The sequence below is a fragment of the Carica papaya genome, chromosome 5, assembly GCF_054855325.1.
Source record: "Carica papaya isolate Zhongbai chromosome 5, ASM5485532v1, whole genome shotgun sequence".
Classification (NCBI taxonomy): Eukaryota; Viridiplantae; Streptophyta; class Magnoliopsida; order Brassicales; family Caricaceae; genus Carica; species Carica papaya.
Window position 1 is genome coordinate 43657329 of NC_142313.1, and position 142940 is coordinate 43800268.

The 142940-nt window shown below is 36.2% G+C and overlaps 12 protein-coding genes and 1 non-coding gene across 16 annotated transcripts; 9 read left to right on the forward strand and 4 right to left on the reverse strand.

Moving 5' to 3' along the window:
- Nucleotides 1-1828: 1828 nt before the first annotated feature.
- LOC110816956 (riboflavin synthase-like) lies at nt 1829-7857 on the reverse strand. The gene is made up of 3 exons (XM_022045339.2): nt 7723-7857; nt 3562-4473; nt 1829-2089 (listed from the first exon to the last, which is right to left on the reverse strand). The coding sequence occupies exons 1-2, from the start codon at nt 7726-7728 to the stop codon at nt 3571-3573; spliced, it is 909 nt and encodes a 302-aa protein (XP_021901031.1). The 5' UTR covers nt 7729-7857; the 3' UTR covers nt 1829-2089; nt 3562-3570.
- On the reverse strand, nt 1829-8614 carry LOC110816957 (riboflavin synthase-like). Of its 2 annotated transcripts, none has more exons than XM_022045340.2 (2): nt 7723-8614; nt 1829-2089 (listed from the first exon to the last, which is right to left on the reverse strand). In XM_022045340.2, the coding sequence occupies exon 1, from the start codon at nt 8547-8549 to the stop codon at nt 7728-7730; it is 822 nt and encodes a 273-aa protein (XP_021901032.1). In that variant the 5' UTR covers nt 8550-8614; the 3' UTR covers nt 1829-2089; nt 7723-7727. The 2 variants fall into 2 exon arrangements, with proteins under 2 accessions (XP_021901032.1, XP_021901033.1); XM_022045341.2 differs by having other exon boundaries at nt 7715-8614.
- Nucleotides 8615-8892: 278 nt separating this feature from the next.
- On the forward strand, nt 8893-11257 carry LOC110817021 (CASP-like protein 1C1). Its single transcript, XM_022045411.2, has 3 exons — nt 8893-9415; nt 9620-9722; nt 10866-11257. Exons 1-3 carry the CDS (start codon nt 9261-9263, stop codon nt 11097-11099), a joined length of 492 nt encoding a protein of 163 aa, XP_021901103.1. The 5' UTR covers nt 8893-9260; the 3' UTR covers nt 11100-11257.
- Nucleotides 11258-17272: 6015 nt separating this feature from the next.
- LOC110816932 (formin-like protein (DUF1421)) lies at nt 17273-23602 on the forward strand. Its single transcript, XM_022045303.2, has 3 exons — nt 17273-17706; nt 19955-20242; nt 22109-23602. Exons 1-3 carry the CDS (start codon nt 17548-17550, stop codon nt 23366-23368), a joined length of 1707 nt encoding a protein of 568 aa, XP_021900995.1. The 5' UTR covers nt 17273-17547; the 3' UTR covers nt 23369-23602.
- A 3172-nt stretch (nt 23603-26774) lies between these two features.
- On the forward strand, nt 26775-34559 carry GSL05 (glucan synthase-like 5). Its single transcript, XM_088221230.1, has 2 exons — nt 26775-32221; nt 34060-34559. Exon 1 carries the CDS (start codon nt 26903-26905, stop codon nt 32213-32215), a length of 5313 nt encoding a protein of 1770 aa, XP_088077356.1. The 5' UTR covers nt 26775-26902; the 3' UTR covers nt 32216-32221; nt 34060-34559.
- Nucleotides 29853-29933, forward strand: LOC148266146 (small nucleolar RNA J33). The gene has a single exon (XR_015820854.1). It is a non-coding gene; the product is annotated as a small nucleolar RNA J33 (small nucleolar RNA).
- On the forward strand, nt 34192-80841 carry TPC1 (two-pore channel 1). 2 transcript variants are annotated; one of them, XM_088221231.1, is made up of 26 exons: nt 34192-34333; nt 36084-36151; nt 36727-36960; nt 37246-37389; nt 37500-37607; nt 37987-38082; nt 38803-38933; nt 40331-40391; nt 41519-41685; nt 43003-43108; nt 43259-43336; nt 49850-49911; nt 51597-51669; nt 51941-52006; nt 52117-52260; nt 53608-53665; nt 54848-54955; nt 55181-55244; nt 55781-55949; nt 56477-56541; nt 65684-65774; nt 72049-72135; nt 74500-74577; nt 75526-75569; nt 75675-75794; nt 80431-80841. In XM_088221231.1, the coding sequence occupies exons 3-25, from the start codon at nt 36835-36837 to the stop codon at nt 75760-75762; spliced, it is 2214 nt and encodes a 737-aa protein (XP_088077357.1). In that variant the 5' UTR covers nt 34192-34333; nt 36084-36151; nt 36727-36834; the 3' UTR covers nt 75763-75794; nt 80431-80841. The 2 variants fall into 2 exon arrangements, 1 of the variants encoding a protein (XP_088077357.1); XR_015819506.1 differs by lacking the exons at nt 65684-65774; nt 74500-74577; nt 75526-75569; nt 75675-75794; nt 80431-80841 and adding exons at nt 62942-63242; nt 63461-63531 and having other exon boundaries at nt 72049-72137.
- A 3939-nt stretch (nt 80842-84780) lies between these two features.
- LOC110817015 (Ribosomal protein S5 family protein) lies at nt 84781-90904 on the forward strand. Its single transcript, XM_088221232.1, has 8 exons — nt 84781-85506; nt 86037-86563; nt 87408-87458; nt 87542-87649; nt 89891-89986; nt 90105-90203; nt 90300-90359; nt 90449-90904. The coding sequence occupies exons 1-8, from the start codon at nt 84900-84902 to the stop codon at nt 90512-90514; spliced, it is 1614 nt and encodes a 537-aa protein (XP_088077358.1). The 5' UTR covers nt 84781-84899; the 3' UTR covers nt 90515-90904.
- Nucleotides 90905-91081: 177 nt separating this feature from the next.
- On the forward strand, nt 91082-93986 carry LOC110817018 (MLP-like protein 423). The gene is made up of 2 exons (XM_022045407.2): nt 91082-92441; nt 93440-93986. The coding sequence occupies exons 1-2, from the start codon at nt 92267-92269 to the stop codon at nt 93709-93711; spliced, it is 447 nt and encodes a 148-aa protein (XP_021901099.1). The 5' UTR covers nt 91082-92266; the 3' UTR covers nt 93712-93986.
- A 14395-nt stretch (nt 93987-108381) lies between these two features.
- On the forward strand, nt 108382-108849 carry LOC110816898 (uncharacterized). Its single transcript, XM_022045245.1, has one exon. The coding sequence runs from the start codon at nt 108382-108384 to the stop codon at nt 108847-108849; it is 468 nt and encodes a 155-aa protein (XP_021900937.1).
- Nucleotides 108850-113527: 4678 nt separating this feature from the next.
- On the forward strand, nt 113528-114536 carry LOC110816981 (uncharacterized). Its single transcript, XM_022045368.2, has one exon. The coding sequence runs from the start codon at nt 113752-113754 to the stop codon at nt 114349-114351; it is 600 nt and encodes a 199-aa protein (XP_021901060.1). The 5' UTR covers nt 113528-113751; the 3' UTR covers nt 114352-114536.
- Nucleotides 114537-115230: 694 nt separating this feature from the next.
- On the reverse strand, nt 115231-120262 carry LOC110816899 (alpha-L-arabinofuranosidase 1-like). 2 transcript variants are annotated; one of them, XM_088221235.1, is made up of 18 exons: nt 119778-120262; nt 119169-119365; nt 118972-119026; nt 118637-118836; nt 118439-118560; nt 118201-118354; nt 117997-118066; nt 117734-117879; nt 117613-117658; nt 117444-117496; nt 117187-117331; nt 116868-116986; nt 116692-116763; nt 116507-116607; nt 116312-116368; nt 116004-116202; nt 115559-115693; nt 115231-115448 (listed from the first exon to the last, which is right to left on the reverse strand). In XM_088221235.1, the coding sequence occupies exons 2-18, from the start codon at nt 119334-119336 to the stop codon at nt 115350-115352; spliced, it is 1941 nt and encodes a 646-aa protein (XP_088077361.1). In that variant the 5' UTR covers nt 119337-119365; nt 119778-120262; the 3' UTR covers nt 115231-115349. The 2 variants fall into 2 exon arrangements, with proteins under 2 accessions (XP_088077361.1, XP_088077363.1); XM_088221237.1 differs by lacking the exon at nt 119778-120262 and having other exon boundaries at nt 119169-119550.
- A 951-nt stretch (nt 120263-121213) lies between these two features.
- LOC110816958 (mannan endo-1,4-beta-mannosidase 2-like) lies at nt 121214-128634 on the reverse strand. Its single transcript, XM_088221238.1, has 6 exons — nt 128413-128634; nt 127523-128023; nt 125924-126121; nt 124733-124855; nt 124123-124334; nt 121214-121788 (listed from the first exon to the last, which is right to left on the reverse strand). Exons 2-6 carry the CDS (start codon nt 127883-127885, stop codon nt 121383-121385), a joined length of 1302 nt encoding a protein of 433 aa, XP_088077364.1. The 5' UTR covers nt 127886-128023; nt 128413-128634; the 3' UTR covers nt 121214-121382.
- Nucleotides 128635-142940: the final 14306 nt, after the last annotated feature.

Below are 142940 nucleotides of genomic sequence, written 5' to 3' on the forward strand. Positions count from 1 at the left end.
TTCCTTTAAACAAATCTATGATATATTTTTGTTGGGAGATTAACTTCCTTGACTTTGGAGAGGTCTCTTCTATTTTAAAAAAATATTTTAACTTCTCTAGTTATTTAATTTCGAACTTCCTAGCAATGCATTACTTGAAAGCTACTTTTTCGTCTTTATCGTTTGTTATAACAAGTATATCATTCACATATACTAGGGGGATAGTGACTCCTCTCGAATTTAAGTGCTTAATAAATAGGGTGTAGTCTCCCTAACTTTGTTTATACCCCATGGATAACATTACTTTTACAAATCTACCAAACTATATATGAAGAGATTGTTTAAATATATATGGTGCCTTTTTTCAATTTGCATACTCAATTCCTTCCTACTCCTACAGTAAACTTGAGAAAAAATCTCTACGTAAATTTCTTCTCCAATTGAACTTAGCATTTATAGACAGTATGATATGTATCGTATTCATCTTTATAATAGGTGCAAATTTTTTTTGGTAGTTAATCTCACAGGTCCAAGTATATTGTTTGTCTGCCAATCTTGCCTTACATCTTCTATTGTTCCATTGAACTTGTAACAGTGAATACTCATTTCAAGCCTACCGGTCTTTCTCTTTGCAAGTCCATTACTTCCCATTTATAGCATTTTTCTATTTCTCATTAGGGAACACCTCATATAGTATTTAAAAATAAATAATGTAAAGGCTTGTAAGAAACTTTTTGTAAGATGGAGAACATTTTTTAAGGGATAAAAAATTTGAAACAGAATAGTGGGATGCTTAGTGCATGCTCTCGTCCCTTTTCTAAATGCAATAGGTACATTAGTGTTCGACTCAGATTCTTGAACTTGTTTTAAATCAGATTCTAAGTTCTTCCTTCTTGAATACCTCGAAAAACCATGGGTTTAGCTTGGGTTCAGGTTTAGGTTCATTTCTTGGAGGTACGGGTTTATGTTCACTTTGCGGGCACCAGGTTTTTATTGGCATAAGCATTATAGATTGTACTCTTCATAAGTAAGGGAAGATAAAAAAAAAAAAATAGGTTAAAGAAGCGTTGATTCTCCTTATTTTCTAGTATAGTCTCCCCCGAAAGATAAGAATTATCATAAAAAGATTTTATCTCAATATATGTGATATCAACTGATACAAATAAAAAATTTTGATCATGAGATTGTAACATTTGTAATCTTTTTGGGTGGATGAATATCTCAACAAACATACCTTATGGTTGTAGAATCAAGGCTCCCTCTTTGTGATTAATGTATGTGAACATAAGTAACACACCCAAAGACCTAAGAAACAAAGTTATTGAAAACTCATACCTCAAGAAAAAATGAGCAAGAACTCCTATAGGACTACGAAGGTCTGGAATTCGAGATGGTAACTGGTTGATCAGGTAGGTGGCAACTCACATTAATACATTTTACACTTACTTAAAAAAAAACAAAATTTCTCCTAATATTGTTTAGGAACACAGTTCTGAAATTAAAAAAAAAAAAATCGAGTAGCAGTAAACAAGTAGTTTTTTTTCATTATACTACTTTATTTTGTTGTGAAGTATAAACATATAAATACTCATCAATAATTTATTTATTTTTTTTAAATGACAATTTTTCGTCAAAGTAATTTTTAGAATTACTAGTTCTGAAATATTTCATTTTTTCTCCAAATTGCGTAGGGATCATTAGTATTAACCTCAGAGAAATATATAAATGTTTTCATCTTTAGACTTCAATTGAAAAAACCAAGTTCCCTGAATATCAATTATCAATAAATGAGACAAACTGTTGACCTCAAAAATAGAAATATTTGAGAGAATCCAAACATCACAATAAATTAAGATAAAAAGAAAATTACTTCTTCATTACAAGAGAGAAAAATTACAAGTTGAAGTTTGCCTGTTCATGTACATCGCAACGTAATTTTTCATTATTAGAATCAAAAAACAAAAAAGGAAATATAACCTTGAGATAGAGAAAGAATGGTGTTCTAATCTTCTCCAATATAGCCATTATATGTCTAATGTGCCGATGGGGAGGGTGGTCCTGAATTTCACAATGATCTAGCACATCCGATCATCTTTCCCAATATTTGGTCCTAAAATTTACAATAACAATGAGAAAAAATCACTTTACAACTAAAATCTTGAGATAATTTACTTACTGAAATAAAGTTTGTGCATAGTCGATAAAAAAGGAGTACATCAATAAAAGTAAAGCGAGAGGTTACACTGGTCAATAAACCCTCAGTAGTGATAATTTTTCTATTACTATAACATGGAGTATAGGTATTAAAAACTTTAGACGTGTTTCTCATATGGTTGGTATCACATGAATCCACAATTCATAACATACGAAAATGTTTCTTTCATTCATTTAAATCATGAGAAATAGAAAATGTACTTAAATGTGCCAAGAGTCCACAACATTTGGGTTTTTTCAAGCACTCGAGTCGTGTCTCAGACATTCAATTTCTATTTTAAAATCGCTAAGGTCTAGAGCCTTTTCTTCTCTGTGGATCGGCAAGTGTGCCTATCCATGAGTCTTCTGGAAATTATTCTTGTATCCTCATTCTTTAATGAAGGTACTAGGTTTTTTGTTAGAAGCATACAAAAGATTTTTCCCTTTTTCTCTGCCAGTAACTGATATTTTCACTGTGATTTAGTTCTTTATGCGGTTTGGGGCCTTTGGTTATCATTGCGAAACCCTTAGTGGTGCAGGATTCAAGTATAACCCTTCTTCTACTTTCCTTTATGCTAACTAATGATATCACTTCATTCAAGGATGATATCTCTTATTTTCCCAACATCTAAATTCTCACCTCATCATATTCTTCATTGAGTCCTACCATAAATTGGTTCCTTACCGTTGCTGCATAGATTCATTTTCTAGGATTAAGCATATAACAGTATAGTAGTGAGCTCCTGGAGAAGAAGCTTGGGATTCATTGCAGGAGGGTGATGGAGAACTAACACCACGATGGTCTCATGGGAGCAGTTCACAAGCATCTATGTTGAACATTTTTTAGATTCGACATAGATGCATGAGAACCTGGTATAACGAAACTGTTGATCTTCAAATTTCGGATTCAAAATAGAACATTCTATGTAGAACATCAAGGACTCTACTTGGTGTGCTTCAAATGTGGTTGCTATGGACACAGTAGTGAGAATTGTCAACTAACTAAAGCTTCTTCTTCATCTATCACATGTATGGTAAGCAGCCACCAGAGCCAGCGGTAGAGAGAAGAACAAATGAGGGTGGCAAATTCAGCTCGTGGATGGTGGTGCAAAAAAAGGAAAGCCGGCTAGATTAGGCAACAAAACAAGGAAAGGAATGATCGAAGATTACAATTAACAAGAATCACAGAGACAATAACCACTTTAGGAAACCTGAAATCAACTTTAGGAAACTGAAAGAGAGAGATCTACTCAAGGCGAGTCCAACACTAAATAGAGAGACTCCAAAATCACGACTTCACCGCCGAGCCATTATGGGTTTCCAAAAGCATGGCTTCACAAATAAAATAAATAAATAAAAGAAGAACAGAGAATAGTGTTATGAGTATACCTCTTGAATTCATGAAGTTTTATAAGCACCAAGTAGTCTTTCCACGTACTTTCCTAAAACATCCACCTCCAGGTTCACCTTCTGACCAACTTTCTTCAATGGAAGCACCACATGCTTCTGCGTATAACCCACCAGCATGATATTAAAACAACTCTCATCATCAAACACGTTCAACACAGTCAAGCTAGTCCCGTCAATGGCTATGGATCCTTTAGGCACTATAAACTGCAGTAAACTTTTCTCCGTTTTGATTTTGACCCACAACCCATCTCCCTCCATCTCCATCCCCACGATCTCCCCTGTTCCGTCCACGTGGCCCTGCATAAAATGCCCGCCAACTCGGTCAACGGACCTCAACGCGCGCTCCAGATTGACCTTCCAACCTGGTTCGAGCTCTACCAGTGCGGTTGTTCTCAACGTTTCGGGGGATAATCCGATGGTGAATTCGTTCAATCTTTTGTCGAAATCCGTTACTGTCATGCAAGCTCCGTTGACGGCGATGCTGTCGCCGAGTTTCACGCCGTCGAGGACGGTGTTTGCGTGGATTTTCAGATCGAATCCACCGTGATCGGCGACACCCAGTTGCTTGACCTCGCCCATTTCTTCGACAATTCCAGTGAAAAGGCAACGAGTTGAGGAGTTGCTATGGTGTTTGATGGTGGGCTTTTGATTTGCATGGCCGGCGGTGAAGAGGGAGAGAGTGGATTGCTTGAAAATCGGAGTAAACTTGAAATGGGTTTTGGGTGTTGTGGTTAGGAGATTGAAGATTTGAGGTTTTGGTGAGCTGGATTTTGGTACTTTGGAGAGTGAGTTCAAGGAAGGAGAAACTGCCATTTTCTGTTTATTTCTGGAGAAAATCAACGAGCCAACAGTCCTTGGTTTTGCACTCTGTAGCACGAGATTTAAAACCCTCTGAAATAAAACACTTCGTCACTGAAACATGTTGATTGAAGAAAAAAAAATCATTTGTGATCACATCATCTACCAATCCTCCCCAGGCTGTAATGCAGAGTGCGTCAGCGATGGCAGCTTATGGGGCCACATGCAATTTACTAACCATGCAGGACAGCATGAGCTGCACCATGTTCTAAATTAGATAAACTAAGTTATTTCAAATTAGACTTCTGACAGTTCTGAACCATGCCATTCTCACACACTGAAATTTCTTGTCTAAAAAAACGGTGCTTCAACAGTTTATTTATTTATAAAATGACAAAAAGAAATGTCTTGTAAGAGAAATGAACATATGGATTTAATGCTCTGCGTCTTTTTTTATCCATTTATATTAAATACTTCCAAATAGTCTGACTCAGTCTGAACTTAACCGGGTTTCAACTCATTAACATCAGCTCTTCAGTTTCATTCCAGTTCTTTTATATTTTCTTGGCAACCAAACAGCCTACCAAAGAACAGAGAGGGGGAAGAGAGACATGAGAGAGCTAAGATGAGGAAGGATTAGGACTAAGAGAGGAGAGAAATTTGTGTTTGGTAAGTGAGAAAATGAGTAGAAAGACAGAAAAAAATGAAACAAATTGGCAAAGAAAAACTAGTTTTGTTTTCCCTTTCCTGTTCTCTTAGAGTAATTTTCTTAATTGTCCTTTTTTTTTATTTTTAATTATATTTGGTTTTTAACATTTTTTATTTATTTTAATGTTTTTCATTTTATTAGAAAAAAAATACAATAATTATATTATATTTTAATATTTTAAAAATAATTTTAATCAATAAATTAATAATAATTTTATTTTTATTAATTTAATTAACTAATTAAAATCATTAAATTAACATTACTATTACATTAATTAATTAGTTAAAACATCTAAATATTTTGAACTTTTTCTATTAGAAAATAAAAACAAATTAGATATTTAAAATAAAAAAAAAAATAAAACTGAAATTGTAACAAGTATCATATTTGAAAATTAATTTTTTTATTTATCCTAAAAATATTTTAAAAATTAATTTCTTAATTTACCTTAAAAATTATTAGTTGAACACCTTTCTTGATATTTTGTGTATAAGAAACTTATAAATGATGTATATTTTGTTATTTATAGCTTTACCCACATCAAAAAAAGACATCCTAGTGTGTGTATATGTGTGTGTGTGTATATATATATATATATATTAAAACATTTGAAATTATTATTTTAAAAAATTAGCAAATAGTTCAAATGCTGATTGAGAAAATAAACAGTTATCTTTACAAGAAAAAAGTAATTATTATATATTTATTGTCAACTTTACATAGATTTAAAAAGTAAATGAGATTTAAAAAATAAGAACCTACATTAAATAAAGTGCTTATTTCTTATATTCTTAAAATAAGTTTCAGACTTACAAACAAATTCTTATATTTATTTCAAACATAGACTTGCAAAGATAATCTACTCCTGCATTTCCTCCTCTGTTATTAGCTAATAGTGAGTGATGGTGAAGTGAATCGAAAAGCTCTGCTGTTTAGGAAGACGATGTTTGATTCATCTTTCCTAGGACAACTCAAACCATTTGTAGCATTTCATAATAATTCAACAACTTCGAAAATTTATGCAGTAATCTAACGTTAATGATGTTAGAAACGATAACCTCCGAAACACCATCGTTAGAACCTCGTAGGTAAGGTAAGAACATCGAGCCTAATGTAACAAAAACCTTAAAGCACTTAAAAGAAGGAAGACAACAACTATATATCTATAAGCAAGGTCTCCTCTTTTCCATTTCCCTGCTATAAGAGATATATCTACACATTATAAATGAGCAGTTCCAGATCAAGGTTCAAACCCAGAGCGAATATCTTAATAAGTTTAACCAGAACGATGTAGGAAACTGAAGCCAAGAAATCCCAGAACAAGCCAGATAATCAAAACCTAACCAATTTAACCATGGTTTGGCTTTTTACAAAACCTCCTTGATTCCTCCCATCGACTTTAATGTGTGGGGTGGGAAATTTGGGAATTTACTAAAAATATCTAACAGAATCCTCTTTTCTAAACAAATCATATGGACCCATAAGACTTTGAGCTCAATCTTAAACCAAGGGACAAAAGCCAATGTGAGTCCAGAATCCAGATTATCAAAGATAAAAACAGAGCAGTTCCATGACCTTCCTAAATTCTCAAAGATCAAATTTTGTGTTGGAAGCTGGACAATTCAATTTTATGTTCAAAACTTCAAAGAAAAGATAAAACAAGGGAGATCCACTCTAACTGAATCATCAATGTGAAGAAGAAAAATGCAGATGGGTTGATATCTCTGGAATAGTATGGTCATTCATTTCAAAAATATGTTTTGGAATATCTATCAGAATAATGGAAGCACTGTAGCACCCCATACAATAAGCCTATGTATGGTTTGAAAGTGTTAATTTCTGTAGTAAGAATAAGAAATAGAGTTGAAAAAGAATAGCAGAGATAGGATAAGGTAGAATGAGAACAGCATTTCTAAATCCATTTTCAATCCAAGCTAGTAGAAGTCTTATTCTTACCTAGCCATATACAAATAAAACATCAATCCATAAGAACTTCAAGGTAAAACTGGAATGTCAAGGCCATTCTAGTAACTTGGTAAAAGAACAGAAATGTCGTTGAACCAAACACACAAGTATAAATATGCTGCGATAACTTGACAGTGAGATTAGAGGAAGCTGTCAAAAGTATGTAGTAAATATGACATGAGGTTTCCTTACTGGAGATTTAATAACTCAAAGTTCAACTCTCACCCATCTTGAGAAAATGTAAAGCAAAATTGTTTACATCATATAGATTAACCAATATTTACATCATATAGATTAACCAAGATCCATGTAAAACTGCAAAAGATCTTTATAGATTAACCAATATATTTTTACTACAAATTCTTCTACCTAAATTGGTAAACTACATTTTGGAAATACTATTCATCCACCTTTTAACACCAAAAGTTTTAAAAAAGAATAATCATCTGATTATTAAAAAAAAAAAAAAACACAATCCAGCCTCTCTACAAAACCAACATTCATGTCTGATTATACAACTCAGGCTCCTTGTCATCTGGTGAATGAATTCTTTCCTTGTGAAAAAATGCAACTCAAGAAATTCATGCTTCAATAAACTAAATTTACCACAAACAACAACATCAATGGCACAGTAAAATCAAAAGCCAGAAAACCAGTTACCTCATTACCTTCATTAACCTTTCATGGAGGAAAGCAATCTTTCCACGTACTTCCCCAAAATATCCACCTCCAGATTCACCTTCTGCCCAACTTTCTTCAATGGAATCACTACATGCTGCTGCGTGTAAGCAACCAGCATGAAGTTAAACCAACTCCCGTCATCACAGACGTCCACAACCGTCAAGCTAGTCCCATCAACGGCTATAAACCCTTTAGGCACCACGTACTGCAATATACTCTTGTCAGCTTTGACTTTGACCCACAAAGAATCTCCTTCCACTTCCATCGAAACTATCTCCCCCGTCCCATCAACATGCCCCTGCACGAAATGCCCGCCCATCCGGTCCACCGGTCGGACCGCTCGTTCTAGATTGACCAACGAACCCGGTTCGAGCTCTACCAACGAGGTTTTCCTCAACGTTTCGGGGGATAATCCGACGGTGAATTCGTTCAATTGGGTGTCGAATTCCGTCACCGTCAGGCAGGTTCCATTGACGGCGATGCTGTCGCCGAGTTTCACGTCCTCGAGGATAGTCTTCGCGTGGATTTTCAGGTCGAACCCGCCATGATCGACGACACCAAGTTGCTTGATTTCGCCCATTTCTTCGACGATGCCTGTGAAAAGACACCGGATTGTGGATTTCCGAAGGGGATTGATGGTGGGTTTTGCATTACAGGTGCGGGTGGTGAAGAGGGAGAGAGGGGATGGCTTGAGAACTGGAGAAAATTTGAGATGGGTTTTGGGGTTTGTGGTTAAGAGACTGAAGATTTGGGTTTTTGGTGGGGAGGGTTTTGGGATTTTGGAGAACGAGTTCAGCGAAAATGTGAGCGCCATTTTTGTTTGGATTGAGGGGAAATTTCCAGGCTTTTGCAACGCTGGCCGGTACTCCTTGGCTCCAAATCATTATAATTTTATATAAGGCTAAATTATAAATTTTTTCTCTTGTTATTTCTAGGGTTGTGAATTTAATCCATGAAGAACCTTTACATTAAATTAAATTTAAAATTTTTAGTTTCAGTTCAATCTTTGTGAGCAACTACGGAGTTTGTATAATTAGTTATATCCTCGGACTCGGTTAGTATAAGTATTTACTAAATAAATACTTACATACTACTTTAAAAAGTAGAGAACAAAATTATGGTTATGCTAAAATATTCTTACCTAATTAGCACAGCCAGCCCTTTTCTTAACCTGGATTCAAACTTTCCTCTTTTAAACAGTTGTTGAGGTGTACATACATTAGGTTACCCACATAAGAAAAAGACTTTCAATAAGAAGACAAAAATGATTTGCTTATACAATTCAAAGTCCAAGCATAGTAGATAAAAGTAGAATTACTTGTAGGTAGACTGTGATTGAGAATCTCAACTAACAACACAAAACCAACATTTATATCTTCATGCTAATGCCATGCCTTTATTCTCCTCCTCACAAACAATTCCACATATATATGTATGTGGGTGTGTGTGTATAGACTTTGTGTATTCTCAAACTAGTTTTCTGCAATACCCACCAAGTGTTTTGTAAAAATTTAAACACCCATCAATGTCTAAAACCAAGAGGATATGCACCCTTCTGCTAAGACTCATGGCCTTCGCCGCCACTCTATCAGCAACCATTATCATGGCTACTAGCCATCAAACAGCTTCTTTCTTTGCAGTGTCCCTTGAAGCAAAATACAGTGACACACCGGCATTCAGGTAAGTTCTCTGATTGTCTTTCTCGGATAGGCCTGTGTCTGATATTCGTGAATTAGGCATCCAAATCTGCAATACCAAAATCATGTGGTAACAAGCAATGTTAATATTGATTCATGTACTTGGTCAATGTGAGGTTAACATTCTATGGTAGTATTTTTTGTTATTTTGAAATGAGTTGTGAGATTTTCTTTTTGGTGTATGTAGGTACTTTATGATTGCCAATGCCATTGTGAGTGTATATGGTTTTCTGGTTCTGTTTCTTCCCACAGACAGCATGCTCTGGCGATTGGTTGTTGCCTTGGATTTGGTAATTATACACAACCTGAAATTCTCTTCTCTTTTCTCTTGCAAGGCTTATTTCCTGTTATACAAACCCAATCATGCAGTTATGTGTTTATTTTACTTGAAATAAACAATCATGCATCTGTTTATACGCATATATATATGTACATATGCGTATTTTATATTGCTGCTTTTTACCAAGCTGTAAAACGAACCAGGTCAAAGAGGAGTTTTTGCTTCCAGGCCATTGTTAGGCCATTGCTGGAACCCCATTTGAAAGGGTGCTCCAATGACACTCAATGCCACTTGACCTGAGTAGCTCAGATAAGAAATAACATACTTTTTTTTCGGGATATATACCCTAAAAGCACCTGCATTTTTTTCAAAATTCATATTAACTGCTGCAATAATTTTTTGTTCAAATACAACCTGTATTTTCAAATTTGTCTAAACTAATCTTTATCGTTAACAATGTATCATTTAACACCATTTAATAGATATCTACATGGCAAATGAGTGGCTACATAGATATTTTCAGAAGTCATATGGAAAATGAAATTTCGTGCGTGAAAGATAGAAGAAAGGGAAGAAAATAAAAACTGCAAGCATAGCAGCCATGCTGACAACGTTTTCAAAAGTGGTCAGTGTGCCAGTCACATCGCAAACATGCTAGTTGTTTTTTAAAATATAATGTCTACTTGGCAACGTCGTCTGCCACATGATAATCTATTAAACAATGTTAAATACACTGTTAACAATGGGGGCTAATTTAGACATGAAAATATGAGTTTGTATTTGAAACAAAAATTATTATAGGAGCCAATATAGATTTGTTGAAAAGTACAGGTACTTTGGGTATCTATCCCCTTCTTTTTCCCCTCAGCTCTATATAAAAAAACCCATAACTCAGACAGAAAAGACATTAAAATGGAGAATAGTATTAACCACTCAACCAAAAAAAAGAAAGAGAGAAGTACTAACCTTACAACCAAGAAAAAGTCAAGAAAATATTGTGCATAAAAATAGCTATATATATATACAAAGAAAATCATGAAACTCTTAAAGTACATCACCATATTTTCTGGTAATCTTGGACGTGACTGCGAATTACTGTCAGTGTTATTGACTTATAGTAATTATTAGTTAATTGATATCATCTGGTGTGCAGGTTTTCACAATGTTACTGACTTCAAGCATCTCAGCAGCATTAGCAATAGCTCAAGTGGGAAAGAAAGGGAATGCTAATGCAGGATGGTTGCCCATCTGTGGGCAAGTGCCAAAATACTGTCACCAAGTAACAGGAGCTTTAGCTGCTGGCTTCATTGGAGTTGTCATACACATGCTTCTCCTCCTTTATTCAATCCATACTGTTCTAAATCCACTTCTTGTTCAAAAGACCTAAATCTCTCTCTCTCTCTCTCTCTCTGACTTAATTAAAAGGGCCCTTTTTATTATATAGCTCTCAATGATGGAATTCAGTTTTATCTCATCTTCTTTGTTTTGTAATTTTCTCGTGTTTTGCTTCTTCTTCTTGATTTCCTCAAGCCTTTGATGGTTTAATCTCTGTGTCACTTTTTTGGCTTCTGTTTGGTGATTTTCATATGGAGAAAGTATAGTCACATCCTTAAATTTTGAGCCTAATTACAGTTCAATCAATGAATTCTAATCCAAAGGCAACATCAGCTGTATATTTTTCAAAAAATAATCTATAAGATACAGATTCACCCATGTGATTTCACTCTATTGCAATTTAAATTCAACTTCTGTTTTTTCTTACACACTGTCATTAGAAATTTATAAGCTAAAGTATTACAATGCATAACTAAACTATAATGATGCCCAATCTATTGTCGACTTTCAAGACATTGCACTTTGCAATAACAGCATAGTGAGTTAGGGTTTTTCACCAAAGTCAAACCCATCACAATCCCTTAGAAAACCTCACCATCTACTGTCGGTTAACAGGCTGATGAGCTGTGAACCGAAAGGCAACAAGTTATTACAGAGGATCACATAATTGTTTGCAGTTACATAAAAGGGTCTCATGATATAATTATGGACAAGTTTTTTAACATAAAACAGTTATTATTAACAGCTAACTGAGTTACATCAAAACTCTATCTCAACAAGGGTAGTGGTGCCAATTTCCACATGTTCATCATGATAACCATATCCATTTCAACAGAATGGACTATCAAAATCTGTTAAAGGTTCCCAGTTCCTCTAATCTCTCATTTTTCTAAACCAATCACAACAGAGAATGTAGCTGGGATGAGGCTCTTTTATTACAACTCAATTACTCGAGTTTGAATCTATCCCTACCTTGTGGGGGAAAAAAAAAAAGGAGAGAGACTCTTCCACCACATGGTAAAGGAATAATTGCAAGTCTGGGAGAGAATTTATCAGATAGACAAAAGAATTTTGTGAAGGGTGCAAGAAGCAGTACTATATGAATATCATACAATTTTAATATCAAAATCACTCAGCAAACTGCAATTCGGCTTATCAGGGGGAGTGTATATATAAAGTTTCTTGATCAAAACATTAGTACTCAAAGCACACAGTTCTAATTTACGGGCACAAAATTGGGCTAAACAAAAAATAATTCAATATTAAACAGCACAGAAATCTTGCGGAAAATCAGGCTGCTAACTAAAATTCAAAATAATTACAAAAAACTTTGTTCTTAACTGGACTAATATTATGTTACCTTGGCTTGCTCCACCATAATTTTCCTTGAAGAAACAAAGCTTTCTACACGTGTAGTTGCTCCAAGAAAATTTTGCATAATAACGGCTTCTTCTTCCTCCTCCTCCTCCTCCTCCGGATCTTCTCCAACATACCAGATCTATAGAAAAAGTAAGTTCAGGTGGCAGATGAATCCATTCAAATTCCTAGCTAGTAAGCTTGAAACCCTAGATGTTCTTAGCATTTTGCAAGCTTTTTCACCCTCGCCGATGGTCACAGCAATTCTTGAGACCTTCTCGTCGCTGTCGCTGTCGCTGTCGGCCATTGTTTTCCTGCCTGTGCGTGCTCCACCGTACGGTAACCCATCACGGTAAATTTATAGGTTTCTTTCTTGTCGTTTCACTCCAATTTTGTAAATAAAATTACTTCTACAAGACTTTATATATGTTAATTTTTTTTAATTTTTTTTTATATAAATCTCAAATTAAGGAATTATATTTAAAATTTATTAATATATAATTCCGTAATTTAATAAATCTTACGTATTTAATTTTGTAAATATGTTAACACATAATTTCTTAATAAAATTTTATAAATATAATTCATTAATTTAACATTTACATTTAAATTTTTTCAATAAAATAACATACCTATAGAATAAGTATAAAATAATTTAATAATACGTATAATGTAACACATAAGTTCAAAAATTTAGTTCGGAATAATTTTACATTAATAATATATTCCATTAAAATAATTTAATCTTATCTTTTTATTTTATTTTTACAAAAATTTTGAGAAAAATAAATTTATAGATGAAATTGAAAACAATTTTAAAAAAATAATTGAAATTATGAATAAGAAATTGTATTTTTGAAAAAAAAAAATTTAAACATAGGGTAAAATCGTAAAAAAAAAAATACGGTCACGTTAGCAACAACAGTAAGTCAAAACACACCGCGTGGCGGACACACTGACATCGATTCCACGCGAGAGGCGACGTGGGCGATCCATATGGCAGTGAATCCAACGGCCCAGATCGCATCTCGCATGCACGGATGCCCTAAATGTGTTTCCTCTTCAGGCACGATCAAACGGTCAAATTTAATCTAATCATACGATCCAGATTCATTTATCAAATGAAAGAGATCCAATGAACAAGAGAAGACCCTGTGTCCCTGCACAGACGGCCTAGATCGATTTGAGGAGAGTGAGATAAACGGTTAGGATGGAATAGGTGAAATCAACGGTTGGGATGTGAAGTTGGGATAGGAATAAAAAGTGGGCAGTCGATTGTGTGAGAGAGAGGAGTGAACGAGAGGTATCGTGAGGACGAGAACGGAGCTTGTGGATGTATGGGTGTGGTGTAGGGACTACCATAATCGTGTCGAGTTGGTAAGGTGCTATGGTTAAAACAAATGGGTAGAGTGCAAGTCTGTTATGTGGTTGGAGAATGAGGGGCTAACAGTAATGTAGCACCCGGAAAGGAGGAGAAAAAAAAAAAAAAAAAAAAAAAAAAGGGCGGCCACGTCAGCAGCCACGTCAGCAGGCCCAGTCAGCAGGCCCAGCCAACCAGGGCCTGCCACGTGGCAAGACCGCGTCACTCCAAAAGGAGCCACGTTGGCGATCCGCGTGGGTGCGATCCGACGGCCCAGATCAATCACGCGATCGGACGGCCCAGATTCAATCGCACGGACGGCCCAGATTCAATCAAAAACGAACGGCCCAGATTAAAACAAAATGAACGGCTGTGATCAAAAGGCAAGGGGTTATAAATAGAACCCCCACACCAGACCACAAACCCTAGCCGCCAGCCGCTCGCCGGAGAAGACGAACCAGAGGCCGACCGCCGCCACCCGCCGCCACTCGCCGCCGCACCGGGGAAATTTCCGACCGCCGATCGAGGTAAATTTCATACCCCCGACTCGTTTTTCCCCACTGATTCCTCCTATGGCCAAATCGAAACCGAAATCCCGGCCAAACGGCCGGAATACGCGGCCGAAGCCCAGCGGCGCCGCCGCGCCCCCTCTCGGTTTTTGCCTCCGACGAGGCCCTTCCCGGCCTCCGTTCGATGCAATTTTTATATCACCGTGATCACCATTCTTTTCTCTACAGGTTGACCGGAGCCGAATCACCAAAACACGAACCTCGCCGGAGAGCCGCTGCACCCGAGAGCACCGCCGCCGGTAAGCTCCGTTTTTCCGTGATTTTTTGGCCCCCCGAGGGCCCTAGGGCTGTTTTCTGACAAGGACCAATGCGAGTGTGGCCGAATTCGGCCGAAAACGGCCGAAAACAGTCAACCCGAGGCGACTCGCCGCCGCCAGCGGCGGCGCCGTCGCCGGAGCACGGCGGAGCCGCCGTGCCGGAGTTGCGATTTGGTCCGAAAGGGGCCCTGGGCCTAATTTGGATTTTTTTTGGAACATGTGCAGGTACTGTTAGTGTGTTTCAGTTCCCCGGGAAAAATTCAGGGAAAATTAGGGAAGGCCTGCAGGCGCACTGTGAATCGTATTCGGATCTCGAAAACAAGTAAGGACCCCTCACCCTATTTCCTATCACGGTATTAAAGTTCAAAATAATAAAACGGTATTTCTTGAATTAACGCATGTGTGAAATTGCTTAAGGTTGCTAATGGAGCCCGAGTCTAGTGTGATTGATGATTTACTGTTATTTGGCCTGTTTTACAGCTTTAAATGCATTATGGGGTTTGATGTGTTCATTTTATAGTTTCGAATGCACATATTACTGTTTTATTAATTATGGGTTGAATGACTGAAGAACTGATACTGTATGTTGTCTGTTCGGCATGAATTACGATTTGCTTGTTTAAATGTGAATTGATGATGCTTATTGAGGAAAAAGGGAAATGAAACATTGTATAGACTGATAATTGTATGATGGGGTCAGCCTGACTAGATATCCTGGGAGATGGTGGACGGACCGGGTCCGTAGGGAACCCTACCGGGATTGTGGTCTCACATACCGGACGGGGTATGGAGATCTTATGGTTTTGGCGCCCATACCGGACGGGGTATGGGGACGGCCCGTTTCACCCTCATACCGGACGGGGTATTGAGGTTTATGGTTTTGGCGCCCATACCGGACGGGGTATGGGGACGGCCCGTTTCACCCTCATACCGGACGGGGTATTGAGGTTTATGGTTTTGGCGCCCATACCGGACGGGGTATGGGGACGGTCCTGGAAACTGATTATGAATGTTAAAGGTTAACGGGTAGCGGAACCCCTATGGACCCCCACGGATACTAGTAGGCTGGTAAATGAGAAAAGGATATGTTGTACAATGATTGAATTACAAGAGGCGTGATAAGTGTTATGTTTTACAGCTTAGATTATTCAATGATTATGATGATGTTATTGTTTTTCTCATATTGTTTTCATAAATTCCACCAAGGTAAGTGGATGGTAAAAGTTTTATTATTGATAAAAGGTTTTATTGTAAATTATGCTCCATTGGTCTTTTGTGTTTTTTCTACCCACCTTTACCTCCGTGACGGTGAGATATCGTGATGTTCTTACTGGGCTAGTGTAGCTCACTCCTTATTTAACCATTTCAGATCAGGAAGACATGGTTCCCGAGCCCGTTCCGCAGGAGGACGACGAAGGGGATACCTAGAGACTCTGTAGTCATACTCATAGTTTTATTTTCGAGTTTCTCTCTTAGTTAGTTTAATCTTTTATATTTTAAGTACGTTTCTGGTTTTTCGTGTAAGGGATGTTAACTGAAATTTTGATATCGCTTCCGCATTTGATATATTCAAATACTCATTTCATTTTAATATTTACGGGGCCGTTACAAGTAAAGGGTTAGGTGGGATTAGGAGGGAGTAGTGTTGTCATTTAATAGTTATCAAAGGAGGAAAACAAAATGAAGAAAAATGATAGTAGGGAAGGAGGTCATTTAATTGTCATTCATAAGTTTTAGTTTCAAATTTCATTTTATTGGGCTATATACATTCATTACTTACATTTCATATACTTTAAGGCGAAAACGAAAATGGAAAGCTTATCAATGGAACACTGGGTTTACAAGTAGTAATATACTCGCAATATTAGAATAGTGTTGGAATTTTTATGTGTATGGTGATAATTGAAGAGTTTCTTTTTGAAGTAATGGATAGATGTGATTTGATTTGAGAATTATAAATATTTTGTTTGGAGTAAAATAATGAATAATATACAATTTTATAATAAAAATCGTTTAGAGGTGTCACAAAATAAGTATAAAGAAATTTAATAATTTATGTAATATTATGAATTTTATAAATATAATTCCTTTAATTTTATAATTATTATTTGTTTATATTATAAAAATATTCATTTAAATTATAATTCGTTAATAAAAAAATAAATATCATATTTTTTAAAAAAATTAAAAATTAAATCAAAATTTTAAACTACTAGTAATTATTTTAAATAAAAAAAATTAAAAGTCACATAACATTTTATTTATTTTAAAAATGTAATTAGCTCTCTATGAATAATTTAACTTATCAAAAAATAAATTTTCACAAATTTTTTATATTTATAGAAAAAAAATTATGTAATGATTTAATATTATTAATTAAAAATATTAAACCATTTAATTTTTTTTAAAAAAAGATATTCAACGATAAATTATTTTCTAGTAAAATAACTAATACGATTATACTTTTTGTCATAAAACAAACAATAAAAAAAATTATTATTTTTTTTCTAAAAAACAATAACCATCCAAAACCAATATTAATTATATATTTAACCAAAATACATAATATATAATTAGTATATATATATATATATATATATATAATATATATATGTGTGTGTGTGTGTGTGTGTGTTATATATAAAAAGAAGAGTCGGTCAACACCTCATCCTTATCCAACCTTCAAATCCCAACAACAAATCGCACATTTTAAAAACGTTGCTCTCTCTCTCTCTGTGGAAAAAATAATTAATAATACTCGAAAGCTCTGTACTTTACACGCAAAACAGAAAACAAAAAGAAACATCAACCCAATTTCCTCTAGGCTAATCAATCAAAGCAAGCAATCAACCTTTGAAGCGAAGCAAGCAGGGAAAACGAAGACTCAAACCCACAAGTTTTTATTTTACTTTTCTCGATTCAAACCTCAAAGTTCTCGTTTTTCGATCTATCGGAGTTATGGCGTCTGGATCGTCGGGCCGGGCTAACTCGGGCTCCAAGGGATTCGATTTTGGCTCCGATGATATTCTCTGCTCATATGAGGACTATGGAAGCAACCAGGATTCCTCCAATGGACCTCATTCTGATCCTGTGATTAGCGCTGCCAGTTCCGGCAAGGTATACCTCTATATATTCTTTGTTTTGGAGCTAGGGTAAAATATTTATTTATGTTTTTGCTTTTTTTCTTGGGGTTTTAAAGGAATTTCATAAGGGTTTTTGGATTTGCGGGTTTTTTTTGGAGTAATTTGATTACTTTAGCATTTTGTTATAGATGAGTGTTCTGGTGGCGAAGTAGCTAGCTAGGGCTTGGGTAAGAATTAAGAATTTGGCGAAAAATGAATACGAATATTTGAAAAGAAATTGTTGGATTTTTTAAATAAATAATGCCGGACTTGATGAGGATTTGCTAAGAAGAGCCCAAAAGTTTTTGGTTCCTGCTTGTTTTGGTAATTCTCGTAGCATGTACTATCTGTAGCTGGTCAGATTGTATTCACGTATATAAAGTCTAAGCTTTTATTTGATGATGAGATGTATTGGTTAGGGGCTTGACCTTTGATTCGCAAAAGAATACAAGGCATTTCTTTTTTTAATGGGAAGGAGAGGGGAGCTCGGTTTAGTGTCATCGAAGTTCCAATTAGAGGAAAAGCATGATTTAAGGTTGTGTTTAACAAGAACTCTGCTAGCAGAAATGCAGGTCACTAAATGCTGGAAAAGGTTAAGAAAAAAAAAATCAACGGCGAGGAGATGCTTGAGAGTGTTCGGATGGTAACAGGTTTAGATTTTTTATTATGTTACAATGTTTGTTGTAGATTATTGTATCGCTTCTAAGCGGTCCTCACTAACGATAATAAAAAGAAGGCTTGAGACAGCAATCCTAGACGAAACAGTATGCAACGTTTTGGCAGTTTCCTCCTTGTCAAGGATTACGTTGTTCGTCAAGGAATGGTTTATAGTATATTAAGACTCAAGGCAGCATTTAACTCTCACATATCAGCATTGAATATTACTCAGACTCTCGAAAACGTAGTTGTTATACCAAAATCAAAGGAAAAAACTTTTTCTTAGGACATTCTTGTTTACTACCTTGTGTAAGTTTATTACAGGCTTGCTTGGTAGCCGTAGAATATGAAGCAAGTCCTGGGTTTTGCACTAGATTGTAAAAATGTAATGATGAGCTCTAATTGCAGAAAAGAACATGAATTTTTGGTTTGTGCTGAAGATGTATAATCATAACTGGACTGTTTCTCAGACATTGTGAAAGCTCCTAGGACCACTATATTTGCTAGCCAATCTTTGAGTTCCTATTGATGATTTATTTATTTATTTATTTTGATATAAAAGTATGAAGCTTGTATTGATGTAAGGTGCTAAGGGAGCACCACCCATGTACAAAATTTACATCTCAATTACAATATCTACAATGTCAACTAGATCATCAAAAAAATCAAGGTTATGCCCTAATAAGTTAGAACCAAAGTAATGAAACCAGTTGTCCTTTGTTGAAATTAGACTCAATTCCATGAAAAGCCCTGTTGTTTCTTTCTTTCCAGATGACCCAAAAAATAGTAAGGGGAATGAGTCTAATAGATTTATTCATGCTGTCTAAACCCTCCCAGGCCATCAATTCGGTACAAACATTTTCAGCCATTGCCCAAGAAGCTCCCAACAGTCCAAGAATCCTGTCCAAAGATTATGAGTAGTCGGGCATCTCAAAAGAAGGTGATTGCAGGTTTCCAGGGCACTTTTACATAGGAAGCATCTGTTTGCAATAAAGTGACCTCTTTACAGGGGAAGTCCTGTTGATGATTTATCTATGTCTGAAGTCTGACAATATTCATAATTAGGATTTTAAATTAAAAGGAAAACATATATATATTTTTTATCTTACATCTAGTAAGCAATGAGGAAAGCTGTGTGCATGTTCTGCTGCGGTTTCCTGTGGCTTCTGGGTTGTGGAATCCTATTTTTAGTATGATTGGTGTTAGCTGGGTGATGGTTGGATCTATTAGGGAGGAATTGTGATCTTGGGAACAGGTTTATTTAGAAAGAAAGTTGAAAAATCTAATTTTTTTATCCTTATTTTGGATTCTATGGAAGGAGAGAAGTTCTAGAGTATTTGCAGGTAAAGCTGATGATTTGTATAGTTTGTGAGATAGGTAGTTGCATTTTTTTGGGTTTTTATTGTTAGAGCATGACATGATTAGTGATGTAGATTCTGGACATGTCATTGATTTGCTAACTATATTGTAAAGTTTTTGTATAGGGGCAGTATCCCTTATTGTTTGGTACCATGTTAAGAGAATTTCACACTTTTTATTTCAAAAAAAATCTAGTAAGTAATGCCTGCTTCCTGATATTTTCACAGGACTTTCATAAAAGTCGAATGGTCAGGACATCCGTATTTCCTGCAAATGCTTATACCCCACCGGAGGATACAGTTAACCAAGATGTGATATCTACTGTTGAAAAAACGATGAAAAAGTATGCTGATAACCTAATGCGCTTTCTTGAGGGAATCAGTTCACGTCTGTCACAATTGGAATTGTATTGCTACAATCTAGATAAATCAATTGGAGAAATGCGATCTGATTTAGTTCGTGACCATGGAGAGGCAGATACAAAGCTTAAATTTCTTGAGAAGCATCTTCAAGAGGTGGGTTTACTATGAAATTTTATAAGTTTATGTATGAAAATTTGGGTTTAGCATTTTGCCTTGAGGTACAGAGTGCAATAAGATCTCATGTACCTCACTCTTTGGTATTGGCTTTTTGAAATTAGTTTTCAGGATCCATCTAATAATTTTTGTGTCTTAATGGGTTAGTGGTTGTGCTCTTTTGCTAGGTTCCTTTGTCCTTTGCAAAAGGATTGGGTTATTTCTCTTTAATTGAAGCCTTTTCCTTGTGTCATTGTTCTTTTCTACTTTATGAGGATTCCTTATCCTTGTTATAATGCATTTTTCTCTCTTTCTAATAATTCTTCCTTCACCAAAGAGGGAAAAGTTGACCTCTTTTCCCTATTTGTGACCCTTCCCATGAAATGCTATTGCTCCCTTAAATTTGCATGACATTGAGAGGTAGAACTTTATCGTAAGAAGTTATTTGCTGCCATGAGTATAAATGAAAGGTGTTGTCAAAAAACTAGAGCAGTTGCTTATAAAATTAGGCATGTGAAACAGAAAATGTCAGAAATCATTTAGGTAATTGTTGTATGCTACCGAATCATGAAGCTTCAGAATATGGATTTACCTTGTGGATCTAATTGTTGATTTTTGAGAAAAAAATTTTGATGTGCAGTTATGGCATATTTGGTAGAGCTTTGTTCAAATGGGAATTGGGGAAAAAAATCCAGTTGTTCATCTTCCTTCCTTTTTCGGTTGATTGTGAAATACTAACTCAATTTAATTCTTATTCCTTTTCCGTTTATCTTTCCCATATGCTTTACCTAATTGATGGTGAAGGGATAGGAGTCGATATAGCCAAATGTAAGTCCTATTGTAAATTATATTCAGGTGATTAGATTTGCACAAATGGAAACCGAAAGTTCAAAGCAGTAAAAGATTATGGGATTTCAGTCGTTTTGTCAGCAATGATACTGTATCATCTGTGTTGCTTGAACTCTTTAATTTTAATGCAATACCCATGTCAGACATGACATGACATGTCATTGGTGTGATTATGGGATCTGTGTCAGATCCTTGATGATCTAAAACTAGAAGTCGTGATATACTAAAATATTAAGATGATGAAACAAACTCTTAGAATAGAAGTTGAAAAAGGGCACATCAATAGGAATTCACATTCTTGAATGTTTAAATTTTGAAAATATTTTTGTACTTAATTAATTGTGTTTTACTATTTGGTATTTTTTTTCCATTCGCTACAAATATGAGGGTGGTATTTTTTTGTGCTAAAGACTGTATTTTATTACGTATATAGCGTCATCATTAGCTTCCTAAAAGCTTATATTGTTTTACTATTTCCATGTTAAACAGATCCAAGAACCCATATCCAATTGTGGACTCTTATTGATTAGATACCCGCATCTTTGGTACTGGACTAGACAATTAGATGATATCCATACTGGACACTTGCATTCCATTCTGGGCAACATTTTTTGGCATGCTGAGTCTCATGCATAATGGGCTTCTTTAGATTGATCCTAGCCAGATAATTCTGAAATACAATTGTCATTTTCTTATATTCATTATGCTTTAAAGCCTCTGTATTAGACAAAAAACAGATATTTGTTGTTTCTTTAAGATAATTTCCTGTGGTTCATAATGGCATTACCCATTGTATTTTTTTAATTCTATGTCATTGCATTTTGGAAGTATACCCGAACAATTTTTGTTTATCTTTACTTCACTTTTGGTTTGATTGTCATCCACCTCGGTTTGTTGGTTTTTTAACATCCTCTTATCTTTTTCTTGCGGAATAAGTGTCTTGATCTTGATGTTGCTTAAGTAATTCAAATGATTTAATTATGTACTAAAGCTTTTTCCATGGCACGCTACATGTAGGTCCACAGATCAGTGCAAATCCTGAGAGACAAGCAAGAACTTGCCGATGCCCAGAAAGAGTTAGCTAAACTGCAACTTGCGCAGAAAGAGTCATCATCTTTGAGCAATTCACAATCCAGTGAGGAGAGGACAACGACTCTTGCCATCGAATCGAAGAAGAATGACAACGCTCCTGACATGCACAACCAGCAGCTTGCTCTTGCTCTGCCCCATCAAGTGGCTCCGCAACAACATACTCTGCCTCCCAATTCCCAGTCCCCTCCTCAGAATTTGACCCAGCAACAATCTTACTATATTCCACCAACCCAATTACAGAACCCCCAAGCACCAGCGCCACCACCCCCTGCACTTGCTCCTCCCCCTGCCCCTGCCCCTGCCCCCAACCCCACCCCCGCCCCACCTGCAGCCCCAATTCAACATCCTCAGGGTCAGTATTTGTCATCTGATCCTCAGTACCGCACAACCCAGCTGCAAGACCTCTCTAGGTTGCCACCACAGGTGTCGCAGTCACAAGTGAATCAGGGGACAGCAGCCCAATCGTTTCCTCAGTACCTACAACAGTGGCCACAGCAGATACCTCAGCACATGCAACAACAACAGCAGCCCTCTATGCAAACACAGATTAGGCCGACATCAGCAACTTATTCTTATCGCCCAACACAACCGAGTAGTCAATCCCCACCTGAGGCAATCCCAAACAGCATGCCAATGCAAGTGCCATTCTCAGGAATTCCTCAACCTGCATCTAGCTGTGTGGATGCTGTTGCTTATGGCTACAATGTGCCAGGGAGAACTGTTCCTCCGCAGCCTGCACCTCAGCAAATCAAAAGCACGTTTGGAGCACAGCCAGGTGATGGATATACAGTTACTGGACCCCATCCGGCACTTCCTCAGGGAAGTACATACATGATGTATGATAACGAAGGCGGGAGGATACTCCATACACCACAACCGCAAGCTCACTTTTCACAGGGTGGATATCCTCCTACAAGTGTTCCTCTTCAGAATCAACAACTTCCTCCTGGTGCCGGTATTCTAGCTCGGAATCCTAGCCACGTGCAATTTGTTCGCAACCATCCCTATGGTGAATTAATCGACAAGCTTGTAAGCATGGGTTTCCGGGGCGACCATGTTGCAGCTGTAATACAGAGAATGGAGGAAAGTGGCCAGCCTATCGACTTCAACACCGTGCTTGATAGATTAAATGCGCTTGATAGGTTGAATCCGCATGCTTCTGCCTTATCTCAGCGAGGGTGGTAAGAATTAAAAGGAAAGCATGATGGATGGCTCAGTGTCTCCATACAGCCATTTCGGGGTGATGATCGAAGTAAGACGTGGAATAAAAGTCAGTGTTCTGTTTATTTTGTGAGAGGTTCAGATATTTTCTACTTGACCTCTTGTTAATGTTACTATGTACGTAAAGCTTATGCGAATTATGTAAGAATGTTTATGGTCAATGACACTTTTAAGTCAAAGAACCATCAAGTTGGTGAATTCTGATGATTGAAATTTGAGCTTGATTTCAATATCATGAAAGTCTGCTGATTTGCTATCAGGAAAATGTCACATAAATTTTATGGGTTGTTTGTGTTCAGTGTGTAATATAAAGACAATTTCCTTTTGCAATGTACTTCCTTTTTATCCCGGTCGGACCAAACACTAACTAGTAGGGTTCTAAGTTCACATATTTGTCCGAGTCATTGTAGTTTCGTCCTGATTCAAATTGAAATGAATGAATGAATTTGGACCGAAAAATAAAATTATATTGTATTTTTTAATTGGCAAATAAAAATTTGATTTATTTCGGTTTGAATCTTGAATTCTATTCTTAATTGGTCTTTGGTCCATCCCGATTTAGTCTCTTCTGATTTTAGACCGATAAAACATCTTGACTCGTCAAGTTTGTAATGAAAATACGATTTTTAATCTTAAACATCCTTGCTCATGGGTTTGGTTTGTGATGAGAGTGAAATTTTATCTTAAAAGTTTATATATACATTAGAATTTGCTTGTTTCAGAATAGAATCTTGAAGTTCATATATATATATATAGATATATATTAGAATCTATAAATCAATACCCTCATTGAAAAAATAAAAGTAAAGAACATGGGAATGAACTGGTTTTGCCTTATATAGATTCCCCTCCTCTCTTCATTATGAGTCAATTATTCCATGTCTTTTCTTTTCCTTTCACTTATAGATTCTTCATTCTCAAACCAACAACTTTTTGTAACCCTAAATTACTTTGTTCATTAAATTATTGTGGGTAACATTTTTTTAATCATGATTTGTTAATTAATCTTTAAAAAAAAGGAATTACTATTAAAAAAAAAGAATGATTAAATTACCTCTCGACAAACTTAATAAGAAAGTGCTCGTGAAATATTTTTGAGTCTTAATTTTTATAAAAGACTATATTTTATCACAATAGCATTAACAAAATATAGTCGTATATACTCAAAGAAAAAAATTTGAATAAACATCAAATATATCAAAAATATATTGTCAAATTTTTCAATTTTTGTTTTAATTTTACGAAAGAAAAAAAAGAGAGATGATTATGAGTCTTTGTATTTCTAAATACGCGTTGTACGAACTTTATATGATAAAGTACAATTCTTTTTACGAGCTTAAATCAATATAATTAGTACTAAATTTATTCGAAACTTAATATGCTTTAAAAAATATAAAATTTCTTAAATTTGACTTCAAGTTTTTATTACGAGTTTAATTTTAATTTTATAATTTGATTTCATATTTTTATAAGAACCGTTCGAGTTCAAATAACGTTATTTACTAATATATTTTAACTTATATTAGATCGTGGGTATGAATTTAATGATATAGTCGTCTTATACTTGTTTGTCACTTGTTAGATATATGATTAGTAAAATTTTAAATTTATTTTTTAATATTAATTAAATTAATTAATTTTGATTAATAAATACTTAATATTATTTATATATATTATTAAGTATATTATATTTTAAACTATTTTTTATTTTAATTAATAATTAAAGCTTTTTAATTAAATTCTGGTTAATTATTTAAATATTTTATAAAATGTTTTTAAAACTAAAAAAAAAAAAGATAAAATAGAGCACGTAATATATAAATACAAATCAAACAATGCAGCCTGTCGATTTTTACAAAAAAAGTTCGTATCCATTTATCGACGTTACTTGTCTCCGTCGAAATTGACGGAGTCCACATCATTCACATTTGTTCTTCAATGGGCCCCACTCATTCGTGACGTGGCACCCATGTGCCCGTTAGTAAAAGTCCGATATACGAGGTTATTAATTTATTATTATTAAAGAACCGGGTTTGACCAAACGTTGACGCCGGGGCAGTAACGTAAATTCACTAGTATAAATAATTTTATTTTATAAAGTTTTTTTTTTTAACTTATAAAAATTAAAAAAAGCCCGTTGCATAATATTAGTATTTTATTATAATTTAAATTTATATGGTAAATAGAATACACTAATTAAATATATTTAATTTATTTTTAATATTTTATAAAGTTAATTCACTTATAAGTTTTTATTAAGTCATAAGCTAAAAAAAATTCTAAACAAATGAGACCAATTTAATATTAATAAGCAACTTAATTATTAAGGAAAAAAGAGGAAACGACACGTTTTTATAATTAATATAGAAATAAAAAGTAAAATTTTATAATAAGAAAATAAATAATTTGCATTAATAATGACTAATCAAATAATACTTTTCGTCCATAATACGTAATCTAATTATTAAAATTTTTTAAAGATTAGAAATTTAAATTTTATTAAAATTATAAAAATTTATTACGTTATATATATCATAATTTAATAATAATTAATATATAATATGTAATTAAATAAAATTAAAAATTTATTTTATTAATATAATATTAAAATTACGACAATCAAATTAAGTTAAATCTCTTGAATATAATAAATATTTCAGTCAGAGAATTGAGAATTTATTTTAAGAGTCCAGTAATTAAATTAAATTAATTTTTAATAAAATTATTATATTTTTAAATAAAATAAATATTTTATAATAATTATATTATTTTAATTATAATAATCATAATAATTTAATAACACGAATTATTATTAAAGAGAACCTTCTTTTTTTTTTTTACCCACTTGGGATGTTGGTAGTCCTACGTCACACAATAATAAAAGTTATTAAATTAAAAAAGTCTCTTAATGGAAAATAAAACTTACCTACTAAGGAATAATAATAAAATAAAAGAATAATAAAACATGAAAATAAAAGTATAAATAAATATTTTATTCTCTATTATATAAAATTTAAAACTATATTTAATTAATTATATATATTTTTTTCTTATAAAAAGCAAATATATAATTCTTCAGTATTAAATATTATATATATAATATTAAAAATAAATTTAATTTAATAACTAATTTTCATATTTTTTAATTTCAAGTTGGACATTATTTTAAAAATAATACATATAATTATATATAGTGTATAGTTTTGATAAAGTCTTTCTAACTTTGAACTAATTATATTATTTGATATTATTAAAAAGAAATAAAGAAATTTCAAATATTCAGACTGAGTAAAAAAGAAAATGAAAAGTTCAAAAAATTAAAAAGAAAATGAAAAATGAAAAATATTTTTGAAGGAAAGAGAAACGCGCTAACACGCGCACGACTCTTTACTCGCCACTTTTTCTCTCTCTGGTTCATCTTCTTCTTCTCCCAAAAAAGCAACAAACTAGAGAGAAAAACCCCCAAAACCAAAATCAAATTAACCGTCTCATGCTGCTATGAGTCTCCGTTACCGTCCCGGCTCGAACCGGCCTGGTCCGGGCGATGACGCGGGGGAGGAGACATTCAACATAATTCCCGTTCATAACCTCCTCGCTGATCACCCTTCTCTCCGTTTCCCGGAGGTACGCGCCGCCGCAGCAGCTCTACGAGCAGTCGGAGAACTCCGTCGGCCTCCTTACGCGCAATGGCGGCCTCACTATGATCTTCTGGACTGGTTAGCCCTCTTTTTCGGTTTTCAGAAGGATAACGTTCGGAATCAACGGGAGCATCTTGTTCTTCATCTAGCCAATGCTCAGATGCGGCTGTCTCCTCCACCGGATAACATCGACTCGCTGGACCCGGGGGTTCTTCGGAAGTTCCGCCGGAAACTTCTTCTCAACTACACCAACTGGTGCTCCTATATAGGTAAGAAATCGAATATATGGATCTCGGGTCGGAGCTCCGGTGACCACCGCCGGGAGCTTCTCTACGTCGGACTCTATCTGTTAATCTGGGGTGAGTCTGCTAATCTCCGGTTTATGCCGGAGTGCATCTGCTATATCTTTCACAACATGGCTATGGAGCTCAACAAGATCCTGGAGGATTACATCGATGAGAACACGGGGCAGCCTGTTATGCCGTCGTTCTCCGGCGAGAACGCCTTCTTGAATTGCGTGGTGAAGCCAATCTACGAGACCGTCCAGGCTGAGGTGGATAGTAGCCGGAACGGGACGGCGCCTCATAGCGCTTGGAGGAATTACGATGATATCAACGAGTATTTTTGGAGCAAAAGGTGTTTTCACAAACTGAAATGGCCGATTGATCTGGGTAGCAATTTCTTTGTGACTTCGAGTAGGAGCAAACATGTGGGCAAGACGGGGTTCGTTGAGCAGAGGTCCTTTTGGAATCTTTTCAGGAGCTTCGACCGTTTGTGGGTGATGCTGGTGTTGTTTCTTCAAGCTGCGATAATTGTGGCCTGGGAGGGAACGAATTTTTCTTGGACTGCATTGGGACATAAGGACGTTTGGGTGAAGGTTTTGACAGTGTTTATCACTTGGAGCGGCATGCGGTTCTTTCAGTCGTTGCTTGATGCAGGGACCCAGTACAGTCTGGTTTCGAGGGAGACAATGGGTCTTGGAGTGAGGATGGTGTTGAAGGCTATTGTAGCAGCCGGGTGGATTGTCGTTTTTGGGGTGCTATACGCGAGGATTTGGACGCAGAAGAACCGTGATAGAGCTGGGTCCAGAGAGACTGACAAGAGGCTTTTTCATTTCCTTTATGCTTCATTGGCGTTTTTGTTGCCGGAGGTGTTGGCTTTGGTACTGTTTATATTTCCATGGGTAAGGAATTTTCTCGAGGAGACGAATTGGAGGATATTCTACGCCTTGTCGTGGTGGTTTCAGAGTAAAAATTTTGTTGGCCGGGGATTGAGAGAAGGTCTAGTGGATAACATAAAGTACAGTCTATTCTGGGTTATGGTGCTTGCAACAAAGGCCGCTTTTAGTTACTTCTTGCAGATTAAGCCAATGATTAAACCCACCAAGCTATTGTTGGATCTGAAGGATGTGGAGTATGAATGGCATGAGTACTTCAAAGATAGCAATAGATTCGCCGTGGGATTGTTGTGGGCGCCTGTTGTTTTGATTTACCTGATGGATATTCAAATCTGGTACTCCATTTACTCTTCTTTGGTAGGAGCAATAGTTGGGTTGTTTGCCCACTTGGGTGAGATTCGGAACATGCAGCAGTTGAAGCTCAGGTTTCAGTTCTTTGCCAGTGCGATTCAGTTCAACCTCATGCCGGAGGAGCAACTGCTGAATGCCAGGGGGACGCTGAAGAGCAAGCTCAATGATGCCATTCACAGGTTGAAGTTGAGGTACGGGTTTGGTGCGCCTTACAAGAAGCTGGAGTCTAATCAGGTGGAGGCTAACAAGTTTGCCTTGATATGGAATGAGATAATTATGATATTCAGGGAAGAGGATATCATCTCTGATCGTGAGGTCGAGTTGTTAGAGTTGCCGCAGAATTCCTGGAATGTGAGGGTTATTCGCTGGCCGTGTTTTCTGCTCGGTAATGAGCTGCTGCTTTCTCTGAGCCAGGCCGCGGAGTTGGTGGATGCTCCTGATAAGTGGCTCTGGTACAAGATATGCAAGAATGAGTACAGGCGCTGTGTTGTCATTGAGACTTATGATAGTGTTAAGCACATGATGCTTGAGATCATTAAAGTTAACACTGAAGAGCATTCTATTATGACGGTTCTGTTTCAAGAGATTGATCACTCTATTCAGATTGAGAAGTTCACCAAAACCTTCAAAATGACTGCCCTGCCGCAGATTCATGCCAAATTGATCAGACTTGTTGAGCTGGTAAACAAGCCCAAAGAGGATATTGGGAAGGTGGTGAATACTTTGCAGGCCTTGTATGAGATTGTTATTCGTGATTTTTTCAAAGACAAGAGGAGCATGGAACAATTGAGGGAGGATGGTTTGGCTCCTCGTGATCCAGCTGCAATGGCGGGATTGCTTTTCCAGAATGCTATTGAATTACCTGATCCCACTAGAGAGAACTTTTACCGACAGGTTAGACGCTTGTACACCATTCTTACTTCAAGAGACTCAATGCAGAATATCCCTCTGAATTTGGAGGCAAGACGGAGGATTGCTTTCTTTAGTAATTCCCTTTTTATGAATATACCACATGCTCCCCAAGTAGAGAAGATGATGTCATTCAGTGTTCTCACTCCTTACTACAATGAGGAAGTGATTTACAACAAAGAGCAGCTTCGAACTGAAAATGAAGATGGGATTTCCACCTTGTATTATCTGCAGACCATCTATGTCGATGAGTGGAAAAATTTCATGGAGAGGTTGCGCCGAGAAGGAATGGTGAAGGATGACGAGATTTGGACTACCAAGTTGAGGGATCTCAGACTTTGGGCCTCCTATAGAGGCCAGACACTAGCCCGCACTGTTAGGGGAATGATGTATTACTATCGAGCTCTTAAGATGTTGGCTTTTCTTGATTCTGCATCAGAGATGGACATTAGAGAAGGAGCACGGGAACTTGGTGCTATCAGAGGAGGTGGTCGCTTGGATAGCTTCAGCTCTGAGAGGTTTCCTTCTTCCAGGAGTTTAAGCAGGGCAAGTAGTTCTGTTAGTATGCTGTTCAAGGGGCATGAGTATGGGACTGCCTTGATGAAATATACATATGTTGTAGCCTGCCAGATATATGGTGCTCAGAAGGCGAAAAAGGATCCTCGCGCTGAGGAGATTCTGTATTTAATGAAACACAATGAAGCCCTTCGAGTTGCTTATGTGGATGAGGTTTCCACTGGAAGGGATGAGAAGGACTACTTTTCTGTTCTTGTGAAGTATGATCAAGAGTTGCAGAGGGAAGTGGAACTCTACCGGGTTAAGTTGCCTGGCCCCTTGAAGCTGGGAGAGGGAAAGCCAGAGAATCAAAACCATGCCCTTATCTTCACTCGTGGTGATGCTGTTCAGACTATTGATATGAACCAAGACAACTATTTTGAGGAAGCACTCAAAATGCGGAATCTATTGGAAGAATTCAAGCGCAATTATGGTATCAGGAAGCCTACTATCCTGGGTGTGAGGGAACATATTTTCACCGGTTCTGTCTCTTCACTTGCTTGGTTTATGTCAGCTCAAGAAACAAGTTTTGTGACCTTGGGTCAGCGTGTTTTGGCAAACCCTCTCAAAATCAGAATGCATTATGGTCATCCTGATGTTTTTGATAGATTTTGGTTCTTAAGTCGAGGCGGCCTTAGTAAGGCTTCTAGAGTGATCAACATTAGTGAGGACATATTTGCTGGCTTTAATTGCACTTTGCGAGGAGGCAATGTCACGCACCATGAATACATTCAAGTTGGAAAGGGACGGGATGTTGGGTTGAACCAGATATCCATGTTTGAGGCCAAGGTTGCTAGTGGGAATGGTGAGCAGGTTCTTAGCAGGGACGTGTATAGGTTGGGTCACAGACTGGACTTCTTCCGGATGTTATCATTCTTTTACACCACAGTGGGGTTCTTCTTTAACACAATGATGGTTGTTCTTACTGTTTACGCATTCTTATGGGGTCGACTTTATCTTGCTCTTAGTGGCGTTGAGCGTTCTGCTTTAGCTGATGAAAGTGATAACAATAAAGCACTTGGTACCATTCTGAATCAGCAGTTCATCATCCAACTTGGTCTGTTCACAGTCCTTCCCATGATTGTGGAGAATTCTCTTGAACATGGGTTCCTTCAGGCTATCTGGGATTTCTTGACGATGCTACTCCAGCTTTCATCTGTCTTCTACACATTCTCCATGGGAACACGTACTCACTTCTTTGGGCGAACTATTCTTCATGGCGGTGCTAAATATCGGGCAACTGGGCGTGGTTTTGTGGTGCAGCACAAAGGTTTTGCTGAGAACTACAGACTGTATGCACGCAGTCATTTCATAAAGGCTATTGAGCTTGGACTCATACTTACTGTTTATGCATCACATAGCCCCATTGCTAAGGACACATTTGTTTATATAGCCATGACCATCACTAGTTGGTTTTTGGTCTTGTCTTGGATAATGGGCCCATTCATATTTAATCCTTCTGGCTTTGATTGGTTGAAAACTGTGTATGACTTTGATGATTTTATGAACTGGATTTGGTATCGTGGTGGTGTGTTTGCTAAAGCTGAACAGAGCTGGGAAAGATGGTGGTATGAGGAGCAGGATCATCTAAGGACAACTGGCCTCTGGGGAAAGGTATTGGAGATAATTTTAGACCTCCGCTTCTTCTTTTTCCAGTATGGAATCGTATACCAGCTGGGTATTGCCAATGGAAGTACCAGTATTGCTGTTTACTTGCTGTCTTGGATCTATGTTGTTGTGGTTATGGGGATTTATCTGGTGATAGGGTATGCTCGGGACAAGTATGCAGCAAAGGAGCACATTTACTATCGGCTCGTTCAATTCCTTGTCATCATTCTCGCTGTACTTGTGATATTTGCCTTGCTGGAATTCACTGACTTCACATTTGCTGATATTTTCACTAGCTTATTGGCTTTCATCCCTACTGGATGGGGTCTGATTTTGATTGCACAAGTATTGCGGCCTTTCCTGCAGTCTACTAGGCTTTGGGATATTGTAGTTTCTGTTGCTCGCTTATACGACATTATGTTTGGTGTTATTGTCATGGCTCCTGTAGCATTCTTGTCATGGATGCCTGGGTTCCAGTCTATGCAGACGAGGATCCTATTTAATGAAGCATTCAGCAGGGGGCTTCGAATATTCCAGATTGTTACAGGAAAGAAGTCTAAAGTCGAGGTCTGATATGAGGTACAGTGAAAGGTTTTTATTTCTCAATCTTTGTGGTGATTACCTTGTTATGTTAATATATGCATATTGAGTTGCTTTGTTTTTCCCGCTCTCTCAATTGGCTTCACCTTGAACACAAAATCTGAATGGACCTGCTTGATTTACCAAATAAAGTTAAAGACCCAAAATCCGGATGACTTGAAACCCAAAAAAATGTAAAACCTGAATAACTTGATAGACACCATCCCAAAATTATCTTAGGCCTGAAGTCAACTGAAAGCCAGAAAAAACCTGAAAGTGAAAGAACCCATAACCCTAAGGAACTAAAATATAACCATGACTGACTTGACCTGATCGGACCTTCCTGATTTTCGTTTCTAGTCGGTAACTTACTAATACATATGGGTCAAATCAGGGTTACTTTGGGTAGATTTAAAGATTCCTTGATACCATACCATATGTCAAATCAGGGTTACTTTGGGTAGATTTAAAGATTCCTCGATACCATACCTAAGAATGGAGACCAAAAGAAAATCTAAAAGACACCTAGGATCTTCTAAGCATTACAATTAAGTTGGGGGATGGGTGTGATACCTTTCATGTACATAGGTATCACACTTTGTACATGATGCATTATGGAACCAAGATACGGAAATCATTCTGAATAATTAAGGAATCCTAATAGAAAAAGTAATATTTATTATTATTAATTCTAATACTACTAAAGACCTAATCTATCTCAAAAAAAAAAAACTACTAAAGACCTAATCTTAACCATACTATTGTGATAAATTGTAGATTAGCGAGAAATACAATTTCTAAGCTATTTAGAAATTCTAAGATAAATCCATTCTGCATCAATTTCGAGAAAACTCAGCCTCGAGCTTTGAAGTGTGGAAGTATCCTTGAGCTTTGTTTTAGCATTGAGCTTCTGAATATTTGTGTATAAGATCTCATATGTGTGCAGGTGGTCTCTAAAAAACTAACAGTTTTTGTAAAATTACAAAAAACTGAACTATGCATATGATTTGTAACAAACAAAGTGCAGGATGTAAAAACTAACAGTTTTTGTAAAATAACAAAAAACTAAATTATGCATATGATTTGTAACAAACAAAGTGCAGGATGTAAATTGAAGTAAATTCAAATCAAATAAACTGTAATCTTTTTTAGTTTTTTAAAGAAAAAACAGGACCAAATAGGACAAGATGAGGCTGAAGTGGTCTGGTTCCATCCCCTAGTTCATCCACTAGTTCTATCCATAATTTTTGAGAAACTTGGAAAATGCTGGGTTCTAGTCTGAGATTGTTGCATTCTACTTTAGACTGATGAGCACCCTAGTAGTTACTATGTCGTTAGCAGCTTTGTTTTCTTTTTGCATCTCTAGATTCCTTTCTTGTAACATCAGGGGCGGAAGTGAAGGCCGCGTTCAACCTCAATAATGATCAGTTTGTCTAAAGCAGTTTTTCTTTTCCTGGACTTCACATGCCGCATGTTTTTCTTTTTCTGTGTCAACAATATTCTAAATTGGATTAAGCCTTTCCCAAGGAATGCTTCAAATACTCGGGTCACCTGCACCGAGTATAGTTTAATCCCCATACAGGCGGAAGTCCTGACAAAAATAATATCTAAAAAGATGCCAGCCCCTACCTCCCCTTCTTTCTGAATAAAAAGGGTATCAAAGAGACTGTGTATATTTATGCTATTTGTACCAATTTTATTTCTATTGTTTGCATAAGAAGTTAAGCATGCAGCAAACTAGACCGTTCTTGTTGACTTGCATCTTGATTCGAACCTTATCATCAGTACTGATTTTGCATAGACCACTGTCCAAATTTTTAATGATATGGTGCTTGCAGCTTTGCAGCTTGCTTGAAGTGTAGAAAAAATTTTACGGGGTGGATAGATTTCTTCTGCGATCTTTGGAGAATTTTTCTTGCTTGCAAGAGGAGATAGCAGGTGGCTCTATGGATTTAATCTGGAGTTGAAGATGACATTCTCTTTTGTTTTCCATCGCCTGCTTTGGTTTCCTTTGTATGTTGTTGTAATTTGTTAAATTCGCGGGTCTTCCCATTCATATGCATTTCAGGAACTCTGGTTTCTCGCGCTTTCGACTTCTCCACGTATTTAAAGGTACAGCTTTTCCAGTAGCCTCTACACTAATTATATAGCTTAGCAGCACGATAGTTTGTGATTATTTATTATTCTTTTGTCAGAATGTAGCAATTTTGTTTATCCACGCTTCTCTTTCTCATTTTTAACCACTTGAGCTTTTGCTTTGAGAAAGGTGGTGGTATGAGAATTTGTCTTCTGATATATATATATAGGGATGTGCAGGCAGCACCCACCTAGTTTGAAATTTGTTGTTGTGTTTATGCATCTGTTTAGGTATGTCTCAGACGCATATACGTACACACACATACAAACAAGAAGGTACACGTGCATGTGTTTATATCTATACACATGCATGTGTTTATATCTATACACATGTATAAATACACACACATCTACTTGTATTACTTAAAATATGTTTATGTTCCTGTTGATGGGATATTTTCCTCATTCCTCTTTAGAAATTATTATGTGAATTTTTTTTTTCTAAAAATGTATATTATTCAATGGATACAATAAGTATAAAATTTAAATAAATTTTGTAAATTTTTATAATGGTTCTTATTTTCCCATCAAAATGGTAAACCCTTGTCTTTCAACAATTAAATTTTATCAGAACCTCTAAAAAAAATTTATTCTTTCAAACAAAATTTGTGCTGTTTAAGTTGAATCTCTCATACCCACATATTTGGAACATCTTTTCTATTCAAAACATGGGTTTATGTTGTTCTGATTTTAAATTAACTTCCCAAACATCGACACGACGAGTTCTTTATCCCCCTACGATTACATTTAACTAATAGAATTTAGTCATTATATAATGTTTTTTCGCACGGTTTGCCGAGACAAAATTTAATCTAGTTGGCAAATCTCAGAAAATTGTTACGAACTTACTTTCAAGTAACGAAATTTAGTTATTGTATAATATTTTTTTATTCGATTTGCCAAGATAATAAAGTTGAATTGCCACGACGAGTTCTTTATCTCATTATGATTGCTTTTAACTAACGAAATTTAGTTATTATATAATAATTTTTTATTCGATTTGTTGAGATAATAAAGTTGAATTGCTATAACTGAGTTACTTATTTCGTTATGATTATAACTAACGAAATTTAGTTATTATAGAATATTTTTTTAGTTAACTTTATTCCGTTATGATTATTTTTAGTTATTACAATTTAATCATAGTATAATATTTTTTCGCTGGAGATGAAATTTAATTTAGTTGGCGGATCTCAGAATTTGCTACGGTGAATTCTTTACTATGTTATGATAACTTTCAAAGTAACAGAATTTAACATTCATATAATGTGCTTTCGTCTAGATACAATTTTACAAATTGTTAGAGATAAAATTCAATCTGGTCAAGTAAATTACGAAAACTATTTGTGGTTCTTCTTGATTTGAGCTGTGTGGCAGAGTGATGAAAAGGGTGTCAGCTCAGACATTAAATTCCATGTTTATTATCCATTTGAGTCATTTGTCAGGGCAGAGCTTTTCGCTTTCCTGAATTTAAATTCAATGACTACTTCCAAACAGTATATATATATATATATATAATTTGCTTTTGCCGACATCTTTACAATCAATTTACTCATTTATTTATTTGATTGTGAAATTTTATATTTGAAAAGAAATATCCATATAACTTAAGTGTACTTTTTAATTAAATTTCATAAAATACAATTTATCATAATTTTTTAAAAGTTACATTCTAATTAATCAATTCTAAAAGTTATATGTTTATAAGTATGAAAATGTAATGCAGATGCCACCATCTTCGATAATGAAGGGGAGGAGAGGTTTGGTGCTGCTGGCCAGGATTCAGCTAGTTGGGTAATGTTTGTTCTGTCGGAAAGAATCTTAAGCTGTAAATCTCTCAAGTTGGCAGAATTATTGGAGTGGCGTAGCACTTTGAACTATGTGACATCTCACATACATGAATTAGGAATTATAAAGAAACTGACGACTCAAAATTTAGTTTTATTTTCGAGAACCGCAAAGGTGTCTCGTAATTTTTTAAATTTTCACGTTTAGCAGAGTCTTTCATTAAATATTATAGTTTTATTTTATTTTTGAGTTTACTAATTTTTTTTTTTATAAAAAAACATACCCACTATTAATTTAAATAATATTTAACAAGAGAGAGAAAAATTCTATTAAAAAAAAAATAATAACAACACTTCTAATAATTTAGTGATCATTAAATTTTATATTATAATTATATCCTAATGTGGAAATACTTTATAATTAAATGAGTCAACCGGAGTATTAAAATCTTTTTCTCTACGACTTTGAAATTAACCGGAAGATCAAGTTCCCATCCTCTCTTTCTAACTGACATCTGGCAGTTTTTGAATTATTTTATAATTCTATTTGAAGTAACCGATCCTCGTTCTCATTCTTACCAGAAAAACAAACATAAACGTATAGCTTCATAGCTTCGCTCTCTCTGTTCGTCTCTGTTGGATTTCAACCAAGAAAACGAGAAGAACAGGAAGGGGATTTCAACGGAAAACATGGAGAAGCCTTTTCTCAGAGGCGAGAGTAGTGGTGGTGGCAGAGGGAGGGATTGGATGTATCGCCGTTCTGATGCGATCACTTATGGCTCTCCTTACCAGAAAGCAGCTGCGCTCGTCGATTTGGTCAGTTGTTGCTTCTTCTTTATTTCTTCATTGTTTTTTTTACTGATGCGGTTTTGCTTTACCTAGCTGCATTTCTCCGTTTAACGAGTCACTGATACTGCTTTAGATTCTGAAATTCTGGATTCAACTTTCCTTCTTGATAGCAATGTGCTTTTATGAGAGCGTGATTTCCTCAGTGTCTCTGATTTTCTGCTTTGTTATCCTTATAACATATTGGAGACTCGTGTTTTTCTTTATTATTGTGAACAACTTCTCTATTTGTGGTTTTTGGTACGAGATCTTCAGGCTGAAGATGGAGTTGGCCTACCTGAGCAAGTTCTCTACCAATCAAACTTCGGAAGTGCTGCCAAGTATTACTTTCTCTTCACGCGATTTGACTTGTTATGGTCTCTCAATTATTTCGCATTGATAGTCTTGAACTTCTTTGAGGTTAGTGGTGTGCTCCTTGTATTTGTCTTTGGTACGCCTGTTTGTGGCATTTTCGCCGAACAAATAGGTGGAGTGTAAATATTTTATGTAATTGTTGGTGCTTGTTGCAGAAACCTTTGTGGTGCGAGAAGGATCCGGCCAAGTCTTGCAATGACAGAGAGTATTTTTTTCTCGGTCAATTGCCTTACTTGACTGGTGCCGAAACTTTTATCTATGAGGTAAGAGGAAAGATATTCTGATAACATGGTGGTGATGCGACATTTTCTTGCTAACTTTCCTTTCAATCAACTTATTTTTACCTTTTTTTTTCTACTGAGCTGGGTTCAGCTCTAATTACGCTAATTATTATCAACAGTCTGGGTGAGGGGAGCCAGAGGCTTTGCAATAAAAATTAGGCGCATCTTTTTGTAGTTGCAAATTAGATGCATATAATTCTAAATGTTTGCCCATATAAATTTATGATGCCAACTATTTTTGACTTGATTTCTAGAATATTTTAAAATTTTGGAGCAAACCAGAAGAGTGACATGTACTAAGTCTAATGAATGCGTGATTAAGTGTTCTGCAAATTGCAAATCTCTTTACTTTCTTATGCAGGTTGTGACACTCATTTTACTTGCAATACATACCTTCTTCCCAATAACTTATGAAGGGTCTCGTATCTTCTGGAAAAGTCTGCTAAATCAATTAAAGGTAAATTGCAGATTCCTCCGTATAGTTATTTCTGACTTCTTTGTTTCTCTTATTGAATCTGCTCTATTTCAGAGCTATAAATCTTGCAAATAGAAATACGAACAGGATAAGTAAAGTTCTATTAACAAGAAAAGAAAAATGAGATAGGGCTAAAACCAAATAAGAACTATGCAAATTCTTGTCGAAAATGATATTATCTGTATTGTTCGCTGAAGTGCATTTGTGTTATAAGTACTTTTTGTCTTTCAATTATTAAAAAAATGAAAGATTATGTGCAGCATTGGTAATTGCAACGCATAAGAAGTAAAATCAGTCTTGGATCCTCTTTGTTCACTAAATATTATGTCCATTACGAAACACAATTGGTAACTACTCATCCCTTTGTCACGTGAACTAGAATTTACTATTCAAGAATGGACAATTAATAAGAAATTCTCATGGTACTGGTTGCATATTATTTTCTTTAGTTATAACTAAGGTATCATGACCAACCAAATTACTGCACGACTAATTTGTTGTTTTGCAAATTACAGCTTTATGAGTTAATTACCTTTTTCTACATTTACCTTTGTATTCTTTTATTTCCACAAATGGGATTATAACACACAAGTTTTCTATGCCTTACTTTACGATTTAGCATGCACCCTCTTCCCCAATTCTATAGTATGTAACTGTTATTGCATATGGCCTAATGAAACTTCCATTCTTCCAAATTTTCAGGTCATCTGTCTGCTAATTTTGCTTGCTGATATAGTGGTCAATGCTCTCTATATATTTCCAGTGGCCTTCAATTTTCTTCCATTTAGGCTGGCACCATATATAAGAGTTGTCATTTTCATCCTAAATATAAGGTATTCGTGTGTTTTTTTTCTTATTTAATGCAAGTCATGTGTCTTTTGTCTATGCATTTGTGTGTTACATGGAATTAAGACTTGTTAAAAATAGGCATGTTTCACATGAATCTAGTTAACTGTGCTCAAAAGGAAAAAATATAATAATGAATTGAAAGTTAATTTTCAGGGTCCTCTATGAGATTGGATGTTAAGAGTGGTCAGTAGCAGAATAATAGAAATATTAGTTAGAGATTGGACATTTAGTTTTACCCTTTAACTACCTCATTTGTGTGACATGATATATTCTTTGATGCATCAATCACTTTGGCATTTTGCCTTGATTTCTTTGATCGACTGATTGATTTGGAACTGACTACACAGCGGACTTCTTTGTGCTTTTGGTTGTGGTTATTAAAGATTTGTATTTTTCATCTTTGCTCGTTTGGAGAATAAGTTGTTACTGGGGAAACTGATAGCAGTTAACTGGGTAATAACCAGGAGCAATTATAAGGTGCTCTAAAAGCACAAATGATAAACCTTGTAAATGTGATCAGTACACTTTAGATTTTCTTTCTGTAATTTTAACATGAATTTAAAATTAATCAATCACATATATGAGGTTTGCCAACTGCTCTGTGATCCTAAAGTATCTTAAATTTACTTGATTAATAAAAGCGAGGGGTGATTATAGCACAATAGTAATTAAAGAAAAAGGTAGTGGAAGAGCAAAAGAAAAATCTGACTTGCAACATAGGAAATGGTGATCTACAATCATAGGGATCAGAAACACAACCATCACCACAAATTGTTTATGCTCTCTAGCATGAAGGAATCTTTGTAAACAATTTAAAGCACTATTACAATATCACCCGTATATTTAGAAGATACCTGAACATCCATTTGTATCTACCATACTAAGTACGAAAAACAACTACCAAAATTGGACCTCCAATTGAAGACGTAGAAGCTGATTAAAATATAATAACCATACACTAGTAATTTAGAAGGCATTCCTAGGCCTGAATGAGTTCATCTTCCCATATAAGCCTAATGGTCCTGCATCAAAGAGCTACTGCAGTGTGGAAAAGTGAGGATGACTTCTTGGAATGGGTTCATGGAGGAAAGTAATGCATTTTAAGGATGTGCAAGTTTCTTAATCCATTGTGTCTCATTTTGTAAGTTATTGTTGAAAAGCAATTCCTAATAATTTTGGTTTTTATTGCAATATAGCACTGGTTGAGAAACTTTTCTCTTGAAGATTGAATCAGCACCAAACATCTAAATATTACAGTACTTACCATTGTGATGGATAGATATGCCAGAAACTCTTTGTGTGAGCATGTGCTTGTGTTTTGTCTGTTAAGAAATTTCAAATTGATTAGTTTGCATTTTTCTTCTATTTTCCTTTGATTTAGGGAATTGCGAGCCAGCATCCTGATTCTGGCTGGAATGCTGGGGACGTACTTAAATGTCTTGGTTTGTTACTTACCTTAAATTTTGTACCTTTATCATTAATGAACTCCAAGTTTTGCTTTCTTCCTTTTCTTAAATTTGACATATCACTATCAGATTTTGTACTGCATATTCTCTTTTTCTCATAATAATTAAGAGCCTAATAACACCTTTTAAGAAGGCAGCAGTAAGTGTCAGTCTCCTTTTTTCAGTAGAAAAGAAGCATTATAACAAGGTGCCACCCACGTACACATGCAAGCAACAATATAAAAGATTGTCCAAAAAATTTATTATTTTTTAATGAATAAAGAAATACCATTGGATAGAAGAGAAAAAGAAATAAATGATCAGCCAAGATATCTAAAAGCTCTGCAAGATCTTCTTGATTATGAAGATGATTGAAATTTGAACAAAATACACAAGGTGGAAGTAGGTTCCTTTGATCCTAGAAAAGTTAGTTACTAATTCAAAAAAAGTGAGGAATGAGGAAACCGGCTTCTTCTTGTTCTTGTTAGCATGGATAACTCCACAAGGTGGTAATTCAGATGTAATGGGTGCTCACAACCTAATGAGTACCTAAAAAACAAATCACTTAGTCTTATAACCTCCTCATGACACCGTAAAAGAAAATGGTTGGGGGATTCATCGTCACAAAGGCATAAAAGGAACTAGTTCAGATATTTCGAGATTAATCTTCAATTTTTGACCCTGCCTGGAAACAAAGGAGAAGCTGTCTAATATATAGAAAAAGCCTCAAAAACAATTTTCAAAATAACAAAAAGTAGTCTGGAAATAAGAGGGAAACAGTTTGGGGATTCTCCTCATAATAATAAATGTTAATTTCTTACTCAATGTAGTTAAAGTACTTATCCCCCTGCTTTATACATATTGATTCAGTTTAAACATGTGATTAGCTAGAGGGACAAAGGCAAGGTAGGAAACAAGCATTGATCATTATTTCATTTTTCAATTTGGACTAAGAATTTTAAACAAATACGGACTACTTTTAAGACGGGGAAGGAGGGGCATATGATGAGTAAGATATTTGGACAATATAGAGCATTATCCCTCGTTGAAGTGAATTTCTGCTTCCAGTTGCATAATTTTATCCTTTTATGTGCTTATTCTTGTGCCCATGTCTTCAACTGCAGGCTTTATGGCTTTTATTCCTTCTCTTTGCAAGTTGGGTGGCCTATGTCATGTTTGAGGATACCCAAGAGGGAAAAACTGTTTTTACTTCATATGGTGCCACATTATATCAAATGTTTGTTTTATTTACCACATCCAACAACCCAGATGTCTGGATTCCTGCCTACAAGTAAGCCGGATTCTAAATAATTAATTTTGATTCAGTTGTCTGAAGTTTCTAGTTACCCAATGCTAAATTGAGTGGTGTCTTATTAGGGAAACCTTCAGAAAGTATATTCAACCTGCTGTTATCATTAAATCCACCATTTTGATTTGTGCTAGAATGAAGTATTGCGTCAAAATTGTTATGTTATTGCATGATCTTTCTTATCTTACCAGAGGTTTTATTGTGATGATATTATCAACTGTGTCTTCCTTATCTTTTGGTTGATTATATATTTTCTAATGTAGTAAATAATATGCTACACCTAGGATGCCACATCAATAAATAATAAAAATTAGAAAATGAAAGTATGTCGCACTATCAGGAACTCATAGTCAGTAGGTTGCATTAAGACACACTGACTTGATTTTAAAATTGTGGAACCCATGATACTATGATTTGTTGGTTCATCAAATCAGCACGATGATATGACACTCCAGGAGCAGGATATAACTATCATGCCTGTGAACTTAAAAGGTGTCCTAGAAGAGGATTCTTTCTAGATATATTTTGTGTCCAAAAGTAATGAAAATTCTGTACTTTCTATGATTGAAGGTGACTTGAATTTCTGTACTTTTTGTGAGAGTTGTCAGCAGCGCTTCAGATATCTCCAGAGTGATTCTTGTTATTTCTAGGATCTCAACTTGTCCCTATTTTGTCTTCGAAGCAAGTGATAATATTCACTGGATTGTTCTTTGTTCCGATATTTATGAGTTACAGTGGTGCATTAACGTTTGTTTAGAAGTTACATTTGCAGTCAGTTATTTATCCATTCTAGTGGTGCCTTAACTTTCTTTTAGAAGTTATAGCTGCACTTGGTCATTCTGTCCAGTGTATTCGCTTAGTCATTCTTCCCAATCATTTTTGTTTTGAAATGAAAATTATAAATTTCCATTAATTATAAGCACCAAAGGGGTGCAAATTCATATACAAAAGTATCTACAGATCAATCATGATATCTATAAAATCACCGAAATCATCCATGGAGTATAAAAGTTGACCCATTACAAAAAAACTCAGGGTCTGAAACGATATTGCTCCTATTTCTTTCTTTCCATAAAACCAAGAAATTGCAAATGGTATTAGCCTCAATTGTTTTCTCCTCCAGGTCATTCTTCCCAATTATATTATTTCATGTATCGTTTTTTATCCACTCCTTCTATAGCTTCAAATAAGTTATTTTCTTTATTAATTTTTAGTTAGTTACTTCTTCATTGATGCTCCTTAAACTTTATGGAACCTTTTTTCTCACTATGTTTAACAAATTTTAATTATCTATTAAAGGGCTTCACGTTGGTATTGCCTGTTTTTTGTTCTCTACGTGCTGTTGGGGGTTTACTTCGTCACTAACTTGATCCTTGCAGTTGTATATGACAGCTTCAAAAGTCAGGTACAGTTTGTTTCATCCTTAATGCTGCATTTTAGTTATGAAAATACTCTTTTATTTAGTACCATCATATGTAGGCATTTGTATGGCTCTTTCTTATCTTCACAAGTAAATAGTAGATGCACATGCTGAAGTCTCAATACTTTTTTGCAGCTTGCAAAACAAGTCTCTGAGATGGACTGTATGAGGAAAAGAACATTGGAGAAAGCCTTTAATGTCATTGATATTCATGTAAGTATGTTAATATTATGGGTTAAATCTTCTCTTAAGAGTTTTTCTTAACAAGGTTGGTTTCTAAATTCAATATGGACAACATATCTCTGCTGATTGTTGTGGGGGTATATCTTCACCTGTGCTTATTCTTTGTTCATATGTGTAAATGTTCTGGTTCACAGTTTTGGGGGTCTTGTCCTGCTACTCTTAATTGATAGAACTTGGCTTACAGAGAATATTAATTTTTTGTTTAATGTGTTTATAACTTATCACGATGATCAACTGAAATGTATTGGAATAAGAGAAATCAGTAAAAAAGTTCTGCATTGGTCATACAAATTAATAGACTATTTAGAACAGAAGGGGAGAAATGAAGAAACATTGACAGAGGATAATGAAGTTCATTCAAGAAAAGCCAAAGGTGTAATGATTATTACTACTGTGTTGATACGGATTTCATGTTAAGTAAAATACTATATTAGTTAGAATTCTAATAAAATAATTTTATTTTATAATTAGAGTTTAATTAGAATAAAAATAACCATTATATATATATATATATATTTTCTAAATGTAAACACAAGAAATAAGAAATAAAAATTAAAAGTTTATTTTCTTCAGAAACTTCATGGTATCAGAGTTAAAGGAAAGACTATTTTAAGGTTTTTCAAAATTCTAAAATAAGCAAAATAAGCCAAAGTTGGTATTCAACTACCAAAGAAACCAAACCCAACATCTCCCATACGGAGTTGCTGCTCAACCCCGGCCAGAACAGTCACAGTTTCCGCACACATTTGCCACACGCACCGCTGGCAGCAGAGGTGCGTGAGCCACACCCGCCGCCGGCTTCATCCCATTCAGCCCAAAAAACAGTGGAATACCGCCAAAAAAATCCGATTGAGACAAATCTGGTTCCTTTCCGCACAAAATCTGTCTTGATTGCGATTATTCGACCTTTTTTTTACGCGGCTGCGTGTGTTTGGAAGATCTATCGTTCTGCCCTCTGCTGCTTCGATCCAGCTGATTCGCGTTTGGAAACGAGTCGACTGATCCTCCTGCACACCATACTGCTTTGGTCGCGCACTGAGTCGCACTGCATTGACCAGACAGAGCCCCTCCCTCACGTCAGTTCACTTTTCCGCACACGGGATGTCTGGTATGGCCATTCCGCGCGCAGACTACTCCAACCTGGTCTGTCCGCGCCTAAGTAGAGCTGTCCGCATCCGAGCTGGTGTTGAGTCGATCCGAGCCGAGTCGAGCCAAATATGGTTTCGGTTCTTTTGTCCTTTTTTCGATTTTTTTTAGATCTTTTTTGGCTCCTTGGTTCAGATAGGAGGTCCATTTTTCATTATTGGGTATTTTTCCTTTTTATTTTTAGTATTCTAAGATGACAAAAGCAAAAAAGATGAGTGTTACTAGTTTTGATAACTCTTCATTACAAATCAGTGCCGTAAAACTTGATAGAATTAATTATCTTACTTGGTTGAGATCTTATTTATTGTTCATCAAATTTAAAGGATTGCAGGGTTACATTACTGGTGAGGTGAAGAAACCAAATGTTGATAGTTTAAAATATAATAGATAAGAATATGATAATTCATTGGTAATGTCATGACTCATAAATTCCATGCAATCTTATATTGTCAGAACATATCTGTTGTTTAACACTATCAAAAAAATATGAAATGTAACATCTCTTGCATATTCACAGATTGGTAATGACGTTCAGATTTATGAACTTCGGAATAAAGTTCATGGCACAAAGTAAGAAAATATGACTATTTCTCAGTATTTTTCTGAATTGAATGGATTATGACAAAAGTTAGATTACTATCAAGATTTTCAAGTAAAGTGTCCCGCAGATGCAGTCAAATTTCAGAAATTATTAGAAAAAGAGTGAATTTATATTTTTTTAACTGGTCGGAACACTGAATATGATCAAATAAGGGTCCAAGTACTTGGTAAGGATCAATTTCCTTCATTAGAACAAACTTATGCTTATGTTCAGTAAAAAAAGAGTAGAAGAAATGTCATGCTTCACATTGTACCAGTTGAGAAGGCTGGATTAGTGGCTCATTCTGATCAATTCAGAGATATATGGAAGTGTGACTATTTTGACAAGCCAAAACACACTAGGAAAACTTGTTGGAAGTTGCATGGAATACCAATTAAGGGTTGGGGAGAAAGAAAAGGTGGAACCATAAGAATTCAAACAAATTTTGTTGAAGTTAGGGAAACACCTGGTTCACTTTCCATTGGAGTCTTTTTCACAGAAGAAATTTAAAATCTGAAGAGACTTCTGAGTCAACTTAACTCTGCATCAACTGTTGACACATCAAATATGGTAAAATTAGGTATTACTTATCCTATTTCAACTCATGATAATTAGATTATAGATTCTGAAGTTAACAGATACATGACAGACTCTTCTAAAGTATTCTCAACCTATTATTCTTGTACTGAAGGGGATAATGTCCATATAGCAGATGGGTCATACACCCCCGTGTCGGGAACTGGTTCCATTAATTGTATTCTTACTGTTACACTGTCTTCAGTGTTACATGTGTTTAGTTTTTTTAACAATTTTTTATCTATTAGTGTTATAACTAGAGATCTCAACTGTAAAATTGAATTTTTTCCTGATCATTGCATCTTTCAAGATCTTCAAATCAGAGAGAGAATTGAAACTAGTAAACTGAAAGATGGCTTATATGTCTTGAATAGACATCTGAACTTAATTAGAAATCAAGCAACCATTGAAAATAAAAAAGTTAATATGGAGATACTACAATAGCATCGACGATTGAGATATATTTCCTTTTTTATTTTAGAAAAATTATATTTTAAGTTATTTAAGAGAACTTTTATGAAGTGTTTGTTTTGTGATGCATGCGAACTTGCTAAATATAAGAGGAGTTCTTATCATTTAAGTAATAATAGGAGTACTGATTCTTTTATGACTATTCACTATGATGTGTAGGGACCTACTCAAAGTACATCTCTTTCTGGTCATAGATAATTTGTTACTTTTATTGACTGTTGTAGTAGATTAACATGAATTATTTATTAAAAGTAAAAAGTGATGTATTTTCATATTTTTAATCTCTTTACAAAATGATATATATACAGTTTGGTGCTAAAGTTAAGATTTTGCGAAAACTGATAATGGTACAAAATATATGGATAGTGGGTTTTGTGCCTATCTGGAGTCAAAAGAGATAATTTATCAGACAAGTTGTGTCTACACTAGTGAAAAAAATGAGGTTTCTGAAAAAAAAAACAGACACATACTGGAGTTAGTTCGGTCACTAATGTTCACCATGAATCTACCAAAGAGTTATTGGGGAGATGCAGTTCTCTCAGCTGTCTATCTTATTAATAGAATGTTTTTGAATTTTAAAAGTTTTATGGAGATTTTGTAAGGAAAAATTTCCTACATTGTTTCCCCAAAAGTGTTTGCATGTGTGTGCTTTGTTCATACTAGAAATGTGGGTAAGTTAAAACCTAGAACTTTTAAGTGTGTATTTGTTGGATATTCTTATACCCAAAAAAGGTATAAGTGTTATCATATACCATCTAGAAAATACTTTGTAAGATGTTACCTTTAAGGAGAATGAGTCTTACTTTAACTCAAACCCAACACATTTTCAGGGGACAGTGAGAAGGAAGAAGTGATACATAATTGGGTAACAATTGAGAGTCATATGCAGGAGGACAATTATATTGCCGTAAGTCTTAATCAAGAAGATGATGTTGGACGTCTAAATAAACCAGACTTGGAAAAGGTATTCAAGGAGAGAGAAGTCTAAAAAAGTCATCATGCAGTCTGTCTCAGGTCAAGAATCTTCTCTGGTTCTAGAAGATTCTGATGAGTTATTTTTCTCTTGTGATTTATTAGACAAACCTATTGTTGTTAGAAAAGGAACGAGAACTTACACTACCTATATCTAAATTTGTTTTCTATGACTCTCTATCTTCCTCTTATATAGTTTTTGTCTTGTCTGTTTTCTCTGTGTCTACTCTACAAGATTGGAGAAAAGTTTTAGGAGATTTCAAGTGGAAGAAAGGCATGATTGAAGAAATAAGAGCATTGACAAAGAATGAAACATAGGAACTTGTTTCACCTTTACAAAGAAAGAAGATAATTGGTTGCAAATGGGTGTTCATCATAAAACGCAAAGCAGACGGATCGATCGAAAAGTACAAAGTTAGATTGGTGGCTAAAGGATTTACTCAAACCTATAAAATTGACTATTAGGAAATATTTGCACCTGTTGCGACAATGAATACAATTAAGATATTTTTATCTTGCGCAGCTAACCTTGATTGAGATATATTGCAGTTTGATGTAAAAAATGCATTCTTCTATGGAGATTTAGAGGAAGAGGTGTACATAAAAATTCCACCTGAATTTGAAAATGAGAGGATGTAAGGAAAAGTTTGCCAATTAAAAAGGGCATTATACGGATTAAAACAGTCTCTAAGAGTATGCTTTGAACGGTTTAGAAGAGTTATTATCTCTTTTGGATATCAATAAAGTAATACGGATCATACTTTATTTATCAAACATTATGAGGGTAAGGTCGTTTTTCTCATTGTTTATGTGGATGATATTGTGGTGATTGGAGATGACACAAAGGAGATGGTTCGGTTGAAGGAACTTCTTGCTCAAGAGTTTGAAATCAAAGATTTAGAAAAATTGCAATATTTCTTGAGAATTGAAGTTGTCAGATCCAAGCCGACATAATCACCTTTTGAGAGCAACTACAAATTGCAAGCAGGTAGTGGTATATCAGTTGACTTGGAAAGATACCAGAGACTAGTTGGAAGACTCATTTATCTCTCACATAGCAGACCTAATATAACATATGCAGTTAGTCTTATGAGCTAGTACATGCATGATTCTCGTGAGACTCATTTACATGCTGTTTTCCGCATATTACGATACTTGAAGTCTGCAATAGGAAAATGTCTGCTCTTTTTTAAAAATGGTCACCTTAAAATAGAAACATTTACAGATGCCGATTGAGCTGAGTCCCTAAATAATACAACTACAGGTTACTGCGCACTTGTAGGAGGCAATTTAGTCACATGGAAAAGTAAGAAATAAAGTGGGGTTGTCTGCTCAAGTGCTGAGGCAGAATATAGAGTAATGGCTCAAAGAGTATGTGAATTACTATGGTTGGAAAAATTAATGAGGGAGTTAAAACTGCTTAAAGACGAGAAACTATTCTTGTTTTGTGATAATAAAGCAGTAACTAACATTGCTCATAATCTAGTTCAACATGATAAAACAAAACACATTGAGATTGATTGATACTTTATAAAAGAGAAGGTGGTTGGTGACTTTCTATACTTATATCATATATATTCTAATGAGTAGGTGGCTGACATTTTCAGTAAAGAACTATGTAACAAATCTTTTCAGAGCCTGATTTGCAAGTTGAACATGTGTGATATTTTTGCACCAACTTAAGGGAGAGTGTTGATAAGGATTTCATGCTAAGTAAAATACTATATTAGTTAGAGTTCTAATAGTATAATTATATTTTATAATTAGAGTTCAACTAGAATAATAATAACCACTCTATTTATATCTTCTAAATGTAAACACAAAAAATAAGAAATAAAATTAAAAGTTTATTTTCTCCAAAAATTTCATACTGTAACCAACAAAATAACGATATTTGTACTATTGTTAAAGATATTAATAGTTCTGATCAAAGAGACAAAGTGGCTTTGATACATCATTCAAAATAATCAAGACTTTCATCAACACATAATCAATGGTTACATATGTGCTCCACGCATGCTCATAGGCGTAAAACAGTTACTTGGAAACTGTTTCAAGTAAATGTGCATTCACTTTTTTTTTTTTTTTTTGGAGATAGGGTAGGCATACCTTTCCTCATTCGTGAGAAAAAAGACTTGATCTTCTGCGGCCTAGATTAAAAAAATTACAAATTTTAACTGTCAAGAGTGATTAATTTTTGATATATTGTTATCCTATCAATCAAGTTGAATAATGGAAAAGAATCTTTTAACTAGTTAGTGGGTGGTATACAAATCTGGTGTTGTTTGGTAGCTAACAAGATTTTGGGATGGTATGTACATATTTTTTTTTTTAAATTTTGACTTCAAAGATGAAATCTTAAGAGAGATGAGGCGGGACAACCTGCCATTGGATGTAGGGAGGAAGTATAATAGAAGATAAATAGCACTAAATGGAAAAATAATAAACGAGATAGAAAATATGGAGAGACACAAAGAAAACGAAAGGCGAGACCTTGCAGAGTCAGATCAAACTCATAAGCGCTATTAACTTGTTTTATTAGATTTAGTTGTTATTTTACTGGTAAATAGAATAATCTATTTCCTGATATTTGTTGTTAGCTTGTAAATTAAATTTCCCTTGTAATCATTTCTGATATAAATGATATTCTTTTGTCTTTTAACACTGAATGTTGGATGTTGTTGTAATCTTCTACATTAAATTTCCCGCATAATCACGCTTTTCCCTGGGTTTAACAGAATGCTGGATACATCAATAAGGAGCAATGTCTTCATCTCTTTGAAGAACTGGCTAAATACAGGTATTCATTGTGTTGCAAACACTTTCCAGATGAAAATTTTAGTTAAAGAGATGCATAGCAAGAAGCTCTTAAGCCAATAACACTAGGACAAGAAGCTCTAAAACTAGAATGGATATGGGACAGAAAGAGATATGTGATATAATGAGAGAATGGGAGAAAAAAAAGGGAAAACAAGAAAAGGGATGAAAAGCAGAGGATATTTATATTAACTTCATTATTTTGTTTTCTTTTCCAATAAAATAAAAAACTTACTATTTTTTTCGTTTAGTCTACTTACTGATTCGTTATTATTGCATAATTTTAGTTTTTTATCACAAATTTATGTTTTCTAATAATATTTTTCTAATTACTTATTTCTTCTTTATTTTCTCAATAGAATTGTTATTCTGTCATTACTTGTTTCTTTTCACTTTTTTTGGTGAAATTGTTCTATCAGATAAAAATACCGGTTTCTTGTTTCTAGGGAAAGAAAATCTTGATTAAATAGAATGACTGATTTGTCTCTGTTTTCCTTTTTGCTTTCTTTCAGTACTGAAATAAAATTAACAATTCACAACTTTTTATTAAGTAAACTTTTTTGTTTGTATTTACTTACTTTTATTAGCGAGGCACATATTGCCTTCTCTCCTTCCTTTTTGCTTATGAACTTCCTTTTCCCTATAAAAATGAGTTAGTAGTCTGTCCTTTTTAATCAAGTTAAATCATTGATTTGGCCTTAATTTTTACTTTTCTTTAGTTTTTGAGGAATAAAATTATTTGTCATTTTTTGTTTGTCGAGCAAACAAATTATTTTCAATACTTATTTGTTGTATCTTTACACTGGGAATGAAAAAAATAAACACTTGGTTTTTTCTTTGGGGTTTAAGTTTGTTAAGTATTGCCATGTTCTCTTAATAAGCAAAATATCTCGATAACACTTAAACATTATAATTACATAGATTCTGTACTATTAAAATGTATCCACTTTAAGATATTCTTTTCTCTATTAATAATGGAATAACACGTGCATAAATATATTGCACTCTTCTATTAATATTAGGATTAGACAATTTCTATAGCAACCTTCTCCAATATTAAAGTTTTTCCACTTCTGTTTCTTTCTGTTCTCCTTCTGTTTGTATAGCTTGTTTTGGCTGGTTATAACTTGGCTAAACATTTGGATAAGATGATATTGTCAAACATTTAATTATTGGTTGACTGATGCATTTGAAGCTGATACTGCTTGTATGGTAGAATGGAGGCTGATCAATTTAGACAAGTTGCCTTGAGGATTGTTAGATGGGATCCACTCAGCTGTTCCTTTAATTTAAGTCATATACTAAATGCAGCTATAATAAATCAGACTTGAAAGGTGTTTCATCTCTAGTGCTTTGTGAGAAGAACATACCCGTAGATGATACATCTATTCGTTGTCTTCACTTTAACAGAGTAACTACCTACATTGGCTTTTCCAGACAATTAAGTAAACAAATTATTGATGTCTCATTCTTTATGCCTCATGATAACTATTTGCTATATCTCATACTACGAATATTTGCATCCCTTGACTGGTTAGTGGTTCTACAAAATGTTAACTTCTCTCACTTCTAGATTATCAAGGTTCTTGTATTAAATATATGTTCTAATGATTTGATTATTAGCATTATTTTGAAGAATGCATGCATATTTAATTCATATTTTTCTAGGACGTTACCAAAAATATCAAAAGAAGAGTTTGGGTTAATATTCGATGAGCTTGATGATAGTCACGATTTCAAGGTATATTAATTTTTAACTTTTGGCACCGATAGATACTAAAGATACTTTTTTTGCTTAAGAAGTTAATTTCTCTATGATATGTGATAGTCATGATTTTCGTAGTATGTAAGATGAGCTTGCTTTGTGATGAGATATCCGTATCACCAGTTCCTACTGGTTGATTGAACATCTCTGTTGATTATTTATTGGACTTGCTCATTTCACCTATGGATTAATAAGGATTAATTTGCTGACATTTGCTTATTGGAATTGCTCTTGGTTTCACATGTAGATCAACATGAATGAATTTGCTGACCTTTGCAATGCCATTGCTCTAAGATTCCAAAAGGAGGATTCTGTAAGTCAGATTACTCTTGAGCTAAAACAAAAGGAAACATTTCCGATCTTGATTATTGAGAGTGATAATGATCAATTAATGCATCGTTGATACTGGACGTTGTTTTGCAGCCACCTTGGTTTGAAAAATACCCGATGTTCTACCATTCACCTTTCTCTAAAAGGTTGAAAGAATTTGTTCGGAGCCCCAAGTTTGGATACATAATATCCTTCATTCTCATATTGAATTTGATCACTGTGATCATTGAAACAACGGTACAGCTCTGATTCTTGTCAATTATTTCTGCTCTAACTTCCTCTTTCTAATGAACTGATAGATGACACATAATGAAACAAAAATATTTGTATTATTTTCGTATAAATGCTGGTGTTCTAGATGGCATTCATTTTCAAGCAGTCTGGTGTTGAACTACTCATTCAATTCCAAATAATCACATGCCTTTCTGTCAAATAAGACTTTAAGATTAGTGTACAATCAATTTGCCTATGATATTAGTGCTGGAAGATCACTTATTATTTCTGTCTATTTATGTTAGCTTGTGTTAGAATCTTCTTGGTGGTGAGCTTATAATCCTAGGGGCTCTGCAGAGTCCAGCCTGACGTGTGAGATTACTAGTTCATGTCATGCAAAGCATGTATTTCAGTTGGTGCTTTTTCCTGTAGTATTACTTATGGTAGTAATGTATTTGGTTTGAGGTACTTTTCTTGTTACTCTATAAAGGATTTAGATATGAATTAGCAAAAAGAATACGAGGATTTATTTTAACACAATAACATATGATATAAAAGTTTATAAATATACTATTAAAATGAGCTAAGATATTATAATAATAAATAAGTTTTAACTTAAGTAAAAATATGTAGACATATGAATGTTATAAAAATAAATAAATTTAAAATAAAATAAAAATGTGTAAAAATATAATCATAGAAATTGAATTAGTTGGCTGGTTCTAGCCGGTCAGCCAGGCCACTTATGGCAAGGGGCCCATGTGAATAGGGAAGGTCATACGATTTGGCTTTACAGATCCTCTGACTAGCAAGTCATTTAGCCATAGTTGGCTAGCCAAGAACATGGTTCTGTTCAGCCAGGTCTAGCTGTAGGCCACCCAGCCAAGAGAGTATCCAGGAGGGATCACATTTTGCCAGATTACATGACCTGGCCTATTGCTCATCCAAGTGACACAATCTGGCTTGTAAACATGGCTGGCTGGGCCTCTTGGCTTGCCCTGGTTGTCGTTTGGTAAATTGCATTTTAACTTGTTGAGCAGCCATCTGGCTGATTAGCAACTGTTCTAACCAGGTAGGTGTTTGTGGGGCAATCTGATATTACCCAAAGTGCAAGGAGCGTTTTAGTACATTTGGGGAAATGGTAAAGGTAGCTGATTTAACTTGTAAGAGAAGCAATTGTGCTTGCTTATGCCTGTGCTTGCTTATGCCTGTGCTTGAATTACTTGTAAGTGGCTTAGTTTGGCACCTAGGAGTCAAAAGAAACATACTTCTAAAATTGATTGATTAATTGTAAGTGGCTTAGTTTGGCAATTTGGATTCTTACTTGTTTTTTTTGTATGATTTTGTTTTTTGTTGTGAACTTGATTGCAGCTTGATATACAAAACAATTCTGGTCAGAAGGTGTGGCAAGTGGTAGAGTTTGTATTTGGTAAGGGATTGCAAAGGCATTTATATTACTATGCATGATTTTCTTTGTTCATATGAATGTAAGATAGTTCTTTTCTGTTTCCCACTTGGTTCACTCAAGACCTGAAAAAGCATCTGGGCATGAGGAGGAAGGCTCAAATGCGTCCCTAGGTTCAGACGAACCTTATTGCCATCTGGATGAAGGTCCTCGAAACAAAATTTTTGGAAAAACAAGATTTTCAGCTAAAGTTTTCCAAACGATGCAAGTACACCATCTATGCAAGTTGAGACTCCAAGAACCAACAATTTTTTGGACTCTCCAAGTGAAGAATTTTCAGTGTTTGTCCTAGCCTATTAGTGGGTATTTTAGGGGTTTTCTTATCATTTTGGTATTCTCCCCTAATAAGTATGCTCTCCAGAGTGAAGATTCTCAGGTGGCTCCATGAACATAGGCATAATGCTGATTCACAAATGATTCCTTGTGTTTTACTCTCTATTTCTCTCTCACTTTTATTTCAGTCTTTGTTTGTTGGATGAGACTATGCTCAACACAATGTGCATATTCCCAGACCAAAAGCGTTAATAGCTTTTATGGAGCCAGATCCTTCAAAACCGGAATATCTTCTTAATGCAAAAAAAGAAAAATTTAAAATCAGACTGATGTGCTATGGATGTGGCATCATAATGGCATCATTTAAGTTATCTATAACTAAAATTGCATTAAACCTGACTTCGTAAAAGTTTGGACCAGCAAGCCATATGGGGAGGTGGTACTTCTGCTCCCCTTACGAGGGAGAGGTCAAGAGTTGAATTAGTGACACTCAGGGGTGTGATGATTCTGCAACTTTCCTGGTTAGGACTTTTTCACTGATTCCTTACGCATGGTTTGGAGGGTGCTTGTGCCATAGTATGTTGGGGGAAGATTAACTGAAACCAATGAAGGAAGATAGTACAGGACACTTCATTTTCTTTATAGAAAAAGGCACCTCTAATAAGTACTTAGTCAAAGGATCTAAGCTACTTGATAATTGTATTAGCATGTTGAGCCCTTGCAACAGGGTATAGGTATCACAAACATTTGAATCGGCACTTTATTATTATTGCTCTTTGGTCTTTCATCATGCATCTTCCACTCAATGCTTGTGTTATCAGACTTCATCCTCAGTTTCTGTTTTTGGATCTTATTTTTTTATTTTTTTATCAGGGTGGATCTATGTAGTGGAGATGGTTCTAAAAATCTATTCATTTGGATTCGAAAATTATTGGAGGGATGGTCAAAACCGCTTTGATTTTGTGGTCACGTGGATAATAGGTAACCACTCTGGGTGGGCAAGTGGCAGATGGCAGTTGTCAATCCTGCCTCCCTATTATGCTAGCAATTTTACATATCAGAACTTCTGTTAAATTCGATTGATAGATTTTTCTTTTGCGCTTCTTTTAGCTTATTCTTCTTCTCCTTTAGTATTGTATTGTATAATGTTATATGAGAAATATGGAATAGACATGATGCTGTGATTGTTGATCTTTATATTTGCAGTTATTGGAGAAACAATTACTTTTGCTTCCCCTGATGAACAGACCTTTTTCTCAAATGGAGAATGGTAGGGACAGTTCCATTTTATCATATTGTACACCTTCTCATTCTTTAGAATTAATTTTTGTCTTCATTGTGTACTTTAGTTAAAAAAATGAGCTTTTTGATATAATCAGAATGTGCTCAAATCTTTTAGAAATCTATAACCAATAATTATTGTGTCTAACTAGTGTCTATAGGAATAGAAGCTATAACAAAAAAATTTTTATGTTTAGATTTTGCAAGTAGTGTTGCTGAGTTTTGAGGAAAGTCTAGTGCTGGCAGACAATTTGAAATCCACTCCAATATGTTTATTTCCCAACTTTCAGAATTCCTATCTATAGATGTTTGGTAATCTGTAATTTACATAATTTTGGTTTTTTTTAAGTTTCTGTAGATCTGAAAATGATCTCTTCCTGTATCTTTTTAATTTATATTCTAATGTCTGATGCGCCTTTATGTTTTGCTGTCTTCTGTCGTGTGTCCGAGTTATAGTTCTTATGCAAGAAATTGCTGTTTTTTAATATCTACCTTGGTTGGGTTATCCTCTTTTCTTATTAACAGGATTCGGTACCTTCTTCTTGCAAGAATGTTAAGATTGATAAGGATTCTTACACATGTCAAGCGTTACCGAGCATTTATCTCCACATTCCTGACCCTCATACCAAGTTTAATGCCGTATCTTGGGACTATTTTTTGTGTGTTATGTATCTATTGCTCTCTCGGTGTACAGGTAATGTGGATACTCTTTCTATCTGCCTTACAAATGAAAAGTAATCAACGTGGAAAATGAATAATAGGTGCTTTTTCTTTTGTTGTTATTGCTTGTTTATGAGTCCATGCTTTTCATCAGTAGAAAAGCTGGAAGAAATATGTTTACAACACATATTCCATTTTGTTGCTTCCTTTTAATTATGAAAATGCTAAAATGGTATAAGTTTCTCTTTTCTAGATTGAGTGATTTCACTCATGTCAACATTTCTTTAGAGCTTTAGTACACTGGTTCACTTGATTTTGGTGCTAGTAACAAGAGTTTGATGTTTCCCTCAAATTGCTTTTTATTTTATGTTCTTTAGCTCTGGTGGTAGAAAGTTTTCAGGTTTTTTTCCCCCCATTTTCTGACAGAAAATTTTCAACTTGTTACCTGTTTTCTGCATATCACTGAAACAGCATATCTTCAGCACCTATGGTTTCTTTGAACTCAATATTGCTCTGTAATGTTTAAGTTCCTAACTATACTTTTCACCTGTAACTTTGTAGGTGTTTGGTGGAATTGTCAATGCTGGAAACCCCAAATTGGAGGGAACAGATCTTGCTGATAATGAGTATCCTTCATAGTTTATACACTTTTTAGTAAAATAAATATTATTCAGAAAAACACTAATGTAGAAAATAAAAGAATCAATTCAGTTTTATTTTTGTTGTTATTAGCCTAGGAGAGGTAACCACAAAGTTGGTGAGGTGTAACAGATTTTGTTATTCCTTCTTCCCTTAAAAAGTTGTTAGAATTTTGTTAGGTTTTGTTAGAATTTGGTTGCGTGTTTCCTATAAATTAACACCTTATGGTGATGAGAAATAAGAAGTAGAAGTAGAATTTTCATTTTCTAAATCTTCATGGTATCAGAGCATACCTAATTTAAGAGAATCATCCCTGCTGCACCGAAGTCACAAATGGCCACATGTGAGCTTCCGTCTTCTCCACCTGAGGTCTCCTCAGGTACCTATCATCACACATCCATCAACAACAGTGTGGGTGAAATGTCTTCGTCCTTTATCACAGGACACAAATTAAACGGCAACAATTACCTTCAATGGTCGTTGTCTGTTCTGCTGTTCATCTGAGGTAAGGGGCGCGACGAGTATCTCATTGGCGAACTCATACCTCCTCCCACGACTGACCTAAATGCTCGTACATGGATGATCGAAAACAGCATGGTCATGTCGTGGCTCATAACTTCAATAACTCCAGAAATCGGAGAAAATTTCCTTCTCTGTGAGACCGCGCATGAGATTTGGGAAGCGGCTCAGAAATTCTACTCCAGCAAGGAGAACATTGTTGTTATCTTTGAGATAGAATCGACTCTTCATGATCTTTGTTAAGGCGAGTTAAGTGTAACCCAATATTATAATGTCTTGACCCACAGCTGGCAACAATTGGACATTTTCGAAGAGCATGGATGGAGTTGTCCCGAAGACATGAAAATCTTCAAATCGATTGTTGAACAGAAACGAGTCTTCAAATTTCTGTTGGGATTGAACAAAAACCTCGATGACGTTCGGGGATGCGTGCTGAGTATCAAGCCACTGCCAAGTCTTCGTGAAGTTTTTTTTGAGATTTGGCGAGAAGAAAGTCAAAGGAAGGTCGTGCTGGGAGACGCCGAACTCACCCACCAGGCCGGAAATTCCTCTGCGCTCACAACCCGAGCACTGGATGCTCATACAAAGAAGACGAGACCCTAATGTGACCACTATAGGAAGCTCGGGCACACACTCAGAAAGTGTTGGAAGCTTCATGGCAAGCCAAGTGATTGGAAGCCCTTCAAGCCATAAAACTCAAACAAGCACCAGGGAAATCACGTGTTTGCCGAAGAAATTCCACATGCTGCTGTGGAGAGCAGTCCTTTTAGTCCTGAACAGCTAGAAGCTCTCAAGTGAATGTTGTCCCAAAAAGGTTACTCGGTCAGTACTTCAGTGGCACACAAAGGTAATAATTTTGGTCTACTTATTCAGAAAAAGGGTAAGTTTGAGTTGTAGATTCAGGAGCATCTGATCATATGACTGGAGATGCCTCAATATTTCAAAAATACAGCAAGTGTAAAGAAGACTATTCAATCAGAATTGCTGATGAGTCCCTTTCAAAAGTGATAAGAACGGGTTCTGTAAATTTGTCTCCAAATTTGACTTTTTGCTCAATCCTTCATGTTCCAAATCTGGATTGTAATTTGTTATCAGTAAATAAGCTATGTGAAGATTTAAATTGTGCTGCTAAGTTTGTCTCTAACATGTGTGAATTTCTGGACTTGGACTCGGGAAGGATGATTGGCAATGCTAGGATGAGCTCAGGACTATACCTGCTTCAAATTAATGTTTCTAGAAGACAAACTCACAATGTAGTATATGCAAACTCTGTTTCTGCAAATAATGACCATGATATTATGTTGTGGCACTATAGAATAGGACATCCAAATTTCGTGTATTTGAAAAAATTGTTTTCCTTACTATTGAAAGGAAAAGATCTCATGTCAATTTTTTGAGCATGTTCGAAGTTCATTTCCTAGTCTGCCATACAAACCCTCAAAATCATTTGCATTAATTCATAGCGATGTATGGGGACCCTCCAAGGTCACCAATATCACCGTAATTAGGTGTTTTGTATCATTTATTGATGATCATACAAAAATTATCTGGGTGTTTCTTATGAAAGAAAATTTGAAGTTGGACATCTCTTTAAAAAATTCCATACAATGATCCAAGCACAATTTCATGCTACTATCCAAGTATTGAAATTCGACAATGCTTGTGAATGCTTTGAAGCCACCCTTGAGAAATATTTTACTGAATATGGTATTATTCACCAAACCTCTTGTGTACATATCTCACAACAAAGTAGCATAGTCGAGAGGAAAAATAAATACATTCTTGAGGTGGGTAGATCAATCATGTTCACCACTCATGTACCAAAATATCTCTGGGGAGAGGATGTTCTCACTGCTACTTACTTGATAAACCGGATGTCCTCCCGTGTCCTAAAGTTCCAATCACCTTATACCATTCTTTCACAAATCTTTCCTAAATCTCATATCTTAAATACGTTACCACTCAAAGTCTTTAGTTGTTCAGCATATGTTCATATTCACACTTATCTCCATAGGAAACTTGACCCAAGGGCCTTTAAATACATCTTTGTTGGGTACTCTGCTAATCAGAAAAGATACAAATGTCTAGTTTCGGAAACTCATCGATTTTATAACATAATGAATGTCATATTTTTTGAAAACCAACTATTTTACTCCACAACTGATATTCAGGGGGAGACATTTACTCAGAAATATCAGTTGTGGAATATAAGCATACCTCCTCTATATCCACAGAGTCACCCTCTACCAGAGAAACCCTCTATGGAGATTGAACCTATAAACCTCATATAAATATAAAGAACCTGAACCAAAACCAATTACAGAGAACACAGTACCTGCAACTAGTGAGTTACGTGCTATACTAGAAGAAACAAAGGGAAGAGACCTAAATCATCCAAGCCTTGCCATGAATCAACCATTGATCCTGGAGCCCGGTAATGAGACTACTATTCCTTCTACAGATATGTACATTGACATGCCTATTGTTTTGAGAAAAGGGACTCAGACATGCACCAAATATCTTATACAGGACTATATTTCATTAGACAAGTTGTCTTTGGAACATCATACTTTTGTGTGCAGGTTAGATAATAGCTCATCAGAGTCTAAAACAATCCATAAAGTTATGAAAATACCTGAATGGAGGATGATTGTTCAAGAAGAAATCAAGGCACTTGAAAAGAATGGAACATGAGAATTAATTGACCTACCTCCAGGGAAACACCAAGTGGGTCTTCACTACTAAATACAATTCAGATAGAAGTGTGAATCAGTATAAGGTTTGACTAGTAGCCAAAAGGTACACTCAGTCATGTGGGATAGATTATCAAGAGACATTTGCTCCGGTAGCCAAACACAATACAATTCGGGTACTTCTCTCACTCGTCTCTAATCTTGATTGGCCACTCTGTCAGCTAAATGTGAAAAATACATTTCTTAATGGTGATTTAGAAGAAGAAGTGTATATGAACATACCACCAGAATTTGAACTAGCAGACAGTCCGCAAAAAGTATACAAGCTGAAAAAGTCACTTTATGGTTTAAAACAATCTCCAAAAGTATGGTTTGATAGATTCATAAGAGCACTAAGACGGGAAGGATATGAGCAATGTCAATCTGATCATAAACTATTTGTCAAGTATTGTACCTCAGGTAAGAAAGTTATCTTGATTGTATATTTAGATGATATCATCCTTACAGGAGATCATATTGAGTAGATTCAAAAGTTTAAATAATTCTTAGCCAAAAAGTTTGAAATTAAAGATCTCGAAGTACTGAAGTACTTTCTCGGAATGGAGGTGGCTAGATCCAAGAAGGGAATTTTGGTATCTCAACGAAAGTATGTTTTGGATCTTCTGAAGGAGACTGGGATGCTAGGAAGTAAGATTGCTGACACTCCTATGGATCCAACCATCAAACTTGGATTCGAAATCAGTGATAAAACAATTGATAGAGAAAGGTATCAAAAACTAGTTGGGAAGCTTATCTATCTAGAACATATAAGACTCGACATCAGTTTTGCAGTAAGTACAGTGAGTCAATTCATGAATTAGCCAACTGAGGAACACATGAAAGCAGTATATTGAATTCTAAGATACTTAAAGATGACTCCAGGATAAGGATTGTTCTTTCAAAAGACAGTGAAAGAGATGTTGAAATCTACACTGATGCAGATTGGACAGGCTCAATAAACGACAGACGGCCTACATTAGGGTATTGTACCTATGTTTGGGGAAACCTGGTCACCTGGTGCGGCAAGAAACAATCAGTTGTATCTCGTAACAGTGCAGAATTTGAGTTTAGGGCACTTGCTCTTGGTATATGTGAAGGTATGTGGTTAAGAAGGATACTTGTCGAACTAAAGGTTTCTAACAACATTCTTATGAAAGTTTGGTGTGATAATCAATCAACCATCAATATGGTCAAGAATCCTGTACACCATGACAGAATCAAACATGTGGAGATTGATCGTCACTTTATCAAAGAGAAGTTAGAAAATGGTACTATAGTACTCATGTACATTCCAACCAGTCAACAGATTGCAGACATCCTAACAAAGACTTTACCAAAAAAGATCTTTGATGACATAACATCCAATGTAGATTTACTCAACATATACGTAAACTAGATTGAGGGGGAGTGTATAAAATAAAAGAATCAATTCAGTTTTATTTTTGTTGTTATTAGCTTAGGGGAGGTAACCACAAAGTTGGTGAGGTATAATAGATTTTGTTATTCCTCATTTCTTAAAAAGTTGTTAGAATTTTGTTAGGTTTTGTTAGAATTTGATTGCATGTTTACTATAAATTGACACCTTATGGTGATGAGAAATAATAAGTAGAAGTAGAATTTCCATTCTCTAAATCTTCATCTAAGGTATTGCAATCATATGCTAAAATACTTATATGGAGATATTGTTCAAAAAATATTTTAAGATTCTCCTAATGTCCTAAATTTACAAGTCTTCTTATGGATATGAAGTTTTAGTTCAAATCAACAAGTAGCCTTTGTCTTTGTATGGGTTATTAATGTATCCTGTAAATTTTAAGGGATACTAGTGGCATTTGTGACTCTCTCATTGATCAAAGTATGACAGTTTTGTGTAGGCTAAGGTTCTGAATACAATAGTGCCCTAACTCTATGGAAAGTCAATTGTTTTCTTCTAAGGTCCTATTCTTCTTTCCCCAAGTTAACAAGGAAATAGACAATCGTGTTAATGCTAGAACTTGATTCTTCTCCTTATCAACCTCTATCCTATGTCAAACCCAAAGCTTATGAATGACTGACCACCTGCTGCCCGTTTCACACCAGTAATTACTAAGGCTAGATTCTGCAGTTTCCCTGTCAATGAAACCACAAAAGAATACATCAAGGTGTACCCTCTTCTTTGTTACATAAGCACCCATTTACAAGTATTTCGCTTTCCTCTTTCAGGTTGTCAGTGTTAAGGATCCTTGCCCATGAGGTCAGAATCTTTGCTCATGATTCTGACCTAATCCGGTAAGTAGAAAGATTTGAGTCTAGAGAGAGAGAAAGGAGAGGAAACTCAGACAGATTCAAACATTTTGGTGACGGTTTCCTCATTCATCGACAGCCTATTTATAGGCGAAATCGGGGTAGTACGTGCTAGTTTGTTAGGCGCTCTGGTTCATTACAGATGATGGTTGCACCGATTGAAACCAATGCAACAAGTTTCAGTTACAGCAGCCGGCATTAGTTGGAATAGCTGGTGAACAGATCCCTTCGAGAACCTTTTGTGCAAGGGTGAAAATTCTATTTTATCCTTGCTTATTTTTACCCTTTCGCCACTACACATTTATTCCTATTTTACCCCTCTTTCTAAAGTACACTTATACTGATTTTGTTACTATACCCTTCCCTTAAATAACAACTTGGTCCCAAGGTTGAGACTTGGAGATTGACATCAAATATACTCGCCATCTTTGCATGTGCATTCTTCAGTTGGAGCACCTTTCCACTGGATAAAGACCTGGTCCACAATCGGGTTGGCACGTAGTATGTTTCATTGTTACGAAATTGAACACTGAGTAAGCATTCACAAGTACTGGGATGTAAGTCTCTATGATCACTGATGTGCCTGTAATGTATCTTTTGAGTTGAGATACATGAAAGACGAGATGGATTCTTGAGGTTTTGCTGACAACCTGAGCTTGTATGCTACATTTTCAATCTTCTGTTTGACTTGAAAAGGCCCATAGTAGCAAGGAGATAATTTAGACCTTCCACTTTGTCTTATTGAACTCTGTTTGTATGGTTGTTGTTTGAGTAGTACCCAATATTGAATTTCAAAAATTCTAACTTCGATGGTTGTCTGTGTATTGTTTGCCCTTGACTGTGCCTTCAAAAGCTGTTGTCTGATTGTCTTATTAGTTTTTCTCTTTCAGAAAAGAACATCTCCAATTATATAAAGCTGAGTAAATATCTACAATCTCTGAAAAATGTGGAGCTGTATACCCATAAAGCACTTGGAAGGGTTTCATTTTTAGATTTATGTACTAGGAAGTATTGTATCGCCGCTCTGCAGCCGTTCAGCCATTTAGCTCAGGTTTTGAATTGCTGATTTTTCATGCAGCAGAGATACATCTCAAGACATTGGTTGTGTCATCCTGGTGGGCCATCTGCCTACGGATGATATGCAGAAGTGAAGTGTAAGTTTGTTTCCACTGCCTTTATTAGTTCATTCCTGAATAGACTGGTGAATATTTTACCCTTATTGGATGCTGTCACTTGCGGAATTTTTGCACAAATTCCATATAGCATCGAGCAACTCCTTGGCAGCGAATGGGTTTAGTGGTATAAAATGTCCATATTTGGTGAAACGGTTTACCATTAATAATGTAGTGTCTTTTACCTCGGATTTTTGCAGTTATTTGATGAAGTTGAGGGATACATGAGTTCAAGTTTTTGAGGATATGGTCAAAGCCTACAGAAGACTAGGTATGGGGATCTTCTCCGTCTTGGAACATTAGCAAATATCACATTATTGGATCCATTGAATGATATGTTCCTTCATCTTGGGTCAATAAAAGTGTTATTTGCTCCGCTCATAGATGGTCCTGATTCCTGAGTCTCCCCCTACAACTGTGTTGTTGCATTGGTAAAGTAGTTGATTCCGCAACTCTTCCTTGTTGTCTATCACCAATCTCCCTTTGCACATGATAATTCCTTGTGCAGGCTGAAGGAAGGCCTGTTGTAAGGGGATACCATCAACTCTGTGAATAATTGTTGAGTGAATGGATCACTGGTACAGTTGTTGAGTACTTATAGCATTTAGGCAGAGGTGGAGGTAGATACAGTATATAATATTTCTGCTATAGGATCCTCCAGTTCTCTTCTTGAGAGAACATTTGCTGCAGTGTTGGATGACCCCTATTTATACTAGATAATATAGTTTAACCCCAATAATTTCATGACTCCCTTCTGGTTTACCATTGATTACACTCTTTGATCTAACAGATACTTCAAGCTGCATTGGTCAATCTTAATGACAAAAAGAACTCTTTCTAAGTAATACTATCACTATCCTACTGCATATAAAACTGTCTTGAGCTCATTTTTATATACTGATTTAGCTTGATTTCTACAAGTCATGACTGTTTAAAAGTTGAAAAGCTTGGTTGGCCTCTATATTCCACTGGAAAGCACCCTTTTTTAACAAGTTGGTGAGTGACTTACTATGACTCTGTAATTTTGTATGAATTTGTGGTAAGACCTTATTAAGCCTAAAAATCTTCTGAGGTCTTCAATATACGTGGCATTGGTCAGCTGACAATGGCTTCTATTTTTCAGCGGTCTGTTTTTACTCATTTTCCGGAGCTGATGTGTCCTAGATATTCTACTTTAGTATGAAAGAAGAAAAATTTAGATTGTTAGGTATACAATTTGTTGCTTTTGAATAACTTCAGGATTTCTTCTAATTGCTTGAGATATTTTTGTTTGGTGGTGTTGTAAAATAATGTCATCAAAGACAAGAACAAATTTTCGCACGAAGGCTCTGAAAATGTAATTCATGAGGGCCTGATTGCGGCTGGGGCATTGGTGAGGCCAAAAGGTGTCAATCTGAATTGTAGTGATCCTGGTGCGTCCGGAAGTCTGTTTTGTGTATATCTTTTTCCTTTACCCGAATCTAATGATACCCTACTCGAAGATCGATTTTAGAAAATACGTTGCTTTATGTAATTCATCAAGGAGGTCATCAATAATGGGATTGGAAACTTGTTTTTTGTGGTCAGAGAATTGACCAATAAGACTGGCAATGAGAAAGGGCTGTGATTGGGAGGATGAGTGACTTGTTCAACATCTTTTATACTTGTTTCTCTATCTCATTTTTTTGGTGGAACAAATATCTATAAGGATTTATGTTCACTGTGGCATTCTCGTGAGTCAATGAGATGATGTGATCAAAAACTCTTATTGGAGGCAACTCTCGTTCTTCAAAGAAGTTCTCATATTAGTCAATTTATGCTCCAAGTGCCTTGTTGGAGATCTCTGATGTTTGTATCTCCTTTTTAATTTTCATCATCAGAAATACGGTTCAACCTTCAATTTCTTGCTTTTGCTTAGATCTTATGCAGGTGTATTGGAAATTCAGACACCCAAATCTTATGTAGGTGTTGAACTTTTGCAGCCTATTAATTTCGTAATTTTTTTTTGATAAAAGAAGAAGTATGTATTCTAAGTAGAGGAAAATAGAGTGCATAAATGGAGGATAACAGATACGTAAACAATGAAATAAACAAATAAATGTGAGGCAACAACCTAATCTCTTTGGAAAATAGCTATAGACATCCCCAAGAGACCATGCTCCATAACCAAAGAGAGGCCAAATTAACAGTGGGAGTTGAATATGATATTTAAAGGCCCTAGCTTTCCTCTCCAACAGCAACAATCACTGTCCAACTGTAGCTCCTCTCAGGAGCTACTCTCACTCCTTATTCTTGTGAAAACCATGAAGAGAAGATGAATGGATTTCTAGGAGTTGAGGGGAAACCCAACTTTTGTCAAAGATGTTAAAAGACCTACCCTAAGCTTTAGACCACATAACAATGAAGAAACATTTGACGAGGAACAGTTTTCTTGACAAGATCAGCTATTTTCTATTCAATTTTAATGACTATCCAAATGGGATGGTGACACTTTTCAACTTGCTAGTTATGGGAAATTGGCAGGTCTGGATGCAGGTATAACTTCTGCACATGATTCTAAGTTTTATTCTTTTTTTTTTCTGTTTGGATGTGGATAATTTTTCTGATATCTGTTTTTTCTTTTTAATGTATCTTTGCATGATAGAGAAGGATTTATATTTTAATTTTATACTGTTGTGATATGCTTTGCACATTCAATTTTGACCTTCTAAGCCTTTTTCTACAAGACTCGATGGGTTAGGTGGGGAATCCTTAGAACCTGAACTTACCAGATAACAGCTCATAATATCTTTAGTTGCTTGTTTAGTGTTGGTGGTACGGCCCAAAATTCTTGAAAGGATTTATGGCTGTTTGGAGGAACAACTAAGTTTTTTTTTTTTCAAATAGATTAGAGCCTAGCAACTGACTCTCAACTCTTGGTTTGATTCTCGGAAGACGTGATCTAAATGCTAGATTAACCTTGTAGAAGAGTGAAGCCATCTAAGAGAAAAAGGCTACCGTCGAGTTAATTTTATTAAAGTGGGCACCCAAGATGTCGGCTTGTTATGGAGTTTCATTTGATGTGGTTTAAAAAAGTCTTAGATGGGTTGGAAAGGAATGATGGGGCCTTAATGGAAATTTGAGCTTTTCGTATTAGTTGTTTGGTTGTCTGTTGTGTTGCATTTAGAAAGACGACATGCAGATCAAGTGTTTACAAACAATAATCTGCTGATTCAGTAGTTTTCCTAACAAAGCAATAGATCCCTTGTCCTTTCATATAATTGTTGGGAACCAACCAGTTTCGTGCACTATCCGATCAATTTTTTAGAAGTTCAGCATTTCTCTCTCTAGCTCCAAATTCTCTCTTCTCTCTCTCTAATTTTTCTGTCTTTGGACGCTTGGTCGGCCAAGTCCGTTGATTCTGGTCTAATGACCTCCTTTGGATGAAGATTTTTTATTATCGAAAATAAATCTTATGATTTGGTCTGCAAAGGGAAAAGATTGGAAAACCTACGGATAACTAAAAATGAGCGTGGTTTCCGCCGTTCAATAGTCCTCAACAAAGAGGAGTACTGTTGGTTCTTAGACGTACTCCAAGATTTTTGGTGGAAATGGAAGTCGGGGAAATGGGCGGAACATTTGGTGCAGAGAAGTTATGAACTCTGGTTGTCGTACGGAAGCAACAGAAGGGGTGAATATTTGGCTCTTACACTACAGGGAGGTGGTCAAGTGAAGAGGATTTTCTTCCCAAGTGGTATGGATGGAAATGGATGGTGGAAACTAACGATGGCTGTGTTCTAGCTCGCTGATAGACCATTGAAGAATCCTAACACGAAGGCAGATGGAAGTAAACCGATTAATCCGCATGTTCATGCCAATACTCCGAACAACCATGGAGTGTTTCCTTTAAATGTCCTCATTGCAAGGAGGCGATTGATGTGTTAATGGAAGTAAAGGGTTCAAAAACTTACTTGGCGGCGCTAGGAGCACACGAGGGGAGGCCGAATCGAATAGGGCAGAGGAAATCAGAGACAGTTTCGAGTCAGGTTGCCCCAAGGAAATCAACCCGGGCACCTAATAATGTCAAACTAAACGCAATGGGTTCCCATCGTTTTGGTCATTTGGGGTATGGTGCTGCAAATACTGTGGGCGCCAAACACAGCTAAAACTGAATAGGCATGATGAGAAGAGAAGGTTTACATGGAAAGAAAAGGAGAAGTGGATTGCAAGACCTAATATTATCGGATGCCCAAATTTAAATTTAAACCCAAGCCCGCGTATGAATAGGGTTTTGACCTGTGGGGAGCATTTGGGTACAAATGACCCCGTGTCACCTGACTTCATAAAGGATGAGAAGGAGTGTCGACCAAAAATTGATATAGACGTAGAGAAGCTAGGGCTCGTCGAAGGGTCACCTCTGGTGGAAAATATGAGCAACACAGTGGGTGCTCTGCCTTTTGACCTCAGCGAAAGGGACGACAATGATGTGTTTTATGTTTTCTCCACCATGGAGGACTTCGAAGGCAAAGGGAGGCAGATGAACGAGCTTCAGCTGGATGAGACGGAGGCGAACTACCTCGAAATGGTTTGGTGGAAGAAGATGCCTAGACGATTACTACAGTTCGTGACTCGGATTTGGAGGAGATTATTGAGCTGAGTTTGGAAGGTGTCACTATCACTAAGACTGAGATGGATTATTGTTCACAGTGGGTGGCCAACAACATTCAGAAGTTTGGAAAAATGATGGGGGTGTCACTAGCAGGTATGGAGAACTTATCCTTTCTTTTTTTCTCTGAAATTGAAAAAAAGAAAGATGCTAAAGAAAAACACAGGAACCAAACTGAAAGAAAAGAATAAAACCGGTGAAGGGACATCGAGGGAGCTTAAAAGATTGAAATTGTCGATTAACTATGATGGGAGAAAAAACAGAGGCAAGGTAGGGGAAGTGGTTCAGATGTTATGTAAATGATTGGTAGAATAATTTCATGGAATGTTCGGGGAATCAACTGCAGGGGTAAAAGATTGATAATCAGTGGGTGTTTAAAAAAATGGAGTCCTTCTATTGTCTTCCTCCAGGAAACCAAAATGTCCGACTGTACTGGTGAGATAGTTGAAAGCTTGTGGCATATGAAGGAAAAGGGATGGGAGACTCTTTTATGGAAGGAGGAACAAGTCAGTTGCTTAAAGATTATCAAGGGGGAGTGCTCCTTGTCGTGTATTTTTAGAAACAAAAAGGGGGGTTTTGAATGGATGTTCATGGATGTTTACTGTCGGGGGAATAGTGAGGAAAGGAATCTGCTGTGGAATAATTTGGAGGTTTGCAGAAATATTTGGGCTGGGAAATGGATTATAGGGGGAGATTTTAATATGACACTGAGAAGAGAAGAGAGAAGTGGAATTAACTTTTCTACTACAGTAGCTAGTGAATTTAAGGAGGTGATGGAGAGGTTTGAAATGGTTGATCTTCCTCTAAATAAGGGTCAATGGACCTGGTCAAACCAAAAGAGCAGTTCAAGAATTGATAGATTCTTCATTTCCTCCTGTTTTCTACTTGACCTGATGGGGGTGAGGCAAAAAACTTTGCCTAGGCTGATCTCTGACCATTATCCCATTTGTATTGAGGCTAATGGTATTCAGTGGGGTCCGGTTCTATTTAGATTGGATAGCATATGGTTGAAGAAAGCTGAGTTTCATAATCTGGTGAAAAGTGCCTGGAAAAATTATGAGATCAAGGGTTGTGCTAGCTACAGATTTGTACATAAACTAAAGGCAGTAAAAAAGATCATTAAACAGCGGACAAAAACGGAAAGAGTACAGAGTCAGACATCTTTTGACTCGATTTTGTCTCTTATTGCTGAGATGGATTTTAAAGCAACTGCAGTGGAGCTGAATGAGGAAGAGCGGGACAGGTAGGGGACCCTGAAATTACAACTAGAATCTTTTCTAAATGATGAGGAATTAATGTGGAGGCAGAAATCTAGGAAGAAATGGTTAGCAGAGGGGGACCGTAATACTAAGTATTTTCATGCCCTTGTCTCCCATCGAAGAAGATGTACCTATATACATAAAATTTGGGTCAACAGTAACAAAGTTTCTGGTAACAGTGAGTTGAGAGAGGCTGCCAGGGTGCATTTCAGACAGCTTTTTGAGGATGAATGTGTTGTTAGACCAGAGTTGGACAGCTTGTTTTTTAACAGAATTTCTGATGAGAGTCGCCGACAGCTGGAAGCCAAATTTTCGAAGGAGGAGGTGTTCCAAAGCTTGAAAGCCTGCAATGGGAATAAAGCACGGGGTCCTGACGGGTTTAATATAAACTTCTTAAAATCATTATGGATGCTGTTAAAAGTGGATATTTCGGAGATTTTCGATGAGATGCATTCTTCTGGTAAATTTGATAAATCCTTAAACTCCGTCTTCATCTCTCTTATTCCCAAAAGAGCTGGAGCAAATGAATTCAAAGATTTTAGGCCAATGAGTTTGGTGGGTTGCATTTATAAACTAATTGCCAAAGTGTTGGGTAGGAGGCTTTCCAAGGTTTTGGGTGAGGTTATAGGGGAGTGTCAATATGCTTTTGTGGGTGGTAGACAAATCCTTGATGCGGTGATGGCTGCCAATGAAACAGTTGATGATCTTATGGTTGCAAAAAGAGATGGTTTAATCTGTAAACTTGATTTGGAAAAAGCTTATGATCATGTAAATTGGAACTTTGTTGATTACATGCTGTCTAGGCTGGGTTTTGGTGTGAGATGGACATTATGGATGAAGTCTTGTATTACTACCACTTCTTTTGCTGTTCTGGTTAACAGAGACTCTTCAAATTTCTTTAGTGCTGCAAGAGGGCTTAGACAAGGGGATCTCCTATCCCCACTATTGTTCATCATGGTAATGGAAGGTTTAAATGGGATTATCGAAAGGGTTAAAGAGCTTAACTTGCTGAAGGGGGTTCGGGTTGGAAAGAGAGATAATTTTACGGAAATCTCTCATTTATTTTTCGCGGATGATACTCTCATTTTTTGCCAACCAGATCTGAAAAATCTGTTGTATTTAAAATATGTTCTCTATTGGTTCCAAGTTGTTTCAGGTCTCAAAATTAACCTCATCAAATCTGAATTGGCTAGAATTGGAGGCAATGGTGATGTTGTATCTTTTGCTAGAATTTTAAGATGCAAAGAGATCAAGTTTCCTTTCAAATATCTTGGTGTCCCGCTGGGAGCCAAATACAAGGATCAAGGCACTTGGGAACCGATCATTGATTTATTTGAGAGTAGATTAGCAGGGTGGAAAAGGAACTTTCTACCCGAAGGGGGCAGATTTACCCTTATAAAACACACTCTTGCAAATCTTCCAATCTATTATTTATCAACGTTAACCATTCCGGTAAATGTGGTTAAAAAATTAGAAGCAATTCAATGTAGGTTTTATGGGGTGATAAGGATGAAACCCATAAATTTCACTTTGTGAATTGGGAAGCATTAAAAGATCTGATTGCATATGGGGGGCTTGGTATTAGATCTTTGGTCAAAATGAATGAGGCATTTCAAGGTAAATGGCTGTGGAAGTACTTTAGGAATGATAAAAGTTTGTGGCATAGAATTGTTGAATCTCGCTGGGGGAGGTGTACAAATGCTTATGGCTGTAACCGTTTCTCATATCCTCATGGAAGAGAGTTGTGGAGGAGAGTTCTCTCGTTAAAGTTGAGATTTTTTCAGTGTATTAAATGCAAGCTGGGTTGGGGGAATTTGATTAATGTCTGGGAAGATAATTGGATTGGAGAGGGCAACCTAAAGGGTAGATTCCCTGGCATTTTCAATATTTCACAGAATAAAAATTTGTTGGTTGAGAAGGCCTACCAAGTGTCTAATGGGTTGGTTGTTTGGTCCTTAAGCCTTAGTATGAATTTGAACGATTGGGACTTGACAGAATATGAAAATATGCTACAGCTTCTCGCCAACTTGACTGTGTCTACTAATGCTGATCTTCCTGTGTGGACCTTGGAAAAAAATGGGGCTTTCTCTGTGTCTTCTTTCTACAATTTTCTTTGCATGAAGAGTGCTGCTGCCAATAGCCATTTTCCTGCCCAACAAATATGGAAAATAAAGGTCCCCCCTCGTGTTGCTTTCTTTGCTTGGGAGGCTTGCCTGGAAAAGATTTTAACAATCGATATGCTGAAGAGGAAGAGCTGTATTTTTGTGAATGCTTGTTATGTTTGTTTGAAGACGGAGGAAACTTGCAACCACCTTCTTCTTTGGTGTCCTCTTGCCTATAGTTTGTGGATTTTTGTGTATGGTATTCTGGGCATTAAGTGGGTCATTGCTGGGTCAGTGATGAATGAGATTTGGGCTTGGGATGGTCTTAATGTTAGAAATAAATTAGATAATGTGATCCCTTTAATGGTTTTTTTGGGTTTTGTAGAAAGAAAAGAATTGTAGAACTTTTGAGGGTAAGGAATGCAATTTTTCTAAGTCAAAAGATAGATGGCTGAATTTTTTTGGGTCTATCCTATTAAGTCACGACGTTGTTTGTGATGAGGATTTTGGGAATGTTGTTGAGTCTTTAACTATAATGTAAATTCTTCTGTGGATAGGTGATACCCCCGTTTTTGTTAGTACCTGTTAATATACTGAATATTTTTTATTTCAAAAAAAAAGTTTTCCTAACAAAGCAAATATCACAAAGTTCATTCACACTGTCCAGTGCAAACCATTGATGGTCCATAAATCAGATTTCAGAATCTATAGCAATTTAATTGTATTCTACATAATTTATAACTGCATTTTCTTCTCAACTTATGGATCGTGCTTGAGGATCTGTTACTCTGTGTCCGTTTCAGAGCTATGCAGAGCTGACAGGAACTTCTTGGACACTTGTATATTTCGTCAGCTTCTACCTGATTACTGTTTTACTTCTGTTGAATTTGGTAAGTTTCATTTATTGCCACGAGCTATTGATCTTGTTTGCTACTGATACTATTTCATGTACATCCTGATTTAGTCATTCTCCTGCTCATCTGAGTGATTTCTTGTATAATTTTGTGTGTCTGCATATCTATTTGGCTGCTTGTTTCTTTTGGATTTTGTTTCAAATCCAAGGGATAGCAGTGAAAAGGAGATCTACGGATAACAAAGTCAATAAACCTTCTATTATCCCTATTTAATAAAACTTTTTTAATGAAATTAATAGACTTTGAGCTACCATGGATGTGGAGCATAAATTACAATGAACTTTCTAGTTATGACTTAAAATTGACTTGAGCAAGTCTTGTCAAGAATAATATATTGTGTTTATTGTCGAATAATATGATCCTATATATAAAAGTTTTCTAGAATAAGAAATGAAACTGACAATTAAGTACAAAGGACATATTTTACCACAATGTTCTTTAACCTAATTTAGGATTACATATTAAATACATTCTTCAACACTCATCCTCAAGCTGGGAATACAATTATTCATCCTCAAGCTGACAATGATGGTCCAGAATGTTGGGTTATTCAAGCATTTGATTAACATGTCTACAAGCTGTGAATTGGTAGGTAGGTATAGTGTACATATCAGGACATTGTCTAACTTCGCTTCAATAAAATATCTATCAATCTCAATGTATTTTTTCTTATTGTATTGTACTGTGTACAAGCTATGCGTATAGCCGACTGGTTACCATAGTAAAGGCTCATAGAGCTATCTCATTTGATTCTTAGATCTTTTAGAATCCTTTTTAATCATAGTAGCTCACATATCTCTTATGTAATTGTTCGGAATTCTGACTCTGCACTCAATTTCACAACTAGATTATACTTTTTACTCCTTTAAGTGACCAAGTTACCCCAAAGAAAAGTATAATAACATGTGGTAAATCTTCTATTCACCATCGCCCTTGCTTAGTCTACATGTATAGGTTTTCAGGTGATAGACCCAGCTAATTTAATTAAATCTGAGGCTATAGAGCTTTGGTAGAAGATAAAAGGGACATGTCTTAGTCTTGACTCCTGGTCAAAATGAAGAGGGAAGCATCCTTTCTCATCCATTATGGGCCTGCAGTTGGCTGCCTAGCTCATACAGGGGTGCTTTTTTCAAGAAAAGGAAAAGATAACGGATCAGTTATCATGGACCTTATAACTGATAACATGCATCGATTTGCCAGTAGACACCATATATATGTGTAACAAGTCGTGAATTTAATGTTTGCAAACTAAAGTATCGTCCTTAACATTGTAAGAGGTGAATTTGTTTTATTCAATTCTTGGTTTGTATCTGAGTTAGGGCCAGAGCAGGAAGTCTAAAACTAAGTAGCTTCTGTTTTCCCAATTGCATAAATGTCAGTGTGCTTAGTCGAGTTTTACCATTATTTATTTTGCACACATGCATCATGGACAAGCGGAACTAAATGTATCTTTTTTCCTTCAATGCTGAATCATAGAGCATAATATATGTTTGTTAACATGTGGAAAATTATTGATGTCGCATTTGTGTTGCCTGCAGGGAGAAATCCCTAAAGGTGCTTAGTTATTAACATAATTTGAACAAAAACTATTTGATGTTTCAGAAGTTATACAACACCTATTCAAGTGATTATGTCTGAAATAATGTTTTGGATTATATTTAGTGTATACAGAAGTGAGAACATGGTTTATACTTTTGTTGTAGTTGTGAATGTTTATTACAGGATAGAGAAGAACAAAGAACTGTTGTTTTGTTTTATGATCATTTACTAGTTATAAACATTTTGGTTATGTTTGGTTTAGGGGAATTTGAACCGAAATTGATAAAACGAGATGAGGTTAAAAACAGGAAACGTATTTACTATTCTAAGGGAAATTATGTTGTATAGTGGGTATACACACTCATATTTTGTCCTATTTTATCAATAGTTCGATAAAAATCTGACTCCATGTATTTAATTGATGACTTTAGATTTTTGTCAAACTATTGATGGAAATGGGAGAAAACATCAAAGAATACCTGTTATACAAAACGATTCTCAGTATCCTAATCTATTTTAGTTCAGATTACGTGTGTTTTTATTCATATCTTGTTAAGTGAGAGTAAGACTCCATCTGAATTCAAGGTAGGAATGGAAGTGGTCAATTTTGAACCAAATACAAAAGTTATGATCCAAGTCTATATAGATATTTATTAATCATAATAACAGAGGAAACATAACTTTGAATATTTTATATGTGAACCATTGCCACTGCATCAGCAAATGGATATCTCAACAGTCCAAATTGTCTTTAGACAGTTCAAAAGAAACTCATTATTCTTCTTGTGCATGTAATTTCAGGTTGTGGCTTTTGTTTTGGAGGCATTCTTTGCTGAAATGGATCTTGAAACATCAGAACAGTGTGAAGATAAGAATGAGGTCAGTAATATCTTCTCTTCACCTTGTTGGTACATCAAAATCAAAGCCATCAAAGGTAATTAAAGAAGTCAGAAATGGGAGCATTATGATAAAAGGAGATATTATAAAGATGAGAAAATATGTTGACTAGAGGACTATTGCCAATCCAAAGGTCCTTGCAAAACAAAATGAGGAGACGAGTCAATTGCAAATGAACGGAAGACGGATTTTTACTGGAGAGAAATAGGGCAGTAATTGAAAGGGAATTGGATCTTCGAGGGATTAGAAATGATGTTTTTTCCTTCATTATAGATGGTTATGATCAGTATAAAGTGTGGTCGTGAGTAAAACGAGTGAAGGTTGCTGAACTCTAAGCTTAATTGTAAGATACCACACTAAAAGGATAAGCTGAAATATTGGTTCATGATGTCATATTTAAGAAATGGTTCATATATCCATAATGATACATTTAATAAGAAAATGAAACCTAAAAGATATTCTAGCTAAATAGGAAATTGATTGTAATAAAACTTACCTAAAATAGAGCCTAAATCATGTTATTTTCCATTGTAGAAGAAATATTCACAGTTTGACACCATCCTCAACATGCCACTTGCCCCAATAATTGCCTAAATGAAAACTGAGCAACACATCAAATTTTTCAAGTAAACTACTATCCCTAAATATGTCCTAGCATCAGGATCTTGTTACAAGTGTAGACTGGTGGGTGCCTGGGTGGGGAAGGAAGAATTTTTATCTCATTATCTTCGGCTCTGCTTGTTTGAACTGAAGAGAAAAGAGATAAAATGCTATTAGCATGTCTGCTAGATTTGATCTTGCTTCTGAAGTGGCTAGTTTGTTATTTTTTCTTCAATTACCATTCTGTCACATGCTTCAACTCATTTGCTAGTTGATATTTTCAGCTCCTATGGTATAACTAAGATGTTTTATTTTGCATTCTCAATCTAGGATGACGAATCAGGATCAGGAAAGTACAAACGCCGTTATGCTGGGTATGTACTTCTTGCTAATTATTTCTTATAAAGCTCTCATTTACATGTAATATGGTTTGCAGAGTTCAAACCACCTTCAATTCATGTTCTCATTGTTTGGTACAGCACAAAGACCCGGAGTGGGAGAGTTGATGTTCTTCTACATCGTATGTTGAGTGCAGAGCTGGATCAAGCAGACTCATCAAGGCCGTAACGTCTGTACATCTTGTTGGGGAGTGTACCTGTGTAAGTTAGTAGGGTAAAAAGTATATTATTAATACATCTATTCAGTGTAATCTTGTATGGATTTCCTTGTATAATTGCTAGATACTTGTATGTATAGGATCCCAACACTCAATAAAATACGATTCATTCTTCTACGTGGTACTTGAGACCTAAAATTAAGAAACCTAGTCTCTTTTACAAAACTTATTCACACTTTGTTGCCAAAATAAGAAAACCTTAAGGGAAGTCAGCCTTCATACCAAAAGCAGCCAGCCAGCCACCACTGGCCTTTAAACCAGGCTGCTGCTACGAGCAGCTGCCTGACCAGCCGCCTGCAGTCACAAAGACCAGCCTATTGCACGTACCTCCAGCCATGTCTGCCACCCAGGTTCCGCCACGCCAAGCTGCATCTGTCTCTAGCTGTGACCCCTCCTGCAGCGACAGCCAGCCACGTGCACAGCCAGACCCTTCAGCCGTGTGCCTCCCTGTGTGCGCCCCTGTTCTGCCAACCATCAGTCATTCCTCCCCCTGTGCAGCAACTGTCTGCCAGAAACAGTTCCTCCAGCTTTCACTGTTATATTCATCAAGTCCTAAAAATTTCTTGAAGAATATTGAAAGTTATGTCTCAATCTACCTGCACAAGCTTTGCAATGGGAAACTTATTACATAACAACAACGAATTTCAACCAGTTCAGGTTACCTATTGCTTCAATGGAAAAAATTACCTTAGTTGGTCATAATAAATTTGGACCATTCTCAAGGATCGAGAAAAGTTAAGTCATCTCCTGGGCACCAGTTCAAAGCATGGAGATCACACTTTTGATGCTTAGGATAAAGAAGAATCTATGATTATGGCTTGACTCTGGAACTTTATGACACAAGAGATCAGTAAACTAGTTATGTACCTGTCTACAGCAAAAGATACTTGCAATTCGATTCGGGAATCTATTCTAAAGGAAAAAATGCAATCCAGATGTACGGTATGACCGTCAAAACCCAAAAAACGAAACAAAACAACTAGACAATCACAAAATATTCAAATCTTCTTGAAGCTTCTAGTAGGAGCTTGATCAGCATTATAGTATTACTATGGAAAATGGCAAAGATGCAGCTGCCTTAAAGATGTTTGTGGAGAAAGAAAAAGTCTACCAATTTATGGCAGGGGTCAACAAGGAATGTATCATATAAGGTTTGGGAAGGACTGTACTTCCTGAAAATACACCTGACATACCCAGCACTGTTCTCTCCACCACCACATTAGACAAGTTTTGTTAGTATTATAAGATGTTAGGACACCCATCTTTCTCTACTTTTAAGATCATGTTTCCTCTTTATTTTCTAATTGCAACAATGAAAGTTTACACTGTAACGTAGGTGACCTAACAATGCACCAGTGTACAACTTTTACTTCTACTAATAAAAGAAGTGATATTCAATTTCAATTGATTCATAGTGATGTTTGGGATTTCTCTAGTGTTCCTAACATTTTTAGGGCATGATAGTTTCTTTCCTTCATTGATGACTGTACTTGGGTTATTTAGCTTTTTCTATTGAAATCTAAACTGGATTGAGTTCTCTAGCTTAATATCATGATTAAAACACAATTTGGATACAATTAAATGTTTTAGAATTGATAATGCGCCGAGATTATTTTAACCACACCATAACTATCTTCTTTTAAAAAGAACGAATTATGTATGAGTCTTTTTGTATATATGCTCCATAACAAAATGGAGTCATAGAATAAAAAAACAGTTATCTGCTTGCTACTACCTGTGCCTTCTTGTTCTAAAACCATATACCTAAACACTATTGGAGGAAAGCGTGTTAACTGTCACATATTTTATCAAAATCGATTATCATCTAGAGTACTAAAGCTTCGTAGTCCAATGGAAGTTCTAGTTACCTTCTTTCTATGGGTACAAGTCACCAATAACATTATACCTCATGTCTTTGAGTGTATTGTTATGTTTTCATACATCCATCTCAAAGAGGAAAACTTGGCTCTAAGGAAATCAGATGTATCTCTGTGGGCTATTACTTTGCTCAAAAGGATTACAAGTGTCAATATCTATCCATAAAGAAATTTTATGTGTATATAGATGTGACCTTTATTGAGACCAAGTCCTTCTTTTACTAACCTTTTCTTCATATAAAGATTATACCGAAAGATAAGGGAGACTCAAGAGACTCATTTTATGAAACTTCTCCCCTTTTCTAGACACTTTACCTATATTATCTAAGCCCATCACCTCACTAAAAGATCATATCCCACAAAATAAACTCAAAACCTCACAAAATGAGTTTGATCACAACCTATGCAGGACCCACATATTGTCTTGTTGTATTCAAGAAGGAAAAACTCCAACTTTAGTCCAAAACACATTTAAGAATTTGAGTCGGGCACTAGAAGTTAGGTAAACTATGAGAATCACTATCTTACTGATACTAATTTGTCTATTGCACTTAGAAAAAGGACTAAAAGATGCGCCTAGTATCCACTCTATCCATTTTTTAATTTTTGTGTCTTTTGAAAATTATTCACCAACTCACAAAAAATTTCTTATAAGCCTGAATACAATATTTACTCTCAAAAATTTATCTAAGGCTTAACCATAAAGGAATGGAAAAATGTTATGAATGTTGAAATGCATATACTTGAGAAAAATCAGACTTGGGAAGTGGTGGAACTATCTAAAGAGAAAATACTTGTAGGTTGCGAATATGTTATCAAATGTAAGTCTAGTGGAACGACCAAGAGATACAATTCATGATTCGTGGGTAAAAAATATACCTAGATTTACGGAATTGACTATTAAGAGACCTTTGTACCTATTGTAAATATGAATACAATACATATTCTACTATCTCTAACTGCTAAATATAATTAGCAATTATAACAGTTTGATGTGAAAAATATCTTTCTACATTTGGAATTGGAGGACGAAATTTATTTGGAGATTCATCACATGTTCGCCAAAGGAAGAGAGGAAAATAAGGTATGCAAATTCAAAAAGATTCTGTATGAATTTACGCAGTCTCCTAGAACATGGTTTTGGAAAATATTTAGAGTAATGTTATCCATAGGCTATAGACAGAGTCACCACACTACATCCTGTTTATCAGGCACTTGGAGACAAGGGGAATCATAGTGCAACTGGTCTATATAAATTATATTATTATTACAGCAAATGATAAAGGAGAAAAGACAACTCTCAAACAATGTTTAGTGAAAGAATTTAAAATTAAAGAGTTAGGAAGATTAAAGTACTTCTTCGGAATAGAGATGGTCTACTCTAAGTCAGCATATTTATATCTCAGCATAGATACACTCTAGATCTTTTGAAGGAAACTGACAAAGGCATGCAATCCCGCCAATACTCTAATTGATTCCAATCACAAATTGGGACTTGCGTTGGAAGAACTTGAGGTGGAGAAGGAGATGTATTAGAGACTGGTGATATGTCACATAAAAAACTAGACATAAACTATGTAGTAAATGTAGTGAGTTAATTCATGCATAAGCTCACAAAAGTGCGTCTGTAAGCTGCCTCTAGGGTACTCCACTACTTGAAGGGTATAAATGGAATTATTTTCAAGAAAATAATAACTGCTCCTTGAATCATATATTGATGCTAATTATGTAAATTCATTAGTTGACAGAAGATTTACATCTAGATAATGCACATTTATCAGCCAAAACCTAGTGACTAAGAGGAGTAAAAAGCAAAGTATTCTATCCTAATCCAATATTGAATTAGAGTTTAGGGGCTATCGCCCAAAGGTGTGTGAACTCTCATAGTTAAAGATAATTTTGGAAGACTTGAAATTTCAATTAGATAGACCTATAAGACTCTATTATAATAATAAATCAACTATTAGTATCGTCCACAACCCTATACAACATGACATGACGAAACATATTGAAGTCGATCGACACTTTATGAAAGAAAAGTTGGATAGTATATTGGTGTACATACTATACATGTCCACTACTTTGTAACTTGCAGATGCATTGACTAAAGGATTAAGTAATCATGTGTTTCAGACTATTATTAGCAAATTGAGAATGGATAACATCTATTTATTAGCTTGATGGAGAATATTGAGAAGTGTACGTGTGTAAGTGAGTATGGTAAACTCTAATGTAATTTTTGTAATCTTTGTAATTAATTAGGTTTTCTTATATAATTGTTGAAGACTTGTATATGTAGAGTCTTGATACTCGATAAAATACAATTCATTCATCCACATTTCGAGTAACCAAAATGTGTCAACTTTTTTGGAAATTGTGTCTCAAGAAAATTTTTTGAACTTACACAGCCTTATTTCCTCAGAATTTTTCCATATTCATTCTGCTTTTCTTCGGTGAAATGAGAATGCTACTAACTAATGAGATTGTAGTCTATAGATGTTATGGTTGAGCTTTTTGCTGGCAGATAAAAACTCCTTTCTCCGCACTGTAATGCGTTTGTCCATTTTTTCTTTTTTGTTTGCATCTGTTGCTTTGACATTGTACATTAGTGTCTGATTAATTTGTATTTTTAGTTTACAAAATCCAGAATGTACGTAATAATGCAGAATGACATCCGGAATGGCATCCGCATCCTAAATCCTTGATCTTCGAATCTTATCCTTTCTTTTGCTTTTGTCACAGGACGTTTCAGGAAACTACATCTTCTCGTAGCTAAGTCGACAAAGATTTTTGCATTGGGATTTGAAAGCCAGTTTACAAATTCAAATGCCCTTTTGACAGGAAAAGCAGCATGAAGATCACTTGTACCAGTAGGTATGTACGATTGAAATTTTCTGGTTAGCCCTTTTCAGCAAGGAATTCTGAATCTCATCAGCACATACTTGTTCGTCCTCACAAACGTTCTTCTGATTTTTCTCCCTCCATTGCCATGACAAGAAGTCATGTATTTGACGATACAATTAATTTTTTTGTGAACTCAAACTTGTGTTGTATGCATGTTTGTATTTGTTGTGTTTGTAAGGCTTGTACTGGCAACGACGCAGAAAATGTTAGTTTAATTTATGTAGAAAATGAAGAGATTTCTTTAACTTATGCCATAAATATCACTGCAGATTTCTGTATGATTCAGGCTGACTCTTGGGAAAATTTGGGTGATTAGCAAACTTTAATTTTAGATTATTATTTTTTTCCAAATTGTTAAGTAAATTTCATATTAGTTTTTAACTTTTATATTAAAAAATGTCACTTGGGCATTTTTTTCTACCTTCAATTGAATGTTTTATTCTCTTAATTTTATTATTATTTTCTTCTTTTGCCTATAAATACTTATTCATGGTTTCTACAATATAGCTTTTTTTTTTTGTTTTTTTACTTTAAACCCATGTATTTTATTTTTTTTATATATAAAAGTATCAATTTAATTTAAAAATATTCTCTCTTTTTTAAAGAAAAAAAATTCATTTTGTTGTTTCTTTAATTTATTTTGTCTATTTTACGACCGAAACAAAGAAGAATTCATTTCATATCATAATTTTGAATCAGACAAAAAATTTTAAGAATTAACATATCTATTTACTTTATCAATGATCGTCGGATATGATGTATCATAAGATATTTGACTTTTTTATTAATTTCTACGAGTTAAATCAAAAACAAATCTTGAATTAAGTATTCAACTCGATAGATAAATCGGAAAAGAAATCTTTATTGGTTCCACCTCTTATTTTTTAACGAAGAAAATGAATTTTTTTTCTTATCGACTAAAACGTTTCATTTTTTTATTTTCTTGTATTCTTCATATTAAGTTGTTAAACTCACGTTTTTAATTTTTTTAAAATGGGAAATTCAAATTTCCACTTTTTTTGGTCCAATTGAAAGTTGGAACACTTAGTTTTTTTTCTTTTTCTAAAAAAAAATTACTTGAATAAATTTTCTCGTATTTTGATCACACTAATATCTATATTTGTCTCTATTTCTTTTTTCCTTGTAAAATAATATTTTAAAAGCAAAATTATTAATTTTTAACAATAAAACCACATATTTCCTTTTTTTTTTTCTTTTTCATTAAACTCACCTTTTATTACATTTGATATTTCTTCATTTTGACAAAAATTAAGATAAGATGTTGGAGTCTTACTTACTACAAAAGTATATACACATATATATATATATACATACATAATCTCTTATACTAAACAAAAAATTCATTTTTAATTTTTAATATTAAAATTTTTTTTATTTGTCTTCACTTATTCATTCTCCCCCTTTTAACCATTTTTTTTTTTAAAAAGAAATTTTAATTCGCTATAATTATCATAACTAAAAAAATCTAATTATCATAAAATATTTCTTTTAACTTAAATATATCATTACTCCCTTTTTTACTATTATTTTTCTTGTTAGTTATAGCAGTTAATTAAGTTATTATTTTTAAATATTCTTTTTGTTATAATGAAATTTACATTAATTTCTTATTTAAATCAAGTAGCTTTACTATTAATCACAATTTTATTATCATAATAAACTTATAAAATAAACCCCAAAAAAAATTACATATTGAGGAGAAAAAAAAATGATTCCCATCTATGTATATATATATATATATAAATAAATAAATGCTTTTGTTTTGAGTATAGAGGAAAAAAATGGTATTATTATTTGGTTATCCCTAATATTTAAAAATAAAATAAAACTAGTTTCCTATTTAGGAGAAAAGAAAATTAAAAATAAAATTAATTCCCTGTTTGGCATTAAAGAAAATTAAAAATAAATTAGTTTCCTGTTTGGCTAAGAAAACCAAACGTCTCCCCCTTCCCTCTCTCTCTCTATATATACACACAAATATCCGTTGTATTTACTCCCATATTCTCTTTCAACTTCCTCATCTTCTTCTCCGAAAGAATCATCCGCCGGAGATTGTCACTGTCATTTCCCCCTTCTGATCCGCCACTGTCATCGCCTTGCTCTCCTGTTCAAGATTTACAGTAACTCTGCGAATATGCGCTCCAAAAGCTTCTTCAACGGCGGTTTCGTCTCTGTTGTTATCAGACGTTTAGGGCTCCGCTATTCGAAAAATCCTTACAAGCCTCTGGTGACGGCCGTGAGTCGCAGAAAGAAACGAGCTCGGAAAGGTCGTGTGCCGATTTACGTCGGTAAGGAATGTAAAAGATTTGAAGTTCCGGTGAAGTTTCTCTCAGTCCCTGCGTTCCAGAAACTCGTTAAGAAATTCGTTAATGACGATGATCGGCTTGATCCTAAGATTGACGGACCTCTGGTTCTCGAATGCGGAGCTGAATTCTTTGATTTGTTCTTGAAACTCGCGAAAGAAAATCTGATTTGAAGGCAATAGATTTGAAATTCTGGTGAAGCTTCCCTCGGTCCCTGTCTTCAAGAAACTCGTCACGAAATTCATTTAATGACGATGATCGGTTCTTGAAATTCAAACGTTATATGAATCTTTTCCTTCTTCTTCTTCTTTCTCTTTAATTTTTTTGTTAAAAGAGAATTTGATCAGTAGATGTAGCTTGATCTCTAGTTTGATCTGTTTCCTCTTTAATCTTTTTGTTAAAGAGTATTCGATTAGTAGATTTAGTTTGATCTGTGAAAAAATTTGTAAAGAAATTGTTTCAGATTCTTTATACAACAACAATTTCTTTTCATGTTCTTCAAAATTTGATCCATGGATAATGCTTCCTCTGCAAATTGAAATTCATGGATGATTGAATTTGTGAATTTGGTACTTGATTACTTTCTCTGTATCTGAACTTCAATTGGTACTGTTAAAAAGAGATTAATATGTTGATGATAATTAAGTATAGGGGTAAATATTGATATTTAATTATGACATGTACTACTCTTACTATTGTATATATAAGCTGTCATTCTATATATATATATATATATATATTAAAAAATTCAAATATTATCTTTATTTACTTACATGTTTTAAAATTATTATCACCTAACACCCTTTAAATATTTATATTTATCGGTTATATTAGTTTTGATACCAACAATATAATAATTAAAATTTTTATATTTTATTCAAAAATTATAAATTAAATATGTAAATGCAATGATCAAGTTGAATTACGTCTTAACGAATATATTACATAAAATGAATATTCTATAAAAATTATGTTATTCTAAGTACGATAATTACAACGAATTTTACGAAACTAAAAAACATATATTAACTTTATATGTAAAATTAATAATTATAGTAATAAAAACTTATTGTACAAGAAATTTAATGAGTTATTTCGTAAGTCTTATATCATTACCAATACAGATTAAGTGAATAAAATAAAAATAGTATTAAGATTCGAGATTAAGTAAATAATTATATTCAAATATCATTATAGTTCTCTCGTAATTAAATCTTTTAATATTTTAACAATATTCCATTCATTTTATTTATATATTTACACGTTTGTATATAATCATTGTGAATTACCGTCCAAATTTTTATTAGATACCTTATCTTCATATTTTCATTGAAATTAACATGGTTAGCTATTATTATTTTTCAATTACACACCTCTTTTATTACATAACTATTAAAATTAAAATATTACGCGTTAAACATATTATCATAACTTTTTGTTATTTTTCTCGGTGTTTATATTCTACTATTTTAAATATTACGTGATATATAAGTAAAATTGTTAAATAACACGTATGTTATTTTTAAGGTGGACCGAAATGTAAACGACAATACACTATAATACAATTACGAAAACCTTTTGAAAGAAAATGGAAATTTAATTTAAAATTAGTTTTATATTAATTATAAATTAGTAATTTGTGTAAATTTTTTTTTAATAAATTTATTATTTTGAAATTATAAATATGTGTAATATTAATTTAATTGTTTATTTTTAGAATTTTATTTTAGTTTATTTTGCTTTTAGTTTAATTTTTATTATAAAATTCTAGTAAATATTTAATTTAATTTTTTTTTTCATTTTACTTTCATTTCAGTAAATTTGGTTAATTTCATTTTCATCCCAAATGTAATGTTAATTTACACTGTAAGCAAGCTACCTCCCCTGTTAATTTCCCAAATCACAAAACCCTGAAGCTGCAAAACCCTAGATATTTGCTCAAAATTTCTCTTCTTTCTGCTTCATTCTGATGAATCAGTAATAATGTCAACCAAATCTCAAGCATCTTCATACTGTCGCTTACTCAGACAAACCCTAAGATCCCCTAGAAATTCATTAATTCCATCCTCTCAGAAAATTTACGGTTCCCCTTATTTGCCTTCCTCTGAAAACTCCCAATTGCCTGCACCATTTTCGCCAAAACCCTATTTCTCTAATCTTCTTCTTAATGATGCTCAGAGATATCGAACAAAAGCCGGGCACTCTTTTCCTCAACTCTCCCAGAAATCTCATTTTTCCACAGCGGCCGCCGGATTTACCGAGTCATCCCGAGTGGTCGAGGATCTTCTGGCGGAAGTTGAGCAAGAGAAACAGCGGGAGAGGGAAGCAAGGAAAAGAGCAGGTTTGGATACTAAAGACATTGATGCAGAAGATGAAGAGGATTACATGGGAGTTGGGCCGTTGATAGAGAAGCTTGAGAAGAAGTTTTTGAAGGATAAAGGGGACTTGAATGCCTATGAAGAGCCCACGGATTCTGAGAGTGATGAAGACGATGATAGGTTTTCCGCTGAGGCGGTTCAAAAGAGAGCTGAGGTGTTTGAGAAGAAATTTAGTCGGCACAAGGAATTGCTGGAAAACTTCGTGGAGGCTGGTATGTATATTTGACTCTGTGTTTTAAAGTTGTTTCTTTTGAATTATATTTACTGAAGGATGAATATTAAATTTGAATATTAGGATTATGTAGTGTGATCATGTGAGAAGATGTTTTAGTGTTTGATTTTTGTTCATATGAAATGACAATGCTCCAACAATTTTGTGGGTTCTTTTTCTTTCTTCATTGATATACCATTATTTTTAAATACCAAAGAAGATGGACTTAAATTTTTTTAGTGCTAAGTTAGCTTTAGGAGCCATATGAGTTGTTGCTTGCATTGGATTTTGATTTTGTTTTTTTCACATGTAAGTAAGTTTCTTTCGTTGACAGAATCTTGGGAAGTGCTTAAAGAAAACAAATTGTAAATTTTGTCATTTTATTCTATATGATTTTGTTCATCAGCAATTAGTCTTATCTCTAAATTCATTTATTTATTTGCTTTGGTAATAGCTGAACAAATATGTGGATAGAAATCATGACTTCATTGGTGACCCCTTGATGATATGAGCACACGTTTATTTTGACAGAGACACTTGACGATGCATTCAAATGGATGAACAAAATTGATAAATTTGAACAGAAACATTTCCAGCTTCGCCCTGAATACCGAGTCATTGGTGATTTGATGAACCGTTTGAAAGTAGCAGAAGGCAAAGATAAGTTCATTCTCGAACAAAAACTTAATAGGGCTATGAGGTTGGTGGAATGGAAGGAAGCTTATGATCCAAATAATCCTGCTAACTATGGAGTCATTCAGCATGAGCAAGAGGATCCAGATGGAGAACTCCCAGAACATCCTGGACTCGATAAAGAGGACCAACTAATACAAGGTGAGGTTGGTGATGATGATGAAGAGGAGTATGATGACATGAAAGAGAAGGATGATATACTGTTAGCGAAGCTCAATGAGATAGACAAGAAACTTGAAGAGAAGCTTGCTAAGTTGGATCACACCTTTGGGAAGAAGGGCAAACTTCTAGAGGAGGAGATCAGAGATCTTGCAGAGGAAAGAAATGCTTTGACGGAGCAGAAAAGAAAACCTCTTTACAGGAAAGTAAGTCCATGTAACGTTCCAACTTGATTATTATATATTACTCGCTTGCAAGTAGTAATCTAACATTGAGAAGTCTGCCTTTTTATTGTGGTGATTCTTTTCTTCTTAATGGTGTAATTTGGTTTCCTGCAATATTAAGATGACGGACTGATAGTTGTATGATCTTTCCTCTATTTCATGTTATCTTGTCTTTCTTCCTTGCATGGATCCGTTTATTCAATTTGTTTCTAAACAGAGGACAAGAACATGTTGATGGAGAAAACAGTTTCTCATTTCCTTGTTTTCTGATTCACCTGATCTTGTCAGGATTCAATTTTTTGCTAGGTAATGAGGTGGCTAGCTAGTAATATCATGGATAATTGACTAGCGATTGTATGATTTTTTATACAAAAGATGATTCTAAAAGATGATATCCAAAAGCTATCATGTGGTTTTTGTGAATTTGCAGAGTATGACTGATAGGAAGATTTATCATGTCTGCCCAAATATTATAGCACAAGGCAAACATTTCACTTAGTGTAGAGACAATTGTCTTGTTATCTTAATAGCAGTTACAACTTCTTTATGAAAGGCATATATGTCTGCTCTATTAAGTGAAATATTTGCCTTGTGTGTTAGAATATGATAATTATTTGTTACATGTTTTGTCGTCTCTGTACTTCGTCTTAATCATGCATTGTTGTCTTTTATGCCATATTTTCTAGAAGATATGAAATTGTGCTGTTATTAATGTCCCAAGTTATTTTGTGTTCTATATGATCTTGCTACTAATTATGCTATTTTTCTTTCCTCCCCAAATTCTTTGTTGATTATTTTAACATGAGTTGTTTTTATACGATGATAGGGTTTTGATGTGAGATTGATAGATATGAATCGAACCTGTAAGGTTACAAAGGTATGCATGAACCCTTCAAAATCTACTTAAATACTGGTTTTAAATCAGGAAAAACAACCTAATTGATTTCTAATGTTCCTAAGGGTGGCCAAGTGGTGAAGTACACCGCCATGCTAGCATGTGGGAACCTAAATGGTGTTATTGGGTTTGCAAAAGCCAAGGCCCCTGCAGTTCCTATTGCTCTTCAAAAGGTATGGTTTCTATTTTTCGTCTTTTATTGAATTTTTTGGGTTTAGGTTGTGCAAAATGCTCAGGATTATAATTTTTAATTCTATTTTGTAACAAGTTAGCTGTGGATATAATTTGACATGTTAGCCATTTGGATTTGTCTGACAACTATTCTGATTTATGAGCAAAATCATTTGTAATTTGTCTTTAAATATCCTGGTATGCTCAAACCGTTTAAATTTCATCCGAAGGTAGTTGTGAGGCTTTCTGGGTTTCTTTTCCATGAGTAACCAATTACATTGTGAAATAACTTTAAATGATATGTTTCTTTACTATCTCAACCTTGTATCTTTCCAAAAAAAAAAAAAAAAAAAACTATTTCAACCTTGTAATCTTGTTTTGCAAAGATTCAATTTTGATACTTTATTTAAGTCCAGTGCAGTAAACTGTCCAGAGAATCCTATCTCAATGTACCGTCAAATTTTCTTTCATCTTTTGACTAAATATCCAACTTAGCATTCTTGTAATTTTTCGTCCATTGAGAACACTCTCTTCAAATTTTTTTCTTTTTTTAAATAAGAACATTCCCTTCAATAGCCTATGGTATGATCAAAAGCCTTGGATTGAGTTATGGGTCCTTGTAAATTAGGACCAGAGAGATAAGAACCAGAAAGTTTTCTGGTTTTTCCTTCATCTTGATTGAATGGGCTTTATTGAGAGAGAAACCAAAGATCTGGAAAAGTTTAAAATATTCAAGAAACTTATGAATTATTTTTCGGCATCCTCTTTATTATCTGAATAGATGGCCTTTTATGTCCTACGTTTTAGGAGCAGTTAACTGCTGATAAGATCTTAATTACCCTATAAGAATAGCAGATCCAGAATTACAAATTCAAACGTAAAAGTACCTCCTGTATATCCATCCTAAAACTGCCCAATGACATTGGACATAGGAACCAAATCAAACATAAAATAAAAGTTGAATATAAACTCAGGACTTAGCTAGAAAACTAATCCTGCTTCTGCTTTGTCCCATGCGTGAATCTACTATAAACTTTACCCACGAATGGACTGTCTACCCTATCTGGACATCTTTCACAACTTACTTCATTAAGTCAACTTTTCTAATTAGTCTATTTATTGGTGTACTTTCATCTTTTGAGAAGTGTATTCATTTTATCTTATCTTTTACTTGTATTAAAACACTTTCAATCTTTTGTAGATTTAAAGAATAATTATTATTAGTAAGAACCAAAAAATTGCAAACCCATAGTACTGCTCTTTTTCTGTATGTGTTGTGTTTCATGGAGGCTGGCTCCCATAACAATCTATGCACTGGGTGGCTTGAAGACTTTTTCTAGGCTCTTTGGAACTTTTGGCATCAGGCTAGTTGCAACCTTTTCCCCAAGTGCTTCCTGTCTATTCCCCTGGGGAGAGTTCTGGTGAAGAAGGAAACTAAGGTGCTTCAGAGGAGAACTCTCTTTGTTGATTTGTGGGTGCTGTGGCTGGAGTGCAAATGCTAGACTTTTAAATGATTATCACTTTCCTTCATTTACCCTCTGTGACAATTTGGTTTTATTTGCCTATTTTGAGCTAAGGTTCATGAGTTTTCTAGGGATGTCTCTTTGGCTACTTTGCAGAGAGATTGAGATGTGGTGTTATTTTGGTTTTATGTGATTCTTTCCTGTTTTCTTCTTTTTGTTAGCTTAGGAGGATTTCTTATCCCGTGCATTTATACTTTTCACTCATCGTTTGATGATTTTATTTTCATAACAAAGATTATAAACCAAAGGAGGATAAGCTATGCTCCAAAAGAAAAGAAACAAATAAAAACCATATCAATATAGAATAGCATCCCAATCCCTTCACAGTACAGAAGGAAAGATCTTCTTGAAGAAACCATGGGATGAGCCCAAGAGAAGCAAAAAATAAAAAGAAAACTATCTCCTTATAAATGTCATCAAAAAACATATTCGACTTAGAACATTATATCTCTCAGCAAAGGAAAAAAGAAGAAGAGGAAATTTTTTTTCAAGTTTTAGGCTGCAGCTTAGAATCAGAATGCATAGTAAACTATTTTGGTTTATTAATTTCGCAATGGCATTTTCGATTTCAGTTTTAATGTTATGGGCTTGAGCCTCCTTCTCTCTATCCCTACCTCTCTCTTTCTATATATAAATATATATTACTATTTTTTTATATTACTATAACTATAAATCTATAACATGTTTGTATATCATGTTCCTACTTGATCAAATAAACAGGCATACGAGAAATGTTTTCAAAATCTTCACTACGTGGAGCGTCATGAAGAACATACAATTGCACACGCTGTGCAAACTTCATATAAGAAAACTAAGGTTCTTATCCTTCTCGATGACTTTTTCAAGCCTCATGTTAATATATTCTTAGAAAAAAGAAAATATTTACATCCCAAAATTTCTCTCTTGTTTTGACATGGTATATAATCTGTGATAGGTGTATCTCTGGCCTGCTCCTACTCGAACAGGTATGAAAGCAGGAAGAACTGTTGAAAACATTTTGTATTTAGCCGGTTTCAAGAATGTCAAATCCAAGGTGAATATGCTGCTTAAACTGATTGGAACCAATACTGTTCTTTACTGCTTGTTTATAAAATATTAGCTTTGATATAACCTCTTATCTTGTTGTTAGGTGGTTGGCTCAAGGAATCCTCATAACACAGTTAAAGCCGTTTTAAAAGCTCTGAATGCTGTAAGTAACCCGAAATCTCTTATCAGAGGCATGTTTCAGTACTCGACTGGTCAACATCTATTTAACTGCTTTGATTCTGCATTTTCCAGATTGAAACACCGAAAGATGTTCAGGAGAAGTTTGGCCGGACTGTCGTTGAGAAGTACTTGCTTTGATTGGGTATTTCACGTGCTCATTAGCAATTTTTTTCTTTATTCATTTTCTTGGATTTTCACTTCCAAGCAAAAGAAATTATAATCCATCACACTATTTTAGTCTTTTTCTATCATCTGTTATGTGGCATAATATGGTACACGGACAGTACTATTAACACCGGACAAGCGAGGGTTTTTTATGGGCGCTTTCGGGATGATATCCATGTTCTGTTCTTAGAGATGAATGGATGGGAGGTTTTTTAAGATTTTGTAGATTAGAATCCTTGAGTTCCTAGAAAACTTAATTTTGAATAAGTTAATCTTCTGAATTTTCAATCTATACCAGTATGGTGCTTTTTGTATATTACACAACAAGGTTTTATATATTATATGTAGACTATGGAGTGCTCACTTCTTCAGTGTGGATTTCAATGAATATATATGATTTAGATAAGTATTTTCAAGGATGGAATTTACGTTTCACATTCTTAATATACATTAGTTAAATTATATATATATATATATATATATATATACACACAGATAAAAGTATGAGACATTTTGTATATAATTCTCTAATTTTACTCCTTCCACCACCTGATGAGATTCCACCACCTGATGAGAAAGTACCCAATTAAAAGGGGGCATATAACTTTCTTATCATGCATAAATATGTATAGCAGGATTCTATATATATATATATATATATAGATTCCAGTGTAATGAGAGTAGAAGGACTTGAAAGTTTTTGAAAGAAATAGTTGGTCAAGTGTTGTATTAATGGAGGCACAAATCTATCATCGTGTCATTTTATATTATATTACAAGTGCACACACATAAATGTATATATATATATATTACATTATATTATATTATATTAGTAGTGTATGGAGATATGAAGAGATTTAGCAGCATCTACTTTAGTTTTGGAGTGTGTGAACTGAAATTAATGTTGTATGCTTTGTTTATAGGCAAGAGTGGGTAAAGAATTTGTAGGCACCAACCTCTTTCTCACTCTCTCTCTCTCTCTCTCTATATATATATATATATATATATGTATTATATATATTATCCTAAAGGTAACTTTTGGGTTAATCATTATGCATTAACCCTAATGCCTTTCTATTATTTGTTCTTAAATTTAACATGTGTTTTATTTATTTTTCTTATAAATTAGTGAGTAATTAACAAAGATGACAAGAAATGACTGCAGGGTCTGAAAATTTAAAAATATTATTTTTAATATTTGTATTAAAAAAATATTTTTTGACTTAAATATTCTCATAAATGAATACATATATACACAAACACATATAAATTCAAAAAATATTTTCATTTATTAAACAAAACCTAAATTTCATCAAATTGATGCTTAATTCTAGAATATCATTTGCTCATCAAATATCCTTAAAGAACATAAATATACATATACATATACACATATGTACAAATATTTACACTCAATTGTTAAAAACGATTTCTCCCAAAATAATTTAGTGACTGAATCGATAGTCCCAGAACTTATAAGTTTGTGTGTGTGTGTGTGTGTGTGTGTGTGTGTATGCATATATATATATATATATATGGTGTTAACCTGGGGTTGAGGGGCATATAGTTGTATCATTATTATATACTTGTAGCAGTAATAATATACCAGGTGGAGAGACTTGGTCCTCTCCACATGTGTCTATATATATATATATACACACATAACTATACCAGTTTATATATATCAAAACAAAAGTAGAGAGAGAGAGAGAGAGAGAGAGAGAGATGAGTATGATGATGAGAGGAGAAGTGATTCTGAACATCCCAGCTGAGAAAGCATGGGAAATGTACAGAAACGATGAAATCATCTCCAAAATTAACCCTCAAATGCTTTCTGCTGCTTATTATCTTCATGGAGATGGCGCCCCTGGCAGTCTTCGACTTTTCAAGCTTGGCCCTGGTCCGTATATATACATACATATACATACATCTTCCCTTTCTCCCTCTTCTTAATTTTCATCTCTTATTCATGATCATACACACACACATATATATACACACACACACACACACATATAGAGCTATGTGATTATGAATTTACTAGGATCGATTACTAGGGCATACACACACACACACACACATATATATATACACTATACACTCCTGTAATCAATTTCTGCAAAGAGAATTCATTTCTTGACATCTATATATATATATATCACACCTTTTCGTGCCTGAGTTATACACATGATCACATATATATTCTTTATAATTTAAATTAATTACATGTAAGATTAATAAATATTGAATGTAAATCTCATTTCATATATATATATATATATATACATTTAAATATGCTGCTCGCAAATAAATTAGAGAAACATATGTATTTGTCTCACGTGAAAAAGTGGTGTGATGATTACATCATGCATGGGTTGGCTCAAACGGTGATTTATGTATTCTTTTTATTATTCAATATTTTATTTATTTATATTAAAATTTTCCAATACATATTCTTATATATATATATATATATATATATATATATATATATATAACGCATATATATAGTGTCCAATTATTGGTAGTCTCACTAGATATTTTAACCCTGTTTTGTTTGTTACTTATACATATATATTTTTTATTATATTTTTATCATCAGCCTTATTATATTTAAAAAATAAATAAATAATATTTATATCATTACTTCGTTGAAATAAAACCAAACTTAATCACTATCCAAACCAATTGATTAATAACACAATATTGAAATTAATTATTATAAATTAGTTCATAATATATTTAAATAATAATAAATTAAATAATTTTTAATTCAATAATAAGATAAATATTATTTTTTAATATATATATATATTTTTTAAATAAAAAATAAAAAAAATACTGTCAATATCATCTTATAATATACTTTTAATTTATATTTTCAAAATGTATATACAGAGGTGTGCAAGTACGTGAAAGAATCAAGAGAGAAAATAGAGGTGGTGGAAAGAGGGAGATCAGTAAGATACAGAGTAGTAGGAGGAGAGTTGAGAGAGATGTACGATCCATACATCGTCACCTTCACATTTCTTCCAGTTGCAGGCAAAGAAACAGAAGAGTGTATTGCAGAATGGAAAGCTGAGTTTCAACCACTCACTCCAACTACTCCGCCACCACACCAAGCCAGAGATGCTGCACTCAGATTCTTGAAGTGTTTCGAAAACTTTTGACTCAATAACTCATCATAGAATTATGACCCTCGACCATATATATATATATATATACATATATGTATATTGGAATTGTTTCTGTTTCTCTGTCTAATAAATCAGCAGTAACGCAATACTTCCTATATATATATATATATTTATATATAGACCAACTAATGGATTTGTGGGTGTACTTTATAAGATCTTTTCTGTGTAAGTTCATCAAGATCATGGTTAAATTGTATGTGTGTGTCTTTGTATATATTTATATCAAGGAGTTGAGGTATTGGTGTTTATATGTATACATTAGACTTAAAAGATTCGAACATGAAACGTTATTGTAGTTTCTGAGTTGAAATTGTATTATTCCATCTATGAAAGCATCAATAGTCCCTCGGTTGAATGTTTGGCATTTCCACCTTTATCTACCAAGGTGAAAGTTTCAAGTCAAATTGTAACGATTTTGGAAATTTAAAAAGAAAATGTATATAAAAAATATAAGTGCGGAAGCGAAATAAAAGGTTCTGATTAATATCCTTTATACAATAATTTAAACGTATTAACAATACTGAAAATAAATTCTCTAAAGAAAAATGCTGAAAATGAAAGAATATAAAAGAAATTAATAAACATTTAGGTATCTACTAGCCGTCTTCTTGTGGATCGGGCTCGGAAAATAAGTTATCCTGATCTGAAATGGTTAAGTAAAGAATGAGGTACATTAGTTCAGTAAAGACATCACACTATATCATTGTCACATAAGTAAAGGTTGATAGAAAATCAAAAATAACCAATTGAGCAAAAATTTTGAATAAATCCTTTTATTAATAATCAAACTATTTATCGTCCACTTACCTCAGTGAGATTTATAAAAACGACCAATGTAAACAATAACATCATAAATATCATGAATTCATACATAATTTGTATCATAGTATATGTCATACTTTTATATTTTGATAATCAAACAACAGTTATCCCCTTTTCATAAGCCTACTAGTATCTGTGGTGATCCATATGGGTCCCCGCTACACGTGAACCATTCCTTTAACAAACTTAGTTTCCAGGGTCGTCCCCATACCCCGTCCGGTATGGGCGCCAAATAATAAATCTCAATATCTCGTCCGGTATGAGGTGAAGCGGGTCGTCCCCATACCCCGTCCGGTATGAGCGACAAAACATTTAAAGTCTCCATATCCCATCCGATATGAGACAACGTTCCCGGTCCTATGGACTCGGTCCGTCCACCATCTCCTAGGATATCTGTAACAACCCCGGAAAAATTTAATATTGGAAAGGCATATATATAGATAAATAATCTGAATTTGCGGAAGCGTATTAAACATTGCAATTAACATCCCTTACGCAATACCAAAACGTGTTCAACAAATGAGAGAATAAACTAATTAAAATAAATGCTCGAAAGTAAGAACTACAATTATAACTATGGGATCTTTAGGCGTCCCCTTCGCCGTCTTCCTGCGGAACGGACTCGGGAACCACGTCTTCTTGATCTGAAATGGTTAAGTAAGGAGTGAGCTACACTAGCCCAGTAAAGACATCACTCTACCTCACTGCCACAGGAGTAAGGGTGGGTAGAAAACAAAAACGACCAATGGAGCATAATTTGTAATAAACCCATTTGTTCATAAAAACGTTTACTTTCCATTTACCTGGGTGAGATGCATAAAACAATACACAAGCAACACATTATCATCATCACGTTATCACATAGATTTTATAATACAACATTTATCACGCGTTTGCATTTCAACCTTTAAATAGCATAATTCCTCTTTACCAGCCTACTAGTATCTATGGGGATCCATAGGGTTCCCGCTACCCGTGAACCCTTAACATTTATAACATGATTCCAGGGCCGTCCCCATACCCCGTCCGGTATGAGGGTGAAACGAGCCGTCCCCATACCCCGTCCGGTATGGGCACCAAAACACATAAGGTCTCCATACCCCGTCCGGTATGAGAGACCACGTTCCCGGTAGGGTTCCCTACGGACCCGGTCCGTCCACCATCTCCCAGGATACCTAGTCAGGCTGTCCACATTATCCGTTTGCCAATTCACATAACCTTTTATCCTTTTTTCTTTAGTCACCATCATCAAGTCACACACAAACATGCAAACCGGTAGTTCACGCCAACAAGACAACACACAACATCGGGTTCTTAGTCATTCAGTCCATAATCAATAAAACTGTGACACATGCACACGAAACTATGAAATAAAAACATCAGACATCATACTGCATTTAAAACTGTAAAATAGAACAAACAACAACTGACCGACAAATACACTAGACTCGGGCTCCATTAGCAACCTTAAACAATTTCACACAACTATTGATTCATGAAATACCATTTTATCATTTATTGTACTTTAATACCGTGATAGGAAATAGGGTGAGGAATCCTTACTTGTTTTCGGGACCCGAAATAGGCTTTTTCGAGCGCCTGCGGGTTATCCCTAAATTTCCTGAATTTTTTTCCGAAAAACTGAAACACGCTACCGGTACCTGCACGTGTCCCAAAAATCTCAGAATCAGACCTAGGGCCCCTTTCGGCCAATATCGCAATTCTGGCACGGCGGCTTCGCCGTGTTCCGACGACGATTCGCCTCGGGTTGGCCGTCTTCGGCCGAATTCAGCCACACTTACATTGGTCCCTACGTTAAAACAACCCTAGGGCCCTCGGGGGGCCAAAAAATTACGAAAAACCGAAGCTTACCGGCGGCGGTGCTCTCTGTGCGGCGGCTCTCTGGCGTGGTTCGTGTTTTGGTGATTTGGCTTCGATCAACCTGTAGAGAAAAGAATGGTGATCACGGTGATATAAAAATTGTATCAAACGGAGGCCAAGAAGGGCCTCATCAGAGGCAAAAATCGAGGAGGGACGCGGCGGCGCCGCTGGGTTTCGGCCGTGTTTTTCGGCCGGGAGTTTGGCTCTAATTTGGCCACAGGAGAACTCAACATTAAAAAACGAGCCGGGGTATAAAATTTACCTCGATCGACCGTCGGAAAACTCCCCGGTGCGGCGGCGGGTGGCTGCGACCGGCTCCTCCGGCGTCTGGTTTATCTTCTCCGGCGAGGGCTGACGGCTAGGGTTTTTGTGGTCAGGTGTGGGGGGTTTATTTATACCCTTTGCCTTTTAATCACAGCCGTCCATCTTGATTTAATCTGGGTCGTTCGATCGTGATTTAATTTGGATTAAATCTGGATCGTCCATCGCGATTAAATCTGGGCCGTCCATACTTGATTGAATCTGGACCGTCCGTGCGCGTGCATCTGGGCCGTCCGTGCGCACGCTTGAACTGGGCCGTCCGTGCGCGCGGGGACGCATCTGGGCCGTCCGATCGCGCGCACGCGGATCGCCCACGTGGCCCGTTCCCGGGTCGGCGTGGCCTTGCCACGCGGCAGGTCTTGGTTGGCCAGAGCTGCTGATTGGGCCGTTGACATGGCTGCTGACGTGGCGCTGACGTGGCACAATTTTTTTAAATTGTGTTTTGACCCCCAGTTTCTGAATTTCTTTTCAAAAATACCCCCAGAATCCAAATTTTTACCCCTTTTTTTCAAAATCAATTTCAATTAAATCCAAATAATATTTTTACCCAATTTTATCATTATTAATATTTTTATATTCACAAAAATTAATTTAAATTAAATTAAATCAAAAAAAAAATAGAAAAGATTATTTTGGGTGTTACAACTCTCCCCCCCTTAAGAAATTTGGTCCCCCAAATTTGTCTCTTACTCTTGGTTGAACAAATGGGGATATTGGGCTCTAAAGTCTGATTCTAGCTCCCAGGTAGCCTCTCTGGGTGTGTGGTTCTGCCACATGACCTTTACAATTGATATTTCCCTGTTGCGGAGTATCCTGTTCTGTCGGTCTGTGATACCAACGGGTACTTCTTCATAAGACAAGTCCTCTTAGAGTGGAAGCAGTTCATGAGTCAAGACATGAGAAGGGTCAGGGTTGTACTTATGTAGCATAGATACGTGGAACACGTTGTGGACTCTAGAGAGCTCTGGAGGCAGTGCTAGTCTGTAAGCAACAGTACCAACCCTGTCTAGGATTTCGAACGGCCCAATAAATCGGGGGTTCAGTTTTCCCCTCCTGCCGAACCTACTGATCCCCTTAAAAGGAGTGACCTTAAGAAACACTCGGTCGCCTTCTTTAAACGCTAGATCCCTCCTCCGGGTGTTTGCATAACTCTTCTGTCTACTCTGGGCTGTCTGAATGTTCTTTCTGATTTTAGCTATCTTCGAAGTGGTCTCCTCTACCAACTCCGGACCGAACAATCTTCTGTCGCCCACTTCCTCCCAACAAATCGGTGATCTGCATGGGCGACCATATAACACCTCATACGGAGCCATGCCAATGCTCGCTTGATACTGTTGTTGTAGGCAAACTCTATCAGGGGTAAATGGTTGTCCCAATGGCCCCCAGAGTCAAGGGCATAAGCTCGGAGCATATCTTCCAGTGTACCAATTGTTCTTTCTGATTGTCCATCGGTCTGAGGTTGGAAAGCAGTGCTGAGGGACAGCTTTGTTCCCATGGCTTGCTGGAAGCTATTCCAAAACCAAGAAGTGAATCTGGGGTCCCTGTCGGATACCACTGCCACTGGGACTCCATGCAATCTGACTATCTCCCGGATATACATTCTTGCCAACTTGTCCAAAGAATCAGTCATTCTGATGGCCAGAAAGTGAGAAGACTTAGTGAGTCGGTCAACAATTACCCATATAACATCATGTCCTGATCGTGCCTTAGGTAGTACCGATACGAAGTCCATGGTGATATGTTCCCACTTCCACTCTGGAATCGGTAAAGGCTTAAGTAACCCACCTGGGCGTTGATGTTCTGCTTTGACCTGCTGACATACCAAGCACTTAGATACAAAGTCAGCTATATCTCTCTTCATCCCATTTCACCAGAACCGAGGTCGCATAGTTTGGCACATTTGGGTACTTCTTGGATCCATGGCAAACTTTGAACTATGGGACTCTGTCATGATGTCTCTTTTTAACTCACTGTCGTCTGGGATACACACTCTGTCCTTGAAACTAATCAATCCGTCGGCAGAGATCTGGAATTCTGAACTCACTTCCTGTTCTGCATCCTTCTTGCGGGTTACTAGGGCGGGGTCGACTGACTGGGCTTCTTTTATTCTTTGGATTAACTCGGGTTGGACTGCTAGGTGGCCCAAACATGTGGCCCTCTTCAGATCTCGCAGTCGAACCTGTTGCTTGGCCCCAATTGACCTGTATTCTGAAACCATCAAATGGGCTAGGGTGCTTGCACTTTTCCTGCTGAGGGCATCGGCTACCACGTTGCCCTTACCTGGATGGTATAAGATATCACAATCATAGTCCTTGAGGAGTTCCATCCACCTTCTCTGACGCATGTTGAGATCCTTCTGAGTGAAGATGTACTTCAAACTCTTATGATCGGTATAGATCTGAAAGGTCTCTCCATACAAATAATGGCGCCAGGTTTTCAAGGCTTGTATGATTGCGGCAAGCTCCAAGTCATGGGTAGGATAGTTCTTCTCATGATTCTTTAGCTGTCTGGACCCATATGGTATAACCTTTCCATGCTGCATCAGGACACAACCCAGGCCCAGATAGGAGGCATCACTATAAACTGTAAACCCTCCTGATCCACTTGGTAGAGCCAGCACGGGTGCAGTAGTTAGTCGCTTCTTCAATTCTGAAAAACTCCTTTCGCAGTCCTCATTCCATTCAAACTTTGCATTCTTCTTTGTGAGTCGGGTTAGAGGAGCTGTTAGGCTAGAGAACCCTTCGACGAACCAGCGGTAATAACCTGCCATCCCCAGAAAGCTGCGAATTTCTTTAACTGCTGTCAGCTTTTCCCAACCAAGTACCGTTTCAACCTTTTCGGGGTTCACTGATACCCCTTCTTTCGATATAACATGTCCCAGGAAGGCAGTTTGCTCAAGCCAGAATCCACACTTGCTCAACTTTGCATACAACTTCTTTTCCATGAGGACCTGTAGGACTTGGGCAAGATGATGAGCATGTTCTTCTCTACTTTTTGAGTAGACTAAGATATCATCGATGAACACGATGACAAATTGATCTAAGAACTCTCTGAAGATCCTGTTCATTAGATCCATAAAGATGGTCGGGCCGTTGGTTAGCCCAAACGGCATGACCAGGAACTCATAGCGTCCGTACCTGGTTCGGAATGCCGTCTTGGGGATGTCTTCTATTCTTATCTTTACCTGATGGTAACCTGATCGTAGATCTATTTTAGAAAAGACCTGTGCACCCTGCAACTGATCGAAAAGGTCATCAATCTGGGGAAGAGGATATTTGTTCTTAATTGTTACCTTGTTTATCCCTCTGTAATCAATGCACAGTCTCAATGTTCCATCTTCCTTCCTTGCAAAAGTAACTCCGGCACCCCAAGGGGAAACGCTGTGTCTAATGAAACCACTGTCTTGTAACTCAGTGATCTATTTCCTTAGTTCTTCCATCTCAATGCGGCTCATTCGGTAAAGAGCAACCGAGATAGGCTAGGTACCTGGCTGTAAGTCTATGGTGAACTCGACCTCTCTGTTCACTGGTAGACCGGGTAGTTCATCCGGAAATACGTCTGGAAAGTCTTGGACTACTGGAATCTCTTGGATACAAACTTCTTTCTTGGTCTTACCTAGTTAGAGAAAATACAAGATTAAGGCACTAGGAATTAAGAAAACTTGCCATCAGGGAAAATCAGTACTGAATGATTTTATTAACTTGTAAATGGCTCCTCGTTGGGAGGATTAAATACAACCTTTTTGTTAAAGCAGTCTATGGTGGCGTGATACGCCGCTAGCCAATCCATTCCTAGGATTACATCAAAATCCCCCGTGTCTAACCCTATCAGGTCTACCCTCAGTTTCCTATCTGCTATCTCCACGGCACATGCCCTGTAGATAACCTCTCCTAGCAATGTCTCCCCCCCAGCAGTAGATACAAGCAACAATGAATCAAGTCTATCAGGTGATACACAAATTTTAGAAGCAAGAACATGTGAAACAAAAGAATGTAATGCACCAGTGTCAAACAAAACATGAGCAATGTGGCCAGATATAGTATACATACCATGTACCACGTCCGGGTTTGCGTCGGCATCCTTCTGGGTAAGGTTGTAAACTCTGCCCTGGATTAGAGGCCTTCTTTTATTCTGGTTCCTCGGGCATTCCCTTGCCTAGTGCTGGGCACTGCCGCATATGCGACAGGTGTTGCTGAGGCGGTAGCAGGGTCGGTCCCCGTGATCCCTGCCGCTGTGTTGGCAGATCTTCCCACGTGCTGCCCCTGTAGCCTGAGGAGGGGCCTGGATGGCGGGTCTGGGCCTCTTACTGGGTTGGACAGGCGCGGTAGGTGCTGGCCTGCGGAGCGGGGCTGAGGGTCGGGAACTCCCCACTAGCTGAGGGTGGGTGTCGAAGCTCCTTTTTATGATCTACGCCTTTGCTAGGACTACTGAATATGTTTCGAGCTCCATTACCAGTAAGTGCTGTCTGATCTCCGGGCGGAGACCCCACTGGAATTTCCTGGCCTTTCGGCTCTCATCCATCAATGTCTCCGGGGCATATCGGCCCAGCTCCAGGAACTTACGGGTATACTCCGACACTGTCATGTTTCCCTGGACCAATTGAGCAAACTCTATTTCCTTTAGGTGTCGGATGTGTTTAGGGAGATACTCCGCGTGGAAGGCTGCTAAGAACTGCTCCCAAGTAGCTGGTGTAGGCAGGGTGGTCCGCTTGAGCTCCCACCAGCGTACTGCTTCCCCTACCAGCATGTAGGAGGCAATGGCAGCCCTCTGCTCAGGAACTACTCCCAAGGTCTCGAAAGCTCTCTCAGTCTCTGCCAGCCAGTATTGGGCCTCTTCAAAAGAGGATCCCCCTGCAAAAGTAGAAGGGTTCAGTCTTCTGTACCTCTCTATGAAGCCGGGGTCGATCAAGGAAGGAGTGGGGTCCCGAGGTAGAGGGACTGGGGCCAGCTGAGGGTGAACTGGGGGGCCCTGTGGTGGTACCTGCTGATGTGGTGGGGGTACTGGAATGTGCTGTGGCGGTGCCTGGTGGTACCGTGGCTGTGGTACCGGGTCGTACTGCGGCTGTGGTGCCAGGTGGTACTGTGGAGGAGCAGGCTCCTGCCGGGGTGGCTCGGGATCAGCCTGCTGTAGCGGGGGCTCAACCTGCGATAGCGGAGGAGGTCCGGGTAACTCCCTTCTCTCCTCTCGCCTTTGCTGGGCAGCTACGAGAGCTTCCACCATCTCAAATAGTCTATCTAAATCCTCCCGAAGCGAATTATCTTGGGCCGCTCGGTTTAGTAGGGGCCTTCCTCTCCTCATTTCTGTGTACCTGCATTCACAAGGAATGGTTGAGTAACGATCTATCGGTGAGTATTTCTCTAAAGCACTATTGTGTAAGGGATGGGTCCGAGGAAACGCGGCTCTGATACCAACTGTAACAACCCCGAAAAAATTTAATATTGGAAAGGCATATATATAGATAAATAATCTGAATTTGCGGAAGCGTATTAAACATTGCAATTAACATCCCTTACGCAATACCAAAACATGTTCAACAAATGAGGGAATAAACTAATTAAAATAAATGCTCGAAAGTAAGAACTACAATTATAACTATGAGATCTTTATGCGTCCCCTTCGCCGTCTTCCTGCGGAACGGGCTCGGAAACCACGTCTTCCTGATCTGAAATGGTTAAGTAAGGAGTGAGCTACACTAGCCCAGTAAAGACATCACTCTACCTCACTGCCACAGGAGTAAGGGTGGGTAGAAAACAAAAACGACCAATGGAGCATAATTTGTAATAAACCCATTTGTTCATAAAAACGTTTACTTTCTATTTACCTGGGTGAGATCCATAAAAAAATACACAAGCAACACATTATCATCATCACGTTATCACATAGACTTTATAATACAATATTTATCACGCGTTTGCATTTCAACCTTTAAATAGCATAATTCCTCTTTACCAGCCTACTAGTATCTATGGGGATCCATAGGGGTCCCGCTACCCGTGAACCCTTAACATTTATAACCTGATTCCAGGGCCGTCCCCATACCCCGTCTGGTATGGGCGCAAAAATCATAAACCTCAATACCCCATCCGGTATGAGGGTGAAACGGGCCGTTCCCATACCTCATCCGATATGGGCGCCAAAACACATAAGGTCTCCATACCCCGTCCGGTATGAGAGACCACGTTCCCGGTAGGGTTCCCTACGGACCCGGTCCATCCACCATCTCCCAGATACCTAGTCAGGCTGTCCACATTATCCGTTTGCCAATTCACATAACCTTTTATCCCTTTTTCTTTAGTCACCATCATCAAGTCACACACAAATATTCAAACCGGTAGTTCACGCCAACAAGACAACACACAACATCGGGTTCTCAGTCATTCAGTCCATAATCAATGAAACTGTGATACATGCACACGAAACTATGAAATAAAAATATCAGACATCATACTGCATTTAAAATTGTAAAATAGAACAAACAACAACTAACCGACAAATACACTAGACTCGGGCTCCATTAGCAACCTTAAACAATTTCACACAGCTATTGATTCATGAAATAGCATTTTATCATTTATTGCACTTTAATACCGTGATAGAAAATAGGGTGAGGAATCCTTACTTGTTTTCGGGACCTGAAATAGGCTTTTCCGAGCGCCTGCGGGTTATCCCTAAATTTCATGAATTTTTTTTCGAAAAAATGAAACACGCTACCGGTACTTGCACGTGTCCCAAAAATCTCAGAATCAGACCTAGGGCCCCTTTCGGCCAATATTGCAATTCTAGCACGGTGGGTCCGCCGTGCTCCGGTGACGGCGCCGCCGCTTGCATCGGCGATTCGCCTCGGGTTGGCCGTTTTTGGCCGAATTCGGCCACACTTACATCGGTCCCTGCGATAAAACAACCCTAGGGCCCTCGGGGGGCCAAAAAATTACGAAAAACCGAAGCTTACCGGCGGCAGTACTCTTGGGTGCGGAGGCTCTCCGGTGTGGTTCGTGTTTTGGTGATTTGGCTCCGATCAACCTGTAGAGAAAAGAATGGTGATCACGGTGATATAAAAATTGTATCAAACGGAGGCCGGGAAGGGCCTCATCGGAGGCAAAAACTGAGGAGGGGCGTGGCGGCGCCACTGGGTTTCGGCCATGTTTTCTGGTCGTTTGGCCGGGAGTTTGGCTCCGATTTGGCCACAGGGGAACTCAGCATTGAAAAACGAGTCGGGGTATGAAATTTACTTCGATCGACGGTCGAAAAACTCCCCGGTGCGACGGCGGGTGGCGGCGGCCGGCTTCTCCGGCGTCTGGTTCGTCTTCTCCGGCGAGGGCTAGCGGCTAGGGTTTTTGTGGTCAGGTGTGGGGGGTTTATTTATACCATTTGCCTTTTAATCACAGCCGTCCATCTTGATTTAATCTGAACCGTTCGATCGCGATTTAATTTGGATTAAATCTGGACCGTCCATCGCAATTAAATCTGGGCCATCCATATTTGATTGAATCTGGACCGTCCGTGCGCACACTTGATCTGGGCCGTCCGTGCGCGCGGGGACGCATCTGGGCCGTCCTATCGCGCGCACGCGGATCGCCCACGTGGCCCGTTCCCGGGTCGGCGTGGCCTTACCACGCGGCAGGTCCTGGTTGGCCAGGGCTGCTGATTGGGCCGCTGACGTGGCTGCTGACGTGGTGCTGACGGGGTACAATTTTTTTAAATTGCGTTTTGACCCCCGATTTCTGAATTTCTTTTCAAAAATACCTCCATAATCTAAATTTTCACCCATTTTTTCCAAAATCAATTTCAATTAAATCCAAATAATATTTTTACCCAATTTTTTCATTATTAATATTTTTAAATTCACAAAAATTAATTTAAATTAAATTAAATAAAAAAAAATAGAAAAAATTATTTTGGGTGTTACAATATCTAGTGAGACTGTCAACTTATCCATTTATCAATTCACATACTTTTTTTATTTTTTTCTTAGTTTTTCGTTTCCCACATAAACATGAATACTAAAGCAATTAACGAGTATCCAACAAGGCAAGCATATCTTTAAATTCACAAAATCATGCCGAAATGAAGTAACCAGTGATTCGTGCATTCAAAATCATAAAAAAAAATAAATCAGATACCATACTGCATTTAAACTGTAAAATAAATCAAATAGGAACTGACAGAGAAATATGTCCAGTTCGGGCTCCATTAGCAACCGTAATAATTATGTATATCTATTTAATTCATACAAATACAGTTTTATTATTTATTAGACTTTAATTCCGTGATAAGAAATAGAGTGAGGGGTCCTTACCTGATTCGAAGTCGAAAACTAGATTTTTCACTGCGCTTGCGGGCAGTCCCTGGGTTCCCTTAATTTCTTTCCAGGAACTGAAACGAGCTTACGGTACCTACACATATCCCAAATAACTCAAAAATCAGACCCGAGGCCTATTCGGCAAATTTTGAAATTCCGGCATGGCGGCTCCGCCATGCTTCAGCAATAGCGCTACCGCTCACAGTGGTGATCCGCCTCGGATTGCCTGTTTTCGGCCGAATTCGGACAAACTTGCATTAGTTCCTGTGAGAAAACATCCCTAAGGCCCTCGGTGGGCCCAAAAAACACCGAAAATCGAAACTTACCAGCGGCAGAGCTCTCCGGTGCGGCGGCTCCTCCGGCTCGAGTCGCAATTTGGTATTTTGCTCCTGTCAACTTGTAGAGGAAGGAACGGTGGTCATAATGGTGGAAAAATTATATCGAACGGGAATCGGGAAGGGCCTCATCGGAGGCAAAAATCGAAAAAATCTACGGCAGCGCCATTGGGCTTTGACGGTGTTTTTCAGCCAATTGGCCGGTGTTTTTGCTCCGATTTGGCCATAGGTGGGTTCATCATCAAATTTTGAGTAAAGGAGAAAATTTTTAAATCGTTTGGTTGCCGGAAATTGCTCCGGTGCGGTGGCGGGTGGCGGCGGTCGGCTCCCCGGCGGCTGGGCTATCTTCTCCGGCGAGGGACTCTGGCGGCTAGGGTTAGAGTTTGGGTGCGGATGAGATTATTTATAGCCATCCACTTTTAATCTGAGCTGTCCATTGTGATTTAATCTGGATCGTTCGATCGCGATTAAATAAGAAATAAATCTGGACCGTCCATGCTCGGCAATATGGGACGTTCGTACGTGCTTTTGATCTGGGCCGTCCGTGCGCACGAGAACGGATCTCAACCGTTCGATCGCGCGCACGCGAATCACCGAAATGGCTCCCTTCCGCGTGGTCTCCCGTATCAGCGTCTCTGCCATGCGACGTGTCCTAGTTGGCCGGGGCTGCTGACGTTGTGCAATTTTTCTAAATTGCGTTTTGATCATTGGTTTTCAATTTTCTTTTCAAAAACACCCACAGAATCCAAATTTTCACCCATTTTCTCCAAAATTGTTTTCAATTAAATCCCTAAAATAATTTTACCCATTTTATTATTATTATTATTATTATTATTATTTCTATTTAATTAAATTAAACTAAATTAAAACAATATATTATTACATAATAAATCATTATATTCATATTAAAATTACAAAAAATTAAAATAAAATAATACTAATAATAATAATAATAATTGGGGTGTTACACAAATTGTGTATCGTACATGTTTTTATTTTCGAAAAATAATTTTTATCTTTTTCTCGTTAAAAAATTGATCATGTTACTATTGATCTGCTAATATCATATAACTGTTGAAAACGTAATAAATTTCAGAAAAAAATAAAAATTTAATTTCTCTCATTTTTATAGTATTTCAATAAATAAACAAATAAATAAAATTAACTTTTTTTTTGCCAATTTGTCTTCTTTTTTCCACGACACCATATTCATCACTACCATCGTCGTTATTACTTTCGAATTCTTTCACCTCAAAATTCTTTGGCAAAGTAATGTATTAAAACTTTTTTCAGTACATATTTATGTTAAGGTGCATGTATACATTAATAATAGTTGTATGAATTTTAAGATACGCGTATACTTAGATTGATACATGAATTTTAAGATGCATGTAAGTATATGTATGTATATATTTTCTTTGCTATATAAACTGCTTTTATAATTTGAACACACTATAACATTTATCTATATCACATCAAGTTGTTGCTATAGATGTCTTAGAACTTCATCTTTACTCTTTGTGCGCTTCTTTTTCTTTTCTTAGAATGCGTAGTCTTTTTTTTCTTTTTGCTCAAACTTTATTTAACAAACTCATATTTTTTATCTCTATATATTAATTTTTTTCCGTTAAAAAATATAAATAAAATTACGCACTTGAAACAAGTAAAAATCGTAATCAAACGAACTTTTACCCTTTTGCTCCGCACGAAATTTCTGTTCTCGTTGAATTCATCTTAAGACGTCTGCATTATCTTTTAACAGATGTACTGTTCCAGTCAAACTCTTCATCTGACAATATCTTCCGCCCGGATCGACCCGCGGAACAACTTGCTTGAAACAAATAGAAAAACGTTAATTACCAAATTCGAACAAAATAAAAATTATTAGAAATGTCAAATGTGTGAGATTAATTAAATAATTTATCTTTTTTATTTATATATTTATTTTATTTTATTTTATATTTTGAAGATACATTCGGATGTGACAAGGAAGTACGTTGTCCGGCACTGGTGATCACATCGTGACCGTAGCTTTTACTTTTGTTCACTTTAACGGCAGTTTAACGGTTCCGTTATATTCGTTTTTGCACGTGTCATATACCAACCTAATCTTGTTTTTCCAAGTCCATGTTGAGTCGGCCCATATTATAAAACTATATACCAAGTTTCATTTTTTCTCATGATTTTCTCAATTTTCAAAAATTTAGAATGATAAATACTTTATACATTAAAATATATTTCAAATTTATATTTAATTTTATTATAAATGTATTCTATAATGCATGTAAGTAATAAATAATTTTTTTTTACTATTTAAAAAATTGATTTTTTAACAAATTCCAAAGTACAATATATGGAGTGATTTTTTTTGGAATCATCAAAATTTTTCGTGTTCCCTTATGATGGTGCCATAAATAATTAATCTATCAAATTCAAGTTCAACTCAATATTTAAATTCAAGTTTTTTTTTAAATTTGATCTTGATTAAGAGGACATATTGAAAAAAAGTATACTTTATTTCATTTACGCTTGATAAATCTTGACTTTCGTAAATATAAAATAAGTGTGAAATGTATTTGAGCTTGAGAAGGAACAAAATCAATTTAGATATCAATGCGATGCATAGTACTGGTTTTTGGCTTTAATTTCATAAGTAAAAAATCTGATAAACAAAATCCAATTTGATTTTAATTTTCAGAATCCGAACTCATTACATTTTCTATATAATGCAGATATTCTCTATCTGTTTGTCTGTACATTTTTTCAAAAAATCACTATATATTAATCATACACTGACTCAATTCTAACAGCGAAACATTATTGAAGCAAAATTTTTACAATATTAGTGCAAAATATTGTTACAGAAACCTTTGTGTGTATTACCATTTTCATTATAGCATAATTCTACCATTTTGTTCACACCAACCAACATCTCTCTTTTGGCTTTTTCTCGTATACATCGAAAGTTTCTACAGAAAATCCATCATGGTAGACCCAGCTGAAAAAGTTGTCAACATCCAATTTGACAAGTTTTACGAGACTAGCCTCAGCCCTCAAGTCAACAAAGAACAACTAGACCCTTTCTCACCTTCATCTGACCCCCTAGACTCTTGTACGAATGAAGTACACAAGTCCAAGGGGGGGCTTAATGACACACATCTTCGCTTCGAAGATTGCATCGAGGGCAACATCAACAAGCTTAACAACAAGAATGAAAAGCTTATCAAAAAAACGAGCTTTGATTGCAAAACCAATAAGGCACAAAAGAGGTCTCAGTCCATTTCACCACCTCCAGCTCCAATTGCAATAAAGAGACGTCGTCGATTCTTGTATTCAGGTCATGAAGATGATGATAATGAAGGCGAAAAGGATTGTGAATTTGGTAGGTTGGTAAATAAGCGAATAGTGAGAAAGCTTTTGAATGATTTCAGCCGAGTGGCTAACAATGCATGAAAACAGCTCGATGATTAAGAAAATAGTGTCAGCGTGTTAGAGCACTAAGTAATGAAAGTGGGGGGATGAGCTTAGGGGGTGATAAGAAAAGGGTAGTAAGAAAAGTGAGATAAAAAAGTTCTTTGTTTACTAAATTTCGAATTGAGTTAGAAATTCTTGTATATGGATTTGTATGTATACAATCTATAAGAACGAGAATAATTAATAAAAATATGTTTGAATTTCAATAATAGAAAAAAAAAAATCGTTGTTAAATTTTAAATTCGTACATTGAGTTTGAAACATCAAATTAAGGTTTTGTGTTTTTTTTTTAATCCAGCCATATATTGTTTATATCTATTATTTATAGATCGAGATCGTATGTGTCAATCGTGTGATGAGGCAAAAGCTTGTAATTAGCTAGTTATGAGGCAAGTATATATAAAAAATTTAATTATAAATCGAGTGTGGATCTAGTTATATACTTTGTTTCACCCTTTCAACCATGCTATTTATATAATATATAATTAAATATTTTTATTATTACATTTTCAATTTCATTACTAGTTATTATTTTTGTGAATAATTCTTTTAACATTAAAATAAAATTAATGTGATGATAAATATATATAAAGTTATAGTAGATGATTTATTTAATTATATTATTTTATATTTATTGTTGAGTTTTAGTTATGTCATAATATTATTTGAAATTATATTTTATTTTTATTAATGCTTGAGATTTTTAATTAAATATTAATTAATTATTTAAATAATTTACAAAATTTTGTTAGAATAAAAAAAATGAATTGATGTGGTGAACAGAGGGAGAATGGATTAAGGAACAGGGTGTGTAAGAATGGTTGGTAAAGAGTTTTTTTAACTCTTCATGGATATGGAACAAGTGTGAGAGTATATACATTTTCTAGTGGAATGGGTATGGGAACTAACAAGCATATCCCATACATGCCCTGTGCCCATCTTTATGTCAAAACCATTATTATTTATTTTTACATATAAATATTGGCACAAGGCGATTCCACTCGTGTGAAACTCAAAGATATGGAGCACCCCACAACCTAGACAACTCAATTGACTAGATTGAGCCTTCCTTTACATTCATTAAAGAATCGTAATCTGTAAAGGTCCGGAACCTTAAAGAAAATGAATTTATAATTTAAATGCGGAAGCGAATAATAGAGTTATGGTTTACATTCCTTACACAACAATTTAGAATACTCAATAGGATTATGAGAATGTTTCTTCTAAAAAACGACAGTAATTAAAGGGAAAAAAATGAATAAATAAACATCCTATAACAACCTTCACTAGTACTTGAAGGGAGTCCGGGGAGTGAACTACTCAAAACTCTCTTGCTGATCGGGATCTGGATCTTGATCTTCTTGATCTGAAATGGTTAATGAAATGGTGAGTTACACTAACCCAATAAGAATATCACACTAATCACATATACGAAAAATTGAATATTAGTAAAAATCAGAAAAATAACTAATAGAGATCTTACTTTAATTAAATACATTTAACATAAAGACACTTGTTTGATATATACCGTTACAAGTTTTCCAAAAGCAACCTATAAAGACTTATATTCATACCACTTTTCATTTTCACACATAAGAGAACAAGTGACGATAATTTTTCTTTTTTACTTGCTTACTGGTATCCTTAGAGATTCATAAGAATGTCTCCATACTCGTGAACCTAATATTCAATTTTAATAATTAACCGACCGTCCTCATACCCCGTCCAGTAATGGGCACCAAATATTCCATCGTCTCGATACCCTATCCGGTACGAGAGTGAACCATATCTCTCAAACTTTTCATGTATGGGACTTCCTAACCCCGTCTAACTGAGATGACGTTCACGGTAGAGTTCCCTATATACTGGGCCCATCCACCCTTTTTTTAGGTACCCAATAAGTCTTTCACATAAAGATTCTCATCAAGCAAAATAACCAATAAATGCATACTAATATCTCATATTATATTTACATATCAATTAGACTACATTTATGCAGACGATGTAACTTATCATAACAAGAGATCGAGTAACCAGATAACCACATAAACCAAATAAATCGATAATACAATTGAAATTATAAATTAAGAACATGCACAATACGATAACAAGCAAGTAGGACAGTATAAGAAAACAAACAGGAAATTAGGACAATTATAAACTAATCGATTCCGACTCAACTAATGACCTGTAATTATTTTAAAGATTTTCTAACTTTTCACAAAAATACAAAATTACACATCGTTAAGTCTCAATTTTTTGTAAATAAGAATAAGGTGAGGGATCCTTACCCGGATCGGTAGTTTCAAGACGTCGCACTGTTTACTATGTCTCCCAACAGGTATCAAATTTTCTGTCTTTTTTTTTTGCAGAATCCAAAATACTTTTCACGTACCTAAAAGTACCCCAAAAATTTAAAATCGGTGCTTAAAACTCTTTCCGGCCGATTTTGGGGTTCTGGCACCGGCTCCGTCGCCCACGGTGGCAATTTGTCTTAGCCTGACTGGTTTTGTCTGATTTTACATGTACTCCTACAGAAAAATATGTTAGGGGGCCTCAATTGGCCGAAAAATCACCAAAAACACTGAACCTACCGGGTCACCAAGTGCAGCGGCTCTACCGGTCCTTCTTCGCTGCTGGGGTTCCTTCTTCGGCTAACTTGTACAGAAAAGGACAGTGAACACAATGATAAAAAAATTGCGTGAAATAGAAAACGGAAAGGGGCTCATCGAATGGATTTTTGGGTTTTGGCTGCGACAGCTTCGTTGGACTTTGCCCGTAGTGTCCGGCTCATCCGTCATCCCTCTTACTCCAATTTGGCCACATGGATGCTTGTAATTGAATTCCGAGCAAGTAGGGAGAAATGTTACCTTTTTTGGCTGTCGGTGGTCAGCTTCGTTCTCCGGTGTCTGGTTCTTCTTCTTCGACGGGGGCTGGCGGCTAAAGTTTGGGCTTCCATGCGATGCGAAATATTTATACCCAACCCGCGTCGATCTAAACCATTCATCGTAATTGATCTCGTTTGTCCAATTGTACCTAAGGAGGAAATGAATCTGGACCATTCATTGTAATTGATCTTGTCCGTTCGATTACACCTTAGGAGGGAACGAATAAGAGTCGTCCACACGCGCAAGCTCGATCCTAGGTCGTCCGACCTCAAGGCACGCGGATCGCCCGCGTGGCCTCCCACGTGATACCGACGTTAGCGTGTCTTGCCACACGGCGTGCTCCGATTTATTGGAGCTATTGATTGGACAGTCCTACGTGACCGAACTTTTACTATTTATACTTTAACCTCCTGTTTTCAATTTTTCTCTCAAAGACACTTCGGAATTCAAATTTTCACTCTTTTTTTTTTCAAAATTGCTTTTAATTACATCCCTACATATTTTTTTTTAATAATTTAATAAAATTGAATAATAATTAATTTATAATTAATTTTTTATTTATTTTTAAAATACCAAAATTGATCCCAGACTAGAATTTGGGATCGGGTATTACATAATCTCAAAACTAGGCTGGAAGAGCCAAACCATCAACCTAAAACATATCTTCCTCTGCCTCACCATTGTCAAAGAATCATGAGATAAAAAATAAATTGGGAGATTCAAATGGGTCGAAGTGGTTGAAAGTCAAGTTGTTAGTCATCTAGGTTAGCAAATGGAATAGGTATTGATTTATCCACAGTTGCCTTGTATCCGTAATGAATATTTTTTTCTTTTGCTCATACTCGTTCCATATTTCTTATTCTTTATCTATTTAATAGCTCCTAACAAAAACGACAGCGACAAATTAAGGAATAACCCACCTCCTTAGCCATCCCTAAAGTTAAGGTGCTAAGATAACGGTCTAGCTTCTTTGAACTATCTAAAGAGAATTGGTTAATGAATTTATTGGAATAGGTCGAATAATGTTTGACTTTTGTTTTTGTTATAATGGTTAGGTTTACATGAACTAAAAAGAAATTAGGTAGGGGAATGGGATAGTAAGTTTTAATAGTTCGTTTTTACCGATAACGGTTCGATATTTTTGGATCAATGACTAAATTAAGTAAAATTAGGTTAGAAAATTCGACTACGTCCGTGCTAAGTTTCTTCGCAATCTTAAGTTTTTTCACAAAAAAATTGGTTCAATTTTTTTTATAAACAAACAGTGAATTTAGTTTCGTTCTATTGTAATAATGATTTTGAGATAGTTATAATTTTACTACAATATATATATATATATATTTATCTAGTTATACAAGAAAAATATAATGCATGATTAGTCATCTAATTACTCTGTTATAGAGGTTTAATTTAATATTATATAACAGTGATTCATGAATGTTAAGAGCCGTAATTTTTCAATATTTATTATTATTATTATTATTTTTATTCTTAATCTAATTATGAATACATTTTAAAAATATATATTTTAAAAAATATAATTATAATATTTGTAAAAGGTAGGAAATCAGATTGAGTTTTAATGGTCAAAATCTCAACTTAATATTTTTTCCATAAAATAAAATACCATTTTCCATATATATATATATATACATATATAAGCAGACACATGAATATCATGTGTGTGTGTATATATATATATGTGCGTGTGTGTGTGTGCACAGAATTTTTCGACAAAATCAGATTTGGTTTTAATTTACCAAAGCGAGTCGCATGATTATCTCCACCTCTCCCAACCCTCAGAAAAAGTAAATAAATAAATAAAAAAAGAATAATTCACTGGCGGCAAATTTCTGAAAACTCTCCCGCCAAATCTTGCCGCCAACATCTTCTACACCTCGCCATTTTCAATTACAGATATAAACCCATCATTTTCCCCACTTCATCAACTCTCTCACACAAATTCCCCCAGCGAGAAATACCTCAATCAACCATGGTGGTCCCTGCAGAAAAAGCTACCGGAATCCAGCCCTGCAAATTCTACGGCAGCAGCCTCCCTCGTCCTCGAATCTACACCAACCCACAGTTCAACGACGAGCGGATCGATCCTCCGTTGTCGGTTGCCGATCCGCTTCTCTCCTGGGCGAAGGAAGCTCACTGGTCCATGGGTGGACTCAGCGTCAATCGCCTCCGTCTACAGGGCCGAATCGAGGGAAACATCAACAAGCTCCGCATCCAGAGAGAGAAGCTCGAGAAGAAGAAAAGCCCCAAAGCAAAAAAGAGATCGTGTCGGGTTCAAAAGAGGGTCGGGTCGGAATCGCAGCCGCCGGCTCCAGTTGCTGTGAAAAGGCGGAGGTTGTTGGATTTGAACGGGGAAGATGATGAAATTGACGGCGAGGTGGAGAAGCGAGTGAAGGGGATTGTTAGGAAGCTTGGAGAGGATTTTGATCGAGTGGCGGATCAGAAAGAGAGGGGAAAGGTTAGGGTTAAGATGAGTAGAGGTGAAGTTAACGGCGATGAGGGGAAGAAAGTGGGGAAGGAGAAGAGTAGGATCAGAAAATCTCCGAGACTGGCAAAGTTGAGAGAGAGTTGAAATTGATCAGTTAGGTTTCGGAGCTGGAAGGGTGTCGGCCATGGCGGATTTGCGATGATGAATCACTGTTTTTCTTGAATTTTTAGGAGTTTTTGTTTTTTCGAAGTTCTTAGTAATGGAGAAATGTGAGATTTTCTTGTACATTTCTGTTATTAATTAAATAGTAAATTATTGAATTAGTTTTATATTTAGTTTCAATTTAATTTTATTATTTTCTTTTGTTATAATTTAGTTTAAACATTATTTTTTAATGTTTAAATGAAAAATAAAATAAAATAATCCTGAAATTACTTAAATAATAAAATTAATAATTAATAAATTATTATAATAATAGATGTACTTTTAATTGTTATAAATTTAATTAATTAAAGTTATTTTTTAAATTACTTTATTTTTTTATTAAAAATTAAATTAAAAAAAGTTAAAAAAATTAAGTTATCACAAAAGATTATTAAAAATTAAATTATAATAACTAAAAAATATTAAAAAACTTATATATTTTATTAATTAAATAATAAATATAAATTAATTATAATAAATTTTTTAAAAAATTAAATTAAATTAAAATTTTATAAAAAATTATTAACAATTCAATTTAATTCAAATTTATAATTTTTTGTAAAAAAAAAAAAAACCAATAATCCAATGAAAAAGTAGATGGTGGTGTAGCAGAATTCATAACTTTTCACAAGAAGGAAAAATATTAAAATTTTAATAAAGAAATAGTTAGTCTAGACCCAATACGTATAGACATAAATATAACTATATACAAACATACTAGACATTGGATTCCATGTTAATAAGATCTATTTAGTTAGAAGAATATATAAATATATATATATATATATGATATTGGATTCCATGCATAAAGACACAATAAAACTATAAATAAATAAATATTATTCAATAATAATTGAATAACAACATCCAATATCTAAATTTGTTTGAAATAAAAAGAAAGCTAAAACATAAGCTAATCCTAAAATATAATAATAGAGCTAATTCTTCATTAGATCATACGAAGTAATAGAATGTGGTGAGAGTAAAAACGTCAGATCCTCTCCGACATTACCCAGTTGAGTGACGCGAGGTACGATCTGCGATAAGAAAAATTTTATCGTCGTGGTTAAACATCACAAAAGATTCAATCAACAAAAAGGAGGAACATGTTTGATATTGAGAGGAAACTAAGAAGACATTTAATCACCTTGTCTGGTTCATCAAGAGAGTTCTCATCCGTCACGTTACAAGATGTTAACTCAGTCTGTGTCCATGAAAAGTTTGAATCAATTCCACTCAAAGAAACTTTGAGAATCACTGGCTTCCATCCGAAGTTTACAATCTGCAACAATTGTTTCATCAAAGAAAGGTTCATTTGTATATATAGATATGTACGTGGAGTAATGCTTTGAGTAAGAAATTAATTGAACATTAGACATGGATGTACACATATTTTTGTATGTGATACAGACATTTGGTATATTATGGTTCATGATTGTTCAAAATCTACATCGGACATGGATGTGCACCGAATTTGAATGTGGCACTAGTACATGGTTATTCCAGAGTATAAAATAAAATTGGTATCATAAGACCATATAATTAAACTCGAGGACGACAAGTACAGGTGCAATAGAATTAGCAAAATATACCTTTATCTTAATATTGTTCTTGCCAGTGTTTGTATCTTTCCAAGTAATTGCATCTGCAATAAGTGAATCAGAGGAGTTGGTCTGAAGTGTTGAATTAAGAAGAGTTGCTCCACTTGATTCTCTGAAAAATTGTTGCATCCAGTAGCTGGGGGTTCCATACATGCGGGAGGAGTCAAAGACAATGGCATCTGGTGTCCACCTTTATCGCGAAAAAGTTATCAAGTCAATAATCAACATTAAATATAAACAATCAATTTCTTAAAGGCATAAACTTTAAATAGGTAGAAAAAGAAAGAAGAGTAAAATACATTCTGTCATTGACATTCACAAAAAGTGGAGCATAGCTTGCCATCTCAACAATATCACTGTAGTGGAGGGAAAAAGAGTTTTTATTAGTTTAACATCTTTCGCATAATACACTATACGTGTAGGCTATATATATCACTTATATATATCATAGCAAATTTGCAAAAAAAATATTCGTGTGAATTACTAAAGCAAACCTATTCTTTTCAACCCCAATGAGGAATCCAGCTTCAGCAACAGCAGATAGAAGGGTACCATTACCAGCACCATCAGTAACAGCATATTCACTTATAAAGGCCTGAAAAGTTAGAATGACATGAATATTAACAAGTTATTTCCTACCAAGACATTCCACAGTTGTAAGAGAGGCAAATCACAATACCTTTGGACCCTCTCGTGATGTAAGGTCAAATTTATGTGCCAAATAAAACATGTCGCTTGCATTTGTATATTTCTGGCAAAGGAATCAAAAGAAAATCAATGATTAAACACTTTCAAATGTCAACATATTAAAGACAATAATGCACAGAAGCCCAAAAGCTTGGTGAGGATAATTACATGATAATCATAATACTCTGCTGGGTGATCCAATGGCTTTTCTGATGCATCACAATTTGATATCATTTTGATATCGGGATAGGCAGCTTTTATAGCATTGTAGAAGCGGACATAATTTCCTGATCACTCAAAAAACATGTATGTGAGTGTCCAAACAATCATCTTTTGTAATCTAGAATGTAATAAAACATTTGCAAAATCTTTAGGCAAGATTGCCTGAGGAGTAAAGTTAAGCGACTATTTTGGCCATTTCATGAACAAACATGGCAATAAATAAGAAAGAGAATTTATATACAAAAGATTAAAAGAGCAAAGAAACCTCTGTAATTAGGTTTGCCACAATCCTCATTCCCAAGTGCAATATATTTCAAGTCAAAGGGTTCTGGATGTCCCAATTCAGCCCGAACAGATCCCCATGTGGAATTAGAATCACCTCTAGCAAACTCAATACTGTCAAGAGCTTCCTGTAAAACAATCATTGTGTCACTACAAACGATAAAATTTACTTGAATTGAATTAGATAAGGTTGTGAGTTAGCAACAGACAAACCAAAAGAAAAAAAAAATGCAGACATACTTGTATAAAAGGTAAAACAGCTGTAGTATTAACTTCATCATTATGGCTGATCCCTGTAAAAATAACAAGAAAAAAGGGAAAGAAATCAACCATACAGTCTACTGTGCGTGTGTCGGGCAGCGCGCTGAGAAACCAGTAAAAAGAAAAAAGATAAGAATGTCCTGAGTACCAATGTTGAAAACCCATACTGGTGCTGCATGAAGCTCCTCTGCTAACTGCAGGAAGAATAAATATAAATTTCAGTTTATCTACATAAACCCAACAACCACAAAAAATGAGAGAATATCTACCTGAAGATACTCAAGGTAACCAAGTCCATCATCACTCCAGTACTTCCAAACATCACCAAAGTGTCCGGGTCTCTGCTCCCAAGGACCAATTGTCTCCTTCCAGCGGAAAGCATTTCTTAACCATTCTCCCTCAACATAGCAGCCACCTAACACAAAAAATTTAAGTCAAAAAATAAACAATATTACAGTACAGACAATAAATTTAAGGCAGAAGAGAATCAAACAACAAATTCAATGTTTCCATGTAAAGTATGTATATGTACCTGGAAATCTCAAAAATCGAGGTTTTATATCCACAAGCATTTGAAACAGATCATTACGGAAACCGAGTCCCTGTGAGAACATAAGCACCATATAAAATACTTTATCAGACAAGTACTAATTTGATAATATTGATGCAGTACAAGAAAGGAAAGATGCCAGTATGAAAATAAAGGATATATATTTAATGATTGCATGGAACATACCTTGTAAGTATCCAAGGGCATGGCCGATACTTGATCAAACCATAGTGCTCCCTTTGTTGTTGTTGTCAATTGAAGCCTTGCATGAGGATCTGTTCCCTTGGCCTCCAAAACAAACTCCTTCCTTGTCCAGTTTCCAACATCAGAACTAGCAACTCTGCAAGAACACAAAAGAAAATCAACTATAGACTAACAAAAACTATTGCGCAATTGTCAGATCAGGGTTTAATGTGGTTTATACGTAATATTAGCAGAAGCTAGAATCTCTGAGCCATTCGAGCTTGCCAATGATACAGCCACACTAGTTTCCCTTGATGAACGCAAATAAAGGACCACTTGGTACTTCTTGCCTCCTTGAATATTCTGTAGAAAAAGAAAGAGAGTTCACAGAACATGAAATCGCTAAGCCTGTATGTAAAAAGTATAAACCAGTTCTCACCATGCCCCAGTAACCTGGATTATAGACACCAACTCCCCGAGGGGGACAGTCACTGTCACAGAGCACATCCATCCGGAGAGCAACCCTGTTGCTGTCAAAAGGTGATGAGAGGTCTGTTGATACAATTACAGATGAGTCATCTCCGATGATGGTCCAAGGATCAATGTTGGAAGGGACGCTACTGCCCCCAGCTTCAAATCCTGAAACCAAAACATCAATAAGTAACATAAGCCAGAAAGCACAAGAAACAAAAAAGATTTTCATAAAATCAGTTGAACTAATTTCAAACAAGAATGCTCGTTCTCTTCTTTTCTAAGAAACGAAATAAAAATCACCTCTGTTGCTAACAAGTTCGGCCCATAGCCCACCAACTCCCGCATGATTGATCTCCTGCATTAACAAGACAAAAGGACGAAAAATAAGAGCATACGTCAAGAAAAGAAAATTTAATTCTTCTTCTCTGCTGGTAATATATTGAAAACAAAGCCACAAGGAACTGGAAGAAATTCTTGAGCTGGCAATTAAAATAAACCTCAAAAAATATTCCAAAGAGAGTTTCAGGGATGAGACGGCCACTCCCTTCAGAGGCATCTACAGTCAGCCATGCAGTCTGGTTTTTTGCAGCGTGGAGAGCAGAAGATTGATAGACGCAAGAAGCCGCTACAAAGAGAAGGAGCAAGCAAGAAATTTTGGAAGCCATTGCTACTTCACCAAGCTCACGATGAAAGACTGTTTTACATGGAACAAACGAAACCGGGAAGGTGTATTTATATACAATTCCAGAAACGTTTTTGTTCGAATAAAATTCGTCCAGATAGAAGTACAAATGAACTAGAAATAGGAAAGTTTAATAATCAAAAATAAAATACAGATGTTTTCGTTATAATAGAAGTCTATAGATACAACGATGGCGTTTATGTGTAGCATCATCACTTATAATTATCAATTATCAATTATCAATTATCATTTATCAAGTATAAATTATCAATATCAATTATCACTCAGCGAAACATTATATTATATATTATTATATATTATAAGAGATTGATATCGAATAAAATCCGATTCAGTGTAAGAACGTGCAGAGATAAAATCATTATCCGAATATTTTAAACGTAGAAGTATGTTTTGATCAGGTAACCTTCCTCTTCTTGATGACTGAAGGCGATGAACAGGCTTATCCATTAACTCTTTAAGTGATAGGATCACTCCGGGACTTTCCCTGCTAACCTCAAATTCGACTAGATCTAGAACTCTTCCTTCTACTTCTATCCATAAACATCACTCCGTGGCTTTCCCTGCTATCTTCAAATTCGACTAAAGCTAGAACTCTTCTTTCTACTTCTATCCGTATCCTAATCAGCTTCAACCTCAAATTTGAAATCGAGCTTTTGCCACAGACCTGATAACCCAATGAGTAGCAAAATTTCCGAGATAAATAAAACTTTCAGACGCCAAATTCAAACCTCTTCTTCTCCAACCCTCACCGCTAGGATCCGCCATTGTCGTCCTTCCAGCACTAAGTTTGCAAGCGCACTGGTAAGCCTGCATTTCTTGCTCTTAACTTGCTCCTTTACAATATCGATTATGGTTTAAGGCATGAATGAAGTGGAAGGCTACAGAGCTCCAGTGGGGCGGAGAGTGTGAAATTGTCTTGGAGTTTGATTCGGGAGGTAGTTATAGGAGGGCAATTTAGAGAAAAAATAAATTTGCGAAGGGTAATTCTGTCCAACTAAATAAAAAGCGAATTATAAAATAAATTTAATTGCAAAAATTGTATTTTATTTTTGGTCACACATTATTAAATATCTTTTATTATTAAATTAATTTCTAAAAGTTAATATTTATTATAATTTAATCCATAATATTTATATATTATAATCTTATAATCAGATATTATATATTAACATATGCTAATTATCATTTTTGTAACAGTTTTATAATAAATTTCTAAATTTTTAAAATTTTAAGCACTTTTTTTGTTAAAAATGCTAATTATCCTTTATATAATATAGTTATTATTAAATTACCCTTGTTATTTACTCTTAATTTTTATTTTTTTTTAATAGAACATTATATTTATACATAAACTATCAAATTATAAATAATTTAACACAACTTATACTATTTTATATGTAATAATTAATAAAAATTTAAATTATTTATAATAAATTATTTACACAAAAATAATAGTGGATTTTCTTTTGGCCTCTGGGTGCTGCAAAAACTGAGCCTTTACGAGAAATAGCTAGTTAGGATATTGATCTGTTTAGAATCGAATTGGGTCGAAGATCGGACTGTTTCTGCTTCCGGACCAAAAGAATTCGCCACATGGTGTTTCGAAATTCTTTTTTTCTTCAGCCAGTAGCTTGAAAGATTTAAGACTACAATTCCAAGTTAACTCAAAAGCATCCTGAGTTAAGGGTTCTAACATTATCATATATGCTCATCAGCTGAAATGTAAACTTACTAGGAACTACTGGATTCATATTTCCTTATGCCAACTATAAGGCACTACAAACAATTTGAATCTTTGCTGCAAAGTTGCAAATTCAAAGCTCTTATATTCACACCTACTTTAATCAATCTCAACTTATATATATATAGGTGCTTGGGTTACACAACAGTAAACAAAAAGAAAAAAAAAAAACAGTAGACCTATGTGTTTCCCTTGAATAACCCCATACCAGAAAAGTGAATCAGTACCCAGAGAAGAATTATTGTTTGAGATGGAAGAATCACCTTTTCAGGGTCTCTTAGAACACAGTTCTTTCAAGTTTTTATTTTGTAGCACCGAGCCCGGGAGTTTTGTCAACCTGCACGATTGCTTTGTAAACAGTTTATAGGTTGCTGCCCTTTGCCATGGCACCATTCCAAAATCATCATTAAATTCTTCCATTCCTTCAATCAAGAACTGCCAGACAAGGGCACCGCCTCCAGACCCATTTCTTTTTGCAGATTTGTAAATGGTGTCTAAGATAGTTTTGTAGAACCTGTCACGCTGGGATTGTTCGAAGTCTTTGTTTAGGTTTGACAACCCATATTCAGTGAACATAACTGGCTTCTTCAATTCGTTGTCACCATCTTCGATGTGAGAAAGCATCCACTTGGACAAAAAGTTCAGCTTCTCTTCAAACTCTTGCACATGAAACCTAACACAAATAAACAAATGGTTTATATCATAATAGTGCCTTAAGTCATATCCCCTGTTGGCTAAGATCATGCAAAATCAACATACAAAGAATAGACAAATAACCTTGACTTGTCCTTATTTTCCTATTAAGTATTTTAGTCATATTAAGCTATGTAGATACCATAAGAGACATAAGTGCTTCTTCATCATCAAGAAGACTGCTTATGAATAAAAGGCTGTAAAATTTTCTCACTGAATTAAGTGTCTAACAACTTCTTAACTATGGTTGTGGCAATCCAATAATGTGGTTGATTGAATTGGATTTATCTTCTATTTTTCTATCTTCATTCTAAACCTAGTTCGCTCCATTTCATAGAGTTGACCTTGCCAATTTGACCAGACCAGTTCTTGTCCTGTTTACACAGATTCTTAATGTTTTTTTGGTATAGTCTTTTAACTTTCTGAGGCCAGTTGGTCAAATTCGTACTCTATAATTTTTTAGCAGATTGACCAGTTGGAAAGTCATTGTTTATTGATGCATTCAATTAAAGTCATTTGATTTAAAATGTATTCATGCCATTTTTAACTGTCTTCGTCGGAAAGAGAATTGAGTACATTTTAGCAATTTCATGTTGTCTCTAATAAAGGGCTTGGAAAGTGGTTCATGGACATCTGTCACATGCTTGCACATCCTCCTCGTTTGACTAATAAATTTCTTAGCATTCTAGATTTAGATAATAGATGTCTCCCAAAGTTCCGTATCCAAACCCATCCATGCTGATGCAAGATGCAGTTTGTGTATTATTAAAAGCACTGGTTGACAATTACCTTCTCAAGCATTCAAATATCCATGTGAATCTTTAGAGTACTTATTAAATACCTGAGCTAATTAGAGTAATTGCACCTCGTACCAAGATGATGATGCGCAAATGAACAAGTTTTTCAAAGTTGATTGTCTCTATATTTAAAATATTAACTAATAAAATGATGTAATCACATGTCAAAGAGATCTTAATTTTTGAAAGAATTACGTGACTTAGGCTACATCTAGTGATGATAGATTTTAATTGTGAAAGATACATTGCAGAAATGTTCAAGCACGTCCTAAACTCTATACGACCTTAAAGGAAGACTGTTCTCTCCTACAAGAATGCAATTATGACTCTTTTACAAGAAAATGAAACTTCAATAAAGTTGCTTTCTACACTCCTACATAGTGTTCACACCATAAAAGTTATGCCAATTGCCTATAAGATAGTAGGGAGAGTCCTTGAAAGTTATGCTACAAAGCTCAACTACCGCAGGCAATAAACTATAAGGCACTTTCCTGCATAACTATAATGATGTAGTGACCACCATAAGCAAGAGGTATCTCCTTCTACAGAGCCAGATTATCTCATTACCATTGAACACCTAGCTTAAGAGAGCAAGATATAGATAAGGTAATTGGGGAGATTATGAAATATGCAAATTCTACTTAAGAAATTGTTTCTTTCTGGTTGAAGATGCCGGTGTCATAGTTTGTTTGCAAAGCATGGAGAAGAATAAGGCCCGACCTGAGGAGGTTACACAAAAAAGGTTTATAGCTCCTTTTAGTGAGAAGCAAAAGTTCAGTGATTCTTCCCTCTTTGTATCTTGTCATGCATGTTCTGCTCACTAAACCTTTGGAATGCCCACTATGCGGAACATCCATGTTTCCTGAAGACAACCTGAGGTTTGGATTTCAGTTCTTTGGAAGACGTGTCTAAGCTTTCACTTTCTTGTTGCTTAGACATTTGAAAACTCAAGTACAAATTTTTATTGAGTTGGGGAATGTTGTAAAATATGGTTATCCCATAATGGATACATTTCAATATTAGAAGAGATTTATGCAATTATAAACCATATGTATCTTCAAAGATATTTAGCTTATTTAAAACTGTTAAATAGGTCTGTTATTGGTTTAGGAATTTTGTTTCTTATTCAGTTAGAAGTCTTAGTTTCTTATTTTCTTATATAAGTATTCTGGTCATATTACATTATATAGACAGCATATAAATACATGGTGCTTCATTCTTGTTAAGAATACTGCTATGTGTAAGAACTTGACTTTTGCTCATTGAATTGAGTGTACATCTTTGCAATTGTGGTTGCAGATATCTTGTGACAATCTTGTGATTATGGTTCTAACCAATCTCTTTAATTATGGTTGTTGCCCATCCTCTGATTTCGTATTTGATTTATCTCCAACTTTTTTATTTGTCTAAATCTATTTCACTATGCTATATCATTTTCATCTCTAGAACAGATCTTAAGATAGGATTACTTATTCACGGAAGCAAATTCACACAGGGGAAAGAACCACGCTACTTACCAGTGGTCAGGGTAGATATGAACAGACGCAAAATCGACATTTGCAATCTCGGAATTGCGAATAAAATCAGCTCCAAGGGTTGCTGCCCAGAATTCTGGATTCACTGTTAACCTTTTTGGGCTTTTAGGACCATAGAATCCTTCCAAACCCACTGTCAGGAGATGTTTGTTGTCAATTGATTTCACAAAAGCAGACATTTCATCTAACCAGTCCTGCAATTCATACTCAGATAGCATAATTAGAAAAGAAAAGCCTAGCCATTTCACATATGCAAAAAAAAAGGAAGATGTTTTCTGGACTTTTATCTCTGCTAATTACGTTAGCACTTTCACAAGAAAAACTTCTCTCATACAAACTTATATTTATGGAGAAATAATCCCATCCCATCCCCAATGTATCAAGACCTAACCCAACAACCTCTTCAAAAATTAAATAGAAAGGAAGAACGGAAAAAGTTTGGGACAAAAGAGACCAGTCAAAATTGTAGCAATTACTCAATTCAAATTTTGAATATCTTTAGAAGAACAAATACGCCAGTTAGAATTCAGTTGGCTCTCAGAATGTTGTACAGTTGAAAACTACCAAAAAAAGGAAGGATTTCATAACTCACTTGAAGAGTGTCACCAGAAGGATCAGACATGCAACGAGGTTCATTTATCAACTCCCATCCAAAGATGATGGGATCATTCCTATATTCAATTCCTGTGATTGTGTTCTTCCTAGTCAGCAAAGTCTAAAAAAAAGAAGTGGAAACAAATTAGTAAAAATCTTACGGCAACATGGAAAGATACACAATCAACGATTATCACAAGATGCAAAACAAGATCGACAAGTTAAATGCATTGTATTAAATGTTCTTGTAGGCATATAGCTGGCACAACAGGCTAACTTGATGCACTACGCCATGACCTATTGATAAACTCTCAAATTGATAATTGTGATTTGTGAAATCTATCTTGCATAATTTCTCTTAGGAGTGCTTTATGCTTGGTGAAAAATATTGATTTCTCACTCATCTTTGAAAGCATAAGGGAAAAGGTGTTATTCGCCTTAGAAGTCTGATTAAAAGACAAACTCAATAGAGGGTCTTCATAGAATATCCCGTAAAGATAACCCCATTATCTTGATCTAATTGCCACTGCCGCCTCTATAATGGTTCACAAGTTTGTCACAGGACTCATAAGCAGACTCGATCCTTGAACTTTGATGCATTAAGCAATTTCATTCCTTGAATTGTGATGCGCTTTTCATTTTTTGATTTTCTGAATCATAGTTATTCCCTGTCATCGTATTACCTGAATCATGACTTTTCCATGATGTCTAACAAGACATCTTCGGTTAATTATTACATGCTACTTTTGAGACCATCGTGTTTTAATAAGAAATTTTTTTAAAAAGTAAACATACCCCAGGAAGAAAATATTTAAAAAAAAAAAAAAACTAGACCCTGTTAGCCCAATTTGTTTCTTGAAGAGGAAAAAAGAAACAGGGAAAGCAAAGAACCTTGCTTGAAAAGGAGCAAAGAACACTGTTCAGCCTCTTTTTGACGATTCAAATTCTTTAAACACAGGGAGATATGTACAGTCAAAGAGTCTAATTGTGTTTCTCAAATCTTGCCTTCTGTTTGTAGTTCTAACAACAATTTATCGAGTACCTATCGTTTAACAATTTATCCATGGGTTCTATGCAGAAACTTAGAGACAACATCATGTACTGCCACACGAAATAAGAAGAATATACTCAAAACCAAGATCAAGAGGAACAACGCTACAAGTTTCATGGAAAGTAGATGAACCCATACCAAAACATAATTCTTGAAATATCTGCGAATAGATGGATCAAAGAAGAAGGAATCATTGGAAGAGCTTAAACCAACGCCATCTTGCCATGCCCACTTGACATACTGAGTCTTCCCACCATATGCTTGCAAATTATTAACCAAGCTCAAAAGCAGCCTAACACCATGCTTTCTTGCTTCTGCAATGACATGGTCCAATGCCTGCTACATTATTAGTTGTTAAAATGGAAGACAGCAAATATGTTGAAAAGATAAGAATCGAAACGGTAAAGCATTCCGGGAAAATTAAATCTATCATAGCATGGGTAATTAGAATTTCTCATAGCTGTACATATCAATATAAACAATAGACAACAAAAAAATTATGAAAGTTGCAAATTAAGCACTGCATCTATTTTGCGGATTTTAGGGAAAGGAAATATTTCCTCTTTGTGGATCCTTATTGCTACACCTATCCTATACTTGACTAGCAGAAAATATGCAAACTATGAATGATAATCATGAAAGAAATGAAGGGAAAAGAACTCTCTCAAGGCATCATAGTAACGTGAGTGTTCTGTTTATGCATGATCCAGGATAATTGTAGCATCTCTTTGACAAACATACAAATGATCAAGTCGGCACCAACAAGTATCCTATCAAGAGTCTCACTTAAAAATTAAAACAATACATAAGCTGTTTGACAGGAGTTATATCTCAGCAAAGTCGACTCAAGATAACCTCAATTGAAAAGGAATCTACAAGAAAAGACTGTTCTGTTCTTTTCTGAAAACTAAAATGGAGAAAAAGAAACAGATATCCACCAACCAAAAATATATATATATATATAAAACAATAATAATAGTTAGAACAGCACCAAGGTCTCTAAATTATTAGTTATTAAAATAGAAGATAGCTAATAGGTAGAACTAATTAATTTAGAAATAAAAAAGCATTCTGGAAAACTTTTCTGTTATAGCATAGGTAGCTTCAATTATTCATGGATTAGTGAACAATAATCAACAAGTGGCAGAGGGTTGAAACTGGAAAAGAAGAAGGAGAAATAAAACATCTATAAATCCATAAGAGTGAGGCAAACGAATTTTACTGCCCTTTTTCTTATTGTTATCAAATGTACAGAAAAATCAATGAAGCACAAACAAGTATCCAAAATCCAAGCCAGAATCAAGAAGAAAGTTAAAATTAATATATTTCCTTAATTCGGGTAGCCATATCACGGTCGATAAACAAGCATACAGATAAATCAATCAAGCACCAGCAAGTATGCAACCCGAATTCTCGCTTTAAAAATTAAAAACCAACATCATTATGCAGCATTGTCTACAATCATTTCTTAAAAATTATCTAGCAAGTAACTCCATCTCAACCACCTTGTATCAGCCTAAACCTCTTCAATTAAAGGAATATAAATGAAAAAGCAGATACCCAGCAGTGAAAATACATAAAAACAAAAGACCACCACCAATCTATAATATACCACCAGATCAAACTCCCACATTTCGTTTTTTTTCTGGGCCAGATAAATTTTGGGCAAATTAATATGACACAGATGTATAGTACAACAATCAACACAAGACATTGAGAATTAGGGAATCCAAATACCTTGAAGACCCGCTCATCAAATCTACCAGGAGAAAGCTGGAGAGCGTTGTAGTCTCCATCATTGAAGGCCCAAGTTCTACATACAGTGAGACCCATCTTAGCACCAGCTTGCAGCATTGAGCCAATCCTATATCTGCTATACTCATCAACAGCATGGTCCATTAACCAGTAAGAATTCCATCCATTGACATACAAGATTTTACCGTCCACCATAAACTGTGTCCCGTTTCTGGTGACGAAACTCAGCTCAGATTCATGGTGATAACTGAGAGACAAATCACTGAAGGACATGTAAATGAAAACCACACACGATGCAAAACCTAGAATTGGGAATAACAACCCATTTCCTCCTGCAGCTACCATCGTTTATTTAGGGTTGGAGAAAGGAGAAGTAAACTGAACGCCAATTGTGGAAATTGTACCAGAAGGATTAATGAATACCCTTATGGCTCTGCTCAAAAAGCTCCCAAATTGATTGATACCCAGATATGATCATAATGTCTGAAACCCAGATGTGAAGAAAGATTACCAAAATAGCCAGTCTATGAAAACCCAGATCCCTCTCAACCCTAAACCCACTTTGGTAACAAAAATCAAGTTTAATAGTACTCAATGGGGATCAACCACTGCGGTGGGTTAGCAAGGATTTCGGGACATTAACAGATGATGAAGACAAAGAAGGTTCAATTCAAGTCAAAACGCATGGTTAACAATGAAAGCAGAAAATAGAAGGTTAGTACTGAAGACTGTAAATAATGAGGAGAGAGGGTGAAGAGATTGAGGTTTTTCGTTTTTGGGACGGTGAAGATTTAGATAAGTGGGTGTGTGTGTGTGTGTGGTGGAATGTTGGTATCAAAGAGCTGTTTATTGAATCAGATCTATGCACTCACCTGATTTGCTCCATGTTTTCTTCAATTTTAATATTGCCACTGAACAAGTCTATTCAATTTCAATGGGCCAAGTATGTCTTCTCCATAATTTTTCCACTATCTCACAGTTACAAAAAGAAAAACATGGAAAATGAAAAGATAAAAAGGAAAGAGAACAGAAAATTTGCAAATTCCAACACCTCTTCTTGGCATGTGCAGTGAGACTTTTGTAAGCTTTAATCTTCTTCTTCTTCTTTACACAAGTGATTTAGTGATATGGTCTTTAAAATTTTTATTTTTAGATAAAAAATTTACAAATTTAAATTTAATTAAATAAGTAATAAAACTTGTTATTTTGAATCTCTGTTATAAATTTATAATATTTAATTTAATTAAATTAATTACTTAATTTTGAAATAAATCTTTAAACTTATTGTATTGTTCGAAATACGATAACTAAAAAAAATTAAATCTTCGCAAACCTACTATGTTTCTGGAAGGAATAAATATTTCATTAGATTCTTTTAATTTAAATAATTACAACAGATTCAAAAATTTAACGTAATTTTTTTTTTTATTATAGACTATTAATGAATAATTTTTTTTAAAAAAAGATTGCATTTTAATTAGTAAATGTTTTTTTTTCTTTGTTATTATTTCCCATGAAGTAAAAATAAATTAAAAGGAATATACTTTTGAGCATTTTCTCAAATTACAATTAACAATTTGATGCTTAATAAAGTAGTCTATTGGTTGGAGTCTAACCAAGGGAAAGAATAAAAAAAACAGTGCTTTTTGAAAAGTACACCTCAACCTTCAATAATTCTATTACCATATCTATATAAATATTATTATAATAAAATATATAAAAAAAATTAATTAATTTTTTATACATATTCTTAGTGATATTTTAATAGTCATAATTAATCCAAACCATTTAATATTATTATATTATTTTATAAAAATATTATCAATCCAAAAAATAATTTGTTAAAAAAATATATAAACAAATAATACAATCCGACTCAAACCCATTAAATAAATATAATTATTTAATTAAATTGTAATTAATAACATTAAATTTAATTTTTTTAAAAAAAATTTAAAAATTTTATACAAAACCCACCAAAATATGACATAATATGTAGCACCCGGAAAGGAGGAGGGGAAGAAAAAAAAAAAAAAAAAAAAAAAAAAAAAAAAAAAAAAAAGGGGGGCCACGTCAGCAGCCGCGTCAGCAGCCACGTCAGCAGTCCCGGCCAACCAGTGCCTGCCACGTGGCAAGATCGCGTCACTCCGAAAGGAGCCACGTTGGCGATCCGCGTGGGTGCGATCCGACGGCCCAGATCAATCACGCGATCGGACGGCCCAGATTCAATCGCACGGACGGCCCAGATTCAATCAAAAACGAACGGCCCAGATTAAAACAAAATGAACGGCTGTGATCAAAAGGCAAGGGGTTATAAATAGAACCCCCACACCAGACCACAAACCCTAGCCGCCAGCCGCTCGCCGGAGAAGACGAACCAGAGGCCGACCGCCGCCACCCGCCGCCACTCGCCGCCGCACCGGGGAAATTTCCGACCGCCGATCGAGGTAAATTTCATACCCCCGACTCGTTTTTCCGCACTGATTCCTCCTATGGCCAAATCGAAACCGAAATCCCGGCCAAACGGCCGGAATACGCGGCCGAAGCCCAGCGGCGCCGCCGCGCCCCCTCTCGGTTTTTGCCTCCGACGAGGCCCTTCCCGGCCTCCGTTCGATGCAATTTTTATATCACCGTGATCACCATTCTTTTCTCTACAGGTTGACCGGAGCCGAATCACCAAAACACGAACCTCGCCGGAGAGCCGCTGCACCCGAGAGCGCCGCCGCCGGTAAGCTCCGTTTTTTCCGTGATTTTTGGCCCCCCGAGGGCCCTAGGGCTGTTTTCTGACAAGGACCAATGCGAGTGTGGCCGAATTCGGCCGAAAACGGCCGAAAACAGTCAACCCGAGGCGACTCGCCGCCGCCAGCGGCGGTGCCGTCGCCGGAGCACGGCGGAGCCGCCGTGCCGGAGTTGCGATTTGGTCCGAAAGGGGCCCTGGGCCTAATTTGGATTTTTTTTGGAACACGTGCAGGTATTGTTAGTGTGTTTCAGTTCCCCGGGAAAAATTCAGGGAAAATTAGGGAAGGCCTGCAGGCGCACTGTGAATCGTATTCGGATCTCGAAAACAAGTAAGGACCCCTCACCCTATTTCCTATCACGGTATTAAAGTTCAAAATGATAAAACGGTATTTCTTGAATTAACGCATGTGTGAAATTGCTTAAGGTTGCTAATGGAGCCCGAGTCTAGTGTGATTGATGATTTACTGTTATTTGGCCTGTTTTACACTGTTTTACAGCTTTAAATGCATTATGGGGTTTGATGTGTTCATTTTATAGTTTCGAATGCATATATTACTGTTTTATTAATTATGGGTTGAATGACTGAAGAATTGATACTGTATGTTGTCTGTTCGGCATGAATTACGATTTGCTTGTTTAAATGTGAATTGATGATGCTTATTGAGGAAAAGGGAAATGAAACATTGTATAGACTGATAATTGTATGATGGGGTCAGCCTGACTAGATATCCTGGGAGATGGTGGACGGACCGGGTCCATAGGGAACCCTACCGGGATTGTGGTCTCACATGCCGGACGGGGTATGGAGATCTTATGGTTTTGGCGCCCATACCGGACGGGGTATGGGGACGGCCCGTTTCACCCTCATACCGGACGGGGTATTGAGGTTTATGGTTTTGGCGCCCATACCGGACGGGGTATGGGGACGGCCCTGGAAACTGATTATGAATGTTAAAGGTTAACGGGTAGCGGAACTCCTATGGACCCCCACGGATACTAGTAGGCTGGTAAATGAGAAAAAGATATGTTGTACAATGATTGAATTACAAGAGGCGTGATAAGTGTTATGTTTTACAGCTTAGATTATTCAATGATTATGATGATGTTATTGTTTTTCTCATATTGTTTTCATAAATTCCACCAAGGTAAGTGGATGGTAAAAGTTTTATTATTGATAAAAGGTTTTCATGTTAATAAACGAGTTTGTTGTAAATTATGCTCCATTGGTCTTTTGTGTTTTTCTACCCACCTTTACCTCCGTGACGGTGAGATATCGTGATGTTCTTACTGGGCTAGTGTAGCTCACTCCTTATTTAACCATTTCAGATCAGGAAGACATGGTTCCCGAGCCCGTTCCGCAGGAGGATGACGAAGGGGATACCTAGAGACTCTGTAGTCATACTCATAGTTTTATTTTCGAGTTTCTCTCTTAGTTAGTTTAATCTTTTATATTTTAAGTACGTTTCTGGTTTTTCGTGTAAGGGATGTTAACTGAAATTTTGATCTCGCTTCCGCATTTGATATATTTAAATACTCATTTCATTTTAATATTTACGGGGCCGTTACAGTTGGTATCAGAGCCGCATTTCCTCGGACCCATCCCTTACACTATAGTCCTTTAAAGAAATACTCACCGATTGGTCGTTACTCAACCATTCCTTGTAAATGCAGGTACACAGAAATGAGGAGAGGAAGGCCCCCACTAAACCGAGCGGCACAAGATAATTCACTTCGGGAGGATTTGGACAGATTATATGAGATGGTGGAAGCTCTCGTAGCTGCCCAGCGAAGGCAAGAGGAGAGAAGGGAGTTACCCGGACCTCCTCCGCTAGCGCAGGTTGAGCCCCCGTTACAGCAGGCTGATCCCGAGCCACCCCGGCAGGAGCCTGTTCCTCCACAGTACCACCCGGCACCACAGCCGCGGTACGACCCGGTACCACAGCCACAGTACCAACAGGTACCGCCACAGCATATTCCAGTGCCCCCACCCCATCAGCAGGCGCCACCACAGGGTCCCCCAGTTCACCCTCAGCCGGCCCCGGTTCCTTTACCTCGGGACCCCGCTCCCTCCTTGATCGACCCCGGCTTCATAGAGAGGTACAGGAGACTGAACCCTTCTACTTTTTCAGGGGGATCCTCTTTCGAAGAGGCCCAATACTGGCTGGCGGAGACTGAGAGAGCATTTGAGACCTTGGGAGTAATTCCTGAGCAGAGGGCTGCCATTGCCTCCTACATGCTGGTAGGGGAAGCAGTACGCTGGTGGGAGCTCAAGCGGGCCACCTTGCCTGTACCAGTTACTTGGGAGCAGTTCCTAGCGGCTTTCCATGCGGAGTATCTCCCTAAGCACATCCAACATTTAAAGGAAATTGAATTTGCTCAGTTGGTCCAGGGTAATATGACAGTGTCGGAGTATGCCCGCAAGTTCCTGGAGCTGGGTCGACATGCCCCGGAGACATTGTTGGATGAGGGCCGAAAGGCCAGGAAATTCCAGTGGGGTCTCCGCCCGGAGATCAGACAGCACTTGTTGGTGATGGAGCTCGAGACATATTCGGCAGTCCTAGCAAAGGCGCAGATCATAGAAAGGAGCTTCGACACCCGCCCTCAGCTAACGGGAAGTTCCCGACCTTCAGCCCCGCTCCGCAGGCCAGCGCCTACCATGCCTGTCCAACCCAGTAAGAGACCCAGGCCTGCCGTTCAAGGCCCTCCTCAGGCTATGGGGGCAGCTCGTGGGAAGATCTGCCAGTACTGCGGTAGGGATCATGGGGACCGACCCTGCTACCGCCTCAACAACACCTGTCGCATATGCGGCAGTGCCCAGCACTATGCGAGGGAGTGCCCTAGGAACCAGAATCAAGGGAGGCCTCCAATCCAGGGCAGAGTTTACAACCTTACCCAGAAGGATGCCGATGCAGACCCGGACGTGGTACATGGTATGTATACTATCTCTGGCCACATTGCTCATATTTTGTTTGATACTGGTGCATCACATTCTTTTATTTCACATGTTCTTGCTTCCAAAATCTGTGTATCACCTGATAGACTAGATTCATTATTGTTTGTATCTACCGCTGGGGGGGAGACACTACTAGGAGAGGTTGTCTACAGGGCATGTGCCGTGGAGATAGCAGATAGGAAATTGAGGGTAGACCTGATAGGGTTAGACACAGGGGATTTTGATGTAATCCTAGGAATGGATTGGCTGGCGGCGTATCACGCCACCATAGACTGCTTTAATAAAAAGATTGTATTTAATCCTCCCAACGAGGAGCCATTTACAAGTTAATAAAATTATTCGGTACTGATTCTCCCTAATGACAAATTCTTTTCTTCTTAATTCCCAGTACGTTGATATTGTATTTTCCCTAACTAGGTAAACCCAAGAAGGAAGTTTGTATCCAAGAGATTCCAGTAGTCCGAGACTTTCCAGACGTATTTCCGGATGAACTGCCCGGTCTACCAGGGGACAGAGAGGTCGAGTTCACCATAGACTTACAGCCAGGAACCCAACCCATTTCGGTAGCTCCTTACCGAATGAGCCGCATCGAAATGGAAGAGCTAAGGAAACAAATCACTGAGCTACAAAACAGTGGCTTCATTAGACACAGCATTTCCCCATGGGGTGCCGGGGTTACTTTTGCAAGGAAAGGAGATGGAACGTTGAGGCTGTGTATTGATTATAGAAGGATAAACAAGGTAACAATTAAAAACAAGTATCCTCTCCCCCGGATTGATGACCTTTTCGATCAGTTGCAGGGTGCACAGGTCTTTTCTAAAATAGATCTACGATCAGGTTACCATCAGGTAAAAGTGAGAGCAGAAGACATCCCCAAGACGGCATTCCGAACCAGGTACGGACACTATGAGTTCCTGGTTATGCCGTTTGGGCTAACCAACGCCCCGGCCATCTTCATGGATCTAATGAACAGAATCTTCAGAGAGTTCTTGGATAAATTTGTCATCGTGTTCATCGATGATATCTTAATCTACTCAAAAAGTAGAGAAGAACATGCTCATCATCTTGCCCAAGTCCTCCAGGTACTCAGGGAAAAGAAGTTGTATGCAAAGTTGAGCAAGTGTGGATTTTGGCTCGAGCAAACCGCCTTCCTAGGACATGTTATATCGAAGGAAGGGGTGTCGGTGAACCCCGAAAAGGTTGAAGCGGTACTTGGTTGGAAAAGGCTGACAACAGTTAAGGAAATTCGCAGTTTCCTAGGGATGGCGGGTTATTACCGCCGGTTTGTCGAAGGGTTCTCCAGTCTAGCGGCCCCTCTAACCCGACTCACAAAGAAGAATGCAAAGTTTGATTGGAATGAGAACTGCGAAAGGAGTTTTTCAGAATTGAAGAAGCGACTGACTACTGCACCAGTGCTGGCTCTACCGAGCGGATCAGGAGGGTATACAGTTTATAGTGATGCCTCCTATCTGGGCCTGGGTTGTGTCCTGATGCAGCATGGAAAGGTTATAGCATATGGGTCTAGACAGCTAAAGAATCATGAGAAGAACTATCCTACCCATGACTTGGAGCTCGCCGCAATCATACACGCCTTGAAAATCTGGCGCCATTATTTGTATGGAGAGACCTTTCAGATCTACACCGATCATAAGAGCTTGAAGCACATCTTCACTCAGAAGGATCTCAACATGCGTCAGAGAAGGTGGATGGAACTCCTCAAGGACTATGATTGTGACATCCTATACCATCCAGGTAAGGGCAACGTAGTAGCCGATGCCCTCAGCAGGAAGAGTGCAGGCACCCTAGCCCATCTGATGGTTTCGGAATGCAGGTCCATTGGGGCTACGCAGCAGGTTCGACTGCAAGATCTGAAAAGGGCCACATGTTTGAGCCACCTAGCAGTCCAACCCGAGTTAATCCAAAGAATAAAGGAAGCCCAGTCAATCGACCCCGCCCTAGTAAACCGCAAGAAGGATGCAGAACAGGGAGTGAACTCAGAATTTCAGATCTCTGCCGACGGATTGATTCGTTTCAAGGACAGAATGTGTGTCCCAGACGACAATGAATTAAAAAGAGACATCATGACAGAGTCCCATAGTTCAAGGTTCGCCATGCATCCAGGAAGTACAAAAATGTACCAAACTATGCGACCCCGATTCTGGTGGAATGGGATGAAGAGAGATATAGCCGACTTTGTATCTAAGTGCTTGGTATGTCAGCAGGTCAAAGCAGAACATCAACGCCCAGGGGGGTTGCTTCAGCCTTTACCGATTCCAGAATGGAAGTGGGAACACATCACCATGGACTTCGTATCGGGACTACCCAAGGCACGATCGGGACACGATGCCATATGGGTAATTGTTGACCGACTCACTAAGTCTTCCCACTTCCTGGCCATCAGGATGACTGATTCGTTGGACAAGTTGGCAAGAATGTATGTCCGGGAAATAGTCAGACTGCATGGGGTCCCAGTAACAGTGGTATCCGACAGGGATCCCAGATTCACTTCTCGGTTTTGGAATAGTTTCCAGCAAGCTATGGGAACAAAGCTGTCCCTCAGTACTGCCTTCCACCCCCAAACCGATGGACAATCAGAGAGGACAATCCGTACGCTGGAGGATATGCTCCGAGCTTGTGTCCTTGACTCCGGAGGCCATTGGGACGACCACCTACCCCTGATAGAGTTTGCCTACAACAACAGTTACCAAGCAAGCATCGGCATGGCCCCATACGAGGCGCTATACGGGCGTCCGTGCAGGTCACCGATTTGTTGGGAGGAAGTGGGCGATAGAAGATTGTTTGGCCCGGATTTGGTGGAAGAAACCACGTCCAAGATAGTTAAGATCAAGAAGAACATCCAGACAGCTCAGAGTAGGCAAAAGAGCTATGCTGATACCCGGAGGAGAGACCTGGCCTTTGAGAAAGGTGACCGTGTGTTTCTTAAAGTCACCCCCTTCAAGGGAATTAGTAGGTTCGGCAGAAGGGGAAAATTAAACCCCAGATACATTGGACCCTTTGAAATCTTAGACAAGATTGGTACCACTGCCTACAGACTTGCACTGCCCCCTGAGCTCTCCCGGGTTCACAATGTGTTTCATGTATCTATGCTGCGCAAGTACAATCCGGACCCTTCTCATGTCGTGGCTCATGAACCGCTTTCACTCCGAGAGGACTTGTCTTATGAAGAAGTACCGGTCAGTATCACAGACCGAGAAAGCAGAATACTCCGTAACCGGGAAATATCATTTGTAAAAGTCTTGTGGCAGAACCACACGCCTAGGGAGGCGACTTGGGAGCTGGAATCAGAATTTAGGGCCCAATATCCTCATCTGTTTGATCAAGAGTAATGAGGCAAATTTGGGGACCAAATTTCTTTATGGGGGGGAGAGTTGTAGCACCCGGAAAGGAGGAGGGGAAGAAAAAAAAAAAAAAAAAAAAAAAAAAAAAAAAAAAAAAAAAAAAAAGGGGGGGCCACGTCAGCAGCCGCGTCAGCAGCCACGTCAGCAGTCCCGGCCAACCAGTGCCTGCCACGTGGCAAGATCGCGTCACTCCGAAAGGAGCCACGTTGGCGATCCGCGTGGGTGCGATCCGACGGCCCAGATCAATCACGCGATCGGACGGCCCAGATTCAATCGCACGGACGGCCCAGATTCAATCAAAAACGAACGGCCCAGATTAAAACAAAATGAACGGCTGTGATCAAAAGGCAAGGGGTTATAAATAGAACCCCCACACCAGACCACAAACCCTAGCCGCCAGCCGCTCGCCGGAGAAGACGAACCAGAGGCCGACCGCCGCCACCCGCCGCCACTCGCCGCCGCACCGGGGAAATTTCCGACCGCCGATCGAGGTAAATTTCATACCCCCGACTCGTTTTTCCGCACTGATTCCTCCTATGGCCAAATCGAAACCGAAATCCCGGCCAAACGGCCGGAATACGCGGCCGAAGCCCAGCGGCGCCGCCGCGCCCCCTCTCGGTTTTTGCCTCCGACGAGGCCCTTCCCGGCCTCCGTTCGATGCAATTTTTATATCACCGTGATCACCATTCTTTTCTCTACAGGTTGACCGGAGCCGAATCACCAAAACACGAACCTCGCCGGAGAGCCGCTGCACCCGAGAGCGCCGCCGCCGGTAAGCTCCGTTTTTTCCGTGATTTTTGGCCCCCCGAGGGCCCTAGGGCTGTTTTCTGACAAGGACCAATGCGAGTGTGGCCGAATTCGGCCGAAAACGGCCGAAAACAGTCAACCCGAGGCGACTCGCCGCCGCCAGCGGCGGTGCCGTCGCCGGAGCACGGCGGAGCCGCCGTGCCGGAGTTGCGATTTGGTCCGAAAGGGGCCCTGGGCCTAATTTGGATTTTTTTTGGAACACGTGCAGGTATTGTTAGTGTGTTTCAGTTCCCCGGGAAAAATTCAGGGAAAATTAGGGAAGGCCTGCAGGCGCACTGTGAATCGTATTCGGATCTCGAAAACAAGTAAGGACCCCTCACCCTATTTCCTATCACGGTATTAAAGTTCAAAATGATAAAACGGTATTTCTTGAATTAACGCATGTGTGAAATTGCTTAAGGTTGCTAATGGAGCCCGAGTCTAGTGTGATTGATGATTTACTGTTATTTGGCCTGTTTTACACTGTTTTACAGCTTTAAATGCATTATGGGGTTTGATGTGTTCATTTTATAGTTTCGAATGCATATATTACTGTTTTATTAATTATGGGTTGAATGACTGAAGAATTGATACTGTATGTTGTCTGTTCGGCATGAATTACGATTTGCTTGTTTAAATGTGAATTGATGATGCTTATTGAGGAAAAGGGAAATGAAACATTGTATAGACTGATAATTGTATGATGGGGTCAGCCTGACTAGATATCCTGGGAGATGGTGGACGGACCGGGTCCATAGGGAACCCTACCGGGATTGTGGTCTCACATGCCGGACGGGGTATGGAGATCTTATGGTTTTGGCGCCCATACCGGACGGGGTATGGGGACGGCCCGTTTCACCCTCATACCGGACGGGGTATTGAGGTTTATGGTTTTGGCGCCCATACCGGACGGGGTATGGGGACGGCCCTGGAAACTGATTATGAATGTTAAAGGTTAACGGGTAGCGGAACTCCTATGGACCCCCACGGATACTAGTAGGCTGGTAAATGAGAAAAAGATATGTTGTACAATGATTGAATTACAAGAGGCGTGATAAGTGTTATGTTTTACAGCTTAGATTATTCAATGATTATGATGATGTTATTGTTTTTCTCATATTGTTTTCATAAATTCCACCAAGGTAAGTGGATGGTAAAAGTTTTATTATTGATAAAAGGTTTTATTGTAAATTATGCTCCATTGGTCTTTTGTGTTTTTCTACCCACCTTTACCTCCGTGACGGTGAGATATCGTGATGTTCTTACTGGGCTAGTGTAGCTCACTCCTTATTTAACCATTTCAGATCAGGAAGACATGGTTCCCGAGCCCGTTCCGCAGGAGGATGACGAAGGGGATACCTAGAGACTCTGTAGTCATACTCATAGTTTTATTTTCGAGTTTCTCTCTTAGTTAGTTTAATCTTTTATATTTTAAGTACGTTTCTGGTTTTTCGTGTAAGGGATGTTAACTGAAATTTTGATCTCGCTTCCGCATTTGATATATTTAAATACTCATTTCATTTTAATATTTACGGGGCCGTTACATAATATATGGTAGTATACCATATAAAAGTTTCTAATTTGATGAAATGTAAATATGAATGTATAGAAAGTGTAGTTTGTGTATACCAAGTTTGAGAAGTCAAAAGTATAGGGCTTGTTTGGTTTGATGCATAATTGGGGGCAATTATTGTGGAGAAATTAACGCAAAAATGGAAAGAAATTTTGGTAGAAGCAAATGAATATAGGAATTTAATTAAGATGTTGATTTTATAGATCCCACCGACTAGTTGGCAACTAGTCAAGAATTAATTAATTATTTAATTGTATTTTAAAAAAATTAATTAAAGAGAGATTAATCTTTAATTACCCACTAAAATTTTCTTTAAAATATGTATTTCGACAAATTTCAGTTTGACCTCTCGTGATTTTTCGAGTTTTTTATACGAAATTTTGTAATTTTTTTGGTAATTCATTACCTTTTAATTAAAACTTTAGTCAAATGCGTTATTCCATAATATTAAAAAAATTAAAAAGAATTAACCTCATTACTCGATGAAATTTGATTACTTGATTGTTTTATTTTTTAAAAGAAAAGAAGTTAAAAGAGAGAATAATATTTAATTACAAAGCAAAATTTTCTTTAAAATATTTATTAAAATAAATTTTAATTCGACATGCTATTATTTGAGTTATTCAATATGAAACCTCGTACATTTTGGTAACTCACTATCTTATGATTTAAATATTGGTCAAACTTATTATTTCGTAGTATTATAAGAGTTAAAAGAGAATTAAACAATAAAATTAATGGAGGGATTAGTTTACTAGTTTGACAAAAAAAAAAAATTGAATTACGAGATAACAAGTTGAAAGCAAAATGAAAACAAAATCTTAAATTAAAAAATCTCAAACAGCAAAAAATCAAAATAGAAATTACTTTATGAATCAAGACACTTTATTTTAAAATAATATCAAATTTTGTGGTTGTTTTAGCGTATAATTTATAATTAACCAAACACTACATTTTATTTTTGTATTTTAAAGTTTAATATAATATTTAAATTTAGGGTAGTATCAATTCCCATCCACCTCCACGGAGTTGCAAGCTCCAGTATCTAGTCTCTGGAAATGCAACATTAATAGAACCACTTTTAATACAAAAACAATTATGGGATACGATGCAGTTGTCTGTGATTCATCGAGAATGGTGATTGTTGTGATCTCGGATTGGTCACAAGGAAGCCATTCGATGTACTTAGTTGAACTACTAATGTGTCGTGTTGTGCTTGAGTTATATAACTTACTATGACTAGGCATCCTAGAGATGGACGCATAAAAAAGTCTTAGTCCAGGGATAATGATAATTTTGAGCTTCATCATGGAGGACTGCAGGTCAATGTTGAAGCATTAACCAGACATTTCATTCCAATGAGTACGAAGACAAGACAACGAGGCGGCCTATCAAGTAGCAAAGGTTGCTCGTTTTTTCCCCTGTTTTCATGTTGAGAGGACTTACTCTTATTGTTGATGTATTGAGTTCTTAATCTAAAGGCTCAAACCCCTATCAGGTATTTTCGAGCGTATAGCCGGGTAATAATAGTAATATAAATAATACTGAAGTTTTTATTTAGCAGTAGAATTAAAAGTTCAAAGATTATATTCATTGTACGTTTACTTAAAGTGCCCAAATAAGAACTAAAGGAATGTTTAAAATTTAAAACGAGAAAAATATTATAAAGTAATCATTAACCTCGATTCGAAATTGGCGGAGCGAAAAGAGATGATTACTCAACTAGTCTTTTGTTCTTTGAGATTTGAGTTTTAGTCGTCCTGATATGAAATTATTAATAAGAAGGGAATGAGTTACACTACTTTAGTAAAAATATTAACACCTTACCACTGATACGAACAATCAAAAAGTTATAAAAAATATAAAACAACCGATATAGCATGCTTTTAATGAAATCTGAATGCTAATGCATTCCTTATCCATTTTACTAAAAATATTATTTTTTCTTCCTCAACTAGTAGTTTCTTAAATACAATATACTAAGATAAAATCAGAATGATGATTTAATCGCAATAAGCATACATTCTAATAAACATGTAACATTGAATTCTTTACTATTTGCTTGAAATCGGGTTACTTGCCATATCCACTCTTGTCATATTATTTTATTCGGTCTACCGGTATCACTAAGAATACAGAGATCCTCGTTATATCTGGATACAAAATACTTTATTTGTAAATCATCGATTGTCTCCAAACTTTGTCGGGTAATGGGCACCACAATTTTAAGACCATATCAATATTTCATCCGATATAAGCGAAATTAATTAACTCTCAAGCCCGTCTAATATGGGATTTTCTAGTCCCGTATAATTGATGATACTCTACAATAGGATTCATCCTATGTACCAAGTTCATCGACTATTTCTCATGATACACGGTAAGTCATTTTTATCGATTTATGTATGCATGTTTTTCATTATTATCAAGCCACCAACATGTAAGACCTGTACTGCAAATAATGCAAGAATATGAAATCCATGTTTCAAAATCCATTAAGGAATAAAATCGTAAATATAAGTGAAATAAAATGGCATAATAGAATAAGATTTCGTATGTTGCAATAATATGAATAATGAAATGGAAATAGATTAGACCAACAGAAAAGAATCAGACAAATGCAAAATAAGTAAATAAGCACGGGGAAAATGAAAATAAAATAAGAATAGTAAATATAATAAAATAAAAATAGAGATAAAAATAACGAATAAGAGGCACAAGATAAAACTAGTAGCGAACATAAACAATCGATTAACTAGTTCCATCGGCAACCTGTATTTAATTATTAAGGAATCACAAAATTATTTAAAATCACCGTTTATTATTTATTAAACTTTGATTTAACTATAACAGAAAAAAAGTTGAGAGATTCTTACATTGTGATGGTTCATGATTCTTGGATTTCGTAGATTTACTGATAAAATTTGAAAATACACATAAAAAAACATGAAAATACGTAAGGAGTGGTGAAAAAAGGGTAGAGAAAACTCATCAGGCCGATTTGGTGTTCCGACACGGCGGTGCCACCGAGCTCCGCAGTCTGGTTCTTCTTCCCCAACGCTCCTCTCCCTTAGTTACGTCAGAACTAACATAATTATGGTGGAATTTAGCTTAAAACATGGTTAAAAAGTGTTTTACATAATAAAAAGATGGAATTTTAACCTTACCGACATTGGTTTGGCCTCTGGCATAGCAACGCAACCAAGCTGCCGCCTGCTTTCTCGGGTTACGCTTTTTTCTTGAGTTTTTCTACATCAAAGATAGTTTTGAATGGTCTAGAATGGAAAAATATGACAAATGAGAGAAAATTGCACTTATTGGCGTCGTTTTTTAACTTTCAGCATGGCAACGTCGTCACTCTTCTGACATCTGAGCTCCTTTCACTACCCCCTATTTTTCCTTCTCCAGTTGACTTGGCCACTAGGGTTTAGGAGGCTGGCCAAAAAGAGGTTTAAATACCTCTCCTTCTTAAATTTGGGTCGTTCGTACGGGTCCGCGTGGAGCAGCGAAAACCATCCGATCTAGCCTATTTAAGGTGTCTCGAGTTTTCCTCTCGTGTATGTCTCAGACCGTTTGATCGATCAATCGTGCGACCGTTGGATCCATCACATGGGTGATCAGAGCCATTCGCTCAAATTCGGGAGAAAATATGATCGAGCCGTTCGTGTGAACGGGAACGAATCTAAGCTGTTTGATCCCTTAAATTTGTGAATCGCTAACGTGGCTTCCCGCTTAAAGATGCCTACTAACATGGTTGTCACGCAGCACATCTCGATTTGACGTGCTGCTGATCTGACCATCCTACGTGGCATGTTTCCTTTAATTTATAGAGTGACCCCATTTTTTTTCTTTCATACATACCTTCTTTTATTTTATAAATTGGCCTTGATTCTTAAAATTTGTTTAAAAAATGTCCAAAGATACATATATATATATATATATATTATTTTTGCACTATTTTAATAAATAAAACAAAAATCAACTATTATT

What these genes read in the sequence shown, in the direction of transcription:
- LOC110816957 (XM_022045340.2), bottom strand. Translation starts at nt 8,549, where the DNA reads ATGGCGCTCACATTTTCGCTGAACTCGTTCTCCAAAATCCCAAAACCC.
- LOC110817021 (XM_022045411.2), top strand. Translation starts at nt 9,261, where the DNA reads ATGTCTAAAACCAAGAGGATATGCACCCTTCTGCTAAGACTCATGGCC. An exon ending in AGTGACACACCGGCATTCAG is followed by an intron (nt 9,416 to 9,619) that starts GTAAGTTCTCTG and finishes TGGTGTATGTAG; the next exon opens with GTACTTTATGATTGCCAATG. An exon ending in TGGTTGTTGCCTTGGATTTG is followed by an intron (nt 9,723 to 10,865) that starts GTAATTATACAC and finishes TCTGGTGTGCAG; the next exon opens with GTTTTCACAATGTTACTGAC.
- LOC110816932 (XM_022045303.2), top strand. Translation starts at nt 17,548, where the DNA reads ATGGCGTCTGGATCGTCGGGCCGGGCTAACTCGGGCTCCAAGGGATTC. An exon ending in GCGCTGCCAGTTCCGGCAAG is followed by an intron (nt 17,707 to 19,954) that starts GTATACCTCTAT and finishes ATATTTTCACAG; the next exon opens with GACTTTCATAAAAGTCGAAT. An exon ending in TTGAGAAGCATCTTCAAGAG is followed by an intron (nt 20,243 to 22,108) that starts GTGGGTTTACTA and finishes CGCTACATGTAG; the next exon opens with GTCCACAGATCAGTGCAAAT.
- GSL05 (XM_088221230.1), top strand. Translation starts at nt 26,903, where the DNA reads ATGAGTCTCCGTTACCGTCCCGGCTCGAACCGGCCTGGTCCGGGCGAT.
- TPC1 (XM_088221231.1), top strand. Translation starts at nt 36,835, where the DNA reads ATGGAGAAGCCTTTTCTCAGAGGCGAGAGTAGTGGTGGTGGCAGAGGG. An exon ending in GTCTGCTAAATCAATTAAAG is followed by an intron (nt 38,083 to 38,802) that starts GTAAATTGCAGA and finishes CCAAATTTTCAG; the next exon opens with GTCATCTGTCTGCTAATTTT. An exon ending in GATTCCAAAAGGAGGATTCT is followed by an intron (nt 52,007 to 52,116) that starts GTAAGTCAGATT and finishes GTTGTTTTGCAG; the next exon opens with CCACCTTGGTTTGAAAAATA.
- LOC110817015 (XM_088221232.1), top strand. Translation starts at nt 84,900, where the DNA reads ATGTCAACCAAATCTCAAGCATCTTCATACTGTCGCTTACTCAGACAA. An exon ending in TTCCTATTGCTCTTCAAAAG is followed by an intron (nt 87,650 to 89,890) that starts GTATGGTTTCTA and finishes TCAAATAAACAG; the next exon opens with GCATACGAGAAATGTTTTCA. An exon ending in TCAAGAATGTCAAATCCAAG is followed by an intron (nt 90,204 to 90,299) that starts GTGAATATGCTG and finishes TCTTGTTGTTAG; the next exon opens with GTGGTTGGCTCAAGGAATCC.
- LOC110817018 (XM_022045407.2), top strand. Translation starts at nt 92,267, where the DNA reads ATGAGTATGATGATGAGAGGAGAAGTGATTCTGAACATCCCAGCTGAG. An exon ending in ACTTTTCAAGCTTGGCCCTG is followed by an intron (nt 92,442 to 93,439) that starts GTCCGTATATAT and finishes ATGTATATACAG; the next exon opens with AGGTGTGCAAGTACGTGAAA.
- LOC110816898 (XM_022045245.1), top strand. Translation starts at nt 108,382, where the DNA reads ATGGTAGACCCAGCTGAAAAAGTTGTCAACATCCAATTTGACAAGTTT.
- LOC110816981 (XM_022045368.2), top strand. Translation starts at nt 113,752, where the DNA reads ATGGTGGTCCCTGCAGAAAAAGCTACCGGAATCCAGCCCTGCAAATTC.
- LOC110816899 (XM_088221235.1), bottom strand. Translation starts at nt 119,336, where the DNA reads ATGGCTTCCAAAATTTCTTGCTTGCTCCTTCTCTTTGTAGCGGCTTCT. An exon ending in TCGATTTTTGAGATTTCCAG is followed by an intron (nt 117,880 to 117,996) that starts GTACATATACAT and finishes TTTTTGTGTTAG; the next exon opens with GTGGCTGCTATGTTGAGGGA. An exon ending in CATCACGAGAGGGTCCAAAG is followed by an intron (nt 116,608 to 116,691) that starts GTATTGTGATTT and finishes CTAACTTTTCAG; the next exon opens with GCCTTTATAAGTGAATATGC.
- LOC110816958 (XM_088221238.1), bottom strand. Translation starts at nt 127,885, where the DNA reads ATGGTAGCTGCAGGAGGAAATGGGTTGTTATTCCCAATTCTAGGTTTT. An exon ending in ATTTCAAGAATTATGTTTTG is followed by an intron (nt 124,856 to 125,923) that starts GTATGGGTTCAT and finishes TCTTTTTTTTAG; the next exon opens with ACTTTGCTGACTAGGAAGAA. An exon ending in CTTCTGGTGACACTCTTCAA is followed by an intron (nt 124,335 to 124,732) that starts GTGAGTTATGAA and finishes TATGAATTGCAG; the next exon opens with GACTGGTTAGATGAAATGTC.